This window comes from Musa acuminata, chromosome BXJ2-5 (assembly GCF_036884655.1).
Source record: "Musa acuminata AAA Group cultivar baxijiao chromosome BXJ2-5, Cavendish_Baxijiao_AAA, whole genome shotgun sequence".
Taxonomy (NCBI): domain Eukaryota; kingdom Viridiplantae; phylum Streptophyta; class Magnoliopsida; order Zingiberales; family Musaceae; genus Musa; species Musa acuminata.
In genome coordinates this window covers 3,101,690-3,221,369 of record NC_088342.1, presented here as the reverse complement: position 1 = coordinate 3,221,369, position 119,680 = coordinate 3,101,690, and the positions used below count along the sequence as shown (strand labels likewise).

Below are 119,680 nucleotides of genomic sequence, written 5' to 3'. Positions count from 1 at the left end.
AATCTAAAGACCAGGTACTCGATGTTTTCAAGGAGTTTCATGTTAGTGTTGAAAGAGAAATTGGCATAAAGCTAAAGTGTGTTCGATCAGGTGGCGAGTACAGGGGTCCTTTTAAAAATTATTGTAGTTTCCATGGTATCAGGCTGGAGAAAACAGTTCCTAAAACTCCTCAGCAGAATGGTATGACAGAAAGGATGAATAGAACCATTGAAGAAAGGATTAGGTGTATGCTTTCCCACGCCAAGTTACCAAAGTCATTTTGGGGGGAGGCTATGAGAACTACAGTTGACCTGATAAATCTTTCTCCATCAGGTCCTTTGAAAGGTGATGTTCCAGAGAGAGTATGAAAAGGAAAAGATATATCTTATAATCACTTAAGAGTCTTTGGGTGTAAATAATTTGTTCGTATTCCCAAAAATGAGAGGTCCAAGCTTGATAATAAGACAAAAGCATGTATCTTCTTAGGATATGGTCATGAAGAGTTTGGGTATAGATTATAAGATCTAGTGAACAAAAAGATTATTAGAAACAGAGATGTTGTGTTTCTGGAAGACCAATTGTTTGATGATGGTGATAATATTGAGAAGCCAGAAACCTCTATTTATATTCCTTGGAGTTTGGGTCCAGTTTCTTCACTTGTAGTTCATGATGATGGGAGAGATGAACAAGAAGATTGTGGTGAGAATGCAAGTGATGATACTCCTACAATTGATGATGCTGAACCAACTGAACAAGCACCTCCATCACCAGTTGAGATTCCATTAAGAAGATCCACTAGAGAGCGAAAACCATCTACTAGATATCCTCCACATGAGTATGTTATGCTTACTGACGGGGGAGAGCTAGAAACTTACCAAGAAGCTATTCTACATGAGCATAAGAATGAGTTGGTTAAAGCCATGCAAGAAGAGATGAGATCCTTGCTTGAGAATCACACCTACGACTTAGTAAAGTTGTCTAAAAAGAAGAAAGCTCTAAAAAATAACTGAGTTTATAAATTGAAGACTGGAAATAATAGCTCACAACAAAGATACAAGGCACGACTAGGTGTGAAAGAATTCAGTCAGAAAAAAGGTATTGACTTTGAAGAAATATTTCTCCAGTTGTGAAAATGTCCTCTATCCGAGTTGTTCTTGGTTTAGCTGGCCGCTTGAATTTAGAAGTTGAGCAACTTAATGTGAAAACAGCATTTCTTCATGGTGACTTAGAAGAAGAAATTTACATGAAGCAATCGGAAGGTTTCAAAGTCATGAGAAAATAAAATATGGTGTGTAAGCTTAGGAAAAGCTTATATGGACTCAAATAGGCACCTAGACAGTGGTACAAGAAGTTTGATTCCTTTATAATGAGCCAAGGGTATAATATAATAACATCTGATCATTATGTGTTTATGAAAAAAATTTCAGATGATGATTTTATTATTCTACTGCTATATGTTGATGATATGCTGATTGTTGGCCATGATGTTAAAAAAATTATAAAGTTTAAAAAAGAGCTAAGTAAGTCTTTTGCCATGAAAGACTTGGGATCGATGAAACAAATACTTGGCATGAAGATTCTTCGTGATAGGAAGAAAAGGAAGATTTGACTATCTCAGGACACTTATATTGAAAAGATTCTTGAAAGATTCAACATGAGTAAAGCCAAAGCAGTTTGTTCTCTACTTGTAGGTCATTTTAAGCTTAGTTCGAAACAATGTCCTACAAGTGAGAAAGAAAAAGAAGAAATGAATATAGTGTCTTACTCATCTGCAGTAGGCAGTTTGATATATGCTATGGTTTGTACTAGGCCAGATATAGCTCATGCAGTTGGAGTTGTTAGTCGATTTCTCTTTAATCCTGGAAAGGAACATTGGACAGTAGTGAAATGGATATTAAGATATCTAAGAGGTACTTCCAGGTTGTATTTATATTTTGGCAGTGATGAACTTGTGTTAGAAGGATACATAGATGCAGACATTGTAGGTGATACTGATTCCAAGAAGTCCACTTCGGGGTTCTTGATGATATTTGCAGGGGAAGTAGTCTCTTGGCAATCTAAGATACAGATTGCTCTATCAACCACAGAAGTAGAATACATAACAATTACTGAAGCTTGTAAGGAAACTTTATGGATGAAAAAGTTTATACAGGAATTGGGCTTGAAATAGGAAGCATATACTATTTACTGTGACAGTTAGAGCGTCATTCACCTCTCTAAGAATTCAACATATCATTCTAGATCCAAGCATATTGATGTGAGATATCACTAGATTCGTGATGTGTTTGAGATGAAAGAATTACAGTTAGAAAAGGTGCATACCAATGAGAATTGATCAGATATATTGACAAAGTCTTTACCTAAGGAGAAGCTTGAAGCATGTAGGCAAAGAGCGGGCTTGGTACAGGCCACCATATGAGCTGGAAGGAGAGAATTGTTGGGTCTAGCCCATATGGGGGCTTGGATAATTTGATTTATAAGCCAAAATCAGTAATTAAAAGAGAAAGATGTGAGATAGGGTAGAAAAATGAGAGAACCGTGTGCGAGCATTTGTGCAGCAACGTGAGGGCAGCGAGCGCATGCAGCGGCGTACGTGCAGCGAGAGAACAACAACGCATAGCGAGAGGAAATAACAGAGAGAGAAAAAGGAGAAAGAGAAAAAGATGAGGGCAGCGAAGAGTAAGTGTGCGTGTAGCAGTGAACTGTAGTGGCGCACTGTGAGAGACAAGGCAGAGAGAGAAAATTATAGCGGCGCACGGTAAGAGAAAAGACAGAGAGAAAAGAAGAGAACAATTAGGATCTTGAGTTTTTGCTTGACGCCAATCGTCGTCAGTTTTGATCCAAATTTTATATGAAGAATTTTTTATAATCCTAAGGGTGTTGATCTATGATTTACCTTCTCTGAGGTACTTTTTTACTATATTCACTTTTTTTAGATCTAGAATTCTCTTTTGACTAGATTCATCTTATGTGATGTGATGATGATATGCTATTCTTGAGTCAAGATCTATGTTCTTGATATTATTAGTGATCCTCTGGTTATTCTTGAGAAGATTTATTATAAACTTGTTATCATTACTATTGATAGTGGATGTTTGCGGTGGACTACGATCCCATCATTTTTCTGACATTTGATTTTTCACGTTAAAAATTTGATCCCAACATACAAGTCTATCCGCACAACACTCTTTCGTCAAGCTCCCATGTCAGGCGACTCTGCCTTCGCTGCGCCACCCTCTTCCACTGCGATCGGTGGCATGACTCTTCTCCAGAACCAGTGCTTCCTCCAGAGGAGTACCATCTCCTCGATGGGCACCCCTTTGGTCTCCGGGAGGAGGACGTAGACGAAGATGGTCATGATGGTGATCCAGCTCGCGAAGAAGAGGAAGATTCCGAATTTGAAGGAACAGAGGAGGGTGAGGAAGGACTGCGCGATGGCGAAGGTGAAGAAGAGGTTCACGGAGACGGTGATGCTCTGCCCGGCCGACCTCGTCTCCAGCGGGAATATCTCGCTGGGGACAGTCCACCCGAGCGGCCCCCACGACCACCCGAAGGCGGCCACGAAGAGGCAAATGACGACCACCACGATGATGGAGAACTCATTGGAGAGCTTCTTGTCATCGCCGAACTTGAGCCCCAGTATGATGGCCACAATGACCTTGTTGGTGCGGAAGAAGCTTGTCAATGTCGAGACTGATTCTTTCAGGTCAAGCGATTGAGATTTACCTGGCATATGATCATCTGTACGCCGCCGCCGATGAGCAGAGCTCTCCTCCCCCACCTATCGACCGTGGCGATGGAGACGAGCGTGGACGAGGCCAGTACAGCCCCTGTCATGACGGACGAGTAGAGAGAGGCATTGCCCCCGAAGCCCATGCTCTGGAACAGCACCGGCGCGTAGAATAGTATCGAGTTGATGCCGGTGAGTATCTGGAACGTCGGCATGAAGATGGCCATGACAAGCTGAGGCCGGTTCCGCCGCTCTAGTATGTTCCTGAAGGGGTGTTCGACGGCGTTCGCGACCTCGCTAGCTTCGATCATGTCCTGGAGTTCGGCGTCCACGTCGCTGGTGCCACGGATCTTCTCCAGGACGCGGCGGCCTTTCTCGGCCCGCCCTTGCTCGATGAGGCTATTCGGGGTCTCCGGGAGGAGGAGGCCCCCGATGGTCATCAGAAGCGCGGGCGCCGCCGCCAGCCCCAGGGAGAGGCGCCATCCCCACGGTTTGATCTTCTCGGTGCCGTAATTGATCATGTTCGCTGAGAAGATGCCCAGCGTCGTCGCAAGCTGGAACATCATGTTCAGTGCGCCGCGGAGGTGCGCGGGAGCCATCTCCGAGAGGTAGAGAGGGACAGCCTGAGGAGAACAGAGGAGGTGATTAGCCTGAGAAATCCAGCAGCAAAGGTTGATCCAAGTACCTGATTCCCGAAGCCAATACCAACACCAAGCATGATACGGCCCAGAAGCAGCATTGCCAAGTTGACGGCGGCAGCGTTGAGGGCGGCTCCGACGAGAAAGCTTACTCCACCACAAACGATGCTAGCTCGGCGGCCGTACTTTCTGGTCACTGGGGAGGCGACGATGGAAGCAACGAGGCCGGCAAGGTAGAGTGAGGAGGTGAAGGCCGCGAGACCCTGGTTGTCGTACTTGCAGTAGTTGTTCTGGGATTGCAAGTTCTTCTTCCGGTACACCACAGGGAAGAACTTCTCGAGGAAAGGGTCCATGCTTGTAACACCTCCTGTGGTGGTGCAAGCACAAAGCAAGATCGAAGCTCGACCAAATCCCTCCGCGAATCGATATGATGGTGATGATAGCCATGGTGATACAAGGGCGTACCTGAGATGCCGATATCGTATCCGAAGATGGATCCCCCGACGGCGGCTACCAAGCAAGCCATGACCACGAACGGCGTCACCCTTCCCTTGTAATCCTTCGCCCTCTCCTTCGACACCCCCGCCGACCCACCGTGTACCATCACCCCACCCCCCGCCATCACTCTCTCTCTCTCTCTCCCTCCCGCTACCTCTTCAAATTTCTTGCAGTTCTCCACCGACAGAGGGCCTTACAGCTACGAAGGGTGTCTTTTTTGTTGTGCACTCTTTTCCTTATAAAGACTTGAATGAAGGATAACGAAAACGAATACAACCGTTCGCTTTAACCGAAACATTAATATTGGAAGTCAACTGTCCCTCCAAAGCAATAAGATTCGCTGGCTAGAGCGAAGGAAGCCAAGCGATTCGCAACAATATTTTTTATAAGACCTTAAAGTCTTATCGTAAGCTTTGATACTAATTGATAAGATCTTAAATTCTTATCGTTGCTCTAATACCGATTGATAAGACCCTAAGGTCTTATTCCGAATGAAATGAGAGAAAAGAGAATGATAATGATCGTTTCGAGGGGATCGACCTCCTTGATCGCTTCGAGGGGGGATCAACCCTCCTTGATCGCTTCGAGAGGATCGACCCTCCTTGATCACTTCGAGGGGATCACCCTTCTAGGGTTTGGCCATAAAGTGAAATAATATTTAATTGATTAACTGATTTATTCTCAAAAGAAATGGTTAAATCACTATTTATAGAGTTCCACCTAGAGTCCATCGGGACTTGGACTCTTAACAGTTCCTCCCTCTTCAAATCAGCCTTGTCCTCAAGGGTGAGCAGCATCAATCTCGGGGAGCTTCTTTTTTAGTACTTTAGTCATAGACTATTTACAACGCATCATAACTCGTTGATCAAGTAAGTATGGTATCCACTTTTTGATAGTGTAAGCAATAAGTCTATCTTTCAGTATAGTAATCGTTGCAAGAAACTTCTGGCCCTGTATAATTAATTTCATCTTTGAACCTTTGCTATCACAAGTGAAAATCCATCCATCAATAATCTTTACTTCGAATCTATCATACTCTTCAATGTGGTGAGTCAATCGGTCAATAGTCTCACTGTCCATAAAATTATTAGTGCTACTAGTATCAATCAAAACTAATAGTCCAGAGTTCCGTCAACTTCTATAGTTTGCAAGTAAAAATAGTCGGCTAGTGTATGCATTGTATGTATGGTAGGTTCAACAACTTCATTAGAATTTATACCTTCATGATCGGAGTCCACATTCTTAGCTTTTAGCTCCTCTCCAATTGGTTCAATCATCAGAAATTGCCCTTGTTTACATCGGTGCTCCATATTCCATTTTTCATCATAGTACAAATTCTTTGCTGATCTTTCCTTGCTAATTTTTTTTTTTCATGTAGATGTGCAAATGAGATCGCAACTATCATAGTACGGGGTTGACGAGCCTTAACTTTACACCGGATCTCTAGAATAAGCCCTTCAATAAATGTATCCAGAAGTTGTTGGTCCAACAAATCTCTAATTTGATTTGATAATATTTCAAACCTACTCTGATATTCTAACACTGTAGAAGTTTAACGAATTTTGGCGAGCTGGCAATCAACATTCTCATATTCGGATGGGCCAAAGCGAACAAGAAGCCCTCTTTTGAACTGCTCCCACAAAGGAACTCCGTAGAAAGTTTCATACTAATCGTACCACTGGATTGCATCTCCATTGAACTGGATTGAGGCCACTTCTTCTACCTTGGATTCTTCTTGGGTTCTGTGAAAACGGAAAAAATTTTCTGCCCTAGAGATCCAACTGGTCGGATCTCCATCTTTCCATCTCGGAAATTCCACCTTCATATGTGAGTAGTTTGTGTCACAATCTTGGGGCCCTTTTCCTGTATTTTCAGATCTGTGCAACGTAGAACTTGAGCCCCCATCTTGTTGAAATTTGTTGAGGCTCTCCAGTAGGCTCTTTTTGAAATCATGAAGGGTTTCTTGTAGACGATTCTCAATTCTGGTTTCTAATGCTTCCATTAGTGCTTTCACTGAGTTATCAGTAGTCATTACGTATGACTGCAAATTTGTAATCTCAACTCCTGTTTTTGATGTCGGTCAAGGGCATCAGCATTGTCGATGCGATATTGCCGAGGAGGTGGAAGTCGAGGATAGTGTTGCGGTCGCAATGTTGGAGGAAGAGTTGCTGCCCTGTTTCTGTTGCTGCGTGGGGTGAGAGCGCTGGGGTGGAAGGCGACTGCGTCGATATGGCTACCGCTGTTGCGACCCAAGGGGCGATCGTCGGGCAGCGGGGTTGAGGCCGCGGTGATGGCAACCTACGGTTGTGGTAGAAGATGGTAAGCAAGGGGGAGGCGGCATTATAGCGGCCGAGGTTGAAAAGAGGAATCAGTGGTGCGTATGCTGCTGAAGTTGAGGCAGGGCAGCGTACTTGCTACGGTTGCTGCGTGCGCTGTTAGAGGGCGACTGCTGTAGAATCAAGGGTTGGTCGTTAGCTAGGAGCAGCGACAGCGGTGGTTACAATTGGCGGCTGCGGCAGTAGCAGCAGAGGGTGCCATTATTTTTTGTTGCTGCGTGTGGCGGTGGTTACTGTGTGCTCTGTTTTTGTCGCACCACAGATGGGGTTGGCCGGAAGGATCACGAGCGGTTGAGGAGAAGGCTGTGGTGGCTGGCAGTAGTGGTGGTCGCTGGCCAGAGTGCAGCGGCGACGGTGGAGGAGGCAGCGAGGGTCGCGACAGGGATCGACGGGGTTGCAGCAACAAAAGAAACTCTATTTCTGCAACGATTGCAATGAGGGGCTGCCGCAACTGACGGCTGCGGCTGCGACCCGAGGGGATACCAATTGATAAGATCCTAAAGTCTTATCATCGCTTTGATACCAATTGATAGGAGGGGATCGACCTCCTAGAGTTTGACCACAGAGTGGAATAATATTTCAGTAATTAATTAATTGATTTTCAAAAGAAAGGGTTAGATCACTATTTATAGAATTCCACCTAGAGTACACCGGACGGACTTGGACTCTTAAACAATTGAACTAAACAGACTCAGTAAATATTATTTAAAAATTCAAAAAAAAAATCCTAACAAACATATGAGAAGCTTATCCATTCTCATATCCAGCGGCAATTTCGAGTCGTTCACAAGATTTGTTGTGCACTTCTTTGACATCCACCACTTTCCATTCTTCACCGTCGTCTTGGTTACCTCCGTTCTTTCTGTTAGTTTTAGGCAGATGAGATCTGAGAGATCATATCAAGATCACGATCCTCTAGTTCATCATTGAGACTTGCTAATGGGGAAAGCATCATCAATGTTGTATCTCTTGGAAATTAGAAAGTGTGTCAAGATAAGATAATACTCGCATTGTTTGACCAAACAAAGCATCTCTTGCTTTTGTTTTGAGCACTGATCATCCCTGTAATAATCCTTCTCTCTCTACTAAGGAATTAAAGGTTTGAACTGGAACACCTGGTATCTCTTGCCTTCTCTTTTGACAATTCCTCGAGCGCAAAAGGAACACAGGCTATAATTCTTCCAAGGCCAAAAGAGCATTCAGATCGACAATTCCTGATCTGTTCCTTTCTGATGCCAACTTTGCCGAGTGTTTTCCCTGCGTCCAACCGTGTGAGTCAAAACATTGAGCTACGTCAATATTCTGCATTTGATGACTGATTACTTCTGCAAGAACTGCTCGCATCTGCTCGGAGTGGCTGCTTGGATAAAACAAGGCCACGTTAATGAATGGAGAACTCATGGCCGGCAGCGGCCACAGCATGTGGAGAGACGAGCTCGGGGAGTGCACACCGGAAGCTTGGTCAATGACTCGAGTATTATTTCTCCTTCCTCTCCCTGAGTTCCAAGTCGATTGGTTTGTGATCCAGAGAAAGGAAGATAATTTAAACTCCCTAGCATTTCTTCAGGTGCCTCAAACTTGATCCATTCTTCCATTTAAGGTTCTTTCCTGTGCCTCAGTTGGTATCCTGAAAAGTACATATAGAAATATCATTATTAGCTCCTTTAGTGGACAGATAATGACCACTCTGAGAATGAGGAACTATCAAAACTTGTTTGCTACAAATGCAGCCTGCTGTCAGTTTCATAAGAAATCCTTCTAGGCAACATCAAATGAGTAAAAAAACGAAAACGAAGACCAATAATTGATCTCAAGAGAGTTCTAGTGTTATAATCTATGTATGAAAGGATTTAGCTTAGGAGGATCTATAAAGACCTTGTCATGGTGATTATTATATCATCTGAATGTCTGAAGGATTGATTGCTCCTGATGAAGGAGACCCATCTAGCGGGAAACAGAGTATGGACAGGTCGGGATCAGTCTGACCAGAAAACCTTGCGTTCAATTTTAGATGATGATATTGTGATATTGTATGTAGAAATCCTCTATTCTCTTCTTTGATCATGTTATTCTTCTCTTTCCTGTAAGTCATGATGTTCAATATTGAATCAGGAATCTTACTACTCAATCAAGATCTTTCTTGGTCTCATTGCTTTATTAATCATGATTAATCTAATTTTGCCAAATATGAGTATTGAGTTCCTTAGAGCCATCACTTACATGATAAGCTTTGGCAATGAAGAATATAGAACTAACGGTTTTAAGCAACTCGTAGACAGACTTGTAGAGTGTAGAGACATGTTTAACCTGTCAACAAATCTGATTGCTTCTGTATTAACATGTTTAACCTGTTAATTAATCTCTATACAGAGATCCTTCAAAAAGTGAAATTTCAGAGTGTATACCCAAACAAATTAAGTTGGAGCACTGATAGACCTTATAAGAATTCCTCATTCAACAAAACACATCTATTGCAACTTCTTAGTCATTGTTGCCTTTGTTATGGCTTGCTAACTTAAAAGGAGCCATCTCAGCAAGTATTCCAGAGATAGATCCAGCACCAACAAAGGAAAATAATACAAACAAGAAAATGGAATGTCATTGAGAAGTTGTAAACATGACAAAATAATACAACACAAAAAGGTGAAGGGTGTGGTTGAATTTTAAGTTTCCAGATTCTCCATCATAGCAAGATTTCTAGTTTCAAGGTATCCATTTTTCCAAAACCTTCCAAATAGCAAAAACAAACAATCGGAAAAGATACATACTTGGCACAATACAAGCAGTTTATCAAGTCTCCTATTGCTAACTAAAAATACAAGAAATTAAGGAAGATAACAATAAAAGAGATAAGAAAGGATCAAGTAATTGATAAAAATGCCCTGGGTGTCAAAAACTATATAATTTGGATATGTTTAAAGCTTTTTCAAAAATGATCGTAAGTAAATATTTTAACAATTCAGATTCATCATAAAATTTAATTGCATATGTTCCTTCCTGTTTACAATATTACTTTCTTCGTCGAAACATCTGAGATGCAAGTGTTAATGCCTTAGTTCTCTTAGCAAAACTATTATTGCTTAAAAAATAAAATAAAATAAAAAAGTCAAATCATTGTCAAAACAACTGTGATAGCAAAATCATCTGACTACCAGTTATGCTTCATCATAAGTTGCTGCCAGTGACCAATCTGAAACCACTCAACTAATCTGTTTGTAGGTTGTATTACTAGTCATGCTTCCTCATAAGTTGCTAACAGTGACTACCACCTTCACAGAAGATAATCTAGTGTCACTAGTAAAGAATATAAAGAATACAAAATTCATCCTTTTTGGCACTGTTAATAAGATTGGTGGACCAACTCACATGAATCTTTTATGTTCTCCATTCGTTAGTACATCAGGTTGGGGTTTGAGAATTCCAAGAGCTAAAATGAAAAAGCAAGAGGAAGCCTGCACTGCAACATTATCCCAACTCTCTGATAAACTCAGTAAGATGAGAAGATGACTCAAAGGTCATACCTTTTCTCATACAGCAAAGCAGAAACGAGGCGGGCGAAGGTTTGGGGCTTCATATCCCTCTCCTCCCTCAGCTGAGACAGCCTGTGCCGATACACCAGCCGCAGTACCTTGACACCCCAGCAGCAACCACGCCATCAACGACGACGATGGCAACATCAACAGCACAAAGTAGCACAACAAAGCCAAATCGAGCAAGAGGGAACGTCCAAGAGATAGGTCAAATGACAGGGCTTGGTGCGGAGACCAGGGATGCCGACGGTCTGGAGGTTGACCCCGAGCCAAAGAAGGAGTTAGGGTTTCGATCAAATGCGTACCGACATCGAGGAGGAGACGACCACAACGGCCTGGCATGGCCTTCGTCGGAGTGACAGGAACAGTGAGGATTTATTTGGGCCTTAAATGGGCTCCGGAACTTACCATCGAACAAATCACCTAATGCTTTATATATGCGTCTGCGCATTCTTAGTTGGGCTTTAAGTGGGCTTCCTTGATGATTAATTTGTGTCACGATTCACGAATACATAATTAATGATAAAGATCTTATGCTAATCGCTCATTATAGTAATCCATTCACACAACACTCTTTCGTCAAGCTCCCAAGTCAGGCGACTCTGCCTTCGCTGCGCCACCCTCTTCCACTCCGATCGGTGGCATGACTCTTCTCCAGAACCAGTGCTTGCTCCAGAGGAGTACCATCTCTTCGATGGGCACCCCTTTGGTCTCCGGGAGGAGGACGTAGACGAAGATGGTCATGATGGTGATCCAGCCTGCGAAGAAGAGGAAGATTCCGAATTTGAAGGAACAGAGGAGGCTGAGGAAGGACTGCGCGATGGCGAAGGTGAAGAAGAGGTTCACGGAGACGGTGATGCTCTGCCCGGCCGACCTCGTCTCCAGCGGGAATATCTCGCTGGGGACAGTCCAACCTAGCGGCCCCCACGACCACCCGAAGGCGGCCACGAAGAGGCAGATGACGGCCACCACGATGATGGAGAACTCCTTGGAGAGCTTCTTGTCGTCGCCGAACTTGAGCCCCAGTATGATGGCCACAATGACCTGGTTGGTGCGGAAGGTCAATATCGAGACTGATTCTTTCAGGTCAAGCGATTGAGATTTACCTGGCATATGATCATCTGTACGCCGCCGCCGATGAGCAGAGCTCTCCTCCCCCACCTATCGACCGTGGCGATGGAGACGAGCGTGGACGAGGCCAGCACAGCCCCTGTCAGGACGGACGAGTAGAGAGAGGCGTTGCCCCCGAAGCCCATGCTCTGGAACAGCACCGGCGCGTAGAAGAGTATCGAGTTGATGCCGGTGAGTATCTGGAACGTCGGCATGAAGATGGCCATGAGAAGCTGAGGCCGGTTCCGCCGCTCTAGTATGTTCCTGAAGGGGTGTTCGACGGCGTTCGCGACCTCGCTAGCTTCGATCATGTCCTGGAACTCGGCGTCCACGTCGCTGGTGCCACGGATCTTCTCCAGGACGCGGCGGCCTTTCTCGGCCCGCCCTTGCTCGATGAGGCTGTTCGGGGTCTCCGGGAGGAGGAGGCCCCCGATGGTCATCAGAAGCGCGGGCGCCGCCGCCAGCCCCAGGGAGAGGCGCCATCCCCACGGTTTGATCTTCTCGGTGCCGTAATTGATCATGTTCGCTGAGAAGATGCCCAGCGTCGTCGCAAGCTGGAACATCATGTTCAGTGCGCCGCGGAGGTGCGCGGGAGCCATCTCCGAGAGGTAGAGAGGAACAGCCTGAGGAGAACAGAGGAGGTGATTAGCCTGAGAAATCCAGCAGCAAAGGTTGATCCAAGTACCTGATTCCCGAAGCCAATACCAACACCAAGCATGATACGGCCCAGAAGCAGCATTGCCAGGTTGACGGCGGCAGCGTTGAGGGTGGCTCCGACGAGAAAGCTTGCTCCACCACAAACGATGCTAGCTCGGCGGCCGTACTTTCTGGTCACTGGGGAGGCGACGATGGAAGCAACGAGGCCGGCAAGGTAGAGTGAGGAGGTGAAGGCCGCGAGACCCTGGTTGTCGTACTTGCAGTAGTTGTTCTGGGATTGCAAGTTCTTCTTCCGGTACACCACAGGGAAGAACTTCTCGAGGAAAGGGTCCATGCTTGTAACACCTCCTGTGGTGGTGCAAGCACAAAGCAAGATCGAAGCTCGACCAAATCCCTCCGCGAATCGATATGATGGTGATGATAGCCATGGTGATACAAGGGCGTACCTGAGATGCCGATATCGTATCCGAAGATGGATCCCCCGACGGCGGCGACCAAGCAAGCCATGACCACGAACGGCGTCACCCTTCCCTTGTAATCCTTCGCCCTCTCCTTCGACACCCCCGCCGACCCACCATGTACCATCACCCCACCCCCCGCCATCTCTCTCTCTCTCTCTCTCAACCTCCTAAACTTTCTTGCAGTTCTCCACCGAGAGAGGGCCGTATACTCACGAAGGGTGTCTTCTTTGTTGTGCACTCTTTGCCTTCTAAGATAAAAGACTTAAATTTAGTATAACGAAACCGAATACAACCGTTCGCTTTAACCGAAACATTAATATTGGAAGGTCAACTGTCCCTCCAAAGCAATAAGATACGCTGGCCAGAGCGAAGGAAGCCAAGCGATTCGCAACAATATTTCCTTGACAGAACATATGAGAAGATTATCCAGCGGCAATTTCGAGTCGTTCACAGAATACGAGATTTGTTGTGCACTTCTTTGACTTCCACCACTTTCCATGCTTCTTCACCGTCGTCTTGGTTACCTCCGTTCTTTCTTTGTGTAGTTTTGGGCAGATGAGATCTGAGAGATCATATCAAGATCACGATCCTCTAGTTCATCATTGAGACTTGCTAATGGGGAAAGCATCATCAATGTTGTATCTCTTGGAAATTAGAAAGTGTGTCAAGATAAGATAATACTCGCATGATTTGACCAAACAAAGCATCTCTTGCTTTTGTTTCGAGCACTGATCATCCCTGTAATAATCCTTCTCTCTCTACTAAGGAATTAAAGGTTTGAACTGGAACAAAGGCTATAATTCTTCCAAGGCCAAAAGAGCATTCAGATCGAAAATTCCTGATCTGTTCCTCTCTGATGCCAACTTTGCCGAGTGTTTTCCCTGCGTCCAACCGTGTGAGTCAAATCACTGAGCTACGTCAATATTCTGCATTTGATGACCGATTACTACTGCAAGAACTGCTCGCATCTGCTCGGAGTGGCTGCTTGGATAAAACAAGGCCACGTTAATGAATGGAGAACTCATGGCCGGCAGCGGCCACAGCATGTGGAGAGACGAGCTCGGTGAGTGCACACCGGAAGCTTGGTCAATGACTCGAGTATTATTTCTCCTTCCTCTCCCTGAGTTCCAAGTCGATTGGTTTGTGATCCAAGTTTGGTTTGAAGTCAAGCAATTGGGGGTGAAGAGGAGTCAAGAGGGGGTGGTTGGCTCTCACATCAGTATGATCTAAAGGTTCAGGTTTTGTTAATCTATGATGTGGATTGACCATTGGTGTAATAAATTTAATATATTAAGGAAACTTAATATTTATACCAACTAGGATCTATTTATAATTAACATTTTTTTAAAAAATTAAAAATATAAAATAATATTTTTTCTTAGGTCTTAAGGTAAAAAAATTTTACATCTCTTAATCCACAGGACTTATATGTAATTATAAATCCTCAAGGGATCAAAATGTAAGAACCAACTTGATAGTAGCCTATTTGTAATTAATAATTATTTAGAAATTAAAATATAAATTTATACTTATTAATATCAAAACCAACCTAATCTTCTATACCAACAACATTAAAACCGTTTGTTGTAATATGACCAGATAGAATAATTGATCCATGGATTTGTTGTCCCAATCATTGACTCAAAATACTTGATTGATAAGTCAATGATAAAATATATTAATTAAATAATTTTTTATGTGAGACTGATGAGAGTATTGCAGCAAATCTGATCATTCATTATTTCTACTACTAGTCAATATTTGGTTTTGTTTAACACTTTCATGAAGCATGACCCTTACACTTGCAAATAAATAGCATCAACAGTATGCCATCACCATAACCAGGTTCAGCAAACGTATACCTCCAATGCATTCAAGGATTGTGACATGAGCAAACATATTGCTTCATGCACTCTTTTAAGTATGCAAACAGTTTTACCATCTCTGTATCATAATCTCTCCGGAGGAAAATTATCATCCTACCTCCCTGATATGGTCTAAACCTAAAGATATAAAAGTATCCGAAGTGGCACCAAGATGACTCTAAAGTGGCTCTGAGGTGGGGGCATCGAGCTCACGAGACATCGCTTATACTAAGATTGATATCGGGAGAGATTTTTTGACTCGATCCCTCTAACGTTCAAGTCAGTTATTGAGGACTTAGTGAGTATTCATTTTTTCAGGAAAAGAGCCTCCCGACAAAGCGCCAAGGATTACCTTTTATACCACATCTTGGAGGAGATAACCCGTAATTACCTTGACGTCCTCTCTCTAGCATTTTGTACAAGTACTTATACGAGTCAAACAAACAGTTTTTGTCGAAATCAATTTTTATCGTACGAAGATTTTCAAACCGACATAATTTTTCCGCTACACTAATTCACCCCCCCTCTTAGTGTTATTCTTGATCCTAATATTATTTTCCTCCCTCCCTCTCCTCCTCAACCGACAACCCCTTGGTGGCGTGTGAGGACAATAAAGAAAGGGTCGACCCTTTTTTGTTCACTACTACGAGATGGTGCGCGAAAGCTACGAGGACTTACACTACAAAGGGAGGTGCATCATCTATCATGTGGATCACCGCTAGAAAGGACATCTAACCTCCTTCATCCAAGGACTTGGATCTGCATTTTATGAAAATATACGATCTCCCCTAAGTGAGAATATATCATGAATATTATGTAGTTTTGATTTGTTGAGTTTTTCGCTCTCAATCGTCACACGTCGTTCTTATATTGTTCTTTTAAGAAACTAGTTTTTATTTTCTATTTTTCACTACATATGTGATGCCATGTTGTTCCTATATCATTCCTATATCGTTCGTCGCACGACGTTTTTATATCATTCCTATATCATCCTATATTTCCCAACAGGAGGCGACTGAAAGGAGCTTCAAGTGAGTGTGCCATTCTTATACTGAGTATTTTAACATTGTCGACACAATAGGGTGTCCAAGGTGTCATACAACAATATCTAAGCACAGCAGACGATAGTGTGCTCTATCGGGTCAATACTACTAACAAAGGCTTCTAGTGATGGGAGATGAAAGTTCGTCATGATTGGCTCTTCCTAGATGTTCTGGGTGAATAGAACTAGCTTGAGGTGGGGTCATCCAACCTTTCCCCTCAGGATTGTTGGAACTCTTGTTATATCTCTTTTAGGCATTGGTCCATTTGTTATAACTAGACTCTCAAAGAGTCATCTATCGAATCCACTAATTGGGTCTTGAATTTCAGCATAGCAGGGCAATGGTGCGATGGTGCACTACATTAGGGAGTGATGCACTCCCTCGACTGATGGTTTCATAAGGCTTTTGTAATCCTGAGATAATGGCACCGCATCGAACGAGGGAATCTCGATGGGCATCAGAGCCAATGGCGGTTGAGGTATTGTTAGCGATTGGGACGGTAGCGTTACTTATCAGACTAACTGAGGTAGGAACGATGTGATAGCCTGTATCATATCGGTTAGCGTTTGCACATACTAGATGAGGTTCAAAAATGCCTTGGTAAGAACAAGTAGCTTGAGGTCGTCCTCAGAGGCAAAAGGCCTGAGTAATTAAACAAACGTTAGTACTATGCTTGTGTTTGCGTCAAAGTGGATATGTCTATGTGAGGGAAGGATGAAAGCTATCCACCTTGAGTAAAAATGTTGTGGGTTGGAGGCAGAGCCTCCTCATTGGAGCTTTGGTTAAGAGGATTGACGGGTAGGCATTCTTGCGACATCAAGCTCTTCTTATAGTGTCAAAATATTAAGAAAAATCATCATTAACATATGAGTTAACTCGACATAGTCCAAACTTGAGGGTGGCATTAAGAGGGGGGATAAATTAGTGCAATAATATTTTTAATTAATTTTAAATTTTGATCAATAAATCAACACATTTCAAAAACTCAATTAATTAAGTTAAAATTGCAAGTAAAAAGAATAAAATTAAGTCATAAGTAAAGGGCAAATAAAGAGAGGCAAGCCGATTTATAATAGTTTAGTCTTCCCGATCTATATTCACTCTCAATTCCTCTTTCCTCGAGGCCATCGGCTTTCACTATTGATCTTCTTTCTAATGGGCAAAGATCAACTACCCTTGTTACAACTTTCTCATTTTTAGGCTAAAGAGAACTTTCACACTCTCTTTTTACACAAGACCTCTCACTTTTTATAACTTCGAATTATAACTAACTTAACAGAAGAAAACTCAAATTATACTAAAAATGAGAGTTTACAATACTTTTTTTCTCAAGAATAGATGCTCCATCAACCATGACATGCTTGAGTAAGGTATTTATATGTCCCAAATGACTTCAAGAATGAAGCCAAAAATTTAAATCCCCGAAATTTCAAGGCACGAGTGTACTACCACCAACATTGGACAGTACTATCATTGTAATAAAGCGAAAAATATGAGCTTTGGTGGTCTCTTGCCAAACTAGGTGGTACTACCGCTATCTTGGTTGGTACTACCATCGGCATGGGCGATACTATCATCAAAAATATCAAAAAAGCATAAATAGTACTTTTTGACTAACTCAAGCAACTATCACCTGGGCTTAGTAGTACCACCGCCCAAGCTATTTAGGCCACAAATTTGGTCTTATAATAGACACAATTCGATCTTGGTTCAAACCTAATGGTTTCCTTGACAAGTTAGCATATTTTTGGCCTATTATCAAGTCAAATTAAGCTATAATGACCTTGGTTAAGACTTTGATAAATCAACCATGCATATGACACTTTAATGAAGCTTTTGACACATTGTACGCTATTCCGACATGTTATCCATTATTTCGGCATTTCGTCCAAATATTCGGCATATTGTCCTTTCCTTCAGCATATTGCTCATTCTATCGGCATGTCGGTTTTCCCGTGACATCCAATCTTCCAGCACAATATACGATCCTTTTAACACGATGCCCTAACTTATAACATGAAGTCCAATCTTCGACATATTGACCAATCCTTCGGCTTGATGTCCAATTTTCGACATAATAATTTTTCAGTGCAATATCTGATTGTCCAGCTCGATAATTGGCCCTTCGGTGATCCAAGTCTGTGATCAAAATATTTTATATATCACTTATTTCAAAAATATATTTAATCTAATAAACTCATCAATTAGTTTCATCATAAAAATTCAGGATTCAATAATCTCCCCTTTTTTTATGATGACAATTAATTGATGACTAAGTTTAACAAGACTCCTATGTCTATTTATTATTTTAAAATGTTATGATAAATTTGAACTCAAATATTCATATATCCTTTTAAATATATATATTGAATTTAAGTTAAAAGAAATTTGATCTTGTCGATATTATGATTCAATCATTCAACCCAAAAATCAATATTCAATCAAGATTTAAATTTTAACAATTATCAATATGTAATATCAATCAAAATATAACTATAAATTAATCATCTATATAAATCAAATATTAATAACAAAAAAATCATAAGATATTATAACTCTTTTTCTTCATGCATGAGTCACTACTTCTCCCTCTTAGTTAATAAAATAATATGCTTATCTCCCATTGTTAATAAAAAAAATATCAATCATTACTTCTCCCCTTTTGTCATCAACAAAAAAAAAAAAAAAAAAGAGTGATGTCATGGTATTATAATACTACTTCTCCCCATTTGTTTCAATGTTCCAATTGTGTAAAAATAAAAATTACTTAATATTATTGTACATGAAGGATCTCAATATTGTGTCATCGAAGATAAGTTCAAGTTGTGGATACCAAGAGATCAATTGATGATAAAGTTTTAACAAGACTCCTCATATCTATGTCACCTTACAAATATAATGAACTTAAATTCAAAATAATATTTTTTTCAATATTAGTTTTGAATTCAAGTTGAGATAAATTCGATCTCGTTGATATTATCATTATAAGCCTAAATATTCAATCAAGTTTTAAATTTAAAAAAAAAATTAAGAAAAGTTAGGTATGAGTCATTACTAATAAAAAGTTATAAAAACATCATAAGTCTCCTTGTTCAACACATAATCTATGCATGAATCATTACTTCTTTATTTTGTCATCAACAAAAAATATGAGTTACTTCTTCTCCTTTGTCATCAACAAAATAGAAAATACAAGTCATGAATTTAAAAGAGTCATACAAAATAAATCTCAAAGTCATAAATACTAAAAGTTCATAATTTATTTGGATAAATCTTTTTCTTATTCATTAGTAAAAAGAAAAATTATAGGAGAACATATAGTAAAAGATCTTGATTTATACAAAATAAATCTCAAGAATACCGAAAAGTCATGTAAAATATAATGATTCATTTGAATAAATCTCCTCTTAATCATTTGCAAAAAGAAAGAATCATACGAAAACTAATAGAAAAAGATATTTAATCATGCATTATCGAGACCCATGAGTCATCTTTAAGAGCATCATTAATATATTTAGACATAATTTGAGATAAAAAATAATATTTGCACAAATATTTTTTAATGAAGAACGAGTTTGAACATCTGTTGATGTATTTCCAATAATTAGCTCCTAAGGATGTGCATCTATATACTTATATTCCTTAGGTAATATTTTTTTAGAAGTAAGTGTATCCAAGTTGCTTTAAGAAGAATCCTTATTCATATTCAATTTATCAAATTCAAAATCATTTTTTATAGTTACGAGAGATTCATCGAAAATAACATAAATAGATTCTTCAATCTCTTATTAAAAACTCGATAATCTTTTGAGAAAGAGAAATATTTAAGAATGCCTTAATCGAATTTTGCATTAAATTTTTCTAAGATATTCTTATCATTTAAAATAAAATATTTACATTCAAAAACTTTGAAATACAAGATGTTAGGTCTTTTATTATTTCATAATTCATAAAGAGTCTTAGATAGATGAGGTTTTATAAGAATCATGTTTATAGCATGAGTTAATGGCTTTAGCCCAAAAGTATTTAAATAAACTATATTCATTAAACATGATCCTTATGAGCTCTTATTCTTTCTCTCAACAACTCTATTTTATTACAGATTTATTAAAGTAAAAAAATTATGATTATACCCATTTAAATCATAAAATTCTTAAAAAATCATAATTTTTAAATTCACTATCATGATCAGTATGAATAGAGAAAATCATAAAACCTTTTTCATTTTAAACTTATTTATAAAATTTGATAAATTATTTTTAAAAATATTTTTATATGTTAAAAAGTATATCCAAGTATATATACAATAATGATTAATAATCATAAAAGCATATTTGCTACCTCCTAGACTTATGATATCAATTAGTCTAAATAAATTTATATGAATTAATTATAATGGTATAGATGTACTTACTTAATTTTTAGGTTTGAAGCTACTTCATATATGTTTTCCTAGTTGGCATACATCACAAATTTTATCTTTAACAAATTTAATTTTATGTATTTCTCTCACAAGTTTTTAAGTTCCAATTTATAAAATTAATTTCATACTAATATATATTGGTCTCCTATACCATAGTCATACATCATCATTCAAAATCAAAAAACAAATTGCATTGTGAAAATCAATAAGATCAATAGTATAAATATTATCACTTCTTAAAGCTATCATAGATTTATCAGTATTTGATAATTTTTATGATGCAATCATGAGATTCAAATTTAATATTATATCTCTTATGACAAAGTTGGCTAATGCTTATTAAGTTGTTTTTCAAATCATCTACTATAAATATATTTTTAATTAAAATATTTAATTTGTTACTAATATTTTTAATACTAATGATTTTTTCTTTTATTATTATCTCTGAAGGTAATATATCCTTCATCTCGGCAATGAGCTTTGAGAAGTTTGTAGGATCTCGGGTTATATGCTTTGAATATTTATTATGCATCTTTTACTCCTAGCTCTTGTTTAGAGATATATCTATAAAAAAAAAAAAAAAGATGTTTGTTCTAGGTACCCATTTAATTTTGGGTCCTTCATGGTTAGATCTATCTTTTTTTCCTTTTAACTTCAAATTATTTATGATTCATTTAGGAACTCAAACTAATTTAAGATGATTATATTTCTTAAAAGAGCATGTGTAAACATAATGACCAAACTTTCCATAAAAGTTGCATTTAGCTTTAGGAGGAATATATAGTGTGACTCCTTTTATAAATTTAATTGGCTTTCAATGTATGCTACTACTTGTGAAACTAATACTTTTTTTCTAAATACACAATCTTGCTTAGCAAGAATCACATTAAAAGATATTTTACATTTTAAATTTTTTTACTATTTATCATAGAAATATATTTTCCTTTTTAAGTGATTATATTACATCATTATTATCAGTAGACTCCAGTAATATTCTAGTTGTTCATTCATGACAAGTAAGATATTCTTTATATTTTTCAAAACATATAATTTTAGTTATTTTTTAACTAACTTATTTTTAAGTTTAAAATTAGATGATTCTAAATCTTCACATTTAGTGCAAGAAGTACAAGATATTGACGTATAATTGTCATATTTATTTTTCAATGTATCAAATTCATTAGCGAGTGAGATATGATCCCTTTTTAGCAAGCTTTATTTTTTACCAACCATTTTAAATTCATCATATAAATTATGAAATACTTCAAGTATTTCATCGAAAAAAGTTTCGGGAGAGTCAAATACCTTATTATTGAAAATCATTAAAGCATAATTTATTATTTTTTTTCATGTAATTTGCATATCATTTCATAGGTCATTATGATCCTATAAGTTCTTCAAAAGGAAGATTATTTAAGTCTGTAATTTTTTAGATTATCGTTATTTTTGATCCCAACTTTAAATCTTGCTCACAAATTTAAAATTAGTATAATTTTTACCAATAGCTTTTAATTTATTGACAATATTTGTAAAACAGGTATATATGTCACTAAGAGATTCGCTTGATTTTATTTTGAATAATTTATAACTATAAATAAGAAAATTGATTTTAGATTCATTTACACTATCAGTTCCTTCATGTGTGACTTCAAAGATATGTCATGTGCGATATCACAAGTAGTTTACTAATCTTGAATTGGTTTTATAGTGTAAAATGTACCTAATAAATTCATTAATTAGTTTTATCATCAAAATCCAAGATTCAATACAAAGTGACTCCAAGATGAAGGCATCAAGCTCTCGAGGCACCACCTACACTAAGACCAATGTCAAGAAAAATTTCACAATTCGATCCCTCTGACATTTAAGTCAGTTACCGAGGACTTATTGGGTATTCATTTTTGGGAAGAGAGCTCCTCGATAAAACATCAAAAATTACCTTTTATACAATGCCTTGAAGAATACAACCCATAATTGCTTCAATGTCCACATTTTGTTCGTATGGGAGACAGAAGAGACAACCCCGAATAGTATGCCCTAGACTTTTATCTACGGAGGCAAACGTGGAAGGATGAGTTGGATCTCTCTCCTTCCACCATAACTTCCATTCGACGCTTATATATCGAATGTTGACTGTTCGTTAATATATTCATTATCAATCTTTGTACTTTTTTTTTTTTACAATGACAACCACAAAGAATACAAAACCCAACACCAAACATTCATACACAGAATCTGTAACCAGAAAATTTGTAACAAATGAATGTGTTGTGGTGACAAGTATGAATAAATATATTCTTGAACAACAATCACAGAACAAACTACTGCATTGACATTAATATATTGTTGCATACTATTCACTGTTACATGTTTTAATGAGCATAACTCCATTTCAATGAGATTTATTTGATGCATGGAACTATATATTCATACCATACCAGATGCACTTTCTTTTGTGATTATAAAAACAGAAAAATAGTTATTTTATAATGAATTTGCTCTTGTCTTGAACTACAAGATTAATCTGTAACATATTAATGCTTTGTAGTCATGTCAATGAGGCTGATCATAAACAGCTTAATGGAGTTATTTACCTCTTAGGTTGTCCAGAGAATTTCTCGTACATACTTGACCCTTACTAGTAGGCAGAAGCTGTCATAAACTTCAGAACTTGCAGAGTCCATACTTAGAAACATATATGAGGATTGAATAAGGTGATAATAGCAACAAAATTCTCATAAATAGTTATATAAAAGCTAGTTTTGCCAAGAGATAAACATTTCCAGACTAATTACATTCTACCATTTAGGTCATTTGAATTAGGTGTGGGTTGTATGTTTATATTGGCATCAAACAATTGCATTTAGGACCATGCAGCAGCATACAAAATGTCCAAAGAATTGATGTTGCAGATTTCCTATGAGGAACAGAAAAATGCTGATGCCACAAGTTCTGTAGCTGCTGACAGCAGCAGGCATCTGAACTCAAAGGTTCGATTGGGTTGTTTTCCTTCTGAAGAAAAAGAAAGGAAAAACTTCTATTAGTCGAAAAAAAGGATGATAGAGGGATAGGAAATGAGCCTGCTTCACCAGAGTCATGCAAAAATGAAAGGGCCAGAGGTTCTAGCAAAAAAGTCAGATCATGATCTTTCGGAGATCAAACACAATATGACAAAAGGAAATCAGAATGAAGACAAACTTGGATCATCGACTTGTTGCATTAATTATGGATTCTGCATGCAGTGTTTCTGGCTCAATCGGGTTGTTTAATCCAGATAATAGCCCTCGTGAAAAGAGAACAGAAGCACAAAGCTCGAATGCATACCTGAACTCAAAGGTCTCAGCCACAGGAGCAGAAAATGTCCTTGCTGTAGAATGCTCCATACAGGCCATCAAGAATAGAAGCGCGAAGCTTTGTGAATCTGGATATCTGTACATGGTCATGCTTCCAGAGTTTTATATCCCAAGTCCACATCAAAACACTGAAAGGATAGCAGGCTTAGACCTAAAATTTTCTAAAACTGCAAGATCATGCAGTGTAAACTGCCAATTCTTTTAGCCATCTGAAAATTATTATTTAGTGATGGAACTTTGAATCCTTTACTGTTGTCATTTTCCAATTAGTGTCACCTCCGAGAATAGTGAAGGCTAGTTATAATACAAGCAACTTCTTGGAAACAATAAACAAAATGCCATTTCATTTCATTTACTTGTTTAGGAATAGCAGCCAGGTTTCTAAGATGTACTGAATATGAATAAGTCAGCAAAAAAGCTATCAAATGAATGATACTAATGCAGAAGACAAACATGATGAGGTCTTCATGCTACAGAGTTCACAAAAGAACCAACCATAATGACAGTGCAGTAGAACAAATGAAACAAAAAAGAGCTTTAAAGATTTGCAGTTACTGAGCTCAAAGATCTGTATGCTACATACAAAACGTAAAGAACTACAGGAGTTAAGAAATTTAGATGCAGCAAAATGGTATTCATTCTTCAAACAAGGTGCATTAGTTGAATAAGTTTACAGCTTAACATATGAAAGAGAAAAAGACGAGACAAAGTAAATGAACTGATAATTCAACAGATATACTCTACGACAAATTGAAGAGTTCCCAAAATGCAGGTAACAAAATGCAACAGCTACATTTATCACCAACTAAGAAGAACAAGCATATAAGGTAATATTTTCCCTATAGATTTTCCAAGCTTCCCATTGAAGACAAATCGAAGAAGATTCTATGCTCTTCAAATTTGTATCAGATCTGCTAATTACTCAAGTTCATCCTCGCTAAAAATCCCTTGCTGCCAATGTAGCTCAATCTAGTTTAACAGATGAGAAGAGGTAGTGAACAAACCAGAAGGATGAAATGAATCCAACTGTACCAGTAGCAAGCATGATGGCAATGACCATGAAGAGTGAGTAGCCAAGGTAAAGGGTGGCAGAGACCGGGCCACTTAAACTCTTAAGATCAAATACCAGGTAGTTCACCGAGTATAAGAAGATATATAGAGCCACTGAGCCGGAAGCAAAGAATGATTTCCACCACCATTTCCAGTCTTCCACACATATGTGCATGTAGGTAAGTACTAGAGAAACCTCAGCGCACACGATAACGAGGAGAATCAACACAACTAAGAGAAAGCCGAAAACATAGTAGACTCGGCCCATCCAAAGGCTTGACATTATGAAGAAAAGCTCAATGAACAGGGTACCAAAGGGTAGAGTCCCAGCTCCAATGACCAGCAACCATGATGGATACTTTTGTGGAGGGATCTCGCGAGGGATTTGATTAGTACGGACAGGGTACTCAATGTGGGGTGCCTTGGCACCAAGGAAACCACCAGTAAGAGTAAGTGGAACCGAGATGCAGAACCAGAGCAAGAGGAGCACAATGAACAAGGAAATTGGGATTGCCCCGGTGCTCTGGCTGCCCCACAACAGGAAATTTAATGTTGTCAAGATCAAGAAGGCAATACCCGGGAAGAAGCAAGCGACACGCCATGAGACCCCAACCCAACCAGAGTGATCCCCACATTTGATTGTCTTCCAAATCCTAACGGCAAAGTACCCTGCCACAATTCCAAGAATCAAGTAGAAGAACAGCATTCCCGTGATGAGAGTTCCACGAGATGCAGGGGACATGAATCCAAGCGCAGCGAACAAGATGGTCACGATTGCCATGCCAAGTATCTGCACCCCATCACCTACCATCACACAGAGCAGTAATGGATGGTCTGGAGCCCTGAAGACATCCCCGACAACAAGCTTCCACCCAGAGAGCTCCTCATTCATCTGTGCTTGTGACTCCTTATCGAGCTCTTCGTACCGGGTGAGGTCCCTCCGGACAGTTCTGAGTAAGATCACGAGAACAATGCCAGCTAGAAATGCAATCACCATTAGCGAATTGAGGATTGAGAACCAATGAACCTTGGCTCCTTCCATCTTCAGATAAGCATCCCATCGAGACGGCCATTTGATGTCGCTCTCGACAAAGGCGACCTCGTAGGTGAAGACAATTGGCTGGTTTTGGGTCAGCTTCATGGCCACGGTGATAGGATCGCACTGGATCTTGGCCGGATACTTATCGTACATCTTCACATTCTTGATCGATTCCGCGTTGTGCAGGAAGCTGCATGGCACGACCTCGAATCCGACCACCATCCAACCAGGCTTGCCGGATCCCGACTTGCCCGTCGTCTGGATCACGTCGGCGGCGTCTCCAGTGCTGCCGACCACCCTCGCCGCATTGGCGTCCTCGTACTTGTGCACGAAAACGGTGAACTTGAGGTGATTGAACACGTAGTAGGCGTCACCAGCCCGGACTCCGACCGGGTACCCCGTCCATCTGAGGACGTAGTCGTCCTTCTTCGTGTACCGGATCGCCGGAAGGTTGTCCAGGATCACATTAACCTGGTACATCTCGTCGATCCGCTTCTTGAGGAGATCGAAGTCCTGGGACGAGAGGGGTTTGGATCCACAGAGGAAGACGTCGGACTCGTTGGTAAACATCTTGAAGCGGTAAGGGGAGTTCTCGATGCGGTCGCCCATCAGGAGCTCACCGAGGTTCTCGGCACTGTCCTTAATGCCCTCCTGGGGACGGCAGAAGGGGAGGCTATAGTAGCCGAAGGGCATCTCGGTCTCGATGGAGGTGAGCGAGTTGACCTTCACCGAGAGGGCATCGCCGACCTGGTACTCGTGCGGGTAGCTACCAGGGAGGTAGAACCCGTCGCCGGAACGGAGGTCCGCGAGGGACGAGAAGAGCAACCAGAGGCCAAATCTGCGGAAAAATCCCATCTTGGCGGTGGATCCGGAAGCGAAACCCATCGGAGATGGGCTTTTGTTCACAGATCTGGAGAGAATTCAGACAGAAACCGGATCAGAAAGAGTAGATCTCAGCGTTGCGTGGCATTAGGAGTTCGATGTACAAATGCGCATCAAATCTGAAGGAAAAATCTTAACAAAATAGAAAAACATAGAGGAAAACAAATCAAACAAGGATGGATTAGAAGAGAACAGAGAACAGATCTGACCTGTGTGCAAGCGCCTTCAACTAGACGATGAGGGCAGGGAGATCTGAGAAGGAGGGAGAGGGCGACGCGTCTTTATAGTTCCTTTGTTGGGTTCCCGGTCGAGGTGGAGATGAAGACTTGTGGGCGTCCGAATTCCCAGAATGCCCATGTGACTTTCCGCAACTCCGCATATGTGTATATATAATGTGATTGTATGTTACGGCCAGAAACATGTGCATGCATCAAAAAGTGTGCCGTCGATTGGTCTGATCTGATCTGGTCTAATCTATATCAGATCCGGACCAACCGGGAACCGATCCGATCTGCTCATTGAATATGGACTGAGTTCAATCCTGTCTAATCTAATTTCCTTGTTATATATATATATATATATATATATAATATTTATTCATATAAATTTAAGTTTATCATATGAAACCTCGTAGAGTGAAATATCATTCACTGCTAAAGGCTGTAGCCAATGTCAAGCATTAATGATGATGGTAAGAATTATACATATATTTTATAAAAATGAGTATTTTATTCTGTGTTTGCTTGGAAAACTTCGACAACCAAAATGGAGGTTTTAGAATTAGATTAGGTAGTGCAGCATATGGAATCATACGACAGCTTTCTTCCTCTCACTGGTTTTACATGCAACCTGAGGACAAGTTCATAACATGCGACGTGGGGGTTGTCATGAGAAATAATGTCATCCATGGCGATACTATTCTTTGTCAAAAGCTTATAATGCATACATGTGCTGTTGACATGTTCAGCTGATACCAATCACTAAGTTTCAAGCCCCTCCATGGACGAGCAGTCACCACGTTCGCCCATTCGAGAAGACAAGAACAGTCGATCTAATTGGCCAAACTGTAGTATTCTTTTTTTCTCCATGAATATTGACATTGACATTGTTCTTACCTAACTTGTTATCTGTGCATAATTCTCTTATTCGTAATGCCTGATTCAATGTTTTGTTTGCTGGTGTTAGGTCAAATTCCTAAGGCCTGTACATGACAGCTTGACCTTGCAGCCGCCTAATTAGGTGGTAGAATTCCATTAAACATCATGCTCCAGTCTGCAAGTCATTTTCTCAATCATCTATTGTATCAATCAGAGCACACAGCAGGCAAAGAGGACTAATCACATCAAGCAAATGATCGGTTCTTCCCCAATGCAAGATCATGATTGCAGCGTTGCAGCATCGTTCGAAATAGCATACTGCGATGGGCATCAGAAGTGCAGTATTCTAATTAATGGGTTTAAGTAGACATGCAGATTGAAATATGTTCGTTGCTTAGCGAGAAGCTACTACTGCTTCACATGGAACCCATCTTCCTCCTCCGTGCGCCGCCGACAGAAGCCCCTGGCAGCTTGCAAAGGAGTGGAATGCGCAAAGCTTGCTGCCGAGCTGATGCCATGTCGGTGCCATGAGCGTCGAACCAGGAACGATATCATAATGCTGCTGTGTGGACAAGCCTTGGCACGGTCCTTGAGGTGATGCAAGGCGCACTTGCAGTCTCGGTGGTAGGGCCGCTGCTCGATGTGCGAGTTCGAGGCGGGGATGCAGCCCAGTAGTCTCTCAGCTGATCCGGCGGCCATCGCGTCCTCCTCCGCCCGGCCGCACTCGCACTTGCTCGACGACCTTGGATTGTGTCGCATCATGGCTTCATTTATACTCGATCTAGCGTCGCTGCTCCAAGCTCACCTGCATGTATTGCTTAGATATCTCCGGCCTTGGGTTTAACGAAGCTTGGAGACAAGGAACAAGAACATGGCGATCGAGAGGCAGCAGCCAAGGGGATCTTGGGAACAGTGAAAGAAAGAGACAAAGATCGTATACAACACTGTTTAAAACATTATTTTTTGTTTAGTATTATGATAAGTGAAGAAGTGAGTAATTTGGTGTGAAAGTTATTAATTTTATTCATCGGAGTAATTAGATTTTGAAGGAGAGGTTCTTCTCATTAAGATACTTAAATTTATGATTAATTCTTAAATTATAAATTGATTAAGAATTAAAATATATAAGAAAAGTAAAATTATTATTTCATATTTGTCTCTATTATAATCTTTTATTATGCCCTCGTAATATTGAATTTCGATGTGAATCTTGGATCGATGCAATTAAAATATCTTACGAACGAGAGGTTTTGTAATGAAGTCCACTAAATAGTTAGAAGTGCAAACGTGAGAAACACATAGTTGACGTTTGACATTTTGATCTTTCACAAAGTGAAAGTTGATGACAATATGTTTTATGCATGAATAAAATATCGAGTTAATGCATAGATAAATTGTACTGACATTATCATATTATGTTATAGGAGTGAATTAGGAGGTAATACTAAGTTCATGCAAATTAGTTTATTCAGAGTTCTACAATAGTAGTGGCAACGGTTCAGTATTCAACTTCAATGGTGGATCTTACGATTGTGTTCTATTTCTTAGAATTTCAACTGATAAGATTTGCTCCAAGGTAGATAATGCCGGCTAACTTAGATGTTCTGGCATCAGTGTTGCCTACCCAACCAGTATTGACGATGGAATGAAGATGAAGTGATAAATATTTACAAAGAAAAAAATCATGATTGAGAGTCTCTTTAAGATACTGTAGATACATTTTAGTATAGACCAATACGCAGTGGAGGGTCGATGCATGAATTCTGATTATTTATTAATTACAAATAAAATGTCTAAATATGTGAGAGATAAATATTGCAAGGAACCAAGTACTTGTGATATTGTGATATTGTGTGGGATCTGTAGTAGGCTATCATTATATAATTTAAGTGGCTCAATAGTGGAGAGTGAGGTGACAATTTCTTTAGTATTCTACATATTCGTCTTTGATAATAAATCTCGAATATATATCTTTTACTCTCGGGAAATAGCTTAAGATTCTTATGTCTTTGATGTATAATCGATTTGCTAATTACTCAAGGAATTGCTTAATCTATAGAATTATTATATGTGATGATAATATCATCCATATAGACTAGTAGATATATAATATATCACTTTTGTTATCTTACGAATAAAGAGGTGTTAGACTTGGAGTTGGTAAAGCTGACTGAAATAAAAAATGAGCTACTCTTGGAGTTTAGTGAAGTCCTTAAATAGCTTTTTATAGTTTTCAAATATAATTTGAATACGATAGTAAATAAAGTTAATGGGTTACTACATAACGATATTATCAGTTAAGATCTCCGGTAAAAAACTATTGTTAACATCTAGTTGACATTTATGCAAACCTTGAGTGGTAACCAAACTTAAGATGAGTCGAATTGTCATTAATTTAATAATTGAACTAAAGGTCTATATGAAATCAACACGATGTCTTTATTGAAACCATTTGGCCACTAGACATACTTTATATCTTGCTATGGATCCATTTGAGTTTCGCTTAATTTAAAAGATACACTTATACCCGATGATATTTTGTATGGGATGAGATATACAAGAGTCTATGTGACATTAATTTAAGAGGTAGTCAAACTCAGGATGAGTCAAATTATCATCGATTTAATAATTGGACTAAAGGTCTTTGTAAAATCAACACTAGGTTTTTGGTAAAATCATTTGGCCACTGGATGTGCTTTGTATCTAGCAATAAATTTATCCGGATTTCACTTAATTTGAAATATCCACTTATACTTGATGATATTTTATGCGAGATAAGATGGTATAAGTGTATATGTGATATTATAGAATATGATATCATATTCCCCATACATAGCTTTATGTTAGTGTAAAGATTTTTGGACCTAGGTAATGATTGCTGGTTCGATAGGCTCAAGTGGAAACTTGTGACAGTATGAAAATTAAGGATTTGATGTGGTTTGAAGATATCATTTTAGAGCGTATTGTCATGTGACATCTGAGCTCTATGGTATTAATAGATTATGTTGAAGGAATGAGAATTAGTGAAGATTTAGTGACACATGCTTGATTAAGTCGATAACTTTGGTGTCACTTAGCCAAGGAGAGAATAAAGACATTAATTGTGGTGCTGCTTCATATGGTATTATAAAGTGAGTTAGTGGAGAGGTAGATAATGAAATTATAAAGAGACGAGATATTACCAAACTGAAGTAATAAATTAATACATGTCCAAAGAAGAACTACTGATTGATGTGATGAGAGGTGCGATGGGGTTTGAAGTATACTCATATAAACCTAATAATCAATAGTTATTGTAGTGGCTAGTATTGCTGAAGAAGCAAGAATTTAGAAGGATAATATGGACTTAACAAAAATAATATGACATGATATAAAAACCATTTGAGTTTGAGAATCATGGCACCAAGAAGCATTATGTTTAAGGGAGTACTCAATAAAGATACAAGGCTTGAATCTTGGTATTAACTTATATGAAGTATATGGATATAATAAGGAATAACATAAATAACTAAATACTTTGAGTTTTTGAATGTTTAAAATTTTATAAAAATAATTTTTTAAATGGTGATTGATATTGTAGGATTGAGATAAGTATTCAATTAATGAGATAGACTTTAGTTTAAAGTACTGTTGACCAAAAAGTTAATTGAATATAGGTTTAGTATAAGAGAGTGAGATCAATTTTAACTATATATTCATGCTTTTGTTCGATGAAACTAACTAGTTGAGATGTGTATAATGGTGACTTAAGATATTGTATATCACATAATGAGAGGTACATTATTGTCACATGATATTCACTTCCTCAATAAAAGTAAGCTATCTTAATAGTAATCTGAAAGAATTTCTTGATCACATTTTTAAAATGAGTAAAGACTATGATGACTTCATATTTTTATTTAAGAGGATATAGCTATGTATATTTAGTAAAGTAATATATGGAAATGATATAAAGTCTAAAATTATCAAAGGAAATAATTAGGATAGAGTCTCAAATGTTAGTGTAGATAATTTTAAGTTGTTTGAAGAAGACATTTTAAAAGATAGTTTATGAGTTTTATTACTAACACAAGATCACAATAGGTTACAATTTTATTTGATTTGAAAGTTAAAAGGGAGTAATAAAAAATTAGTTATTATTGAATGAAGAATAATTAATGACCAAGGCGGGGACGCCACACATCAATTAGAGCGACAACTAAAGCAAGAGAGATAGGTTGAGTGATTTATAAAGTTGATGATAACTCATAAATATTATTTTTATTTTGGCTTCGGACCAACGATGCCCTCGTGCTCAGATTCTTTACAAGAATCGAGTTAAAAAGAACTCAATAAAGATATTATTTTATTTATAAAATTGAGAAAAAAATAATATTCCTTTTAATATGAGGTGCACACAAGGCATTATCAAGTGTAAAAATGTTTGTGTGAATTAAGTATTGTAGAATTAGAATGAGTAATATGGATTCTATTATCATCACCAATGATGATGTCATCATTGCTCCCATAGTCATTGTCAAGGGATAAGTTCTACAAATCAAAAGTGATGTGATGGAAAGTATTAGAGTTAATAATTTAATTGCTTGGATAAGCAATTATAGTAGTCATAATATTTGCTTGAAGTCAATTGGGTGTAAAAATAAACTTAGGTCGAGATCGATAAAATTTTGTTGCATATCCAATTTTATCACAGAGCTGACAGATAACTTTTTACTATTTGTTATTATGAGGATGTTAGAACCACAATTGTAGTTGAAGTTATTTTCTAAGTTGTTTAAATTGAAGTCACCACTATGGTTGTTATTTTAATAATGTAATGGAGGATGACGTCTCCGTGTGTTACCTATATATTCAAGAGGCATCTTGTTTGGTGATTTATTGAAGTTCTTGTTATCTTAATTATGTTTTTTTTTTTTTTTGATTGAATTGAGCTGTGATTGTTGGTCACATAATCTTTTCTTCTCGTTTCAAATATATTTTATGACCAATCAATTTGTCATATAGTTCTTTAAATGATATTGGTGAATCACATGCCCTAATTACTACCGTTAGTTTCTCATATTCGTTTACTAAACCACTAGAGTATTAACAATAACTTTTTCATTATTCAGGAGATGATCTATTAAAGTCAAGTCATTTATAATAACCTTTAGATTTTGTATATAATTAACAATAACACTTCTCTCTTATATTATTTATAACTTGGACTATGTTTTTACTATAATGTTGCATGAACAGATTAGTGATGCTATGGAGCCAATAATTGAGGCTTGGATGGCTTGTAGAATAAAACGAATTTATCATAGCCATAACTTATGATCTAGATTTATCATTGGGATGAGTTCTTTAGGTATTTGGATCTTTTTCTGGTGGATAATTAATAGAGCCATTGATAGTCAAATAGATTATATCCAAAAAGGAGATTAATGAATTTTGTTTGTTAAGATGTATAGTTGCTGCTTTTAGAGAGTTTGAAAGGGATCAAAGTTACGGTATTGACAAATATGAGTCCTGTAAATGAACCATTGTTTCCGAGCGAATAGAGTTGAAGGAGAAAGAAAACATATATGTCAGATGTGGTTGGATGCTACACTGTCTATCATTGAATAGGTAGTTGGCATCTTGCACCAATTGGATCGTTGCGAGTATTTGTTGTCTAGTGAGCAGAAAGAAGCAAGATGATGATCGATGGAGGAGAATGATTCGTCGATTGCAGTCGCTTGTGGTTGGTGGTAGTGGCAAATCTGTCGATCACCGACGGTGACAACAAGGTGCAAGAGGCATGTTAAATCTACGTATCACTGGAGAAGCAAACTCGTTGGTAGTGACAACAAGGTACAAGAGGCAAGTCATAGATCACGATCGTCGGAGAAGGAGAACGAGGAGACAAATAAGATTGAGGTTGATAGATTTCGTCACTTTAGCTACTGCAAACACGAGTGCTGGATAGATCGTCTGCTACGATATGAGAAGAAGGCCTCTTGGTTAAAGAAGGTTTCGTTGGAGCAAGAGAGGAGGATGGTTGCGGTATGTGTATAGTGTGAGGATGGGATAGAGGAGATGGCAACAACTGCTCACTGTGGACGTGAAGACTCGATCCTTGAGCACAGTAGAGATTAGATAGAAGAGGAGAAAGAGGGGGTAAAGTCTTGCTTAAGACAAGAGGAGCTGTGATAGTATGAAGAAATGATGAATTTGTTGTGAAAGGTAAGGTTCGCCGAACCGTACCGTACCGGCGTTTCGACGCTGGCTCGGTACGGTACGGTACGGCGTACCGAGCGGTATACCGAGGTGTACCGCTCGGTACACCTGATTTCACCGATTTATCCCTCCGAAAATACCTGAAAATTAAAAAAAAAGTTAGGATAGAGTTTTCAAGTTACAAATAAATATAGTAATAGTATAAGTTTAGCAAAATCAATGTAAATTTGGTAAAAATAGCATCACATATCTTTTTCGGGCTTTGAGGTAGTCTTGTTCGAGGTTCGTATTTCAGCTCGTTATATCTTGTCGAGTTCCATGATCTGAATCTTGAGTGGCATGTGTAAAATATTGCTCCTCAGTCCATTCACCACCCTCAAGTTGTGCAGACGAGACCAACGACTGCCCGGTATCACCGCCATCATCTGTTGAGGCACTGCTGTCCGTGTTGCTGTCATGTCTCTGGACCGAACGAGAAAGAGAATGTGATTGTGAAGGTGTCTCGTCGCCCGACTCGATTCTTTCCAACGATGCAACTGATGCTATTGCCTTCCCCTTTGCCTTTGCACGTTGGGCGGACGAGTGTGACCGTTGGGTATCGGTAGTTCCTCTAGCAGTTTGACTCATACCTCTTGATTAGAAAGTTCTTCCTCTTAATCTTTCCAAATTTACCTCGATTGAATTCACAAATCGTTGTTTTATAGAGTTTATGAGAGAAAAGAAATGTTTGAGAGAGAGTTTAAGAGAGTATAATGAAATAGGGGAGAGAAGATTAGTTTAAATAGGAGGAGAAAGGGCTCCAACGGTCAATTTGACCGTTGGAGCACTGTAGCACTACTACAGTGTGGTAACGGTCGATTTCGACCGTTACCGAATGGTACCGAGCGGTAACGGTCGAAATTTCGACCGTTACCGCCCGATATATACTGAATTCGGTGTACCGCCCGGTATAGGGCGGTCCGCGTACCGGTCGCCTCTCGGACCGGTACGTACCGCCCGTACCGGGCGGTACGCATCGGTATGGCGAACCTTGGTGAAAGATATTGATTTTATTCATTGGAGTAATATATATTTATACTCAAATTATATAATCAATATGTATTTAAAAATGTGATTGATCCTTAAATCATATATTGATTAAGAATTAAAATAAATAAAAAATATAATTATCGTATTTATCTTTTTCGTCTCTCATTGACTAATGTTAAACGGTAAATTTATGCGCTCTGGCAAATGAACATCTGACAGCATTTGCAGAAGGTGGAATAATCTGTCTCGGCCACTGCAGAGATAGCTCAGTCTCACCCATTAGATCCTCGCTGAAGGCCATGGCCATCTCCTACGGTGCCCACCTTCTGGACCACACTCGCTCAGATCCATGAAGAATACTTGAAGCCGTCCTCCCCGAGCACCCAAAGATGCTTTAAGCAGAGCCATTTGCCCTGCTTCCTTTCGTTCATTCCTTCCCACCACAGACATCATAACACAGTAGTCCTCTTCGTCATGAACGATCCCTCATTCCACTGCGTCCAAATGAACCTAAGGCCCACAAGGCTGCTGATTCCCCAACACCTTCAGTGTCTCATTCTTTTCCCTCCCTTCTCTCAGACTGACGGTCATCAGTCCTCGTTTGGAAACTTAGCTGGTGGTGGTGATCCGATGGCGCAGGTAGGTGGATCATTCCGCACGAGATACGAGGCGCCTGTGGGAGAGAACCTTTTCCCTTTGGCACGGCACGCGCTGAACTGCAACTACCTACTACAGTGTCACTGGCATTGTGGAACCTGGATGCCTTAATGATGTGCTATGGAGTGCAGTGTCACTGGCATTGTGGAACCTGGATGCCTTAATGATGTGCTATGGAGTGGAACCGCTGCCTTCGAGACCATCTGTTTCGAGACCATGGTAATAAATGCAAGCAACTTTTTGCAGAAATGGAGTCAATTGACCGAGAAAGACGGAGAAGAAAGAGAGGATATGTCGCTAACCTTCCCATGAATGAGTCTGTGGTTTACTGTTAAATATATGCTACTATGTCTCTCAGTTCTTCAGTGTTACGGTGGGAGAGGAGAGGAGAGAGAGAGAGAGAGAGAGGATGTTGGCCGCCGACAAGATGTCGGATTTGGTGTCATCGCTGAAACCTGACGGGGTGTCATCGAGAGATTCGCCCGACCTAGCATAGGAATGGTGGCATAGTTTGCCTGCTTTCGTTACATCTATATTTATCTTGGATTCCTTTGACTCCACTCGTCCCCGTCGCTCTCCCAAGTTTGCTGCTTCGACGTCGTCGCCGCGAGAGGTGTTGGGGCGGTGACGGATGATGGAGGAGCTCCACCACCAGTTCTCGCACGTCATGCCGCCACCCCCGGTGCCGCAGCAGCAGGGCGGCCAGCGCGGGTGCCTCCTCCCCTCGTCGCCGGGAGATGGTGGCGCAGGAGAGGAGGAGGAGGCATCGGCGGCGGGGGAGACGGAGAGGGCCAGGTGCAAGGCGAAGATTGTGGGGCACCCCTTGTTCGAGCAGGTGCTGTCGGCCCACGTGGCGTGCCTGCGGATCGCCACGCCGGTAGACCAGCTGCCGAGGATCGAGGCCCAGCTCTCCCAGTCCCACCACGTCGTCGCCAAGTACACGGCCGCCGCCGCCTCCTCCGCCGGTGCTAACCCAGACAACAGGGAACTCCATCAATTCATGGTCATCTCTCTCTCTCTCTCTCTCTTGCAAATCTGCTTAATAATCAGCAACCCATATAGTATGTTTTTTCTTTCAGTGGTTTGTACTCTTTGAGGTGGTTTATCATGTACCAACCTCCTTCCCTCCATTGGGATTGGTAAAAGTTTGCAGCCGTGAGAAGTAGTACATCCACAGTCTCTTTCCCAGTTGGTGGAGACATTGAGAGGGTATCAGTCACTGATGAGCGAATACAGATGAGCGTGTATGGCCATTACAATTGAACCAAATGGAATATCCCGTTTAATATCCACTACTGTTTCTCATTTCTATCTATATAAAAAAAATATAATGGAAAACATTTTTGGAATCTGTAATCGCTTCAGTACTTCTACTGCATCTTTTATCATCTCCTTGTAGATGTCTTTACCAAATGATGTCAAAGCAAGCAGATTACATCGCTGTTTCTTGAAACAGAGAGAGAGAGAGAGTAGATGCAAAATCCTATAGATTAAAGATCTCTGAACCTAAGTTTGAGTCTTGCTAAATTTGGACTTATGCCTGACATTTGAGGTAGACTTTATGTTAGAGCTGCAACTGATTCTTAATGTTTTCTCCAACCAGGCAAACTATGTGTTGTTGCTCTGTTCCTTCAAGGAGCAACTACAGCAGCATGTTCGTGTCCACGCAATGGATGCGGTGATGGCCTGTTGGGAGCTTGAGCAGAACCTGCAAAGCTTGACCGGTGATCAGCAGCTCTGGAACTCCTGATATGATCAATTGATCAGAGAGCTTAGCTTTAGTAGTCTCTGTTTCTTGTTTTATTTCGCTTGATCTCGTGTGGATACGGAGGAAAAGTTTGAGTGTAGTTTACGTTGTCTCTGCAGGTGTCTCTCCAGGTGAAGGGACCGGCGCGACCATGTCCGATGACGAGGAAGATGAAGAAGACGGCGACGTCACCCTGTTCGACGCAAGTTTGGATGGAACTGAGGACATGGGGTTTGGTCTTCCCACCGAGAGAGAGCGCTCCTTGATGGAACGCGTCAGGCAGGAGCTGAAGCATGAGCTGAAGCAGGTACACAACACACACACACACAGTAGCTGTCTCCATACATCATGTGAAGTTGCCAATGGCGTTGTGTCATCGTAGGGCTACAAAGAGAAGCTTATGGACATCAGAGAAGAGATACTACGGAAGCGAAGAGCTGGGAAGCTGCCAGGAGACACTACTAATCTTCTGAAAGCATGGTGGCAGTCCCACTCCAAATGGCCTTACCCTACTGTACGCAACACCAACTCCAGTCATCTTCTACCTCGAAGTTCCCTACACGATGATGCAGTCGACTGAACTGATACATTCCCTTTGAATCCTTCAGGAAGATGACAAGGCTCGACTGGTGCAGCAAACAGGGTTGCAACTGAAGCAGATCAACAACTGGTTCATCAACCAAAGGAAGAGGAACTGGCAGAGCAACCCTTCCCCCTCTACTTCTCTCAAGAGTAAACGTAAGAGGTGCGTGTCTATCTGCAGTCAAAAGTAAAGCCGAGGAGCTTCTTCCTCCATGGTCTAAAACTGCTTTAGCAATGCAGGGTGACGACAATGCCCGAAGCTTCATGAAGAATTGATCATGTCCTCCTAACTTCCAAATGTTTGTTCTCTGGGAAGGCTAAGTTGTAATGTTGCTGCTTACTAAAGCATTCAGTATGTGGACTTGTTATTACTACTGTCGAGGTTGCGTGGGTGTCACGTGATTTAGGCTCGTTGGGTGACGGAAGCGCATCTTATACGTGACGGAGAGGCGATACTATCATACGACATCACCTCCCAAAGCAGATACGTTTTCGTAGTGCCTCCGTAGCTGTTGGTTGTATACACATATATAGAGATGACAGAACGAATGCATTCCATCCATCCATCCATCCATCCATCACGCATCCATCGTGATGTCAGAGCCGTCCAATCAACAGATCTATGCATCCGACCATCCCACGCACATCCGTGCGAAGGATGAGATGGGGATGATCTCAATCCGACACTGCTGCAATAAATACTGCATCATTTCGTTTCATGTGTTGGGAGGGGACGAAGATTCCGAGGAAGAACAATCAGAAGCACATGTCATCAGAAAGCACAGATTCACTTCTTCGTCTCCCTCCCTTATATACCATACCATGCAAAAATGCCTGGATTTGAGACAGTAACACTAGAGATATCATTGATCTAAGATTGAAAACCCTACATAGATACCGTGTGATGCAACCATCGGTGGTACATGCTCGAGGAACCTTAACAGGGGAAGAACATGAGAGTCATTTAGGGTCGTCCCAAGTCGAAGGTTGTCCACCACCATCGACGTGAGCAACTGCAGGAGATGAGCTAAACAGCTGCGCGAATCTGGTCACGGTTTTGCACCTTCTCTTGCTCTCATCCTTCTCATCTCCCTGTCTCCTCTTCCTCCTGGTCTTCATCGGTATACCGGCACCGGCGACGTTCGTCTTTCTGCTACGAGTTGCACTAGGACATGAGATCATTGCGGCAGCAGCGGAGGATGAAGAGGAGGACGGAGCAGTAGAGATGGGCGTCGGGATGTAAGAGGAGGAAGGAATGGTGAAGTTGGTGCGGGCCTTGGACCCCCTCAACCGCCGGGCCGCGGCGTCGTATGCCCGCGCAGCCTCCTCGGCCGTGTCGAATGTCCCCAGCCAGTGCCGGCACCGCCCCACCCGGTCGCGTATCTCCGCCGACCACCGCCCCCACGGCCGCTTCCTGACGCCCCTGTAGCTCGTCCGCGTGGCCGCACTGACCCCGGTCCCCTCGGCACCGGCAACCGACACAGACCTCGTGCACGAATCCGACTGCGGCCTACCGAAGAGCACGTGGTACCCCACCACCGCCGCGATCCCATCGAGTTCCGGTGGCCGGTCCTGTCTGACCGAACCGGCCGGATCACCCGGCTCCGTCTTGACGTGGAAGAAAGGCAACGTTGATCCGGTGCCAATCGAACTGGTGATGGTGGTGGTGGTCGTCGTAGCTTCCATGACTTCGGGCCACTACCACCGTGCCGCCGCGAGGGGTGGTATATATCCACGACGAAGTGGTGTCGTCACTACGTAGGTGCGATTACCGCCGTCTCGAAGCTCGGCGGAGGGTGACACCTGAAATGACGGGGGTGGCAAACGCCATGCAAGCAAGAGGGGGGAAGGGGGGGAGGAGTGCTGCTGCAAGAATGATGTACTACTGTTACTGAAGGGCACTGCCGATCTGCTGTACGATTTGGCAGTGATTACATGAGGCATAAAGGAGCTTGCAGCTTTTCCCTCCCCCATGGATTTGATTTGGAATGATGGGAACCTGGAGATGATCCCGCAGTGACAAGAGCAAAAAGAATAGTTTACGACGTCCCAACTCCGAGTTATGATGCAGTTTACGTAGGAAAAGGGCGAGTGATGCAACAAAAGAAATGAATGTGCTGTACATCAACTAGTCGAAGGTGTTGGCCATTGTTGGAGTGATACTTATAGCTCGTTGTAACATGTAATATTATGTTTCCTCGTAGCTATCAGTAGGCACCGGGTAGCTTTAGTTCCAGAGATCTAGTAAGAGAACAAGAGAATCTAATGGCTACTTTGGTGTTCTGACAGTGAAGTTTGTGTTGTTCGTCACCCTTGTCATGAAAGGAAGAGACTGTTTGACCGCTCGAGGCCAAAAAGAAAGAAAGGAAAATAGGAATAGTGTTACTGAGACATAAATCAGTAATCTTCAAACATATTTGCACTCGTTGGATACAATCTTCCAACTTTTAATGTTCACGACTAGCAGCCTGCTGTTTCTACTTGCATTAGGGCTGTTTAGAGAGAGCCTTTCTCGATAGAGGCACAGTAGACAACAATAATAATAAAATTATAATTTCTAATTGTATTATATGAAACTTTTGTCGTTATTGAGACATATTAAAAAAAATCATATATTTAATTAAATTTAAAAAATATTTAAATATTTATTTATAATTTTTATTAAAATTTACACAGCAGACGAGAGCAAGAATTACATCAGACAAACAGTTCCTGCAGTCACTGACATTACTGATAGTAAAGCTCTCTTTTCTGGAAGGAAGATAGGATTCAGCACATCAAAAAAACAACAAATCTCGTGGCATCATCAGATCAAGACATTGTTGGAGGGGAGAACAGAACACAATTTGCTTCAACTGCCGTAAAGAGCGACTAATTTAGTAGAGCCATGACGACTCCTGCTTATAAGAAATAAACATTGCAGTTCCTTGTACACCTTTCTCAGAGATCTGAGGGCAGTCTTCTACCTTTAGATATTTCAATTTGCGTAAACCAATCAGTGGTTTTAACCCACTGTCTGTCACTCCTAAACATTTGCGGAGATTGAGATCAGTCAAGAGCGGACAGCGTTGGATAAGCTGCATCCCCTTATCTGTAACTTCCTGGCATTTGATGAGTTTGAGTGTCTGCAAGTAAGGGGAAGAGCTAAGAGCTTCCATTCCACTGTCATTAAAGAAGCAAGCAGAGTCGAGCACCAGAACCCGAATCGGGCAAGTTTGAACTAATGCGAGAATGCCACTCTGGCTAAAGCAATTGAAGGACGGGAACTCCCCATCGGAAAAGGATAATTCAAACACTTCCAGCATCGAACAATTAATAGCTAATGCCTTTAGACTCTCATCAGTCAATCTCAATGGACTACTCAGGAAAACGGGAGCCAGAAATTGTGATGGAAGGCGAATTGACATGCTTGTTAGGTTTCTAGACTTCTGAGATAATGCAATCATATCAGTGTCCTCCACCGCAATGCACATGTCCAGGTGAAGCCTCTCGAGTGCCTCGCATCGCCCAAGCAAGTATGAAAGCCCTCTGCCTGGAGCTATGATACAATTCACCAAGCTGAGCTCTCTCAAATTTTTGTAGCTACCCTGATGCATCAGCCATTTTTCTACCGATGAGCTATCATAAATTTTTGGGTACCGGTAATATGCATCCATCTCAAACTCCAAACGCTTCAGATTGTTCCATCCAGGTCCCAGCTTTGTGAGATCATGCTCACTAATAGCCCTGCAATTTTTTATTGAAAGATCCTCGAGTTTTCCGAGCTTACCGAGGTATTCCAGCCACTCAACACTGCTCACCTTCATGCAGCGAATGAGGTGAAGAGCAGAAAGATTCTTACAACTAACGACAAGTGAGAGAATACCATTGGAACTGATTGCCGGAGCAAAATTTAGCTTCAGGGATCTAAGATTTCGGCAGGAAGATAAGTATGCAAGACCGGAATCATTAATGAACGAGCAAAAACTTAGAGTTAATTCTGTCAGCGAATGGCAATTGGAAGAGAGCACGAAAAGCCCCTGGTTATCTAACTGCTTACCCAGGTTGGACATCCAGCCAGAATAGACAATTTCTAGTTTCTTTATGTTCGGGAAGCGAATGCAGAGAGAAGTTAGAGCTTCAATCGCAGGGTGTAGCCCACATCCAACCCTTAGGAAATCCCTTTGGTCTCCATCGATTGCGTATAGGCGTTTGCTTACAAGGGAAATTGAGTTTCTATCTGCAGTTTGGTCTATTCTCCTAACTATATTGACAAGCAACTCTTCAGGAAGATCCTCCATCAAGAACCCCATTGTACCACTACTAGAACCTGAAAGAAGAGCAAGTACCATGAGAGTCATACTGAGGGAAAAAAATCCAATCGATGATAAGCTTTTCCATTTCTTTTCTGCTGCCACAAATGAGTTTGAAGTGGAACATAAATTCCATCTCTCTCGACAATCAATTCCATTCCATCGTAGTTAAGACTACATGCAACTGACATAATCCCATATCAAAAGTGCTTATGGTTGTATCATGCATGGTTCGAAACATCGGTCCAAGTTCTATCAACATCTTTATCTTTTGTCCATGGTCTCATTTTTAGGGGATTTTATTGACAATACATGATATCATGGTTTAGAATATCATCCATATTAATAGAACTTGGAAAAATCACACATTTTCTTCAAGCTCACTAGACCATATATTTTTCAGTAACCAAAGGAACATGTATCAAGATATGACAGACAATCCATCTCAAACTTAGCACAAATTAGCAAAGAGAAAATAGAGATCACAATACTTTCTTGAAAATGTAAAATTGTCTCAATAACCAGTATGATTAGAACAAGATTAAATCATGATCCAAGAAAGTAGGCAAATTTCACAAGAGCATACACCTACTATGAAAGCCGCTTACTAAACCTTGAAACAGATGACATGCTAATAAGAAATAATTGATGGATGGCCCGAACATCTCACTCCAAAATGTAAATTTGTCCCGATCACCAGAGTGATAAGGAAAAAATAATCCATTCATAGTCCAAGAAGCAGATAAATTTCACAAGAACATGGCGCCGCTATAACAGTCCCAGAATAAAATTAAAAGCCCCCTTCGCTATTAAACCCTAAAACAATTGACAAGCAAATACAGAGCATCCAATCCATAAATTCAGACAATAATCCTCCATTTAGATCCTACGCATGGCATCAAGATTCACATAAAAACTACAGCATGTAGTCAATCAGGTTAGAACGGAAGGGAAAAGCGAAAGGAAAGAAGGAAAGAGGCATCTCAGCATTTGTATTACCTGATCAAATCTCTCTTTTGCAGCCCAGACACCCTACACTTCGATCTAAAGCGCGTGACAAGATGAGAATTTTATGTTGGATCTACTTGGATTATGGGGCGAGAGCAGAAAGCTCTGATATTTGAGATACAATTTCTCACCCATTTCAGATGACGACCAACCTTGGGTGGGGCCCATCCCAACCCGACCAAAAATATCTCTGTGGGTCAAGGAGATGAGCAACACCGGTTGGAAGCGAGATCCACCGCACATGCCGTATCATGCGGTGGAGCTTTTCCCACTCTTGGATTCGAGAGTTTTTGGCCGTAGGATTCGCGAATTCGCAACTGATGTTGCGATGCCTTGAAGCTCACATACAGACTGCTCTGTTCGTGGCTGTTCCATCAAATCCGTTCCCAATCTTCCCGTTTTAATGCGTAGAAAGACTGTTCTATCTCTTGCTTGTTCACACTTTCATGGTGGACATTTGACAGGAGGAGGTGAAGGTGGGTGATGAAGTATATTGCGAAACGAATCTAAGTTTTTATGCAACTATCTTAACTTCGGATATGAGGTAATCTGTCAGCGCACGAAGAAGCAAACTTGAAGCCGTGAATCCACCATGAATTGTTGAGAAATGGTAGGGTTGCAACCACAGATTAATCTGGAAGCAAACACGAATATAATATGATCTCGAGATGAATTCTTGAAACCGGTTTTAGCACAGTGGTTATTAGACAAAGACACCTTTGGAGTTCTTCCTTTCTTTGTTTATAAATGAGATGACAGCTTGAGTTGATAGTTCCATGGACTCAGAGATGACAGCAAGAAGAAGCTAACTTTGCTGAATTAGCGCAGACGACTCTACTTCTATATCTCAAAACCTCAAAAGCAATAAATTACAAACCACATCACTGCAGAACTGTCAATTTCTCATGCTCGTCATTTACAAAACCTGGTGCAACTTCTCACCTTTCTTCAGCTCCTCTCTTTCTCACCCTCCAAACTCGCAGGATCTCTCAGAAGCGTCTCTAAACTACATAAATCTTCTTGGCGTTGCCACGGAGAGGGTGCTGTCTCAGTTGGAAGGAACATGATAATATTTCCCCTTGCACATGCATCTGTAGACGATGGGGCAGGACTCGGCGACTGTGCACTTGAAGCTCACCATCACCCTCTTGCAGGGAGAGCATGGCCCGCAGGCGTGCGAGCAGTCAGGCAAACTCGAACCTCCAGTACTTTCCTGCATCGCAATCAAGAACAACATCGAAATGGTTGCATGGATGATCCATAGGAAGAAGAACCAAAAGGAATATGATACCTTGGACATCAGATCATCATCTTCTTTCCTTCTGTTGCCACTGTCCTTGGTGCCGGCTGTAGCATCTACTGAGAGAGATGAGATTCAGAACTAGCAGCACACGGTTATAGAGTCGATGAGGAAGAATCAAAAGGAGAACAAGATCCAATACTTGCCTGGACTCGGTCGTAATGCTTCGCACATGGTGGAGAGCAGCAAAAGAGCACCAAGGAAGCACACAGACCAAGAAGCAGTGGACTTCTTCATCAGTCCTGCTACTGCTGGAGCTGATGGGACTACAACGGTGGATCATTTAAGGAACAGGCGACGCAGAGTGTTACCTGTATTTATACTAAATTAGAGGTGGCGAAGGAAAGGTTTTAAATGAATGGCACCGATGATCTTGAAGTTATTCACATGATCCATGGCAGACCATTGGGAAGGCTCACATGAACGGCTTTGCAGAACGAGAAGGAAACAGAGGGCACCCTCGTTAAGGGTACAGCTGCAGGGACTTCCATTGATGGATGTCACTTGAAAGGTGAGTGTAGAGGTGAGTTAATGTTGTCATTTGAAAGCAGCTTGAAATGGAGTCATAAGGGTTCTCATGTCTGCCTTGAAGAGAAGGAGAGAGAGACAGAGAGGGAGTGACCGGGGCTTAAATGAAGCTGACATTTATGAAAGGGTCGAGTTCTTTGGCTTCCCGTGCCCTTATTGCATCCTTTTTTTTAACAGCTAAAAAAAAACACCCTTCACATTTCTCACAAAAAAATAAAATAAAATTTTGGATGAATTATTGAAAATAATACGTTTTTTTGGGGGCTTTTTCCTTGAGAAGTATCCCATTTTCAGAATTACTCATCCCTCCTTTTTTTTTTTATTATCTATTATATGAAATGGTACCGAACAAAACGTGCTATAGTATTACAAGTGCTACAATGCTATATTGCTACGGTAAAGAAGAAAAAATATAAAACTATTCGATACACCTATCACTCGATACGTCAGTACCGTACCGTATTGAGCCAACCTCGAAACACTAATACGGTACGATATTACATACCTTGATATGAAATACTCCCACCCATATACCTTTTTCTCTTTTTTTTTCTTATATATATTGGTCCATAAGATTAATTGGTTTAGTTATAATATTTGTAACAATACCTAAAAAAAATAACATAATATAAAAATTATTGCGTTATAATATTTTTTTGTACTGCAATAACATAGTGCAAAAACACAATAAAGTAGTTTAAAAATATTATAAACATAATATTTTTATTAAATTTATACAAAGAACACTATAACATAGTTGTATTACATTATAATAGTTTTCTAGTATTGGTGAAAGTACTATAACACAGTATAAAAATATTGTAATCAGATTGGTTCATAGCAATCCATAAGAAACTGGAGAAATAGATATAAGCGATTGGCTATCAAATAAAAGATACTATTTAGACTAAAAAATGAGGATGGGTTTTTTTCCCTACTTGTGCAGAATATTTTAGTAATATAAATAATAGATTCGAAATACTGATGCATCGGATCCGTGGCGCAATGGTAGCGCGTCTGACTCCAGATCAGAAGGTTGCGTGTTCGATTCACGTCGGGTTCAATTTTCCGAGAATATTTTTCCTCTTTTTTGTGAGTGTCTTTTCGGCCCAACGGAGTTATCCCAAAACGGGTTCAGTATCGTCTGCGTCTGAGTCAAACTATCTCAGGCGGCCGGGTTCGGATGAGATAGTGGATACCCGAGCCGGCCCGATTCCGGCGCAGGGCGCAGGTGACTCCAACAGACATGACGTCAACCCGGCTTGCTGCGACCTCTTACGGTCTAATTAGTCGAACCGGGTCATGACCACTCTCGCGTTCCGCCTTCGTTCTTCTACCACTACGGCTACTGCTGGTGATTGATCGGAACCCTAGTTGGACACTTCTTCGTTGCCCTCGGTTTCTCTCAACACCAAATCTTGCGCTTGAAGTCGTCTTAGCAATGGCATCGTCCACGTCCTCGCTTTCTGCCGCAGGTATATTTGGCAATTTACCATTTCGTTTCGAATCTTGTTTGAATCCTCGTGAAATCGTCGCTTTATGCTTTCCGATGATGGGTTTGATCTTGTTTTATACGGAATTTTTGTTGATGGTGTTGATACGAGTTCCTTTCGTGCGTAAGGCGGGCGGCCCAACAGCGTGCCTCCCCTCTTGCTGACGGAAGTATCTTCTCCTCTGTCCTCCCTCTCCCTCTCCCTCTCTCCGTTGCTCTCCACTCTCTGCGCTGTCCCTTCCTCCTCCTCCTCTCTCTCTCTCTCTCTCTCTCTCTCTCTCTCTCTGGCTCCGCTGGCCGGCAGTTTAGCCCCCCCTTCCCGCGCTCTCTGCTTTTCCCCAACAGACTCTCTCTCCCCCCTCGAACCCCCTTGCTCTTTCTTCCGGCGGCTATCAACAGCCCCAACGGCCGGCTGTACAGACCCCAGCAAGTCGTCGTCTCTCGTCCCTCGTCCCTCGTCCCCTGTTCTACTTTCTCTGTCTACTTCTTCCCCAGCCCGCAGGCCCTCTCTGCCGCTGTTAGCCCCCCGCCCCCTGCCTTCTTCCTCTACATTCAGCCGATCTCCTCGTGTTCTCAGCCCCCTCCCCTACCTCCTATTGAGTCGTTAATTACACTAATGTTAATTCTTATTAATAATAGTTAATTATAGTTTATCAAACGTGTTAATTACTGAATGTGCCACTATCAGGATTTTGAATTGTCACTGCTAGGATTCTTGTCAAAATTCTTGGACATTTGATGTTAATTTTCTTTTTTAAAATTTTTATTATATTTGGACAACTTAATAATATGCCTTATAGGTGGTTAAATAAATGTAATTTGATATTTTAGTGGTGATATTTTGATTATGAAATGATATGAAATTCATATTTTGTATTTTTTTATTGTCTATCTTCTTAATTAAATATTTTATAATTTTTATATTGGCATTGCCTCGCTGCACTTGGGCAAGCGCCTAAGACCTCGGATGTTTTGGAGCTCTGGCGCCTTTTAGTGCCTAGCGCATTTGACAACACTGCACACAATTTTGACTTGTGTATCAGTTGCAAGTTTTGAAATTGGAGCTATAAATAATCCAGGAAAGCTTCACATTCAATAACCTAGAATTGGTGGAAATTCTTGTAATATCTGGATGGTATTTTTAGTACTTAGTTATATGAGCACGTCAATTATGCATGTACTTGAATTTTATAACCAGTGGTTCTAGATATTGTTCTTCAACACTAGTTAGAAGAAAAGAAAAGAAGGTGCTAAAAAGATGCATATGTAGATTTTTTATACTGCTACTGACAGTAGTAGGCACAAAAATTAGTCTGGTTCATGAGACACTATGATGTCTAAAGTTATTCTGGAAACTTTCTGTTTAAGAACCTGCTAATTTTGATTATTTTAATGTTTTGACTTTCATTTCATATCTCAGCATTCTTACTAATTACTCCTTAACTGTGTTGTGAGATGTTTTGGTTGCTAATCAATGGGGTTGTGGATTTGAAATATTATTTGTGACTGGATTCGTGCAGATGGAATTGAAAGACGGCGAAGGTCTTTTAATGGATTGTTATAATTCTTTTGGTCTTCATTATATGCAAATTTACATGAGTTTTCACTCTGAAATTTAGTTTTGTTGGATCGAGCATATTTTAATTTTGACTTTTAAGCATTTTTAATGCATGGTTTTCTAATTGTTTATTCTTGTTTCACATTTTAAACTATGTTCTGACTTAAAGTAACCATTTTTTTATGATTCTTATTGGTGTCCTTGGAAGACCCTTGTTTTATGCTTCCCAATGATGTTTTTGATCTTCTTTTATCTGCGGCTTTGGTTGATTGTATTAGTTTGAGTTCGTCTCATCTCCTTTGTATGTTCTCTGACTTGTTTTAGGGTTATCTTTGTTACTGTTTCTTTTTCAGTCTTCTGCTTTTTTGCTTTTGTGGTAACCACTATGTTTTGTAATACAAAGACTTGGGTTATCTTTTTGAGTGTCGCAACTCAGGGCATCACAGAAAATGTTCCATGGACTTGCTACTAGTTCATGGTTACAGTTCCTTTTCAAGCTAACAGGGCTTAGTTGGACTGGAATACTTATGTGAAGGGACAAATTTTGGGGCTTCCTTTGTCAAATAAGTGATAGCAGTTCTGCTTGAATTGGAAATACCATTCTTCAGTCTTTTTGGCTCAAGTAAGATATAATATAGATAATTTTGGCTTTTGTATGTGTAAGGGACTGATGATGTATGGATTGATAGGATCATTTGGAAATTAAACACTCTGCTTTTAAACTTGAATCTCTGTTTCTCTATTTTCCTTCCAAAATATCATTTTTATGGTGAACATTAGTTTCTAAACTGAAACTCCTCATAACTTTGGATTATCAGGGATCCTATGTAATCCTCACTACAGCACCGGCGACTCCCATTTTGTTTGTAATTGTCAAAGTGAAGCAATTTTGGATGATTGCACTTCCGTGAACTTAGCTCAGTGTAAGAGAAGAAGAATATCATGCAGTAGGGATGTTGAATCCCTGTTGCCTTCTCTGAGCTCTTCAGACTATTTTACTAAACCCTCAATTGATGAGTTGGCAGCACATGAGATTGTTGATTCAGGTTACTGCAGTAGAGTTCCAGACTTTACAGTTGGAAGAGTGGGTTATGGGCACATCAAATTCTTAGGAAACACTGATGTTAGATGGTTGAATTTGGACCAGATTGTCAAATTTGACAGGCATTGTGTAGTGGTATATGGTAATGAGGCCGACAAGCCTCCGGTGGGTCAAGGTCTTAACAAAGCCGCTGAAGTCACTTTGATACTTAAACTAATACCATTGGGCTCACAGTATCTCAAATCTGATAGATGCAGTGACATATTGAAGAGAAGTTGTGAGAAGCAAGGAGCTTGCTTTCTTTCATTTGACTTGTCAAGGGGTGAATGGGCTTTCCTAGTTCAGCATTTCAGTAGATTTGGATTGGATGAAGAAGAGGAAGAAGATATAGTTATGGATGATGCTAATATTGAATCAACCGTGGAGGTAAAAGAATCTCATGTGCATCCTGCTGGACCTGTGTTGTCTCATTCGCTTCCGGCTCATCTGGGTCTTGATCCTGTAAGAATGCAAGAAATGAGGGCCTTGATGTTTGCTGCAGAAGAGGAGTGCGAAGAACATAATGGATCCTTCCAGAAGATTATTGGATATAACAGGGAACCCATAAAGGAGGATTCTCCAGGCACCAGTTCCAAAAAACTTGGCCATAAAAGTTCATTACAAGTTTCCTCTAGGAAGCCCTTGAACAAAACCAGTCATTCACCCATTCGAAAGTCACCGCAAGCTTTACTCGAGTATAATATAAGTAACAGTGACTTGAGCTCCTCAAGAGACATTCTCCTGACTGGCCAAAAAAAGGGGCTAACTAGGGTGAAAAAGGTGGAAGGCTTTAAAATGGAGGAGAATCATGCAACTCCTTTAACTGGGGGATACTCAAAAAATATTGTTGATTCTGCTTTATTCATGGGAAGATCATTTCGTGTCGGATGGGGACCAAATGGCCTCCTTGTTCATAGTGGTACTCCGGTAGGCAGTTCCAGCAGCGGGCTATCTTCTCAAATCTACATACAGAAAGTTGCCATAGACAAATCTGTGAGAGATGAAAAAAATAAAATCGTCGAGGATCTTGTCGATTTGCGCTTTTGTTCCCCTCTGAACTTGCACAAGTTGTTAGAACATGAAACTACTGAAGTTGAGCTTGGTTCTTGCAAAATAAAGCTTCAGAAAGTTGTATGCAGTCGCTTGACTCTTTCAGAAATCTGCCGGGCTTATATTGACATAATTGAGAAACAGCTTGAGGTCGCTGGGTTATCCGCATCTTCTCGTGTGTTTTTGATGCATCAGGTAACTATTTGGGAACTGATAAAAGTTTTATTCTCAGAGAGAGAAACAAGTGGACGGTTGAACTATAATGATGATGATGATGATGATGATGGTGAGGAAATGATGCTTGATAAGAAGGATGACTCCCTTGACATGGACATTGAGGCAAAACCATTCATTCGGAGAGCAGCTTTTAGTTGTTGGCTGCAAGATAGTGTTTGCCACCGGGTACAGGAAGATGTGAGCTGCTTAAATGATCCAAGTGATCTGGAGCAGATACTCTTACTTTTAAGTGGACGGCAGCTGGATGCAGCAGCTGAGATTGCTGCTTCTAGAGGAGATGTCCGATTGGCTATTTTACTGAGTCAGGCTGGTGGGTCAATGGTTAATCGCTCTGACATGGCTCAGCAGTTAGATCTCTGGAGAATGAATGGGATGGACTTCAAGTTTATTGAGAATGACAGGTTGAAGTTGTATGAGTTACTTGCAGGTAATATACAAGGTGCATTTCAGGTTTTATCAGTTGACTGGAAAAGATACCTAGGGCTGGTAATGTGGTATCAACTTCCTCCTGATACTCCACTTCCTGTGATATTTCATACTTATCAGCAGCTTCAAAGTGAAGGAAGAGCTCCACATCCGGTCCCAGTTTACATTGATGAAGGACCCCTTGAAGAAGCCATTGAATTGAACATTGATGATAACTGTGACCTAGCGTATTATCTCATGCTGCTTCATGCCAATGAGGATGATGACTTCAGCCTTCTAAAAACCATGTTCAGTGCCTTCTCTTCGACTCATGATCCACTTGACTTCCACATGATTTGGCATCAGCGTGCCATATTGGAAGCTATTGGTGCATTTAATTCCAAAGAGCTAAACGTACTTGACATGAGCTATGTTGACCAGTTGCTATGTCTTGAGCAGTGCCATTGGGCTATTTATGTCGTTCTTCACATGCCTTACCATGCTGATGTCCCATACATTCAGACTAAGCTTATTAAGGAAATTCTATTACAGAATTGTGAAACTTGGAGCACTCAGGAGACTCAGTATCAGTTCCTTGAGGATCTTGGTATACCATCAGAATGGATGCATGAAGCTCTGGTATGCATTATCGTTTGCATTCCATTGGATGTTCAGGATTTGTCATTGATTTACCCAAGACATATTAACTTTAAATTTAAACTTTCTGAAATGCCACAGAAGGAAGATGATGATTAATTTTATCTGATTTAAGAAATTTATTTTGTTTGTAAATGGAAAAGAATGACATGTCTGTTTCCTTTTATCTTAGGCGATATACTTCGAGTATCATGGAGACTTGCAGGAAGCCCTTGAACATTTCCTTAAATGCTCGAATTGGCAAAAAGCTCATTCAATTTTCATGACATCAGTGGCTCATTACTTATTTCTATCATGTAAGTATGAGGGTTGCTCTATGATTGTTGATATCTCACATTGTCACAATGGGGTAGTTATATGCCTAAAACATTTCTGACAATGTGCTGCAGTATCACTTGATCTGGATAGAAACTTGTTAGAATGGGAATGATAACCGAGATACAGATAGTCATGATAATCATGATAAATGTGTGCAACTGAAAAAAAAAAATACAGTTGAGTACCATTGACTAATTGTGAAATTGTTCTTTTTCACCAATGTGATACATGCTTGAAAATTTTTTCATGATAGCAAAATATATAGCTTTTTGTACTGTTGGCATTGTTTTTTAGCATTAAGAAAGGCGAAAATGCTTAGCATTAATGATATAAAAGAGGCTATGGTATCTGCTTGAAATAATGGTTCGTATTAAACATGTTTACTTGATCTCAAATTTTCTTTCGTTAGTAGATGATGTTAGATGAGTGTAATTCTGTACATCTCCTAGGTTGGTACACTTGTTTATAACCATCTGGATTCTCAATTATTATTGATGGTTAAATTATGTGACACCTTGTCAAATGGTTTGTCAGATTTCTGTCCTTGGACCTATTGATACATACCAGTATGATTTTCAGTTTAGCTATGGTGTGTCAAACCAGTTGTTGACCTGGTTACTTGAAGCCAAATTGGTTTAGCTGAAAATTTTGCAAAAATATTTCCTTGCATGATTCAAGCTACCTTTACTCTTTGAAGATTGAAATATGTGATGTAGTTGATTGTTGACAAACTATGTCCTTACAGATTCAATTTGTGAGAATAGATTAGGTATAGTATCCTAATTGTTGATATTGCATGTACAATAATCTTGATCAGATCAACTAAAATGATGCATCATGCTTCAAGAATACTTCATTAAATTACAAAAGATGTTTACCAATTTCATGACATGTTTCTCAGCTCAAGATGAAGAGATTTGGAGAATAACAAGCTCCATGGAAGAGCACAAGTCAAAAATTGCTGACTGGGACCTGGGTGCTGGAATTTATATTGATTTCTATGTTCTAAGAAGTTCATTGCAAGAGGAGGACAGCATGAGTGAATCAGTATGATTTTTATCCTGTCCCCATGCTAAAATCTGCAAATAGTTGTTTGTTAGAAAAGAAACATCATTACTGATTATCTATTGGTTGTTAAACGATGAGAACATCACACAACTATCTGCAAATTAGACTAGAACCAAAATTGCTGTTTCTTCTGATGGTTTTGTGGACTGTGCATTCATAAGCTACAATTTATTGACCCAGATACTCATTTGCTTATATATTTGGTGTTCATGCATTTGTTTGCTTTGATCTAGTAGGCTCGGGTGTTTCTTTTTCTTTTGCAGCGTAGTTGGTATGAAATACTTGATACAGCTAGTCAAAATCTTCATGTAGTTCTGATAAAAATGTCTGAATACCTTGAGTTATCTAACAATATATTCATGTGGTAAAATTTTATATGTGGCAATTTTTAATATGCTTTAATTTGTAGTATTTTGTTTTCTAATCTCATATTTTCTTGGCCACTGTGGTTATATTTATCTGGAGTCCTTTTGTAAACAAACAAACAGCAAGTCTAATTTATTATTAATGTTGGGATTGCGTTTCATCTTTCTGTAGGACACTCTTGGAAATAAAAATGAAGCATGCAGAAGTTTCTTCAATCGCCTAAGTGATTCTCTATCGGTCTGGGGAAGCAGATTACCTGTTGATGCAAGGTATGGAAAACCTCCTTAGCATTTTCTGTTATTGTATATTCCACATCTGGTACTAGAAGCTTTAGCAACACACAGTCAATGCTAAAATCTATGATTCCTGTTCATCAGACCTGCCTCAATTCTATTTCGTTGTGCATGCCTTCTGCCATATGAGCAGTTATGATCTATCCAAGACTGGCATTGCAGTTTTCTTGACCGGTGTTACTTTGGTTGAAATTGGAAATCCAATAAAAGAATTGGTAAATTTTCATTTCTCTTGTTCTATGGAATTGCTATTTGTAAGTTATCTTCTACAGTCTGAACTACCAAGCTTTTGACCATTCCATTATTTAGTTGTGAAACCTTTTTGACTTTATCTAAGACCTATTTTGTCAGGGATAATTTTTAAGTTTACAGTTTCACCCCCATAATTTGGGCTTTTTTTGTGTTAACCTGGAAATCCTTTTGAACAAGGAAGGAGTTGCTATTCTCCAGTTGGCATATGAAACTCTTCATGTTTTTTCCTTTACCTTCAAAGGTTTACATGACAAGGATTCCCCGATAGATAACATGTGGTCATAACTGATAGTCAGTGATGCAAATCACTACAATTTATTATAGATTGTTTCACTGTAATATATCTGTATTTCTTGCCATTTTCAGTTAGTTCTTACCAGTACATTTAGTTGGAGAGGAAGTAATTGTTAATACAAAGTTCTGTGATGTAAGTTTCGTGGAAATTTATTGAGGTTAGATAGAAGTTGGTATCAAACAAATTTGACCTGGAGATTACTCCCGACTCGTTAGACGGGTCTAGGCAAAACTTTCACCAAACTTTTATTTTTGGCTCACTGATCTGCAGGTTAACCTATTTGACCTGGAGATTCCTCCTGACTTGTTAGACAGGTCTAGGCAAAACTTTCACCAAACTCTTATTTTTGGCACGCTGATCTGCAGGTTAACCTATTCGAAGATGTCAGAGGAGCTTTGCAATCTATTGGTATCCACTCCTGGTACGAGCTCGACACCAATGGTTCGGATGAGCTGCTTTGACACGATGCTCAGTGCTCCCATTCCAGAAGATCTGCGGTCTAATCACCTGCAGAATGCACTTGCGGTATTCACCTATCAGCTCTTGGAGGCCTCCACATGAAATCCATCTTCCCGCTCGTCACCAATGGTAATGGACATAATTGTTTCTTGTGATATTACAGATATTATCCTTTGCCTTGTCGTAAGTTTTCTCATCATTTTTTTCTTTGTCCATCTAGTGAGGCCAGATGAGTTTTATATATAGCTTGGGTTGTCTTGATGTTGTGTTGTAAGTGGGATCTGATTCGCATCTATGTTTCTTTCAGATCATCCAAACCTAATGTTTTGGTTACCATGTTCCTTTGACGTGAGGAAAATAGGCAAGCTGCAACTATTGTGAATGGGGTTTGTTGTGCTTATTGATGAGCTTTACTGAATCTGCCACCAAGTACTCCTCCCAGAAACCAAACCAAGAAATCAAAGCTAATAATCTCAATATCATGATCATTATTGTAGCTCGCAATGAGAACATATGTGATTATGGTTGGAACGAGTTACTATTTTTGGTTTCTTTATTACCATTCTCTGTGATAGTATGGTTAACATGTTTGATTGATCTGGTCATAGATTATTATATCAATATTGATCCATATAGTAATGGCAAATCGATGTTAGCCAGACTCGACCCTGTCAATTTGACGTTTGGGTCGACGAGTCCGTCAACATTGGTCGCCTCCTCGCCGCGCCTTCTGCGCCACCAGTCTTTGTGGCGGTGGGTCCATCACCGGCTGCCGCACACGGCAGGAGATATATGGTTTTTATTAAGAAAAAAAAACAAATAAAAAATTAATACACTCGGTTCTTTTTCTTATTTTTAAAAATTTACGATTATATATCGACGTGTCATTTACTTTTGCAATACATATATATATTTAACTTTCTCGATGTCCTATCTGCTCCCGAAACAAACCTAATCCGAGGCCCCTCTTCTCTCCCTCTCGCCGTTCGGCTCGTCCCCGCTGCGTCGTCGTCCTTCTCCCTGTGCACACAGAGAGGGAAAAGAGGGGAGAGATTGGGAATTCAACCCCAGCCTCCTCCTGTAGTTGCGGCGAAACGGACTCCCCTTTGGTTCGGCTTGCTCTCCCCCTTCCTTCTTTCCTTCTTCCTAATTAAAATATTCTTTGTGTTACATTTTTCGGCCGAGATGTTCATTGTTTTCTGTGATATATGTTCCCACTGTGACTCAAATTTATAGGAGTTTTCCTCTGAAATTGGGTTTTGTTGGATCGAGCGTATTTTGAATTGGCCTTTTAAGTACTTTTAACTGCTTGGTCTTCCTAATTGTTTGTTTGGGTTTCGCATTTTTAGCTTCATTCCAAATTAAAGTATCCTCGTAAGAGCGTCGTTTTATGCTTCCCGATGATGTTTTTGATATTTTATCTGCCGCTTTGGTTGGTGGTATTATTTCGAGTTCCTCTCGTTTCCACTGTATGTTCTTCGACTTGTTCTAGGGTTTATCTTTGTTACCATTTCTTTTTCGTTCTTTTGTTTTTGTTTTTGTTTTGTTTTTGTGGCGGTCACTATGTTTCGTGATACAAAGACTTCGGGGTTATCTGTTTGAGTGTCACAACTCAGGGCGTCAAGAAAAATGTTCTGTGGACTCGTTACTAGTTCATGGTTGCAGTTCCTTTTCAAGCTTACTGTCGATTCAGCTAGTTTGGAATAATTATAGTGAAGGGACTGTTTTTTTGGCTTGTTTGTGTTCTCTATCAATATGTGTTTTTGCAGAAGGAACTAATATATTTGATCTTTGATGTCAGTCAAGTGTAGGTTTTTAAAATTGTTTCTTTGTATTGCAACAATAAGATTTCCTCCGACTGTGAACAATCTGATATTGTTGTGCTTACTGTTTCATAATTCTTAGATTTTTGTAGTACAACCCAGTTAGGTACATGTAAATGAACTGAATAACTGAACACTTGCATTGCTGCAGTTCTGTGAACAATCTGATATTGTTGTGCTTACTGTTTCATAATTCTTAGATTTTTGTAGCACAACCCAGTTAGGGACATGTAAATGAACTGAATAACTGAACACTTGCATTGCTGCAGTTCTGTGCTGGAATCCAATGCCCTTAGGTTTGAGAGATGTGGGTCTGAAGTAGGTGAAATGGCATTGATAGCACATCAGACGCAGGTTCTTAATGTTCAACCCACAGTTCCACACTACCAATTTCTCAGCTTCTGCATTGCCTAACATTCATCTGCACTTTATGCCTTTAGTTTCTGTCTTAGTATGTCATGTATGCCAATATTCTCTATGATTAGTATAAAATTGTAATATTGATTGTTCTAAGATTTTATCGATTCTTGTTGACCTTCAGGTTTCTTTTTCACCACATTTAATAAGTTCTAAAGCACCGATTCAAAGATTGAGTTGGGGGTCTTCAGCTGTTCAGTTCCTTTATAAAACACATGAGTTTGTGCCATTGAAGCATCACTTTCATTTCAGGTAAGAGTTCAGTAAATGATCATGCCCAGTTGTACCATAATTATTATATTTGCCTTCTCAAAAGATAGAATACATGATATGGAGTGTGGAGGTCACTGGAATAATTGTTACCTTATAGGTTTGTTAAAACTGCATTATGAAGATCACTGCACCCCTGTTTGCCGTTAGTTATGATTGAATTTCAGATTCTGACTCACAGTATTTTGCTTCCTGAATTCGTATACTCTAATCAGATTGCAAAAAAAAGGGAAAACCATGGTTGTTGTTTGGTTTTAATAATCTAAGCTGATTAGATAATTCCTGTTTGACGATCTACTTAACATAGGCTCAAAATAGCAAAGTTACCAGAAAATCTGAAGTACATATTTGAGTAACTATCAGAATAGCAAAGTTATCAAAATAGCACAACCATGAGATTCCATATTTCAAGTAACTAAAGTTAAAACGACATAGTTTCTAGGGATAGCTTTAATAGAGGAACTATATATTACCTGAAAAGTGCATGAGGTCCCACCAATTTGGGTTCTAGAGAAGGTTAATGTATTTGTTATAATGGTAAGATTGTTCCTTTGCGACTTTGAAGACCAGGGTTTAAGTCATGGAAGTATCCTTTTTAAATATTTAAAGGTAAGGTTACGTGCATTGATCATCCCTAGACTTCGCATTGGTGGAAGCCTCGATCACTGGGACACTTTTTTTTAGAAGGTTAATGAATGCAGTCTTGTACCCTCACAAGTAAAGAGATCGACTTTTGAACTCTTGCACTGTGTTCAAAGTTCACTGTGGTGTCAAGTCCTTACCCTAAGAGACATTTACATTTTTTTCCCCAAGTACTAAATTTTAGATAGAGAAGTATTCTCTCTAACTGGGATATTTCTCAAACCTGAAATATCTGGGAATTTGAACAACTTCTTTGGTTTTTATTCTTCTGTGAATGCTACCTGTTTTGTTGGAATTAAACAGCTTGTGTAAGTAATCATATTTGTTTGATTAAAACAAATTGTAAATGTTTCTTGAAAATGTTCACTGATGATAACTATTTTGGTAACACTAGGATGAACATTTGCAATTAATTAAATTAAGATTAGTGTTCCTCATGATGGCATCATGATACAGTATTGATTGTGGAAGGGTGCTGCAAAGTGATCAAGGATGTTTGTTGGTTATCTTTTCTATGAGGGCCAGTTGATATTACAAGTGTTGCTGTATAAGGACAAAGAAATCATTTGTTCCAGTGTTTATCTAAGAAGCAAATTATATCACACAGATTGGTGTTGTATAAGAGTATGAATGTGATGCCTTAATCTTACATGATGGAATTATATTTCGCAAAGATGTAACATTTTTAAAGCACATTAATAAATGTTGGTGGATTAATTTTTTTATTGTTTTGGTTAAAAACTATTACATTGTATCATCATAGTCTCTTTAGTACTCAATAATTCCATGGAAATATTCATTTTGAAACATTGTTGATGCCGAACTATTGTCAGATTTGAGAGCCATTGTTGATGCCGAACTATTGTCAGATTTGTGAGCCATTGTTTATGCCGAACTATTGTCAGATTTATTTATATAGTTTTGAGAAATTCCATTTTGTTCTTGAAGTCTTGTACTGGTAGAAAATGATGATTGGTCATAACTTAGGAAAGTTGAGGTTGAATTTTGAGCTTCTTTTATCACTTCGGTCAGTTAGTATTTGTTGATAAAATATGTGACAATATTTGAAATTTTGAGTCTTACTATTTTCGCTAAGGATCCAACCTTGGTTGACTTTATCAAACGTGTAGTGATTTTTTGTCTAACTCATTTTCATTTGTCTTTTGGAAGGTGATAAAATGAAGTTTTTCAGTTTTACTTTTACATGGGTATGTGCTCTTTAGCTAGTTTGGTATCATGAAGTTAGTGTTATTGCTTTCTTGGAAATATGAGCTGCTGATGACTATAACTCTATGCGCCTTCACTTAATATTGTTCAATTTGTTTTGCTGAGCCTTTTCTTTTGCAAGAAATGCTCATACACCCACTTTTTGAAATACATGGTTGAACATTTACTCTTCATATGCTAAATTGCACTTTATAACATCATTACTCAGTTTTTTGATATGCTAAAAGATTTCTTCCTCAGCATCATTCTGTTTAACCTGATAATCTTGAATTGTGACCTGCTTAAGATTATGTAAGATTTGAATCATTGTTAAGGGATATTGATATAGTTCCTCAAAATTTTATCAAGGTGTTATGGTTTAGTTTTTCGTTCATGATTAAAAGAAAGAATGGTCTTTGTGGTTCTTATTTAGTAGGATTTTCTTGAATTTCAACATTGAAACACCTACTTCGGAGAGAGAGAGCCTCTTGAAGAATCAATTCACTAGCAGACCTTGCTTGCCCAAAGGAAGGCATAGGTAGCATAGTGAGATGCTTCATGCAATTGCGCAAAAACATACGGTTGCCTAATTATATGAGTAGGGACTTCTTCTTTCATGCTAACTAAATCTCATCCTGAGTCAATTTTGCATTTAGGGTGTTTTTGATCCATTTACATTCAGGTTCTTGTGGCGCTAATGTTGTTCACATGTTAGCAACTCTAATGCCAAGTTAACTGTGCCATGTCAGGGAATGGCCCATCTCAGTGCAGAAGAGAAAAGGTTTTAAAGTCTCTTCTTTTAAAAGCAATACACAGAATGATGGACCTGAAAAAAGAAACTCAAAAATTTCCAGACCACCAGTCCAGATATCTGGTATGCAGCAAGGAAGAGAGGATGTGCTATCAGAATCTCATGATGTCCAAAACCATCAATTATCTTATTCCTCAGAAGGTACAGACAGCACTACAGCAAGATCTCTAGCAATTCAAAGACTGTTCCGAAATTGGTTGGTCATGTTACGCAGTCATACATCTAATCACACAATGGATGACAATGTTAGTGGAACAGTAGTCCAGTCTGTTTCATCTGAAAGCCAACATGGAACAATGGGAAGACAGGCAGCTAAAGTTTTGAAGACTGCACTAGTGTACTTCTTGGGACTTGATGCTGCTGTATCTATCCCACTTGTGATATTGTAAGTTTCAAGATTGGTTTTTCTTGCTTTTTAACAGGAAGACCTGTTTACGTCCTTGTTATTGTGTTCATCATTTCATATATGGTTTTAGATTGTTTAAATAAGTTGAAAGGTCGCATCTTTACCTGTGAAGGTATCTAAATAGTTTACTGCTTTAGTAGTTCTCTCTGTTGGCTATAATGGCTGTCTCTACTACTATTATTTTATAATTACTCCCCTAATGGCTCTGATAATTTCAAATTGTTATATAACCCTGAAAATGGACCAGATGGATGTAATTAGCAACCGAGCCTTTTGTATGGTAGCTACAAGAGTTGATGGTAAACACACGTTTATGAGGTCTGAGATCCTACAGTCACACAGCACACTGGAACACCACAATCCTGTGGGAGGTGTTATCCAGCACTTCCTGGTATTGCAAATTAACTGTGTCTAAATTCCCCTACCCATTTAAACCATGATGATTAGTCAATCTGTAAGGCTGCCAGTCGACCGTTCAGCCCCTTATATTGATGATGGTTATATGTGAGTAAAGATATGCAATTAATTATTTCCTTGGTTATAGTCATGTTTAGTGAATTAAATAATCTATTCATTGACATCCAACAACTCTATTGTTGCACAATATAATCCACAATCAACCTTTTCATTAAGTTACATTTTTTATTTAATTGTTTCCAGTTTTATATATAGCATAGATAACATGAGCGATTCTAGAATGGTGAGTTTCCTGCCTATTATTATTTTCTTCCCCCTTCTGTTGTGTTGTAATGTTTGTATTATTCTATGGATTTTTTGTATCTTTAAGATGTGTCTCTACTCCTCTCTAATGGCTGTCATTTTGCAACTGGTAGAAGTGCAAGAGGCTGTTTATGCTAGTTTTCTGGTGTAACAGGCTTAACTAGGTGTCTTTCTTAAAAAATTCCTGTGCTAGTTGTTGGATTTTCTCTTCTTTAAGAAAATGTGCAGGAAAAATAGAGTTTACTTAGACTAAAGGCTTTGCATATGCTGATTGAGCTGCTTTTTATTTCAGCATTCCTTGGTATCTGATGGTCAAGATGGTCTATGGAGCCGAAGTGACGAAGGAATTGATGCCTTTATGGATACTTGGGCCACTTATATTTGCTCTCTACATAAAGATCATTCAAGGTCTATGTTCTCTATATGTTTTCGTCTTCATGCAGGCTGTTAGACTGATAAAGAATCTGCCTAGGTATTCTCTGTTGGTCTATAATTTCATAGCCGAAGGAAAGCTTAGAGCATATCTGTGGGACCATTTCGTGAAGCCTATTGTCGACATCAAGAACATGGATTATGGAGCTTTCTCCAGAAGAAAGTACAAACAATTTGTTACATGGGCTGTCGAGAAGTACCTCGATTACGTCGAATCAATATGGCCGTACTATTGCAGAACCATCCGCTTTCTGAAGAAAGCGCATCTCATCTAGCTGAGTTTCCATGCAACTCCTGGAGAAGCACATGGTTTTTGGATTGCCAAAGGATTCTTTCTGACTGGTTTGTGTAAGAGAGATTTAAGTTTTGGCGATTGAACCCGAGGTTACTTCACCTGAGAACGTGAGATCGGATCAGGAATTTATGTACCATTCATGATTTTACATCTTCATCGTGTTAAGTAATAGTTACATAGTTTATTTTATCTTTGTCTCTTACTCTCTTGAAAAAAGAAAAAAAAAAAGAGTTCATCGATAAAAACACATGAATGACCTCTTTTTAGAGTTTGGTTTCTTCTTACATGAACGTGATATATATAGTTGACTACAGCAGGCGCAAAACATCTGTTTCCATCATGTTTGAAACACGCAGGATGTTTATTACATCATCTGGTCCCGATTCCCAGTTTTATTTGTTGGTGAAGAGAGAGAAAGAGAGAGCGACTGGATCACGGCGTCGGTGCAGATGACATCTCCATGCAAACTTGGTTGCACTTGAGATGTGACTCCTCGCAAAGCATATGGCACCGGCCGTGGCCTTGGCCGATGGGAATCATCATGCACTTCTCGTAGACGCAGACGCCCATCATATCATCACACATGTGCCTGCACCACAAGAACTTTGTATCTGGCTCCATGTCTTTCATCAGGTCACTGGCAACTGCATCTACCTCGCCTGAGATCACAACCATAAGCAGCAGAAGAATAGCAGCAAGTTTTTGGATCAGCACGGCCATGCTCTCTTGATTGATGTGCGTTGCACTTCCAATGCCTTCTCACACTCTCTCTCATATATAAGAGCTTCCCAGTGCAGGAACACCGGCGGGAATTGTGTGATAGCAGTTTCCGTTAGACATGCATGAGTGCACGCACTCGGGGATCACCGGACTGGTCACGTAAGTTAAGCTACCAAAGGTAAAGATAGCATTCATTTGCAGGGATGAGCGAGCAGCGAGTCGACAGTCATCGAAAGGTCACTATAGATGATTTGGCCACTGGAATGTTATTGCGTTAGATTACAGTGACATGATGACTCCACTGGTTTTATCTTTAGATGAAAATGGCGATCGAAACTAATATAATGCAGTGGAGTTCTGCTTAATGGTCTTCCACAATCCCTTTATTATGTCACCATTGCACAGAGAGAGAGAGAGAGAGAGAGAGAGAGAGAGAGAGAGAGAGAGAGAGAGAGAGGACGTGTTACGTCATCACCTTCACGAGGAGAGTCTCAAAGCAGGCGTTCCAGTCTCGCAATCCAAATCCTAGGCCACAAATCCTCCTCCGACAAGCTTTAGGCGACGTGTTATGTCATCACCATCAGGGTTTGGGAATCTCAAAGCAGGCGTTGCAGTCTCCTAGTCCAAATCCTACACCTAATGTGGGCCTAATCCGGCCCAGTTGATATATAAAAGTAGATTTAATGAACCGATGCGTCCGTGGCGAGGCCAATCGAGTTCTCGCCCGCCATTCCCGCTTTCGGACCCGTTCTTATTCGGACAATCTCTCTTTCTCTGTTCCTTTTCTACTCCCCCTTCGAGTTGACCACTGTCTCTCTTCCTCCCATTCGTTCCGATTCCGATCTCTTCTTCTTCTTCTTCTTCTTCTTTCGTAGATCCGCGGCATTTCTAACCCCGCTTCCCGATCCATCTTCCCCTTTGGTCCTCGTTTCTGTGGAATTCTTCTTCCGTTTTGGTCAATCGATCTTGGTCTAGGCGCATCGGTCTCGGATTTGTTCCATTCTGTCGTCGCGGGAGCACATCCGGTCGGCTGGTTCGTTCTCCGATGCCTTCTGCTGATGTTTGTTGTGAACGGATCTTTTGTGTTGGGGTTTTAGAGATGGCGGTTTTCTGTGTTACTGTTTTCCTTTTAGGTTTTCTATTTGCTATAAAGAATGAATATTTTTACTAGTATTTTCTTTTTCTTTACTTTTTACGGGGATATGGATGATACTCTTGATGTTCTCAAGTTGGATGAGAGATTCTAGTGGCGTTTTTGTATCATTAATGTCAAATTGGATTGGAGATTATAGCTTTATACCAAATGGTTTTGAGTACTGGTGATTTAGTTGGTTTGGCAGGTAATTTAATTCTTCTCGAACCTTTCAAGTGTCACGCTTGATGACTGCTAGGTGAACCAATAGCTTCTTCAAGCTTTTAACATGCATTGTAGTAAAAGTAATGCTCTTGTCTAGATATATTGACCCATTAATTTCGATAAGTCTAAATTATTAATACCAAAATTTTAGACCCGAGTTAACAATAGGATCTCTTCTGGTCACCATGCCCAATACTATATTTATTCTGATGATGCTTGTGATGATCTGATTCGATGAGATGACTGAGACATTAACTTGATAGACTTGAATCATTTTCGCAAATATGTTCTTTTGCTTGTTCAAGGTTATAAATTCAGTTTTAGGAACTTCAGGTCTAGCAGTAAGTGTTCCTAAGTTGTTCATGGCTGTAGTAAAATTGTCTCGTCAATATATGTTCTTGTTCTTCTTGCATAATGAATAAAGATTTTTATTCTTTCCTCTTGCAGAATTGTTCTTTGAATGCCAGTTTGGAATAGGATTAGGTGGAACAGTGATTGAATTACTTGGTTACACGATTGCACACCTGTTCTGCACCATGGGGGACGACGACAAACATGAGAAGAGTTTGATTGACTCATCAACCCCTGAGACTTCTGCAACTGATCCAAGTGATGCTCTTGGAGAGGGTGAAGGATGCCTATCGGTTGCTATTAAATCTGTGAATGTTAGTGAAGAAGGTGCTGAACTTCAGGGTGAGAACCTACGTGACGGGTTGAATCAGCACGAATATGAAACGGAAAAGCATGATCAAAGCACAGAGCATCAGGTTCATGAAAGTAGAAATTTGGAAATAAAGGATTTAAAAGAAGTAAAACATGGTTCAGAGGAAGTTTTTGTTGAAGAGAAGGAAACAGACCCTGTTTTTGACGGAACCGAGACTCCTGAACTAGAAGCAAATTTGGAATTTTCAAGTCAAACTTTCGATCTTGATCCAGATGTGCAAGTCAATGCTTGGCCTGAAAAAGCCGTTGCACTGAAAAACTTTGTCAAGGAAAAGGGCTCTATTGCTGTTTCCACAGTGCTTCGTCGCCTTTCTGGGAAAAATGATGAAGGGACTGCTGACACAGATGAAAAAACTGAAGGTTCTGTAAAACATGATAATGGAAGTTCTGATCCCAGACAGAAAGAGGTCTCACAGAAAGTAAGAGACCAATCAGCATGGAACCCTCTAAACTTTATAAAGATTGGGCGTAATGTGGTCACTGGTAGCAAAACTGGGCATGCCGAGGACACTCTTTTTGGATGTTCCACCGATGAGCCGACCATGAGGGGCAGAATTATGGTGTATACAAGGCTGGGTTGCCAAGATTGCAAACGAGTTAGGTCTTTATTTCGTCAGAAGAGACTAAGATTTGTTGAAATCAACATAGATATATTCCCTACTAGAAAGTTTGAGTTAGAGAAAATCACAGGATCTTCTGCTGTTCCAAAGGTGTTGTTTAATGATTTTCTTGTTGGGGGATTAACTGAACTTGAGACTATGAATGATTCAGGACAGCTTGATGAGAAAATTAAAGGTATTTTCAGTGAAGAACCTCCACCTACAGCTCCTTTGCCACCATTGCCTGGTGAAGATGATGAATCTGGCAGTGGAAAGGTTGATGAGTTGGCCTCAGTTGTCAGGAAAATGAAAGAGTCAATCATTCTTAAAGACAGATTCTACAAGATGCGAAGGTTTAGCAATTGTTTTCTTGGGTCTGAAGCTGTTGATTTTCTGTCTGACGATCAGTATTTGGAAAGAGAAGAGGTTAGTCCCCGGACATATTTTGTGGCTTAATATCTGCTTTGATGTTTCTTACTACTGACAAGAGGAACAAAATACAGACCACTTTCTCTGCAGGAACAAGAATTCTAAAATATTTACCACCTATATGTTTCATTCGCTCATCAAATATCCTTCTACATGGAACAAAGCAGCCTGAAAGCCTATGATATGCAGGGTGGATGCTCTTTTTTGGAATTAGTAACATAAAAAATTTTAATATGTCAATTTAATGTAAACCATATCGAAGTCGTATAACAATGTTATGTACATCAAATATTTTCTTGAATCTTGTCTATTGAAGTAGCATCATTGCGAAGGTTTTTCTTTTTTTATTGATATGATTGATGAACTGCCTTTTCTTTGCTCGCATAGCCAACTTCGAAGAGTTCATGCATCGGGAAACTTACATATCATTTATGGCTACATATAGAATCTATTAGTAAAAGTGTAATAAGTTATATTTACTTCAGTTTTTTCAAATTTCACATTATTATTCTCTTCAAAAGCACATGCAAATATATAGTACATTTTCAAGTTTTCTTATCTTTTTTCTTAAATGCAGGCAGTGGAATTTGGAAGAAAGCTTGTCAGCCAACACTTTTTCCGGCATGTTTTGGAGTAAGAATTCTGCAATAGCATTTGGCATTTAAAATTATTCCCCCACATGTGGTTGACTGTCTGAATGGATCAGAATTTGCACTTTAGAATCACTTTGATGATTTGTATTAATCTTTTAATTTCATGTGCATACAGTGAGAACATATTTGAGGATGGAAACCACTTGTATCGGTTTTTGGAGCATGATCCAGTCATCATGACTCAATGCTACAATATTCCAAGGGGCATGTTCGAAGTTAAACCCAAGCCTGTCACTGAAATAGCATCAAGGTTGAGGTTTCTTTCTTATGCAATCATTGAAGCATACATGTCTGAAGATGGAAAGCATGTTGATTACTGGAGAATCCATAGTTGTGAGGAATTCAAAAGGTTAGCAGTAGTACTGTTTTTAATACAAACTAGAATATTTTTGTGATGTTAATACTTGTGAGATTTATCAGCTTTTGAGCAGCTGGTTGCCTTTAGTATAAGATGAATACTTTATTCCTTAATGAAGTTGTATACAGTCTAGAAGACAGAAATTGTTTATAAATTTGACAATGTACACTTTGCTTTTCTTATTCCTGAAGGTTTCTGTTGCTTCTGAATATGGATCCTTATAAGGAATTGGCAAATTTATCCATCTGTTATAGTATTGAAAACCTACACATATGCAGCCTAATTCCAACGTGTGGTTTCTACAAAATGATCTAGGTTTCTTCCTTTAGTTTGCCTCTTTTCTTGTGTTGGCATCTGTAAATGCATAGAATATCTACCATATATCCATTGATTTGGTTTCTCTGACAGATTCTGCTAAAACAAACTGTACGTGTCTTTCAGTCCGGTTTTGGACCTTTCTTGTCTTTGCATAAGCGCATATGTCAATACAAATTAATATCACAAACTGAGTCTTGTTGCAATTGAACTTGAACTTTGTAAACAATAATGGGTTGCCATTTTACTGCATGTTCTGTAGGTATTTGAGAATAATTGAAGAGCTTCAGAGGGTGGATTTAGAATCCTTGTCACGGGAAGAAAAGCTTGCTTTCTTCATTAACCTCTATAACATGATGGCCATCCATGCAATATTGACGTGGGGTCATCCTGTTGGGGCTTTGGAAAGGAGAAAGTTCTTTGGTGATTTTAAATACGTCATTGGGGGTTGTGCCTATTCGCTATCAGCCATCCACAATGGAATCTTGAGGGGAAATCAACGGCCACCATACAATCTCACCAAGCCTTTTGGACAGAAAGACAAACGCTTAAAGGTAAAAGTGTCCTGTCCTTTTCTTTACATCAAGGAATTATTTTAACATGCAGAATTTGACCTTATCCTAATACTACAAAGTTGTCTTTGGAAGCAATGATGAAAATCAATATAAGTTCGATTGATATTTATCCAGCCTCTTTTTATTGATATTGAACTAAATGTTAGAATGCTAGATTGATAAATTGAGCATCTTTTGATTGGATAGTGAACTCAATATTGAATGCATATCTTTAAATAATTTTTCCACATAGTAGCAGCATATCTGCATAGTGATCTGTCAATAGATATCTTCGTTGATGTTGGCTTGAATAAGATATTTTGATTTGTGACCTTTATACATGTACATAGTGAAACTAGTACCCAAAGGGTCTATTAATTGAACATGGTGCAACTGTCACAAGATCTAGTTTCTAGAACTTTAAATGGAAGGGACAAAGAAAGAAGCTAATTTGATACTGCTTCAATAGAAGAAAGATATAGATGCGAGTTCAGCCTTCTGTACACATCATGGTAATATGATTTTTTTTCTTTTTGCTGAATTTGATTACAGTTTTAGTAATTTTAGGGTCTGATTCTGTTGTTGTAGTTGTGGCTAGAAATAGAGATTGTCTTGCCTGGAGTACAAAGTACATTTAGCATGCCCTTTCAGGATTTGCAAAGAGCAAAATCAGTGTGCACTTAATGAGCATACTGGGACTGATTTTGAAACTCCGGATATGTAATCTGATATGAGTTCTGTTTCTAAGAGCAATCTAAAGTTACCATTCATTCATGTTCAAGTGTAGGTTTTGTTGATTCACAGGTTAACTTTGACGGAACATCTTTATTACAGTGTGATTATGGCATTTTGGCCTATTATGGTCCTGTAGTTTTTCTTTCTGTATGTTCATCACTCATCTTCTCTTAACCGAGAAAGAAGTATTTGCAGAATGAAATCATTTTGAAGATTGAGAATCATGCTGAAAAGCTTGAGAGAGGATATGAATGCTAATCGTACATTTGAGACTACTGCTTTCCATTGTAATTATTATTAAGGAGAAATTGTCAACAAGCAATGAGATTGTCATCATACATGGGACCTACGTATGCCTAAATATTTATATTAACTTTATGATCTATCATACAATAAAAGTTCTAATATTCATTGGAACACTATCACAAAAGTAAATTTATCCCAGTTTCAGATCTGGATGGACCTTCTTACTTTTGTAACCTAACCATTTTAATTATAGCCAATCTAGTAAGAGCATAATTTCCATATATTCTTTGAAACATGAATCTTTTTGTTGTGGTGGATCAGGTTGCTCTTCCATACCCAGAACCATTGGTTCACTTTGCCTTGGTGTGTGGCACAAGATCTGGGCCTGCACTTAGGTGCTACTCACCAGGAAATCTCGACAAGGAACTGATGGAGGCTGCCCGTGATTTCATAAGGAACGGAGGAGTGTCTGTGGATGCTGAAGCCAAGGTAGCATCCGTAACCAAGATCTTGCAGTGGTAAGGTTTCTTTTGGGTTCGGGAAACGTTTTTTTCTCTACCCGAAAATGAAACTAGTACACCAGCATTCAATTTTAGAAAATTTAGTGTATTTATTGTATAAAACATGCATTAATGATGAATTAGTCAGTCAAAAGTCACTGCACTTGTTAAATAATGTCCTATGATCCTCCTTAGGTATAGCATGGATTTTGGAAAAAATGAGCTCGAGGTACTCAAGCATGCAGTGAACTACTTGGATCCGGCAGAATCCGAGGAGATCTTGGAATTGCTTTCAAAAACTCCGATGAAGGTAATATATCAACCCTATGACTGGGGCCTGAATGATTAGGAACTCATCTTCTTTGTTCATCTCTTACACCAAAACTTTCTGGACTATACATATCCTTGAGAAAATGTTGTTCTTTTATATCAACAAAATTTATTAAAAATAGATCGTCTAAGATTTCATTGGTACATTGATGCTGGGTATGTTTCAATTCTTTGTTTTTCTCTTTCCGGGAGAAAGAAACAGCTCAATTGAAAGTAAAAATATATATCGTCTGGTTCAATTACATAATATCATTTGAGCATTAGGTGGTATGTGGATGGAGTTGAAACCAAAATTTTACTGGAATTCGAATTAGAATAACCATATTTTGACATCTTTGGTTCATGTTTTGTTGAAATTGGAGCAAGTCTTTTACATAGTTGATTCTTGAACTCTAAAATCAGAACTGAAATCATAGTTGATTAAATAACTAATATATAATTTATCAACTTAAATTGTTTTAGTCAATCTTCTATGAAATTAATACTATTTTGTAAAAATACTATGTTGCTTACAACTCTATATTTCTATTTTTTAGTATTCATATGATTGAATTATATTTATAGATGTATTTTGTAAATCTACAATTGTTTACACTATACCATTTTGTGTGTGTGTGTGTGTATATATATATATATATATATATATATATATATATATATATATATATATATATATATATAAAGTATGAGATTTTATAGTACCTTATGACATTATTTAAAGTATAAGATTGTCAACATGATTTAGTAAGAACTCAACTTAATAAATTTTTATTTATTTATATTTTTATAAAATTACATAAATTTATTTATTTACTTATTAGTTTAAATAAAAAAATATGTATTTATTTTTATTAAAAAAATAAAAATATTAGAAGGGCAAATTTATCACACAATATTAAATAAAATTTAAAAATATAATTTTACTAAACAATACTTACGTCAATGCAAATTTAAAATATAATCTTTATATATTATTTATTAAACATTTAAAATATCCCACAACTGCATATTTACTTAAACTCTTTTCTTAAATATATATTAAAAATATAATTATGTTTGCAAACGTAACCTAAATAGTTACTCGTATCTAATCCAATTGATCAATGTTTTGAATAATGTCCCTACCAAATATACCAATATTGATTGGTTCGCATCAGATTAGAGCAATATCTTTTAGCAAACCTTTTAAAGTCGAAACGATTAAATTACCTATTGCCTGTGAAATAATGAATTAAATATGATATGGAAGATAATATTTCTAATCACATAATGATCACCATATTCTGGATTTTGTCAACTTACAGAAATCAAAGACACTTGAATACCACTCTTTCCCAACTTTTCTATCTCATTGATGTTCCCATAGAGTTTGATCATTCTATTCCACAAACATATTCTGGCCCTGTCAATGAGTGTGAGCAGAAGAAGCTTCAATCTACAAATCATGCACATGTATGTAATCTGATTCATTTTTGCCAAGGTAGGACTGCTGGTATGTCAGTGATGAATTACCTACTTCCACATATGGATGAGCAAATAAATATGTACATTAAACAAAGAAACCACAAAACACCGACCAATTTAATGATCTCTCATTACTCGCAGACAGAAGACGATAGTTATTGAACATTAAAACCATTAAGTATTCATAACCAGCAGAAAAGTTCTTTTCCAAATCATAGAAACAGATACATCCTTGTTGAGGCACATTATGTTCAGCATTTTACTGTCTCTCTTCAATTATGGACCTGTAAGACTTGTTACACAGCACAAAGCTTCTCTAGCGGCACCAACACTTAAAAGAATCATTCGACCCTACTATCAACAATACACTAAAGAAGCAAACAATGTCATTGTTCAATTCTCACACAAACACGACTAGTTGCATACTACGATACCATTCTTCTTCTATTGACGCCCTCGCACAATTAGTTCGAGTCTTCAACAGCGACAAGAAACTTGAACCATGATGTTCATTCCCAGATGGTGAAAATTGAAGTTACTAATCAGTAAATTCACATTCAAGTAACCAAAGCTGAAAACAGCCTCCGATAGCTAATTGGAAAGAATTCATCACATCATGCCATGGCGTCAGAGGATAGTGCAAGCACATCTATTGGTCTTTTGGGCCTTGGCAAGTTGTTTTTCTGTACAGAGAAACCAGTGTCAGTCTAGCAGACAAAAGAAGAGAACTTTAATGTGTAGAATAACTATGTCAACAAGAGCTTGTACACATCCATGTCAACATCTCACTGTAACATGGAAAATTCAAATTAATACCGGCAATGGAATTACACTACTCTTGTAATTAAAAGAAACCACCACTTATTAGCAGTAGAATCTGCTACAGATTGAGTGGTGGTTTCTTTTGATTACAAAAGTGCTGTAGTATACTCATTAGATGAAAATACACTACCTGTGTGACATTCTACATTAGCAGCAGAATATTCAACTTATTACAGTAGAATATTTAGCATTAGAATGTTGATACAAACGAGAACTGATCGAGTCATAGAGCAAGAGAGCAAACTTTCTCATTACCTAGAAATTTTAAATGCTCAGAAGATAGTACTCAATAGTAACCAGCCAGTCAGATGTGTCTCAAAGCATCATCAGTCGGATGCTCAAATGCAATCTATTTCTTTGGACTAAATGCGCAAAACCTCCTACTAGCCGCAGTGTTTGCAACAAAACACATTTGCCCAAAATCCATGTTGTAACATGGCAGTAGAAAGTGATAGAAGCAGTACGATAAGCACACATAATTGCATCAGGTATACAAAGATATCTTTCATTTAAAACAAGTAATTCATCTCCAGATAGCAAAAAAACTTGTATGTTACATACAGCAAGTGCACATAAAAAAGACATTCAGGAATGGCATGTTATCATATGATAGATTGGTAGCAGACTGATTACGTCCAACGAACTTCATAAAAAATGTTACATCATCTGATAAACATTATTTTAACCACTGTATTTCTTCTACTTAATCGACCATTTAAAAGGTCAACGGTTAACTAAAAGTGATGGTATGATCAAGATAATGGCATAATGAATGCTAAGGTTAATTTTCACTTGAGAATAAAATTTGAAGTAGATACGAATAGTAACTACATGAATGTTATATTTAGCCACAAGAATATGAAACAAAATTTTAGACAAAACACTGGTATCACATGAAAATACCATTGTTTTTGTCAAGCATGGGAGGCCGCACTACAACATGCATTGTGATTACACCACCAGGAAGTTCACAAACTGGTGTTCTAGACTCCGCAATTGTTTGGTTGTTCTCCAAAATCTTTCCAGCATTTATGAGCTTCACATCGTTTATCGTTCTAGGAGCAATTTCTTTACCTAAAAAACAAGAGTCAGCCCCCAAGATGAAAAATATGGTCAATATTAAACAGTGAAGAAAAAGAAAAATCCAAAACAAAAAAACCATATGACCTGAGGGTTCCAAGCATAACAATGGTGCAGCAGATACAGGCAAATTGATCATGCTATTTAGTGCATCAAGTTCCACTTTCCAAACAAGCAAATGATTTAGCAGTTACTTATTTTTAGTTGGGATAAGTTCTTGACATAAACATTAAAAAGTAAATGTTGTAGACCGTAGGACTAAGATCAAACACATGGAACATACATAATCTTAGAAATGTCAAGAAAAACTTTGTGCCTTTAGTTAAGTTAGTATATTGGATCAATTTTCCGCTAGCAATATGACATAACTCATCAGCCAAAGTCAACCTACAATAAATTTTCCAAAAGCATATCCAAAGCCATAAAAAGTAAGCACTATGGATCAAATTCGATTCGGCGTTCTCTTCAGCTTTTTGTCCTGGAGACTCGACCAGAAGACACCCTTGGCTAAATAGCTACTTCGAGTTGCTATTCCCATTCCACGTGAGCAGCAATCCATTGCTTCTTATTTAATAGCAACATCGAAGCCCTATTTTGCACCCTCTAAGCTACCATTATGTATTCTAAAACCCTTTTCTTATACATCTATTGAACATTGTGATATATATAAAAAGACTGGCACTAGAGAACCCAGTTAAGTCAATTTAAAGTGTAGATAAAACCAACACTGCATCCTCCAAGAAAAGTGTCATTGTTTTAGTACAGATCCTAATAGCTGTGGCATCAACATGGAGATGATGCCTTAAAGGGGAGTAAAAGCAACCCACCAGACAAAAGGAAACGGATATGTTACATGGTATAAAATTAATGTTACTATAAGAAAACAGTGCCTATGAGCAACTGTGTAGGTTACACTGCCAGGAAAAAAAGAAAGAAATAGAGGTTGCTTCACAAACCAGTAAATGAATACAGCAAATATGATCAGAGAAGAGCAATATGGTAACAGAAATCAGCATCAATCAGAGAAAGGAGAGCCCAAGGCAGGACAGATAAAAAAAGCATTTAAAGGATAAACTTGAGCCACTGTTTACTTCAATTTCGGAATGAAATTTAGATGAATTGAAAGACACTCTCGTCAGAGTCAAAAAGTGCGGGTAGAGACCATGTAAGATGAACCACAATGATACGCAACCAAGTCATGCACCCAAGACTACACAACTAGGATCCATGGAATTATAGCGCAGATCAAATTTCCACCGACAATAAGCAGAGGTAGAAGGTTCGAGAATTCATCTATCTGGACAACGGAGGGAATCAAACGAGGGGGAAACACTCGCTCACCTTGAGGCCATCGAGCAAGTATGGTTTCCTTGAGAGAGGCCACGGTGGTGGTAGGATCATACTTACTCGGCCCGATGTCGGTGCCATCGAAAAGCCTAAATTTGACCTCAATCAAATCCTCTCCGGCCATCGCGAGCCCCTTCAGGAAACGAGCGCCATCGCCTGAATAAATAAGCCACAAAATCTTGATGAATTCGAGTGTTACAGAACCGATCAATCCAAACTCGCCAGCAAGAAGAGATTTTTACAAGAAATCACACGACGCCCCCAACCCTTCCAGGCACCAAAACCTCCAAGATCAGCAGCTAAGAATCCCCCCTTACCGGCTGTTCCGACACGCAAGGAAGCGGCAGACGATCCCGACGAGGATTACAGGAGACAAGAAAAAAAAAAAAGAAAAGAAAAGATGAGATTTCCGGATCTAATCTGAAGAATCACGTCTGAATCCCGCTCGACAAGGGCAGTTTTCGCATCAAAATTGGATTTTGACGGATTCAAACAAGCCAGAGGAAATCCGGAGCTATGATCTTCCCCCAACGCCTATCGAAACCGGCCGAGAAAGAGTGGGAGAGACGACGAGTCCAAAGAATCAAAAAACGCTTCCATTCTCTTCCTCCACCTGCCTTTGCTTTTACCATTATTCCAGGAAGGAAACAAAGGCCAGCAGGAAATATATTTCCAATGACAGAGATATTTGACTCACTCTAATTATTATCTTCTTTTATTATTAAAAAAAAACAAAATAATCAAAATTGATTATTTAATTATATATATATATATATATAATAATAATAATAATAATAATAAAAAACAAATGATTGATTATAATTCAATTTAAAAATTAATATATAAATCAAATATTTTCGTAACCATCATCTATAAATATTTGAATGATTATTTATATGTGAGATATGTTAGCTCTAAAAATACTCACTAAGCATCCCGTCCTCTATGAATGATTGAATTCTGAATTCAGGTTGGACCCTCAGAATCATAAATTAGGTTGATGGAGTACCAACAATTAGCTCCGGCGATCCTTCCTTCCTTACATTAAACATGAGGTGCTGCTATTTGATTAAGCAGGAGCAGAATCCTACTCTACTCTGGGAGTTGTTCTTCGCAGGATAAACATCAAACTTCCGAAATGTAAAGCTCATTAAGATTCCCATACTGCTATTCATTCCCATGTAAACAAAAGGTGGCTGCAACATCAAGAACACATACAAACAACATTGTATGCTTCTCAGGCATAGGTTTCAACTTGCAATTAACTAAAACAAAGTAGTATCCACCTCATTAAAATAAACTGCATAAATAATCATGATAGAGACAAATGATTATTAAATATGATTACGGTAGGGAACCAAAACCTTCTACCCACCCACCTTTGCTATGCCCATATGCTATTATGGTTGTTGCTATGCTAAAGCATCATCATCAATTGAAGGTGTGTCTGCCCATATATTATTCTTTTGGCATCCATCGTTCAAGCTTTTTTTTTTTTTTTTCCCAAAAACAAAAAAGAGAATATTATAAGGTAACCCATAAAAAGTCTGATATAATTATCGATTATAAATTAAATTAACCCAATCAAGCTCATTAGAGGCATTAGAAATTGTAATAGAATTATCAATTAGTAAAGGTACATATAATTTCTATTAAGAACTTTTGAATAATTTTCTCGTAGATATGACCTAACTTATAATGTCACAGGTATTCACCTCATATATTTTTCTTGGATATAATTGCATTCATGATATGTGGAGCAATATCTAGTATAAATAAATCATTATGTAATATTCCTTTAGTGATGATCTTATCATCTAATATTATTAAACAATCATTCTTCTTAAAAAAAACTAACTTATGTCCACTAAAAAAAACTAACTTATGTCCACTAATTATCAAATATGAAATGAAAATAATATTTTTGATAATAGAAGGAACAAAGTAACATGCATCCAATGCAATAGTAGCTCCACTAGGCAGATGTAGGGTGACCTCGCCAACCGCCACTATAGCAACTTTTGCTCCATTACCCATCTTGAGATCCATTTCGCTTCTCGTCAATCTCCTAGGCCTTGCTAGAACCTGTAATGAATTATAGATGTGATAAGCACTGTCGGTATCCAATACTTATGCGTTATCATAAGAATCGACAAATGGAGACTGATCATAAATGTACATAAAGTTTTTCCAAGCTTCTATTTAACTTCTCTACAAGATACTCTTTGTAGTTCCTCTTCCAGTACCTGTTTTTGTCATAGCGGAGGTGTTGGCCTTTGTCCTTTGTCGGGTCCTTCTTAGTAACTTTTGTTTTACTCGATTTGCCTTTGCTCTTGCCCTTCTTAAGAGACTTTTCTTCCTTCCTTTTCTTTTTGGTCTCACCAGCACAAAGAACTAACTTCTCTTTCTTGATGGTATTCTCAGCCTCCCTCAACATATTGAAGAGCTTAGGGAGAGTCACCTCAAGCTTCTTTATATTAAAATTCATAATGAACCAAGAAAAGAAATCTGGTAGGGACTTAAGCATAAGATCCACACACATATTATTTTCTAGGACCATTCCTAAACCCTTGAGCTTCTCTATCCACTTAATCATCTTGAAGACATAGTTCTGAACTAATATCCCCTTAGTTATCCTAACATAGAAGAGATTTTTAGATATCTCATATCGTTGAATTCTTTCATGCTTCTCAAATTATTTGTAGAGATGCAAGAGAATGGATCTAGTATCCATCTTTTCATACTACCTCTATAACTCAGGAGTCATGGAGCCCAACATGTAACACTGAGCAAGAGTGGAGTTATCTATGTACTTTACGTAGTAAGTGATCTCATCCTCGCTTACCCCTTCCTTAGGTGTAGGCATCACTATGTTAAGGACATACGCGATTTTTTCCATCGTGAGAATGATTCTCAGGTTGTAAAGCCAATCCATGTAATTTGGACCAATGAGATGGTTAACATCAAGTATGCCACATAAGGGATTTAAAAAACGGTATTTTCTGAAGATAAATATGTAGAAGAAATAAATAACATATAGATTCTATAAAAATAAATAATTAAGATAAGGTCTTCTTTCTTAATATACTCACATTATTTTCTCATGAATTACACAATTCTCTCTAGTATGCGAATCAAAGACCCCCGACGGATCTCTAGTGGGGATCATAATCCAATCGACATCTTAACATAACCTCGAGGGATTTGACCAATCACGCTAAGCTCGAAAAGGTAGGCAACTATTACAGATCATAACTCTTTATGATTCTCGTCCTATTCGGCCTCCAAATCATCATGGCCTTGAGGGACTCAACCAACCACGATGTTTGATTAAGTCATCACCATCATTAAAAAATGAGTCTGATTCAATGATATGCCCTCAAGGGACTCGACTAAGCATACAACGTCTTCAGGTCATCTGTGACGTCTCTATGTCATATACAAGATCTCGAATGACAATATAGGTGAGCCTCGAGGAACTCAATCAACTCAATCTAATTGCCTCATTTTTACCGACTTAATATTATCGAGAGAAGGGATTTTGATTCGACCTCTTAATATAACGTGCCACACATATACATATTTCATATATATCTGCATCACATGCAAATATATATATATATATATATATATATATATATCTAGTAGGTATATAAATAATCACACCAGATGATCATGGACCACAGCCTAATTTGATCAAGCCCGAGATAGTGGGCCCAATTACTCATATCATGATCTATGTGTGTAATGGTTCATCTCTATGCCCTATGATCATTCATCTCTTCTCATTGGTTCCATCGGCATCTCGACGCATCTTCATGCATCGCGATTGTTCATCTCGGCCTCGTGGGTCCCCCTATCGCCTCTACACTCCCGTCACACCTCCTCGTGTAATTATAACATAATCATACGCATATAGGCTTGATAATAAATGAGAAAAATTGGAGGCTCATAAGCTCTAATAATTTCGGTTTCAAAACTTTTATTCGATGAAACCTCTGTCGGAAATGCGTTTAACTTAAAATGTGAGTAAGAGTAGTAAGCAAGTAAATCAATTAGTAATAAGAATGGAAAGCATAGAGGAAAATGCAAACTGATTTATAATGGTTTGGTCGTCCCGACCTACGCTCATTCTCGATTCCTCTTTCCTCGAGACCATCGGCTTACACTACCGATCTTCTTTTTAATGGGCAAAGATCAACTACCCTTGTTATAACTATTTCTCCTTTTCAAAGGCTCAGGAGAAAACATTCACATCTCTCTTTTACAACAAGACCTCATTCCTCTCTTAGAAGACTTCTAAAACTAAGGAGGAAGAGACTCACTCCTCCCTTAGAGACTTTTATCCTCATTTTTTTTTATTTTCTTCTCTTTTTCTTATTATCCCAAACAAGAATAAGTGGAGTATTTATAGACCCTAAATGACTTCAAAAATAGAGCTAAAAATTCAAATCCCTATGTTTTCAAGATACTGGTGGCACCACTGCCTACCACACTGAGCACCGGTAGTACCATCGCTTGACATAGTCTGGGAGACTGTATCCTGATGGTACCATCGTAAGATTGGATAGTGCTACTACTTGACACTGGGCGGTACCACCATTGGGTTTTTCGAAAAGTATATTTCATACTTTCTAGCTCACAAATGGTTCCATCACCTGGCATAAACCTTCTAATATACCCAATTCAGCTCTAATTCAAGCCTAATGGGCTCCTAATTAAATAAGCATAGTTACACCTAAAATCAACCCAATTAGATAATTAAACTACTTCGATCAAGACACAATGATTATAAATTATGAAGCCTACGTTTTTCAGCATGTCATTAGATCATCTAGTAATTTGTTCAAACCTTTGATGCATCATCCTCTCCTTCAGCGTATTACCCGATCCATTAGTATGTTGACCTCCCGCAACATCTGATCTTCTTGGTGCAATACCCGATCCTTCTGGCTTTATATTCGAACTCATGGCATGAAATCTATCCTCTGGCACGTTGACCAATTATTCGGCCTGACGTCCAAGCTTTGACATGATGCTCTTCGGCTCAATATCTGATTCGGCTTTAATGATTCATGTCCATGATCGAATTTTTCTCCTACGTTACTCAAATGCTCATTAGATCATAAACTCATTAATTGATTTCATCATCAAAATTCAGGATTAAATAACACGGTCCAAGATCATCTGTCCACATCACACATCACCATCTAGGGCTAATAGATAATAATAATTAATTAAATTATTTGATTAATTATATATAGTATTTTGGAAAAACTACCATGGGGTGCCCCACGTGGCATATAATCCCTTATGCGGCTAGGAAACCCTAGCCACTAGGGACTCCCCTACTGTTAGGAATCCTAGGCCACAGGGCTACCTTATATGACTAGGAAATATACGAAAATCTAGGGGTAGCATCACATGTGCAATGGAAGAACAAAAATAAAAATTCTAAATTTCCCAAAAGGTGTTCATCATCATGCAAAGATTGATGCGCAAAAAACTATGAAACTGAAAAACTATGTATATGAAAGACTATGTTACCTGGGGGATTGTATATCTTTGAAATCCTATAAATCTGTAGGAGATGATGAAGGAGGTCAAGCATCCTCCTCTCTAGCAATGATTCATACGGTAGGGGCTACGAAAACCCTCCTCAAATCATTGCTCAAATCTCCACACCTACTATTTGAGGCATTTGAGAGACTAGCGCATAGCAAGGATGATCTTTTCCTTCATCTAAAGGATATGCATGAACCAACAGGGATCAACACAACTTAGCCAACCTCACACTAGAGTCAGAGTCATTGGCGAGTTGAAGTAGCATTGTGGATTAAAAGTTCGATTACTCAATAATAGCAGCGGAGAGCAACTAGGAGCCAAGAGGCACATTGTAGTTGGAGCAAAAGATTGAAGACCCAGCAAAGGCGAGGAGTTATAGCGTTGATAAAGGCTTCGACGAGGACATCGAAGGAATGAGTGGGGGAGAATATCACGGAAAAAATTTTAAATAGGATGTTTGATATAATGCTTATGTATGTTCATATCTTTTGATATGTTTATGTTTTACACAATGTGTAGAGGGACTATTGAAGGCTTAATAGCCCCATTTTAGTTGGGTTTAGTGGTCATTTTAGGCTTGTAAATAAATATTATGTCATATGGACACTTATGAAATATACTCGGTCTGCAGTAGACCATTTTGACCATTTGTTGTGCAACCGTTCAGAGTTTGTAAAGTCTATTTATAATTTACATTGGCTATGAAGTATTTTCTAAAATATTTACTTATGGATCCCGAGTGAGATGATTTCTCTAACTCATTTTCTCTTTTGTAGGTCCTAAGGGACTATGGAAGGTTTAGGGAGGTTGACCTTTGTGGACGAACACACAAGGGTGTCACACGACTTAGGCAAAACCAACTAAGTCCGTGATAATATGGGGGCTATGTACAACCAAGAGGGGTTTTAAATGTAAATACCAGTGAGTCTCATGACATAAACTTGATCATACAAAGGTATGATCAAAGCGATTAGAGAGTTAGGTTACTCTAGAGCTCATATTCACTTAAAGGAGCCTGACAAGTCAAAGGACAAGGTCAAGCAAGTGAATATAACTGCTAAGGATGCAAAAGAGAACGGAATCAACATGAGCTCTGCAACATGATGGTAGAGGTCATTTATGGGAGTTATAGTCTATCTTTTTATCGACCAAGGGGAACTATTCTAAGGACACAAAAGTGTTAAAGCAGGTGGTTGAAAGGAACGAGGAAGTAATGACAAGTCCATTTGAACTTAGCTACTCAAAACCAAGCATTGGTTATGATAACTGTAGACTTCAATGAGTTCGATAGTGTCATAGAAGTGGATCTATTGATCATAAAGAAAGGAATACAAATACGAGATGATAGATAGTAGGGTCATTGGCATAACAGTGCCATGGTACCACAAAAGTGAGACTTCCGTAGAGTCATCGATCTCTCTCTCATGAAGAGAGAGCACATGATCATAAAAAGGGTTGAAGAGATAGGGAATGCAGAGACAAACTCCAAATATGAAGACAAAGCCGAAGGGCAAAGGTTATGGAACTTTATAAGACCAATGTCGATGGACTTCTCACCAAAATGGTCAAAAATAGGAGACTTTGGGTCAATGCAAGAATACTCAACCAAGAAACAGAGTATGTAGTATTAGGATTGAGTCAGCACTAAGAGGAGGGGTGAATTAGTGCAGCGATAAAATTACATTGAGTCAAAAATCTCATTTAGTAAAAAATGCTTCGACAAAGCCCATATAGGAAATTCTTAACTTAAAAGCCTACGGAAGCATAGTGAAAGTAAGAATTCACTAATGTTCTTTTAATAAGCAAAGAACAACTACCCTTTTATACATTTTTCTTCTTTTCACAGGTTTAGAAGACAACCCTTACAAGCCACTCTTTCACAAGTAGTCCCTCACATACCTCGCTTAGGACTAACTCTAAGCACTAGGAGGAGGGAACTCAAAGTTTTGGTAGAGTTTACTCAGTTTTGTTCTCAAGAATTCTTGCTCCTTTTTTGCTACTCAAGTGGGGTATTTATAGGTCCCAAATGGTTTAAAAAATAGAGCCAAAAATTTAAATTTTTAGATCTTTTGGGTACAAGCAGTACCACCGCCCAATCTAGCGGTACCATCACTTGACACATTATCACTGGGTGGTACCATCGCCTGATAGCTTCGTAAATCAGGTTTTTTAAGTTTTCTAACTCACAAGCGATTCTACCGCCTGTTCTGACAGTGCCATCACTTGACCCAATTTTTGGGTCACTGAATAGCCTCCAACTGAGCCCAAATTAATCTCAATTAAGGCTCAATTGGCCCTTAATTGAGTTAGCATTATTATACCAAAAGCTAACTCAATTAGCCCTATAAACTACTTTGATCTTAGACAAATTATTATAAAGCATGAATCCTTTGTCTGACATGTCATTGGTTCATCCGGCGCTCGCTCGATCCTTCGATACATCATTCTCTCCTTCAATGTATTACCCAATCAGCATGTTGACTCCCGCAACTTTTGATCTCCTTGGCGTAATGTCTGATCCTTCAGCTCGATACCCAAATTCACGGCACGAAGCCTTCTGTCGATATGTCGACCAATCCTCCGACCCAACGTCCAATCTTATAATATGTTCACTCCGGCACAATATATGATTCCTCCTGCTTTAATCAATTTGCCTCTCCTTGATCGAAACTAGTCTTGCATCACTCAAAATGTAAATTATATCACAAACTCATCAATTGATTTCATCACCAAAATCTTAAATTCAATAGGTAATACATGATGCTATACCCTTTTTACTCAAAGGAATAGGTGACGAAGATAATGGAGAAGATGATACAATCCCAAAGGTGACAAACTATTAAAGACTTATTCCAATTCAGTGAAATTTTGCTTTTTTCGAGCAAAATTTCTAACATTCTAGAAGTTCAATAGCAATAAAGAGGCGGACTATAGTGGCTAACTCAACACAAGGAATATGAATACTTCAATTGCTTTAGAATTATGAACCAAAAGTAAGCGAAATTTAGTAAATAGCCTAATACATAAAGTACAACTCTCAAAGAGATAAACGAAGATAAGTAATTTTTATTTTTTTCAACTCTTAAGAGAACGGATGAAATTAAGTACTCAACTCTCTTATTTATCTAATAGAGGAGCTTTATACATGTTCAATGACCCTTCAAAGAAACCTAGTAAAAGATAATAATTATCAAATCCTCACCAATGGTGATCGATTCTACTAAGAATATATTATCCACTTCATTTCTTAATAGAATATTAATCAAAAGTGAAAGTTATATGAACCTACTTAGAGGCAACAACTAAATAAGAGAATTAATTGGTTAATTTTATGAAAGAAAGGCATCAAAACTTTAAAGCTACCAGGCAATGCTTGTTAAAGCTCCAACAGACATCCATCTAGTTCAAGCTGAAACATTTGATAGACTACGCACAATAAAAATGTCTTTTCCTTCATTTGAAAGATATGTAGAAACCAGCAAAGGCTAGCATAATTCGACCAACCCTACACTAAAGTCAAAGTAATTAGCGAGTTGAAAAAAAATTAACAAATCAAAGTTTGACTACTTAATAATAGCAGTAGAGAGCAATTGGGAGGCATTGCAACTAGAGCAAAAGTGAGAAGATTTAGCAAAAGTGAGAAGATGTGGCATTCACAAAGGCTTCGACGAAAACGTCGAAGGAATAAGTGAGGGAGAATATCACAGACAAATATGTACATAAGGTGTTTGACATAATATTTGAGTATATCCATGCTTTTTAATTTTGTTAATGCTTTACACAGCATATAGTAGGCTTAACAATCTCATTTTGGTTAGCTTTTATGATCATCTTCATTTTGTAAATGTAGATTATGTGCAGTCATCTCCCAAAGATAAAACTATCTAAAAATAGACCATTTAAGCAATCATTTTAAGAGTTTTCTAGTTTTATAAAGTGTTGTGAAGTGTCAGTTACCACAATACCTTGGAGCTACCCAAGTGACATATGGCTAAATGGCCCTTTAGGATAGTGTCTAAGATTGATTCACTGTACTAATTTATAATAGTGTAATATGGATAATGTCTAGGATTGATTCACTATATGAATATATATAGTAGTGTCATATTGTACGATCGTTCAAAACTTATAAAATCTACATTTATAATTTATATTATCTATTAAGTGTTTACTAAAATATTTATTTATAATCCTAAATTAAATATTTTCTCTAACTCATCTTCTCTTTTGTTAGTCTTTAGAAGATCATAAAAGATGTGGGAGAGACTAACTTAGATGGACACTCAAGGGTATCGTACGACTTAAATAAAATTAATTAAATCCATAACACTCTGTTTGCTTGTTATAGGTGTGCAAAGAGCTAAAATGTATGTGAAGTTATAGCTGTTAGAGATGGCCTTCGAGTGGCGATGCTGGATGGATGTAGAATGATCCATATGGAATCTGCTTCAGAAATGTTAGTGGAGGTCTTACACAAAGCTATTTCTCCTTGAAATGTAATTAAGGACATTTGACATATATTAATATTTTTTAATTCCTGTATAGTGTATTGTGTATGAGACAAGAATGAGGTAAATTGGTTTGCTTCATATGGTAGGCTAATTACATCTACATCTTTTATATCATTTTTTTGAGAGGTGAGTGATTTTTTTGAGAGGGAAATGGCTCAATCAGTGTGTCATTTTTTGCGCTCTGATACGTTAGGATCCAAAACTCCTTTAATATGTATGATGCTTAAGTAATATACTTTTCTTTTATATAAAGAAAAAAAATGTGCATATAGTCTCTACAAAGACATGCTAATGGTTCTGAATGCATGGGAGCTTCCACATGCTTAGAGTTTCCATCACCCAAATAAATAAATAAATATATATTTATTTATTTTCAAAGAATTTGTTTTATTTTTCCATTTATTAAAATTTACAAAAGAAATCATTCAACGCTATAGGAAAAAAATTCAAGAGAAAAAACAATAATAATAATCACAATAATGACCCATCAATTCTATGGTACAAAACAAATGAAGATATGCGGGAATGGACACGTAGAGGAGAGGATCCTGAAGTTGTTGTGGGTGTTCTTTTAGATGCGCGCGTGGCCCTGATCGATATATTTACGAGCCGTATGAGAACGGCTTAAGGGCCCCTCAAGGACTTGGAATCGCCACAGCCCATGATGGAGGTGGGCAGCTCGCCGACCCTGTCGATGCCCTCCTCGAACACAATCCCCATGCCCATGAAGAAATGCGACTCGATGTGGCAGTGGAACGCCCACGCTCCCGGGTTGTCGGCCCGGAACCGGATCGCCGTCCACCCGTAATAGTGCAGTGGCACCGTGTTCTTCATGATGGGATCCACCAGGTTGTACTCCTTGGGATGGACCTCCGGGTCGAACTTCCCCGACCCGTAGCCCAACACCCAGAAATCATGGCCGTGCAGGTGCCACGGGTGCGTCTCGCTCTTGTTGGCCTCAATCATGTTGGCGTTCTGCAGAATCACATCGACCGTCGAGTTGAAGTCCAACCGGTAGATCGAAGTCCCGATGGTGGCGTTGTGGTTCTCGGGGACACTGTGGATGTCGTAGTTCCTGTAATCGTACGTCTCCGGCGCCGGCCTTTGGTCGAACACATGGCGCAAGTTCTCCTTTAGGGCGATGAGGTACGGCGTGTGGGGCATGTTGAAGGATACATTGTTGAGGGACCATCGGGTGTAGCCATCGACCCTGTTCTGCGTGTTGAGCAGGATGATCATGCGATCGGAGGTGAGCGGAGGAGGGTGGACGTAATCGGGATGGGATCGGATGGCGTGGCTCTGGTTGAACCTGTACGCGGCGTCGTCCCACGGAGGACCGACCGGGGGGGAGGTGGGAGGGGACTTTCTCGGGTGATTCGGGTAGTAATTGAGGACGGCCGTCCCGGTGGGGGTTCCCGGCTTCCGACTGATCACGTTCATGGCGAGCCAGTAGTTGCGAGAAGGGTCTCGATCGGCCGTGAAGAGGACCGAGTACGTCTCGCCGGAGTAGATGTTGAGGTTCTTGATGACGAAGGGCTTGACATAGTGACCGTCAGCTTCAACCACGGTCATGTTGTGCCCCTGCATCAAGTGAGAACAACTGCATCAGAACTGGCAGGAGCAGATGTCGTGACTTTGCGGAATTCCTTTGCGATGTTAACGCAGCGATTACCTCGATTTCGAAGTTGAGAGCCGAGAGGGAGGTGATGCTTGCGATTCGGAGACGGTAAGTCTTTCCGGGCACGACGGTGAGCACGTAGGGCGAGCACTCGGGGTTGGTAGCATTGCAGACCGCGGTTGGTCCGGCGAGGGAGCAGTTGAATTTCCCTCTTCCATTGATCAGCAAAGACTGCAGGAGAAGGAAGACGAAACTTAGTCTTCAGCTTGCGTACATTCATGATAGTTCCGAAACCTTCGAACCATACCTGAGGCTCGCCAACCCAAACAAAGGGGATGGAAGCAAGACCGGTGGCCTGCTCATAGGTGCTATTGTGCCACCAATCGTTGAGAATGATGCTCCGATCGTAGTCGTAGGCGAATGGCTCGACGACGCCGTCCGGCACCGCCACTCGGATCAGGCCGTAAAGCCCTGCCGACCTTTGCATCCCGTAGTGGGCATGGTAGAGGTAAGTACCAGGCTGAGATCAGTTGCAGAGAGAGAATGAATCAGTTTAGAGTTATTTTCTTCTTCGTCGGTTGAATCCAATCCTTGTGCGAGTAAAGAACTTACTCTGTCGACGACAAATCTGTAGACGAAAGTGTCTCCGGCGACGATCGGACACTGCGTGACTCCTTCGGTCCCATCGAACCAAGGCGTGCCGATCTGCAAGTCAAAGAAGAAGCATGATTTCCACCGCCATCTATTAGAACAAAAGCAGTGATTTCCACTCCAAGAACAAAGCGGTGTGAGCACCTGACGGATGCCATGCCAGTGAATGGCGACGTTCTCGGTGAGCAAGCTGTTCTTAACTCGAACGACGATGGTGTCGCCCTGCTGGGCGTTGATGGTTGGGCCGGGCGTCTGGCCATTGATGGTGACGGCTAGCTTCTTGAAGCAATCCGGCGACTTGAACTTATACGAGATATCCCATTTGTGGTAGTGCACCTTGGCTTGCACCAGGAGCCCAGGAGTTGACCAGATCGTGCAGAGGAGCAGCAGCAGCAGGCGTGGATTGCCTCGTCGCCAAGAAGCGCTGTATGACGCACTCATCTTCCACAAACGTTTTCTTTGCCGCTGTCGAGGCGAAGGATTGTGAAGCAATGCGGGCTCTGCACAAAGGAGACCGCAAGGCTTTTTATATGATGGCCTACCGGGAGTCCAAAATAGCTGCGGTCAGTCAACTTTGGCGGCAACGACGAGATTTTTAGCAACAAATTTTCCGATTGACCGACACTAATGGAAAAGAAAAACCATTTTTCGTCTTAAAATAAATGTTAATAGTTTACTGCTCTGTATATGTTGGTGAAATTTCCGGAAAAAAATAATTCATTTTTTATTTTTATTTCCTTTTCAATTTTGCCCATAAAAGGCGAGGAATCTTTCCTTTTTTCTTTTGACCTTCTAGCTGGGTTCAGATTTGGTTCAATAAATTCTAAACCGGTTCAACAAATCGAAATCCACTCCAAAAATAAAACAATTACTATAAGTGAGGTAAATAAAACGCACTACCAACATTAATATTAATTAATTTTGTTTTATTCGCTCACACGCAAAAGGAATCGTATCGTTTGGTTTTCGTACGCAAAGATTAATCTCTCTTTAAGGAAAAAAAAAATCATACATTATTTCTGTCTTATGCGTGTACGGTATCTCTATTTGTTGTTCATGTGGATCATATAACTCATTTCATTCCTTACTTCCATGCGGTTTTTAAGGTGAATGTGAACGGACTGGATCAGGTCAACTCAGATCTCCGTCAAACATCGAAGACTTGTATGATAAGACGACACAAATTGACTTGACTCCTTCTGTGTCGACGTTGTCCTATAGATGGATGACAACCGCAATGGTTAGTTGGGAAGGAGATATAATAATAATAATAATAATAATACTAGTAATCATAAGCTTACGAGGCACATTTTGTAGTTGACTGAGACGACCGAGATAAAGTCAAGGTCGTATTTAAGAAAGAACAAGTAATTGGGTTGGTGAGAAGTTAAATCCATCCTAAATTTTAACTTGACTTTTATTTCTTTTTGAAAGAATCGTCCTATTTTTATTTATCAAGTGTGACAAATATAATTAGTCAAATATTTGAAAATTTATTTTTTAGGACTTTTCCTGGAAAGTGTCCCCAATTTTCAGACTTCTCTAATAATATCTCTTTTTTTTGTGGTCTAAAATTTGGAATACCTGAGTCACATATTATTTTTTTTCTTTCTCACTTTTGCTATAGATCAATCCATAGGGTGAATCAGTTTAGTCATAGTATTTTAAAATTGCATTACAATGTTTTCAGCAATACTATGGAAATATTATGATATAGAATTTTTTATTATGTTGTATTGCAATACAAAAAAAATATCATTTTGGCTTTGATAGATATAATTTATAATGATTCATAAAGGTTGATGAATTTCTAAGATATTGTTTTAGATTCATATGAGTAGCTGAGTCTACTATTATTATTTGATTCAAGCTCTGATATATTACCTTTTTCTAAATTTCATTTACTAATACCGGTCTTCATAGATGATGATTACTTACCTCCCTTCAAAGCAAGAGAGTTGAACGACGACGCGTTCAAGACTTGTGGGAGTTGGCGTTGTTTCTTCCTTCAACGAATCCATCCGCGTTTGTGGAGCTTTCCTCCTCAAGTGGAGATTTCAAAGGGATAAGCCTTAAGAAACATCGATGGCGGGATTGCCATGCAACTTCCCAAGGAGAAAGAACAATACGAAACTTGGGTCATCATCACCTAATCCCATCATTTTCGTCGTCACAAAGATCGATCATATGTGTCGTCACAAACGTCCCGTGATATGATGCTTCCCCTTTTTTTCTCTCTCTATGACTTTTTTTATGTTGACTATCGACTACGGACAGTGGAAGTCATGATCATCGAAAGCAACACGAAGATGGGGAGTCCTTTCTTGTCTCAGATTAGATTCATGAAAATTATTATGGTTCGTAAACACATTAAATGACAACTTAAGTGCTCAAAAAATCAGACTATTATCTTCCCTACTTGTTATAATTAAAACAATAGTTTCTTTTAGCAATCACAACAAATTCGGAGGATAAAATAGGTGTGGCCGGCAAATTAGTGTGTTCAAACCTTGTGAAGGAAGCAAGCAAGCATGCATAGAGCACTGTTTCGGAATTATAGACAGTTCTCCTGCAGATTTGCGGAGGATTCAAGGCATGACAGAAAGGAAATGACACAAGGCATAGCTGTATCAGATTGTATTCTTGTGTATCAAATAGGAAGAGGAGCAGTATTGATCTGGTTTTCTTGTAGCTGTTAGTTTTCATGCCTGTCTTTTCTTGTGAAGAACATTCCCACCACACAATTATTGTGATAACTACAAAGATACGATCTTTGAAATAGTAAGAGAAGTTTGGCATGCTTGCCTGTCATCACTATTGCTGTAATGCCTTCTGCTTCAGCCTGAAGCCAATGTGACAACCATTGCAGATTTCAACTGTACATCAAAGAAAAAGAAAATGCAATTAGGTAGCATACATTGACTGAAATCTAACAATAATATTACATGATGTCATAAGGTGAAGGTGCTCACAGTGCCTGACTCATCATATTGGTATACGACTTCATCATCTATGAGGAAAAAGAACCTTGTTTCATCATCATCTTCTTCTTCTTAAACAGATATATAGAAGAAAGTGAATTAGAGGTATCTTACTGCATGAACGAACCAAGCACCTCCAAGTGTCTAGTATCTAGGCAGTGATGAAGTATATGCATTAAGCTCGAAATATTGAATCATCAGTATTTTCCCATTAACAATACTGTGGGAGAAGATCCATGACATCTTTGTGTTTGCTTACCATCCAACTAGAGCAAATCCTTGTGCAATACCTCTCTCTCTCTCTGCGTTGACACTAGCTCAGTACGGCTACCAACTCAGCTCCAACTTACCTCCTGAACTCGATACTGACAACAGTCCCCTACTGTCTGCTATGCACTTGTAGTGATCGTAACCAATGAGGGAAGAAGCTATTGCTCCTTGATGCTCATTCTACAGCAATTCTTGACATTGTCATGGACATATCAATCATGTAATTCATGCCAAATAGCTCAATATATACTTATCCTGCACTGTCAGCATCATCATCTCAGCACCTCCCGTAAGGAAATTGGTAGTAGTAGAGCTTTCCAAGTGCAACATACTTCAGAAACTTGTCGCTGAGGAACTTGGTCCAGTTGTGGCCATAACCACCAAAAAGGTAGTCATCATGCAAGATATGCAAGTACATTTACTCTCTGCGCGTCCAAAGCGACAGTGTCTGCTGCCATTAAATAGTTTTTGCAGGATGAGTTGGGGTGGATTGTGGCTCGATTTTTACCCGCCCTGAAAGGTGATGGGGACATGACGGAGGCTGTGGGGAGGAGCTCCACATGGGGGGCATGCACACTGCTAAAGCAGTGAAGCATGGTTGGTTGGCAGCTCTGGGCAACTACCAGTTGTCTCTCTGCTCTCTTAGGTAGAAGGTTGGTCAAGCAAATATGGACCTTCCAAGTTCTGACCTGATTCTACATACTTACCAGCACCTGTTTATTCCTTCACGATTAGCAATAGATTAAAGAGAAAAGTTTGTAGAAGAAGGAGAGATGAAGTCAAAATGTGCAAGTTGCTTCAACTAACATTACACACAAGATGAAGGGAAAGTATATCTGACAAAGAATAGCATCCCATCCCGTCACAGAGTTTCATTCTTTGAATAGGTAATTTGTACTGATTCTCTTTCTCTGAGCTACAGCAACTCAAATCATGTGAGAGCTGGAAATCTCCTCGTTTAGGTCCATCCATTTTAGACCTTCAGCTAAAGAGAGGGTGGGCGGAGGAACGACACAAGCAATGATTCTCTCCCATCCTCTCGTTTACCCTGCTGCTGTAAGAGACAGTAATGGAGGAGTAACTGTTGTTTTCGCTGCAGCCTCTGCCTTCGGGTTGACGTATTAACGTACATATGTACGTCGAATCTGGTCGAGACCACTTCCCACGTCGCTTGACTGCGATCCATCCATCCATTCATCGGCATGTTTGCAGGCTGAGCTGAGCTCATTTGTACATACCGGATCACATCCCTTCAAATTGTGCCACATGCAGTGCTGATAACGAGCTCTACCCAAAGCAATGTTGAAAAGGTTATCTCACCGACCGATAAATATATGCAAACTTTGAAGTCTTTGGATGAGATAACATATAATACTAACCAAGTAGATCTCCTTTGAAGATTAGCTACATCTACTCCTTTCAAGTACCACCCTTCCCCTCCCTGTTCACCTCCATGTATCATAGTGGAATATAGATACCTTTCACACTCCTGGCACTTTGAACTCTTCTTCTTCTCTCTCCCCCTCACCCATTCACTGCAGGAATGAAGGCCAACGGCTTGCTCTGCCGGTCGCGGTCGGCCACGGCGGTGTGCCTGCCCGACGATCCTCGGTTGATGATCGTGCCGCGGCAGCTCGACAGGACTCTCGTCGAGCGCCCGAGGCTCGTCGACGTCAAGTGTTCTCGCCTCGGCGATCCCCGCAGGTTCAGTTCGGGTGATGGGAGATCAGTCACCCTTCCGATGGTCATGAAGAAAGAGCGAGTGCCACGAAAGCCTTCCAGCGGCAGCAACCTCATCTCCTCCTTCCCTCCATCTAATCATCATGTGTTTCAAGTAAGTCGAAGCTTTAGTTTCTTTTTCTCGTTCTTCTTTGTTTTGAAGAATATTACTTTCTTCCACGAGATCATTAAACTGTAGTGATGATTATATTATTCTATGAAATCAGAAGAGAAGGATAGTAGATTCAATTAGAGCAACAGCACCCAATATAGAGAGAGTGGTAGAGTAGATGTAGAGTAGTTGCATTGGAAATACCTTTGGTTCTTCTTTACATGTATAATTCATCCATAAAACATCACATTTTTCAGTCTAATTTTTTGTTTACTATAAATGATTTTGTCATCGTTTCTGTCTTTTTGTTTTGCCAGGTTGTGGTTATGAGAGTCTCACTACATTGTCAAGCCTGTGCAGGAAAAGTTAGGAAGCACATTTCTAAGATGGAAGGTATTATGCACATTAGTTTTCCCAATCAAAAAACAAAGTTCCATAAATTGGAAAAAGATATAGACAATCCTCGAGTTTCTATTTTATAATCTTTTTCTCCTGAATATATACTTTAGTAAACATGGCAGGGGTGACATCCTTTAGCATAGAACTGGAGTCAAAGAGGGTTACTGTCATGGGCTATGTTTCCCCAGAGGGGGTCCTGGAGAAGATATCAAAGGTGAAGAAGGCTGAGTTCTGGCCTTGCTGAGTAGGGCATTTCAAAGGTGAAGAAGTATGAGTCAAAGCATCTCTTTGGATAATGATACCTCATTTAGTTTTGGGTTGTCTATGTGATGAATTGTCTAGCGTCAGTGGCTGTCCTTGTAATGTCATATTATGAATATAATTCATGCAACATGTATCTCTGAGTTAATCTCTTAGCTGTAGTAAGAGAGCACCCAACTAATTTAATGTTGTGGATTTATGTCTACTGTTTGAGAAGGTAGCAACACTAGAGTAATCTGCAGCAGTGAAGAGCAATTCTGAATTGATCCTTGACAAACAAGGATTTGAATGCTGTCCCTTGGAGGGCAGTGATGCTCCTCATAGGACCACTTAAACATAGGCACTCCAGGTATGATGTTGTGATTGATTGAAACACTTTTAGGTGAGGTGGTGTAGTTTCTTCTCAACAAACCAATCAACCAGCAGTCTCAAGCAAGACAAAGAAATGAAGCAGGTTCACCATATTTTTTATCTTTGCTCCAGAGCAGAACAGCAGCTGCTAGTTGATGGGAGTCATGGCTTGTTCATTTGGTCTGCCCAGTGTCCTCCACTCAGAGAACATGGGAAGCAGCAACCTCAGCTTGTACGATAGACACACTGCTGCAATGGTGCAGTACTCAAGAACATGGAGGCTGGCTTTTTTATGCATGCATGGTGTTCAGTCCATTGATTGCTTCAATCAACCACAGAGAGAGATGCAAACTTCTTCTCTGAACCATTGCTTCTTCTTCATATATGGAACCACTGTATCACACAAACTGTGAGATTGTAGGTTGAAGGATGCTTTGATGGTAGGAGCAGCTATAACCAAAAAGTCAAACTCTTATCTTATTCTCATTCAGCAAATCTTGTATGCATTTTGTACCATCAAAGTTTTAACTTCATTCCTAATGAACTTGTTATCCACAAGACAAATCAAATTCATAGAACAACTGATCAAGATTATGAGCATTCATAAGGAAGATAATTAAACAGTTCTACAAATTCTAGACATATAACAATCTTTTCATCACTGGCAGATAAAATGAATTTAAAAGAAAAAATATAGCAATTTTTCCGACAGTAAAAAAAATTCATCTTATATTATTTTTTTTCATAAATATTGAACACAAAAACAAAAATCTTCTACTAAATTTAGTTTCTCTAAGGATTAATCATTGAAGCAATCACAAAAGTTTTGTAGCACCAATGTGAGTATTGTTCAACTTGTAAAATGTTAATCATTAATCTATTTGTATCTTCAGAGAGTCACAGAAAGTGAAATTTTATTTTAACAAACAATTAATCGTATAAATAGATTTATCACTATCAGAAATTGGAATTTCATGATGCCAATTAGATTGATTAGCATCTTTATGTCTGCAAGAAAAGGCATAAAAGAAATAACTTCAATCATTGACAATTTGGTCAACTCACCATAATTGAAGCCGACGCACGTTGGAAGACGAGATAACCCTTTTTCGTTCTCGGTTTCTGCTTTTGCTTTTGCTTTTGCTTTTGTTTCCACCAAAAGGAAAACGTTTTCCCCCCCTTCTTTCCACGTGTCCACGAAAACCCCCTCTCTCTCTCGCCTTACGCCAAGTTTGCCAAAGGTCGTCATTTTAAATCACACGAGCACCGGTCTCGCTTCGGCCGATCGAAGCTTGCTCCTTTTCCGGCTCCGTTCGCCTTCTAAAGAAATGCTCTCTGTCTCTCTCTCACACACACACACATCCGTCCGATCGCTGCTTCTCTTGGCCTCTGTTTGACCGTAATCAAATCGGGTCGGGGGGGTTCAACGAAAACGCTACAGATATTGCGGCCTTTCAGGCTCTGATCGACCTTCCTGTGCGCCCGAATAAGGTTGACTCTCACATTCTTCTTTCGTTTTCCTACAAAGTGTTCCCAAATGCGTAGAACCGTAGAGAAAAGAGTTCTTTTGTCGGTTTGATTGGAACGCCTTTTTGCCCTCAGAAGGGGATATTTTTGTTCTTTCCGCTGCGTTTTCTAGAGTACATTTGCTAGTTGAAATCCAGAAATTTCATTCATAAATATCCGTTCTTGAGTCCCGTCGGTGGAGAACTGATTACCTTCAACACATCTCGTGGTAATTCAATCAGTGGTCTAAATGTTTGAATTTGATTCTTGCATGTTCCTAGCACTTTTCCCTTTTTATTCTTTGGAAGAACCAACATTTCCTTTTTCCTTTTTATGCCATCGTACACTGGTTTTAGTGCAATCTTGCAGTTGACGTATGTTATGGAACCCTTGTGGCAAGCTAGAAAGTTAGATAGAAGAAATTGCATTTTTATCGCAACTGTACTGTGATTATGCTGTTGAAAAACGCATTAAATTTATGTTCTTTTCTCATAAAGTTTTATCCTTTATTTTTCTTTTTGAAGCAATAAATCATGTAACCAACAATATTGTGTTCTCACATTGGTGTATGCTACACCAGAATGGCTTCAATGGCATGCCATCATGCCCTCAGTTCCATCCAAACTCAGGGATTGCAAAATAAAGTTGGAAGCTTTTCAGGGAAAATAGTTTCCAAGGGCTCTATGATAGACATGGGACTTCTTTCAAGAGCAATCTGCTACTCTGTGAGAAGGAATTTGTGTACGGTTCATGCATCAAGCTCTTCTCCAGTTGCCAATCCAATTCAAATACCATCAAATGGCGAATCTAAAGATTTTAGGAAAAAATCAGGTAAGTGTATCTTGCAGTTCTTGCTGTTACTTTGATACTCCTCACATCGCATAGGATGTTATATGCGACTGGCAAACCTTGGTTATTCTTTACGTAATTCTCTAGCAACTGTATATCCAAAGATGACAAACTAGGCTGCTAGCAGCCAAAAAAGGGGACAAAGATGAGAAAGTTTTTAAACTATTTTTGTAGTGGCTAGTTTTAGACTGCTTATGCATTTTCATTAGAAGTTTTACTTCTTTGTAACTAGATATTGATTTTTTTTTTTAACTAACATTAAGTATTATCTTATTGCTTTTGCAGATGAAACTGCACTTATACTGATAAGACATGGTGAGTCTTTATGGAATGAGAAAAATCTCTTCACAGGATGTGTTGATGTACCTTTGACTCAAAAGGGTGTGGAGGAAGCAATTGAAGCTGGCAAAAGAATAAGCAATATACCTATTGACATGATCTATACATCTTCACTGATTCGTGCTCAGATGACTGCTATGCTTGCAATGACCCAACATCGCCGCAAGAAGGTTTTTGTTTCTTCCTTTAGTTTTAACCTTGTTAATTATGTGAAAAACTTCCTTTGTATCCATAGCATCTCTTAATATACTAAATTACCAATAAGCCTGAACAACTTTTTTTTTTCCTTCCTTGCACATTAATTTTAATTCAGGTTCCAATCATCAAGCACAATGAGAGTGAACAGGCCTGGAAATGGAGTCAGATACACAGTGAAGAAACAACGAAACAGTCCATTCCTGTGATAACATCTTGGCAACTGAATGAAAGAATGTAATTTCTTTTTCTTTTATCCTTCTGTATATGAGGTGACTCATGACTATGAAGCTTACATCAGGATGTCACATGATTTCACTCTCTTCCATTGTTTTCTCTAGGTATGGTGAACTACAAGGCCTCAATAAGCAAGAAACAGCTGACCGTTTTGGAAAAGAAAAAGTTCAAGAATGGCGTCGTAGTTATGATATTCCTCCCCCAGATGGTGAGAGTTTGGAGATGTGTGCTGATAGAGCTGTGGCTTATTTCAAAGAGCAAGTAAGGACTACAGTAGATGATTAAGTTATTTTTAGAAGTTTCAGCTACTGTCACATGGAGTTCAGTTCTTGTTTTTTTTTTAAAATCGTCAAGTGAGTCAGAACAACTTCATCGTATGATATGAAGCCTTTATCCTTTCTTCATATTTCTTATTTCTGTATTTGTCCATTTTTCTTATGCTTGGATCCTATAAAAAGCAGAAAAGGGATTGTAATTTGTATATCAGGTACATATCAGTTATTAAATGAATAAGTTTTTCTCCCACAATATGTGTGAGTTGTGAGAGGCTACAAATTTTCCATTGAAGTGAGTTCAAAGGACTTGAAGTGTGTCCAAGAAATTTCCTCTCTTATTTTCCTCTCCTCTCTTCCCTAAATATGATACCATCTAAATTCCACCATCGCAGAATTCTGAAAACCTAAACTCCCTGTTGCCCAAGACCTTTTTTTTTACTGCACTCATTTGATCAAACATTATTGTTGAAAACCTAATGTTGTTGGAGCTACTGAATGTTGAAGGCTAGTAAATAACCTCAAAATCAAATAAATCTAGTGAAGAAGGTGACATCAATGTCTTTTTCCTTGCTCAAGACTGGTGTGCATTTGATTTTGCAGTTTTGCACTACTTTTTCTTTCGTTGTCTGAATTGAGATTTTATAAGTTTGACAAAATCTAAGGTTTATTATGGTTTTTATAGCAAGATAGGCATTTTAGTTAAGTTTGCATATATGGTGGCAAGCGTTAGAATTTTATGTTCCTTGTCACCTAGCATATCTTATGTGTATTCTACTGATGTGTATTCTACTGATTATATAAGACATGGATATAATGTTCTGTTTTCCTGAGCAATTTCGTGTCAGTGAAAGATGAACTTTGAGTTATTAATTGCATAGTGAAACTGTAGAAGTTAATTTGACTGTATCTTGACACAAACTGTATATCCTAACATAAACAGCAACATTTGCTGATATCTTGAATTTAAGCTACCTGAGAACTATCCTGTTTTAATCTATTTAGGATGTAGTACATTATATATCACCCTCAGTCACCTGACCACTGGGAAGGATTTCATGATAGATTGTACCTCAACTCTTGACTGGGAAAAATGTGATGATTGCTGCCCATGGAAACTCGCTTAGGTCCATTATTATGTACCTGGACAAGTTGACTTCTCAGGAGGTGAGGAGATGAGCTTTTATTATTAGAAGCTTTGTTTATTACATTAACTGTTTTTGATGTGGTTAAAATTATTACTTCACCTTCAGGTCATCAGCCTTGAACTGTCAACTGGCATTCCTATGCTTTATATATTCAAGGATGGAAAGTTTTTTAGGAGAGGAAGCCCAACCGGTCCTTCTGAGGCTGGTGTTTATGCTTATACCAGAGTATGCAACTTTGACACATTAAATATATTTCTCTTTATAGTTACCACTTTATGCTTGTTCCTTTGATTGACATAATATCCTTTTATTTTCACAATGTCATTTAGTTGCCTATGATAAGTCTACATGGATGTATAGTTTGCATGAAACTATGTATATTTCTAGCTTTTAAGATAATCTGATTGTTGAATATGCAAGAAAGAAAAGGGAAGGTATTGAGAAATTGATGGCTCTCTGTTGTTATATTCTAGAAACTTGTGCTCTGTCTGTCTTGAAAGTTTTCTTTTCTGTACATTCCAATGCTTTTCCATTACTTGTTCAGCAAATTAGTGTTTCAATTTTAAGCAACTGGCAAGAAGTCCTTTGCTCCAGTTCTGGTATTCAAAATGCAAATAATGAGGCATTTATGCAAAAATATTTAATTTCATATTTAGGAGCCATTGGTATATCAATTATATCTCCTTGGTTTGATTAACTCTTTTGGTTCTCTGTAAGGTCAGGATGTTTGCTCATCTTTTGTGTTCTAGCTCATAGGGTGGGCAATATGTTCAGAATCGTATATTATTTGATTGTGACAGGAAGATGTTCTTGTCTAGTGTTTATTTTTTTCTTTCTGTTTTGGTTCTTAGGTGGGCAAATAGATTTAAGTATCTTTCTATATCATGTACTGAATCCAAAGGATTGATTTATGTAAAAGGATTTAATTAAGCTGCTTAAGAAAATCTAGTGAAGCTATAGCATATTTTAGAATCAGTTATGGTGAGTCGAAATGGTTAGACTGCATGATAACTTAACAGCAGAATGCAACTTGTAATGAAACAGTATGCGCTGTTTGCTGATGCAACAGTCATAATTGATGATCTCAGACGAGATTTTGAATGTTCTGTTGCTGCAAGGAAATTTGGGATAGTGGCTTAATGCTTTATAGAAATAAAATGAGTAACAATAAATGTAGTATCAGATTATAGTCAAGAAATAGGAGGTAAAATCAAATCTAAGATGTTTTAGAACTCCATATATGTACTAGAATGACTAAATATAAAATACTTTATACATATACTTAAACAACCACATAACCTCAGGTGAAGGAAGTTTGTTTCATTAAAATAACTTTTCTTATGCTTCTAGCGACATGTATGTGATGTTGATTTTTCAATGCCTTGGATTTTTATAAAGAGTACAATTACTTTTCTGGATTAATCAGAATCCTGGATTTTGGATTTTAACTTGTTAACATATGACATATTGCATAATTAAACTGATTTTATATTCACAGGGAAAAAATTAAGATTCCATACTGCAGTTAACTAGGAATGCTAGAAGATATAATCTTTGAAGTCATTGAAACTAAAATTAAGACAGCAACATTAAAAAATAATGATTTGGACATGGTTAAGTTAATAATGGTTCCTATTCTTATATCTGAGTTAAACAATTCAAGTTCTTAGAAAATCTGTTACATGTTCTGCAGAAACTTGTGCAGACCGAAAGTAGTAAACAATTCAAGTTCCACTTGTTCTTGTTCATGGTGAGTAATGCAATTCTCTTGCATGTGAATGCAGAGTTTGGCTCTTTACAGACAGAAGCTGGATGAAATGTTCCATTAACTACCCGTAAGCTTGTATCTTTGATCTTCATTTGCATGCTAATTCTACCAACTAAAGTCTGCTAATTTATGCCCCTATGATATGTTCTCCACAGGCTTCAACTAGGCCATACCAGAGTTCTCTCATCTACACAAAAGCTGACCCATTTGTGATGTCTTAATTCCTACAAGCATCTATTGATGAGATCTTTTTCCCCTTGTTCTAGAGATGGATTCTCGTGCAATGCTGAAGATTATGCAGATTACTTTTTCCCCTTTTCATTTTTGATCTTCATATTATCATAGACTGGGGGTGGTGTTTTGTTACAACTGCCCTATACAAATTCAGAACAGGTGAGATGATAAATGCAGAAGCATAAGGACTTGGAAATCAATGGTTTAAATCTCATTTATCTTCATAATGCTTAAATGTGGGTTCTCTCTTTATCATCATGAAGTACTAGGTTGGCTGGTGCTATCTACCTATCTTCATGTACATGAGATTGTGGTCAAAATTGACCAAAGGTCCTGTCATAATCTTACAACAATTAGTAAGTAAATGATTGGTGTTCTCATCTTTTGTTTGAACAATAGGTAACTGCTTTTCTAGAGAAAGGGTAACTTTCTTTTATTTATCTCAAAATTCGAGTTCATATATATATATGATCTCAAAAACTTTAGGTGTATTTTATTTTATTTTACTATTTTATTTTACATTAAGATCTTTGGAAAATCCATTATGATCTCAAAAACTTTAGGTGTATCTCTGAAGTTTAAATAAACATTAATCATGGTTAGAGTTGACGTGATTTTTGTATGGATGTTAATTACAGTGTTATATATATATATATATATATATATATACATTCGATCCCATGAGTAGGCGTGAAAAGCTTTCGCCAACATGGGTCCCCGTCCAGCTCATCTTTGGTACCCCGTGGCTGAATCGTGTGGTTCCGTGAGTCCAGCCCGAGTCGATAAACCCGACCCAACCGACCTAAGATAAACCCCGCTTCACCTGCATAACTATTGCTCGACGCCGTCGCCTCCGCCGCAGCCGCTGTGGCTGCCGTCGAAGCGCAACGTCCCCTCGTCGTGGAGCAGACGGCCGCCAGCTACTGGGAGACGTGCTCAGGGTTTGTATATATAATGCACGCGTTTGCTCGACTCCCAAGCCTAGGGTTTTTCTTCGGCTGCTCGTCTGTATAGAGTAATTTTGTTTGAAGCGCTTGCTTTGGGTAATTTGTTGATCGTTTTTAGCTTCTTTCCCGTTTCTTTCATCACGTTTGATGAATAGGATCGCGATTTTTTTGTCGATTTATCTAATTGATGGTCTTTGTTGGGGGTCCCTGTGAAGTGCTGTGTTGATGAGCATTGATCCACGGTAAATTTCATTGAACGCGACTCTTTAGAATGTTCCATCTCATTTGAAATTGGAAATAAGAAAGAAACGGATTGGAGGGAAAACAAGAAATGTCAGTCATTATGGGTTTGGTATGTTGGTTTCAAGAACGATAACCTTTAACTTGCTTTTGATCTATCAAATTCTCTCAGCTGTATCTTTGCATCAGCTGGTGTGCATACAACCGTTGGCTTCTGATCAATATGGGTATTGAGCTTATAAAGAAACTAATTTCGACAGGAAAAGGCTAAACATGACAAAAGACATGAAATGAGATATATTATCATCACTAAGCAGCAACAAGATAGTCTTAAACTCTTAAGACAGAAGCTCATTGGTTAATTTGCCTGCTTGCTCTGGAATTGTTTGCATAAGGTGTATCAGTTTGCTTTGACTATGTGCATGACTAACTTCTCTTCTAAAAATCGAACTAATGTTATACTTCAAATGGAGTAACGAAAGAACTTGTTATTCTTCTTTAAGTTCACATTACTCTGGGAAGAACATCTAGTTGTTATAGTTAGGAATTGATATCTATCCTTGATGATTGAGTGTCTAGATGATTTTCTTTGTAACTAGAAAATTTCTAGTATTGTCAATTGCCTAGACCTCTTTGCAATATATTGAACCTGGTGATGTTTATTTATTATTATTATTTGGACAAATAAGATACCAAGGATATATTATTTAAGTCCTTATTTCCATTGGATAGAAGATTAGTGTGTATTTGTCAACTTACAAATCAATGAAAGGAACTTTTAGTTGGGTTGAAGATGTCCAGTCCACCATATATACTGTTCAATTGGCCTAGCTTAGAGTTTTCTTATAGCTACTGTTCTTTTTTAATGTCAATGGAGCATGGTCTTTAAGTTTTACAGCTCATTTGTTCTTTGTTTAGGTAACTGCTATCGATATTTCTTGGAGAAGCACATGACCATCCATCAGAATTGTTTGCCTTGATATGGCTTCTTTGCTATTATTCTGGTCAGGTGAAAGTAATCCTGGTTCTTATACATCAACATCAGTGGTCAAAATCCTTGCGACACCTAGTGGTACTGCATTGGCAATTTCAGTCTTCAGGCCAAGGGCAGAAAAGGGCTACAGGCTACTGTTCCACAGTTCTCCTCAAGTTCAAGTCCTTGGCCCTGGGGGAGAAAAATGGATCCCTGGTGTGGAGTCACTGATAATGCCGCTCAGGTTACCAGATTGCAATGTAAACCATGAAGCACAACCCAGCTGGAACTGCAACAGCATTTGGCTCCATGACAAAGATATATTCCTGCAGTATGTTGATGAGACCACAAAAATTTTATGGCCTTGAGAAGCGATAAGGATGCTGTTATAAGACTCCAATGGAGCACAGATGGGACTCTGGGATACCTGGTATGTAGAAACTGGGAAGCAAGTGACAAAGTGTGGAACATTCATCCTTTGTGAATTCATGCTGCCCTTCACAAGGGGCCTACCTCTTATTGTGGGTTGCTCTACTGATGGAACAGCCTAATTCTGGGACTTATATATTTAAGTGGTGCAATCCAGACATTTCTGGACAAGTAGTAGATCGCATCTGTAAGTTCGTCTGGTAGATCACATTTGTAAGTTCCACTGTGATAGCAGAAAACAATTTTACCGGAGGATTGGACAAGGATAACGAAGTATGCGATTTAGCAGGAATGACGTAACAATGACACTCCAATGTCATGGAACAATGTCACTCCAGTGTCATGGGAACATGATCTGATACACAGCTGATTCCTGGTGGATCTTATCTTTTGACTAATGGCATGGATTGCATGCTTTGGGTCCGGAAAAGGCACCTCTTTAGACTTGTTCCCTAATTTGCATGCTTCAATTCTGGGACATGTGCGTCCATATGCTCCCAATATCAGGTATATTAATATTTTTCTGGGGCCTCATCTTAACCTTGAGAAGAACTTTCTGAAATGTGTCTGTTCCCAGATGAAAAGATGCCGATGCCATGGCATTTTGTGCAAGCTCCTGGACACAATGGCTCTGTAAATAAGACTGTTCTATCCAACTGAGCCCGTCATAAGTACTTGCAGTAGAGACAAGCAAATAAATTCTGGAGAGATTTGAAGCATTGGGCACCCCACTCAGCTTGCTTGGAGCTTTGAAAGCTGAGATGGACAATGGTTGCTTTGATCGTACTTGAAAGATATTACTAAATGGTATTTACGGCTTTCTTCATATACAGGTTTTTGGTATCTATGTTCTAGTGCTTATTTTGAGCTGCCAACTTTCATGTCTCCGTAAGCTTGTAGTCTGCTGAAGGATTGGCCTGATACTGTCACCTTTTACTTTAAATTTGCAATGTTGTTGCTGTTGATTTTTAAAAGAACAGGTTAAAGACTTGGACAACCTAAACAGCAAGCCAAGAGGCCCACAAGAACTCATCCCATCCATAACAGCGTGGAAAATGCATAGCTTGAGCAAGATGGGGAAAATTGCTGTAGAAAATTAGAGAACCTGTTCTGCAAACATGTAACTGCTGCTCACCTTCTTCTATTGTTTTCCTGCATAGGTCTTATTCTTAGATACGACACAAATAGCTGGTCCAGTTTCTCATTACTGTTCAATTTTGAAATGTTCTTTTGGTTAACTAGCTCCTCCAATTACAAAATTTTGCTAGCTATATATTTCTTCATTCCTGTTTACATCTTTTAGTAAAGTACCTTGTCACTTGAGGCTACACAAGACACCTGTATCCTCTTTTTGTTCTGTTTTCTTGTATGCTTACTGAAATTTTAGATTTAACAATTGTTAGAAATTGAAAGTGATTATTGATAGTTGAAGATGAAAGATCAATAGTAGATTACATCCAAAAAGCCACCACCATTGTAAATCTAACTTCCTTTTTCTTTTTCCCCAAGGAGTTTGAAGTCCAATGAACATTTCCTGATCTAATGAAGGGCAGACAAAATTGTGGCTTTGTTCCCATGGACCATCATCAGCTCTGGTATACTCTGAGAAACACCATATGTGAAAGTCAACAGATGAAACAATCAAGTCAAAAAGAAATTCCCATTCATAGTACCAGAGAGTGCTTTGTGAGACCAGGTCCCTGGGTCATTAAAGCTGATTGGAAACATCAGCCTGCTATTTCCAAAGGCAGTAGGTATCCAGACTGATTACATCGAACACTTTTCTTCTTCATGTTTAAATGCAGGTCAAGCATCCAGGTGAGTGAGCTGGGAAGTCCACAGTCATGGGTTTCAAATATATATATATATATATATTTGGTGATGGAACACTGACTCATTGCTGGTAGCCTTATCCTGACCACTCTGCTGGTCTTTTAATGTGGCCTTTTTCTTCTGCACACAACATCTTTTGATCTGACCAGAGTCTCTTCTTTATTATCCACCGATGAATGCAGTACAGGGGAAGCGGACAAATGGTGGGCCAGCCTCTTGCTTTCTGATCGCTCGAGAGACGATGGAGACCTTCCATGAAGAGTAGACTTCCTTAGGAAGTGGCAGAGCACCAAACGCTGCTGCAAAGGATGTGATCACTAACAGCATCTTTTAACGGGGTAGTGCTATATAATAAGTTGGCAAAATCATGCAAGCCTACCGTGATGGTTGGCTGCGATATTTTTGTCATTTTTATCTTGATGCGTGTATGCCATCATAACATTGTTACCTGAAATAATTATGATGAGCACTGAAAGATATCGTATTAGAGTGGTGTTATTTGATGCAGTTGATCAAATCATGAGAAGGCCAACATGATATGTGGGATGATTCAACATCATGATGATAGCTTTATGCATGTGATGTTCACGTGGATGACACATACATGCAATATGGATATCACAAAATAAATAATTGATCGATTATTAAAGATAATTGAATCACTAACATATTTAAACTAATTAACTAAATTGATTTAAATACACATTAAAAAATAAATATTTAAAGGTGGTTTTTTGTTGTTGTTGTTGTTATTCCTAAATGATAATGGATTTAGTTCATTTACTTAATGGATATTCTATATCCATTTTCAAGTGGATCCGAATCCAATTAAACCAGGGAGGTGTAGGCCAAGAGACACCAGGACCTGAGCGGCGCAGACGACAAGTACGCTAAGAAAACACCAGATTGAGCCATAGATCCTTGTCTCCCTTCCTAACCACTCGCCCCTACTTCCATCTCCGTCCGCCCCACGCCCCCACGAGTCTTCATCTTTCCGTTCCCGTCACAAGGACACTGTCGAGAGGGAGAGGGAGAGGGAGAGAGAGAGAGGACGTGGGTCAAAAAGACGAGAGGGGGCAGCAACATTGCAGTGCACAAGTCGGTGGCCTGTCTTCGTCAGGGATCTCCTGAGACACTGACTCACGCCTCCCCCTCTACCCCACGGCACCGCTCTCACCCCGAGGCGTAGAGCAGCTGAAGCAGTAGCCGACAAACACAGGGAGGGAGATCCGCCCTCTCTCTCTCTCGACCTCCCCCCTCCTCTTTTCCTTATATAGAGATGGTTTCCGTCATGAAATGAACGGCGACGCCAGCCCCAAACCCGCGCCTTTTTTTGCCGTTTCCTTCTCTCACGATGGTCCTCCACGACGCGGCGGCCGCGGCGGATGCCGCCGAAGCGGACGCGGGTAGGGGGGAGGAGAAGAAGAGGCGAAGAAGGAAGCGGAAGGGGCGGGGGAGGAGGAAGAAGGCGACGGCCGAAGAGATCCTTGCCTCCGGATTCGTCCGACGGTGGGCCTTCCCTGATGCCTCTGTCAACGACCACGACGGAGATGGCGATGACGGGAAGCCCACCGGAGCCGCGGGACGGGTGGTGTTCGAGTTCCACTCACACTCGACTTGTAGTGATGGGTTCTTGTCCCCGACGGCGCTGGTGGAGAGAGCGCACAGCAAAGGGGTGAGCCTCACTCTGCTGCTCCCTTTCGATCTTTAAGTGGTCTCTTTTGGTTAACGATCGATGCCCGCGAGGTGTTCGCGTCGAGTTCTTGCCGTTTTCGTTGCTTCACCGGGATCCTTGTTGAAAGATTAGGTTTTGACACGACGTTTTGGTTTTCCTGGGATCTTTCGGAATCGTACTCTGCCGCTTTTTCTGGATTTGAGCGTGGTCTTCGTGATCCAAAGTCCCTTCTATTACTAAAAGGTTTCCATTTCCCTTTGGTCCTTCTCTGACTTGTTCGTCTTGCAGCCATAACACGAGCTTCTTTCTCTTTAGTTCATCGAAATATTACCTCTTTTTTTTTTCTTGGGTTTAATCGGTTGTGACATCAAGTTTGCACCAATTTGTCCATAAGGATAAGTATGATCTGTAGAACACGGATAGTATCTCTTTTTCATTTCTCTGTTGCATTGAACTACAGTGGTGACTATTAATCTTAATGATTAAGCTTCAAGGAGAAATAATTTCATTTACTTGTTGGGAGTCCTCAAACTCTCCTTATGCTGCTGTTCTGCAATTTCTGACATTGATTTATCCTCTCTGCTTTATATCTGTGACCAAGAACAATCGAAATAATGAAGCAACATTTCCACATCAACATCTCCCTTCTCATGTGACTGATCTCCTTTTACCAATTCCTAAACCTGTCAGCTTAAAGTTAACTTAGTTTCTCTATCTGAAGATTTGATTTGTTTGTGTCTTTCTTGGACACAAGATTCACCATTGGTAGTTGATACAGGTAACTAAGGACTTATTGTACTTGCACTCTGTACTTTCTAGCTATTAGTGTGCCACTCATGGGGTAGCCCGAATCAGCTTTCTTTGTTGAGAAGAGCAACCGATGGAGCCGTGATCATTCTTTGGTTTATTGAGTCCTCCATGGATTTATCAGGGCATCTTAGAAAGTTAGTGGAATAAAAGATCTAAGGACTTATGCCTACCATACATGTTAATGAATCTAAATACTTGCCAAGAAAATTACAATCACATGCGTGTGTGTTTCTCTGTCTGGAGCATATGTGCATGGTGGTTTGGTGATGCAGGTTTGTTATGTATACTGCGAAACATAATTAGATTACCATGTGTCCAGAGCAGGTGGATGTACTTGCTTTGACAGACCATGACACCATGGCTGGTGTAGCAGAGGCTGTGGAAGCTGCCAACAAGTTTGGAATTAGGATAATTCCAGGAGTTGAGATAAGTGCCGTATATTCTCCTAGGTAAATACTTTTCTGCTTTTCTTTCATAAATATAAGAGGAATATTTCAGTTTTAATAGCTTAAATGATGTTTCGTATAAGTTTTTTGAAATCGATTACTGGGCTTACTTTGCTGACATGCAACATTAACCATGGAAAGGGAAGAGTCTGAGACCGAGGAACCTGTTCACATCCTTGCATATTATGGTAGCTGTGGGCCTTCACAGTTTGAAGATTTGGAGAACTTATTGGCCAACATTAGATATGGTCGTTACCTTCGTGCAGAGGAGATGTTGGTGAAGCTTAGTAAACTCAAAATGCCTCTTAAGTGGGAACATGTCGCCAAGATAGCAGGCGATGGTGTGGCTCCAGGAAGGGTTCATGTGGCTCGTGCCATGGTTGAATCTGGTTTTGTGGAAAACTTGAAGCAAGCTTTTAGTAGATATTTATATGACGGCGGTCCTGCCTATGCTAAGTAAAAGATGCTACCTTTTGTGAAATTTCATGTATTCTTATCTCTTATATCACTTTAAATGATACCTGATGATTGTTAAATCATATAGGGGCAGTGAGCCATTCGCAGAGGATGTTGTGCGATTGATTTGTCAAACTGGGGGTGTAGCAACCTTGGCTCATCCATGGGCATTGAAGAATCCTGTTGTCGTCATCAGGAGCTTGAAAGCTTCTGGTCTTCATGCAATGGAGGTTTATAGGAGTGACGGGAAATTGTCTGGTATGATGATTTGAATTATCTTGGTTCCCTTTTCATTTTTGGTTCAAGGATACATATAGTAGTTTCTTGATCACTCATTTAAATATGGTGCTTTTGTGCTCTATCATTCTCTTTCACGGCATGCAGCGACAAGATATTCGTTTCCTTGACAGGGTTCGGTGATTTGGCCGATAGGTATGAGCTTGTGAAAATCGGTGGATCAGATTACCATGGAAGAAGTGGGCAAGATGAGTCCGACCTGGGGAGCGTTGCTCTGCCAGTTCTTGCTGTGTATGAATTCTTGAAGCTAGCTCAACCTATTTGGCACATTGCTATGAGAGACATGTTGTCAATGTTTGCCGACGAGCCCTCTGATATCAATCTACAGAAGATTATCAGGTTCGGAAAGTTCAACCTCACCAAGGAATATTCAGGTGTGAGCTGTGGCAAAGATGTTCTTGATCTGTGCCTATCTTCATGGCTAAATAATGAAGAAAGAGAGAATTCCGAACTTGAGGCCATCAAGGTGCAACTTTCTGATACCGTTCTTTGTGATAGAAAGAAATGCCTGTAAGGAGCAGATGATTTCTTCTGGTCTTTCTCTTTCCAATACTTGATCGAAACATTTTGAGCCGGTTTAAACTAGATGGAAGTTACCTGATTATTACAAAAGAAAAGTTTAGGTCTTTTTGGAAATTCATCTTTCCTGTTTCTTCGGTAACTGAGTTGCATGTGATAAGAGAAAATTCTGGTAGAACTTTGTCAAAACACATGTGCATATTTATCATCAATATATTTTTCTTCTTGATTTGTACTTGTCTGACATGCTTACTTTTAGTTCCATTGAACCTTTCTTCTACAAGGCTATTGATTGTTTCTTCAAATCTTTTGGAGTCATTAAATGCCTTATACTTTGATCTGTTAGCAATTGTCAATGCTTGCAAGTTTAATGAAAGCCCTTTCTTTTTAATCACACCTAGATCTACATTACTGCATTTTAAGATGTTATTTGACAAAGCTTGAATCCAGATACAGGTAAATACTCGATCTGATCCATGGCTATTAGGGAAGAAAAAGGAAGACATCTCAGAGAAGAAAAGAACATGTCTTCAACCCAACTCAGTAAAAGTTGGCATCAAAACCCATCCCTTGCAATGCATTCACATCCGACATTTAGTGTTATGACATAGCAAACAAGAAGTGGCAGACATTAAGGTAAAGCAGAAAAATTGACTGACTCTCTAACACTTTATTACCATCCTACAATTTCTCTAGTATTGAGAGGCAAAAAAAAAATGGCAGAATTCTATGAAGCTAAAGATTGTGAGACATACTTGTTGAGGTGCCTTCTGCTCTCCAACACACTGGAGCACAAGTCATGCACCTCATCTAATTGGATCAAGGGATTTAGTAGGTGAAGACTAGGTTAATTCTTCATCATTCACATCCCATCCTCATAAATTATTATACCAAATAAGATTAGATGATGGTGTTCCTATAAGAGAATCAAACATGGCTTCCCTAACATGTCCCATCCTAGCTTCTCTGCTCCAAACTCCCAGTTGATTGACACCTCAAGAACAGCATGATGGCATAAGTAGGTAAGATTTGCTTTCAGAAGAATAGAATCTACCATGGGAGAGATGAAATCGAGGTGGGTTGTTTGCCTTGCGGGGTATGTGTCAGCACAAATCCCCAAAGTGGCAGTGTACAATCTTAAGCATATCTGACAGTTCATTAGGCCTTTCTTCCTTCTCATGGTTATTTTCCAGTTCAAAGATCCCTCCCTGAATCAGAAACCTTTACATCAATTGTCGGTGTGCAAAGATTCAGCAGATCGATCTGCCACCACATCAGTGTGACAGTGGAATGGCAGCATTTGGTCCCCATTCCCTTTTGTTTTGTGGAAAGTAGTAAGCATCGGACCTTAAAAAAGAGTACTTACTGATCTAAGTTGGCAGATCTAATAAAACAGGACTATAAAATTCCCCCACATGGGCATGTGATTGGACTCTTTTCCAACATCGACTCTGAGAGGAGGGAGCAGAGCAAGGAAACTACTAGGGTTCCTAGCAGATGAATGCTGCAGCATCTCGGCAACAACAATTCAACAGCTGCTGATCGGTATGAAACTCTATATCATAGCTGAAAATCCATGGATCAATTCTTCATAGTCTCAACACCTAATTCCAACAATCGATCACTGTCATGTATGATCGAAACCAATGTTTGATGACTGACTTTAGGAAAGAGTACCAAATCTATGAGGCTCTTACCTTGGACTTTTTGGACTAAATTCTCCAAGAATATTCCCCATAATTCCCTCTCGCTGAGGAGTGGATATTCCTCTTTCAGGCAACTCAATGTTCAAACAAGAAGCACAAAAGTCTTCCTGATCGATACGTTCGCATTTTTCAAACCAAGGAGAATGAACTTCCCATCCCATTTTATCAAAGTCAAACCTTTGTGGGACACTCTTTATTTATGAGACAACGTTGAAACAGTGAGGGCGACAAAAACTATATATATATCGTATATTCTTTCAAAAGAAGTACGATAGGAACAATGCATTGGGGACTATAGAATGAATACATTTCGATTGATGGTATCTTGCTGGTATATACGTAGCATCTGAGATGTATTATTAGACCTGATTCCTTTGGACCATTTGATTAAGGAGTTTAGCTCTTGGTGAAGAGAAAGAAACATCCAAAGTATTTTAGCACAGAAATATCCCCCTCGAAGATCTTGTCTTGTTTGGACTTTTATGTATTATGTTACGTTGACCATCCCAAACACGATCTTCTCCGATCTGCTGCTTCACAGAAAAGTCGAAGTAGATAAGAATCGCTGCATGAATTGATCCCATTTCCTTCTCCTGCAGCGCTCGCCAGCGGTGGGATCGATGCAGTGACGCTCCGGTATCACCGTGGATCCAATGGCGCAGCCGAGCAGGAGCGGCGACAGCTGCGGGGAGATCGAGGAGCTGGGAGAGACGATCGACGACATCGTTCCTGGCAGGGGGAAGCCTGTCGTCGTCGACGTCGACGACGACGTTTACGTGGCGGTCGGGAAGGGGAGCTCGAGCATAGTTGCGCTGTCGTGGGCGCTGATGCATGCCGCCACCAAGCCTTCCAGCTTCGTCTACCTCGTGCATGTCTTCCCTCCCGTCCATCACATCCCAACTCCATGTGAGTCCGCCATGCCCCCTTCCTTGCTCCTGCTGATCCTTCTGGTTCGACGCCTTCTTCTTCTCTTTCTCTTTCGGCGTGATGGGTAGTAGCACTTCTTACCAACCAAATCAAGGTTACTTGATTTCTGTGATCTGCGATAGACATCAACACAGTCTCTTTCGACGCCGATCATAAGACTTTTGTTGTCAAAATGCAAGTTTTGTTCTCATCCATCGACCGTATGGGTATCGAACGTCTTCTGATGGATGATTGTCCATCGTAGTAGGACTGCTACCGAAGGAGCAAGTGAGCCAAGCACAGGTGGAGTCCTACATGCATCAAGAAAGAGTTAAGAGACAAAACATGCTGCACAAGTTATTGGATCTATGCCAATCTTTTGAGGTAATTTTCTCATCACATGATTGATATTTAGGTTATGGAGTTTCAAGGAAAGATGATAAGAGTGAACTTGCTGTGTCTAAATATGTATTAATTTTTTCTTCATTTTACATAAATATCAGGTGCAATTTGATACTTGCCTTATTGAGAGTGATCAGATTGTAAAGGCTGTCACAGAGCTTATTCCAGTGCTCCACATAAAAAGATTGATTGTTGGGACCTCTAAATCCAACTTAAGGTAAATTACACCAATAAGTAAATACTTGATTAATGATCATGCCAAATAAAGCTTTCATATGACAAACACACAGGAAGTGGAAGAAAGGAAGCTATAAAGCAGTACAAATACAGCAGAAGGCACCTGCATGTTGTGAGGTCAAGATCATATGTGCTGGAAGACAAGTCTCAGCTCCTGATCAATCCGTGTCATCTTCCCCAGCTTCGGATAACCCTCACAGTGATAAGAACACAGATGGTGAGACAAGAAACAAGAAGACCAAGGGCACAGCAGACTGTAGATGCATACCAGTAAAATTATTGTGATCTATGATTACTTTCCGCCTGCTATCATTTGTCATGATACGGTGGAACATGGGATTGTTCTATATAGTAAATTGTGTGTGATCATAATAATCCTTCAATAAGTTTTAGCAATATCATTTGTCAAAGAAAAGGATCATCATCATGAGTTTTTGTCTCCACAAGAATGATATAGATTCTGCTAATATCTAGCATCGGAGAAAGAAAGTCTTGTTCATTTCTAAGATGATTAAGAAAACATCTTCTCTTGATCAACAAAAAGGAGAAGATACTTCAGCATCCATTTGATTAATCGATAATACATTTGGAAAAACTGTGGTGCAGCTTTCGGCTTAACGGAATTTTGACAGGTTATAACAAAATTGCAATCCTGACACCTTTAGTAACACCATGAGATTCTAGCCCTTCAGCAGATTGCTCCAATGGAGATGAATCACTAGAAGAAATCAAATTCTAGATAGTTGTCAGAACATTTCTGATTAGCGGTAGCTGCAACTTTTTCACCTGTCGATACTGTCGGTTTGGACAACCGCTCAATGTCAATGGATTTTGGGATCTCCGGCGGACTTGCACAACGTATCAGTGCCCAGTTAACTCCCTCAAAAAAAGGATGCTGTTTGATCTCTGAGGCCCCGCGTTTATATGCAAACCGATGCTGAGGCTCTTTCACGAGCAGTCCCCTTATCAGTTCTCTGGCAGCGAAGCTCACGGTCGGGGACTCTGGGAAGCGCAATGGTTGCCCGACGACATTGAACAGTGTGGCCCTGTTACCTGATCCCTTGAATGGGGTCTTCCCAAACAAAAGCTCGTACATGAAGATGCCAAAAGTCCACCAGTCGACGGCACTTCCATGGCCCTCACCCTTGATGATCTCTGGCGCCAAGTACTCATGCGTACCGACAAAAGACATTGACCGGGCATCTGTGGGCTCTGCTATGAGCTCTGGCAATGGGCGAACCTGGTTCCCAATCTCTGGTTTCGATTTCCTGTCTTTGGATATGGAGAAAAATCGTGGACCAAAGCAAGTTGTAGGTGCCACACAAGAAGGCTGGATACAGGATGGCTCGATACAAGCTGGCTGGACACAGTATGTTGGATTGTTCCTCCTAAATGATTCAGAATCTGGATTGGAAGACTTGATCAAAGTCGGCCTTACTGTGCAGCGAAGAGAGAGATCAAAATCAGAAAGCATGATGTGTCCATCCTCCCGCACAAGCACGTTTTCTGGCTTGAGATCACGGTATATGATTCCAAGCATATGTAGGTATTCTAGTGCCAGGAGGATCTCTGCTACGTAGAACCTGCATTTTAAGAATTAAGTAGAAAGAGTGATCAGTGAAGAGCAGAACACCACAGATCTTGATGCCCTCACTCATTAAAAATAGCTCAGTAGGTTTTTATTTACTAATCATGCCACCTCAATTTAGTATCTGGTCTCTAGTTCATAGTCATCATTAGTTTCAAAAGATAACAAAACAAAATTAAGTTTCACGGACGTCATCGGCATAACATGGTACTCTTTTCAGCCTGCATGTGATCGGAATTCTTAAACTTTAAAAGGTGTGAACCATTCTGCGGGTCTAGTTCAAATATTGGGATTCAGTCAACTGAAATTATTCAGCAATAAGAACTTGGAATACTAGTCTACGGATATATCAAGCAATGTGGATAAACCAAAATAGCAACCTTTAAGTTGACTAATAATCTAGCCAGCATTTTGACAGATAATGATATGATGCATGTGATTGGACCAACCTCCAAATATTTGTTCATACAATAAACTACACAGCAGCAATACTGCATCTTGAAAGTAGCTGATACCTCAAAACCACTTTTTGAGTAACATAAAAGCCAAGAGAATGGTTTCAGCAAATTTGACTCCTGTTTATGTAACATAAATTCTGCTTCAACCAAAGTATGATGTTTGAATTCTAGAGAAATCTCCAGAGATCAATCAACCTACAATTTATGGACTTCTAGTACCTACCATGTAAGACGAGAAAGAAATGTTTACTAATAGAGAATAACCTAATGATGAGCAAATGGATTTCCTCATTGCACTCTCATTTCCAGTTTCATAGCCCTTTGCTCATTCTGCTTCATTTTCCTTTCAATTCAAACCAATAGAAAATTAACTTAAAACAAACATGTCTTATTGCCTCCATAATCATTTAAGTGTCTGAATCAATGCTTTGAAGAAAATGAAAGTGAAAGAATCAAGAAAAGCATAAAGTTAATAAAGATACTAAAAGAAAGATGTATTATTCAGCAGTGTCGACATACACAAACTTGATTCACATGCATTGGCTGACCAAAACAGATCAATTCAAAAGGACTTCAAACCTATCGGAAGCAGGTGATGGACCAAAATAGATCAAATAAACCTAATTTATATTATGAAAACAGTAACCCTAAGTATAATAAGAAATTGAAGTGTAGAATGTACTTCACAGCTTGTTCTGAAAAATGTTTCCTGGGCTGCCTCTGACGAAGTGTGTGCAAATCCCCTCCAGGGCAGAACTCCATCACCAAACATGAGAATTTATCCGTTTCAAAGTGCGTATAAAGTGTTGGAAGAAATGGATGATCCAGAGATTGTAATATCTCCCTCTCTGTCTGAGCTCTAAGAAGTTTCTTACGACTAGCCAGTGAACCCTTATCCATGAGCTTCATTGCAAAAAAATTTTTTGTCCCACTCAACTCTGACAGATACACGCTACCAATATCACCACAGCCTAACTTTTTTAACAACCTAAAATGGCTTAAACCCAGAACCCCATCTCGTGAGCGGATCATCTTTATGGCTTCCCATCTTGAATCATTTGTTTTATGAGGCTTTGTTATGTTGCTACTCAAGCTGCTACATGAGCTCTCATCACTGATGTCGCTGTTTGTACTAGGTCTGCACATGCTGCTTTTCCCGCTGTCAACAAAGTCAGCTGTCAGACTGCTGGTTCCGTCACTAACTTTAGTGGATACAATAATATCATTTCCACTCTGTTCAGAGTTCTTTCCTTGATCTCCATTAACATAGACAACCACCGTAGTCTTATTGACTTCTGTGGAGAGTCCTTGTTGCATTGGTTGTTTCTGACTATCTGAGGGAAGTGTATCACTAGTTTCAGAAGAACTGATGGCCTTTGTATGAACTTTGTTTTTCGAAGTGTCAAAAGATCCCTTCTGATGATGTGTCAATTTTTTATCTTCTTTGCCATCATTCACAGCACACTTAGACTCAGTCTGATCCACAGCTACCACTTTTATGGCTGTAGCAGAATCTGATTTGCTTGGCTTCAAACTTTGTGAAGGTTTACAGACATTTGGTTCTATTTTACGACTTCCAGGTGCTTCAGGTTGGTGCTCGGGGCTGGTTTGCAAGATTGTCCTCGAAGCCATTGATCTATACGCAACACTTGTTCATGTAAGAGAGGAATGTGATCAATAAGTTGCTTATCAAATGAACCAAGATTTGCAACATTCAAGCAAAGAATCAAATGTTTCTCTGACAACACATAAAACACGGTCGGTTTATCAAACAATCAAGAAACACTCTCCTATGAACCAAAATTTATACAGAGATTTGCTGCATTGATAGCCATGGGAGTATCTGATCAGTTGTTTCAAGGTGGAAATATGTGCACTGCACAAAAAGATGCACAGCATGAATTAAGCGACTGCCGTCACAAATTAGGGACTCGAAAGACATAATTCACAAGAAAAAACTCAAAAGGAAACCCGTTGTCGAACATATAGCATAGCAAGATCATCAAACAAATGGAAAGTTCAAATCAGGGCACTTAAGAGTAGAGCAGCGACATCATCCATATCCAATCCTTCAGCGATGTGAGGATGCATCAAGATCCACAAGCAGATTGAACAAGAGCTATGCATTTTAATACACTACGATGTACATAAACAGAGGCTTTGGATATCATAATGTGATGCATCTGAATGCAGAAAATAGTGTAGATAATGCACCTACGGGGAAAGATCGAGGCACAAACATTCCACAACGGAGAGGACGGTCGATCACAATCGACCTCAAAACAAGGATAAGGATTTTTTTTGTTGTTTTTGACAAACGACCAGATGCTGCTCGGATTAGGGCGCCAGCACCTGAATAAAGACCCAAAAAATCCAGTAATGCAAAAGAAGAAGGAACAAAATAAGGAAATCAAGGATCATGAACACTACTGATCAGGCCAGCCACAAAAAAAATGCGATCTTTACACAACGAGAGATTTCGAAACCCCGGAATAACCAGAAAAAGGGGTTTATCAGCGGGAAACCAACAGCAAAAGAGTGCTGTTTCCAGTGCAATTTCCCGATCATTAACAACGGAGCACAAAGAATACATCTGAAACCCAAATCCAAAACCGACGAGGAGAAGGCGCTGAAACCGACGGGAGACGCAAGAGACCAAAGAAGAACCGAGTGCAAGAGAGGCCAAAACCACACCTTGCGCCAAGCCCACAACTTTAGGCCTTCAGATTGGCAGGCAGTGAGATAGCTACCACTTCCTGGCCTCGGCAAATGAAGAGACTGAGAGCTGGTGAGGAGTGGAAACAGGGTAAGGGTGATTTGCCGAAGAAGCGAAGAGCATTAGAAATGGGGCAGTTTCAGAAAGGTTTTTGGATGTGTGGTGTGAGTCCAAAAGTGCATGGAAAGAAGAGAACGGTGACAGCTAAAGTTAAGCTTTCTTTTCTTTCTTTTCATCATCCAATTAGTCCATTTTTTCCTCGTCTTGTCTACAGTGCGCCACTCAATCACCTACCTCAAGTCTGCACTTCCCATAGATTGGTCCCTCTCTCTCTCTCTCTCTCTCTCTCTCTCTCTCTCTCTCTCTCGATCGATGGAATTCCTTTTAATGTGGCACAGTTACAGCTCTCTACATCTACTGCTCATTTGACTCTCGTTAGCACCCAACCTATCCAGAGAGGAGAAAACCATCCCAGTCGGACTGAATCACCACCAAAATAGAAGATTTCACGGGTGACGTGGTCTCTCACAGATCTAATGATTAGATCCCATCTGGCTAGATCTGTCGGAGGTGAGGTGGGCCACCTAAATAGCAGAATCCAACGACAAGCTCAGTGCCTCCTCCATTCTTTCTGGTCTTTTGCAAGCCCTCTGTTTCAGATTAATTATGAGTAAATGACTAATAAATTATGTTTTGGTGATTCACTAGTACGCATAACGATCAAAAAATAGCTTCCTTTGCGTGATTTAAAGAACATAACATCATCGACCGATTAGGATTACTCTGCTCACCAGTGCTGGTTGATTGCTTGAACGCTGTGGGAGGCGGTGGGTGCTGCCCACCCGACAGCCATTAAATTTTGATTTATGATGCCGCAGTCCTGCAAAGCTTGGTGGTGTTCCTCTCGTTTGACATTTGCGATACCATGGCTTCTTCTTCTTCTTCTTCTTTCACCTGTTACGGATCTCCTCCAGCTTCTGCAACATGAAATGGAAGTGTTCTTCTGTTTCCTTAATTGTTGTTTGTTTCTCTCTTTTTATCCCCTTATATATAGCAACTACAGAACTTCTATATTCCATAGCATAATTCACCATTTTGCATAGCGTTTTCTTCTGCTATATATAAAGCGCACGAAATGCCAACAAAAAAATGTTCATCTTCTTTTAGCAAAAAAAAAAATGTATTCTGCAGCCGTTTGACAATAAAAAATCGCCACTGAAGTGTTTTGGAGATGAAAGCTATTTGGTTCCTGAAATCTCTTACTAAGCAATGAATGTGCTTTTAGCAACAAAGAAAATATTTTGCACCTTACTTCTGAGGCCTTTCTGTCGGCAGCACAAAATGAATCTTTCGCAACAAAAATTAGAAGAAAAAAAAGTATTTGCAGATATTTCTTAATGAATTGACAACAAAACTGTGAAATTGTCACCAAGTGTTTTGGCGACAAAAGCTCTCTCTCTTTTCCAGTAGTAGCTATTTTCAGAAAAGAAAGCTGCTTAATATCTGAAAGCTAGTTTTCAGCGACAAAAGAAGAAGTATTTTTGGCAACGAAAGTTCATCAGTAAGCTATTTCTTAAAGAAATGACAATGACAGAAGCATATAATGAATGCACTGGAGAGAGAGAAAGAGAGAGAGAGAGAGAGCTCTCTTTCCAGTAGTAGCTATTTTCAGAAAAGAAAGCTGTTTAAAATCTGAAAGCTAGTTTTCAGCGACAAAAGAAGTATTTATGGCAATAAAAGTTCATCAGTAAGCTATTTCTTAAAGAAATGAAAATGACAGAAGCATATAATGAACTGGAGAGAGAGAGAGAGAGAGAGAGAGAGAGAGAGCACTTTCCAGTAGTAGCTATTGTCAGAAAAGAAAGCTGTTTAATATATGAAAGCTAGGTTTCAGCATCAAGAGAAGAAGTATTTTTGGCAACAAAAAATCATCAGTAAGCTATTTCTTAAAGAAATGACAATAACAGAAGCATCTATGGCACTGGAGAGAGAGAGAAAGAGAGAGAGAGAAGGATGAAGATAAGTTTGAACTTTGGAGAGAGATGCAGCAACAAGATTCGAAAGGGTTCCAATCTGACACAGCTGCCCAAGCAATAATCCAACAGTGGATTTGCTTTCTTTCATCTGCAGTGTTAGGACACTGTTTGGATATGTATGGAAGACACAGGAACCAAAAAGATAAAAGTGAAACAACATATGCCTCCATATAACCAAGTCAGCAAGTATAATGTCAAAATTATCTACAAAGACCTGCTTGCCTCTTCAAATATAATGTCGAAATTATCTTTGTTTGGTGGTGTATAACTTCAACAAAAACTATATATATATATATTAGCTTAGATCCACAAAAATATAAGCCCCAAAATATCCTTTGCTAGCATACTCTGTTTTTTTAGCTTCACTAAAGGTTTATTATTACAATGAGGACATTATTAAGTATGTGTCCACTAATTCCAATAGGAATAACTTCCATCTGACTGACTTCATGCTCTATCAGCCACACTATTCTTGTGGAGGTGCATCTTTTATGGTGGTATTAGGTCAACGGCAGGCCATTAGGAGGCATTCTCTAGCAATCATCATCTCCTTGGGTACAGTATTTAGCCACAATAAAAAAGGGCTACAAGATTCCATGTTGTCTCCAACAATGTCTTCGATACAAGTAAAGCCTGCATTGGTCAACAACATGGATCCAGCATTATTATAATCCATTGGTTTACACAACAAACAAAATCCAATGTATCCTATTGCATAGAGGATTGTACCTCAAAACATAGGGAGATTTATTACTGTTGTTGAGCATCTCTTGACTCTCCTCCTCAGCAGTGCAGAAGCTCCAAGGCAGTGCCATCATCAAAACCTGTTTCTCTTCCTCCTGCAGGGAACTAATTCAAACTTGTCAACATAGGCATCTTATGCATTTTGTGAGATGAACTCTTGCAATCACATAATTCTGCAAAATCTATGATCTGAAATATCTTGTCCATTAATAATAAGAGACTGTCGCAGTTTTAGAAAGGACCAAAAACAAAGTCTAGTTTATCTATGCACAACAATATGCCTGAAGATTTCATGGGCAACAGAGATTGCACATTAGTCAAACTTTCCAGATTAAGGTTTAGGATTTTGATGCTGGCTGATAAAAACAGCAATAGTGAACAATTCAGAGAAAAAACAAACTAGAATGACAGCCTCCCAACAGAAGAAAACACAATTTATGGGAAATTAAGATTGCCTGAATCCTACATAAACCCACCCTGAAGTTCTTTGAAACAGAGATCATCATAGAGAATAAACTCAATGAGAATAAACTAAACAGATAGTGATAATGATAAAAGCTGGCAATATATCCCAAGACAATAGTGCCAAGATTAGTGCATATGAAACAATTCACTGTAGAATTGTAGGATATAAACTTGACAGTCTGGACCTCAAACAAATGCTAGAATTATGATTTGAAATTGAGATCCAGGCTCCAAGAAAACACCCAAAAGAAAAAAAAAAAAAAAAAAAAGTGAAAATTTCATTTGCTAGAACCAAGTAGTGATTTAAATGTAAGTTCTAACACACAGCAAGTGCAACAGGAATTGACATGTGGATGCAAATACATCATCACAGACAACCCAGCAGTCTGAAAGAATGGGCTTCTGTTCCATAACGAGTGAAGGGAAAAATAGAATATAAATACAGGAATCGTTGCATGTTCTTCCAAAAGCACACATGCATTGTGAAGGTAGTGTCGACAATCCAAAATGTTCATCAAACATATGACACTGTAGAGGCTTTAAACATTGTGATCTTATGTGATTTAACCATGATAAGCCTCAGAAGCTATTATTAATGGAAGAAGTAGCCGTGTTGCCCATCATGACACAGAATAACAGCCAGGTTTACAGAAGAAAAGACTTTAATCTGAATAAGATCTCCAAAAACTGTTGGCATCAGTCAAAACTTTTGCTGGTTGCAGCCAAGATGAGGGTACTCTGCAAATACTGTGCTAATCTGGCCCTGCCCCGATGCCTCCACAGAACAAAACATGATGCCCTTTATAGCCCTTGTGCAGTTGTACTTTCATGCATCCAGCATGGCCTGGTGTTCAGGCTCTTCAAAAACATGAACAGATGAGGTGAAGGGGACCAGCAATTATTTCACATTCAATATTTTCAACCAAATGAATTGCATAAACAAGTTTCATACCTACGCACAACCAAGCTGCCAACAAAAGTAATGCAAAAA

At 39.2% G+C, this 119,680-nt stretch overlaps 17 protein-coding genes and 1 non-coding gene across 31 annotated transcripts; 9 read left to right on the top strand and 9 right to left on the bottom strand.

Moving 5' to 3' along the window:
- Nucleotides 1-3,143: 3,143 nt before the first annotated feature.
- Nucleotides 3,144-4,969, bottom strand: LOC135611664 (sugar transport protein 7-like). Its single transcript, XM_065107307.1, has 4 exons — nt 4,813-4,969; nt 4,395-4,714; nt 3,706-4,332; nt 3,144-3,637 (listed from the first exon to the last, which is right to left on the bottom strand). The coding sequence occupies exons 1-4, from the start codon at nt 4,967-4,969 to the stop codon at nt 3,173-3,175; spliced, it is 1,569 nt and encodes a 522-aa protein (XP_064963379.1). The 3' UTR covers nt 3,144-3,172.
- Nucleotides 4,970-11,168: 6,199 nt separating this feature from the next.
- LOC135612155 (sugar transport protein 7-like) lies at nt 11,169-13,264 on the bottom strand. Its single transcript, XM_065108037.1, has 4 exons — nt 12,925-13,264; nt 12,507-12,826; nt 11,818-12,444; nt 11,169-11,755 (listed from the first exon to the last, which is right to left on the bottom strand). The coding sequence occupies exons 1-4, from the start codon at nt 13,079-13,081 to the stop codon at nt 11,291-11,293; spliced, it is 1,569 nt and encodes a 522-aa protein (XP_064964109.1). The 5' UTR covers nt 13,082-13,264; the 3' UTR covers nt 11,169-11,290.
- Nucleotides 13,265-24,242: 10,978 nt separating this feature from the next.
- On the bottom strand, nt 24,243-26,942 carry LOC103983921 (transmembrane 9 superfamily member 11). Its single transcript, XM_009401274.3, has 2 exons — nt 26,804-26,942; nt 24,243-26,622 (listed from the first exon to the last, which is right to left on the bottom strand). The coding sequence occupies exon 2, from the start codon at nt 26,595-26,597 to the stop codon at nt 24,588-24,590; it is 2,010 nt and encodes a 669-aa protein (XP_009399549.2). The 5' UTR covers nt 26,598-26,622; nt 26,804-26,942; the 3' UTR covers nt 24,243-24,587.
- An 8,261-nt stretch (nt 26,943-35,203) lies between these two features.
- On the top strand, nt 35,204-38,275 carry LOC103984340 (homeobox protein knotted-1-like 13). Its single transcript, XM_065107306.1, has 6 exons — nt 35,204-36,581; nt 37,182-37,302; nt 37,445-37,632; nt 37,708-37,839; nt 37,934-38,070; nt 38,148-38,275. Exons 1-6 carry the CDS (start codon nt 36,210-36,212, stop codon nt 38,173-38,175), a joined length of 978 nt encoding a protein of 325 aa, XP_064963378.1. The 5' UTR covers nt 35,204-36,209; the 3' UTR covers nt 38,176-38,275.
- Nucleotides 38,276-38,867: 592 nt separating this feature from the next.
- On the bottom strand, nt 38,868-39,593 carry LOC103984338 (ethylene-responsive transcription factor ERF084). The gene has a single exon (XM_009401826.2). It carries the CDS (start codon nt 39,591-39,593, stop codon nt 38,868-38,870), a length of 726 nt encoding a protein of 241 aa, XP_009400101.2.
- Nucleotides 39,594-40,638: 1,045 nt separating this feature from the next.
- Nucleotides 40,639-43,355, bottom strand: LOC103983920 (F-box/LRR-repeat protein 14). The gene is made up of 2 exons (XM_009401273.3): nt 43,199-43,355; nt 40,639-42,216 (listed from the first exon to the last, which is right to left on the bottom strand). The coding sequence occupies exon 2, from the start codon at nt 42,197-42,199 to the stop codon at nt 40,784-40,786; it is 1,416 nt and encodes a 471-aa protein (XP_009399548.2). The 5' UTR covers nt 42,200-42,216; nt 43,199-43,355; the 3' UTR covers nt 40,639-40,783.
- A 449-nt stretch (nt 43,356-43,804) lies between these two features.
- On the bottom strand, nt 43,805-44,779 carry LOC135611662 (protein EPIDERMAL PATTERNING FACTOR 2-like). Of its 2 annotated transcripts, none has more exons than XM_065107305.1 (3): nt 44,654-44,779; nt 44,499-44,563; nt 43,805-44,420 (listed from the first exon to the last, which is right to left on the bottom strand). In XM_065107305.1, the coding sequence occupies exons 1-3, from the start codon at nt 44,742-44,744 to the stop codon at nt 44,256-44,258; spliced, it is 321 nt and encodes a 106-aa protein (XP_064963377.1). In that variant the 5' UTR covers nt 44,745-44,779; the 3' UTR covers nt 43,805-44,255. The 2 variants fall into 2 exon arrangements, with proteins under 2 accessions (XP_064963377.1, XP_064963376.1); XM_065107304.1 differs by having other exon boundaries at nt 44,499-44,566; nt 44,654-44,776.
- A 1,247-nt stretch (nt 44,780-46,026) lies between these two features.
- On the top strand, nt 46,027-46,098 carry TRNAW-CCA (transfer RNA tryptophan (anticodon CCA)). The gene has a single exon. It is a non-coding gene; the product is annotated as a tRNA-Trp (tRNA).
- Nucleotides 46,099-46,331: 233 nt separating this feature from the next.
- On the top strand, nt 46,332-55,187 carry LOC103983919 (nuclear pore complex protein NUP96). The gene is made up of 7 exons (XM_009401272.3): nt 46,332-46,510; nt 48,904-51,497; nt 51,688-51,811; nt 52,735-52,880; nt 53,439-53,536; nt 54,473-54,695; nt 54,874-55,187. The coding sequence occupies exons 1-6, from the start codon at nt 46,477-46,479 to the stop codon at nt 54,666-54,668; spliced, it is 3,192 nt and encodes a 1,063-aa protein (XP_009399547.2). The 5' UTR covers nt 46,332-46,476; the 3' UTR covers nt 54,669-54,695; nt 54,874-55,187.
- A 306-nt stretch (nt 55,188-55,493) lies between these two features.
- On the top strand, nt 55,494-61,777 carry LOC103983918 (uncharacterized). The gene is made up of 5 exons (XM_009401270.3): nt 55,494-55,675; nt 56,659-56,743; nt 56,931-57,058; nt 59,674-60,120; nt 61,154-61,777. The coding sequence occupies exons 2-5, from the start codon at nt 56,717-56,719 to the stop codon at nt 61,566-61,568; spliced, it is 1,017 nt and encodes a 338-aa protein (XP_009399545.2). The 5' UTR covers nt 55,494-55,675; nt 56,659-56,716; the 3' UTR covers nt 61,569-61,777.
- A 1,270-nt stretch (nt 61,778-63,047) lies between these two features.
- LOC135612153 (uncharacterized) lies at nt 63,048-69,245 on the top strand. Its single transcript, XM_065108035.1, has 7 exons — nt 63,048-63,341; nt 64,113-65,413; nt 65,994-66,049; nt 66,185-66,418; nt 67,005-67,296; nt 68,599-68,795; nt 68,973-69,245. Exons 2-7 carry the CDS (start codon nt 64,202-64,204, stop codon nt 69,124-69,126), a joined length of 2,145 nt encoding a protein of 714 aa, XP_064964107.1. The 5' UTR covers nt 63,048-63,341; nt 64,113-64,201; the 3' UTR covers nt 69,127-69,245.
- A 1,505-nt stretch (nt 69,246-70,750) lies between these two features.
- LOC135612152 (membrane-anchored ubiquitin-fold protein 3-like) lies at nt 70,751-74,454 on the bottom strand. 2 transcript variants are annotated; one of them, XM_065108033.1, is made up of 4 exons: nt 74,063-74,454; nt 73,815-73,976; nt 72,297-72,467; nt 70,751-71,254 (listed from the first exon to the last, which is right to left on the bottom strand). In XM_065108033.1, exons 2-4 carry the CDS (start codon nt 73,942-73,944, stop codon nt 71,199-71,201), a joined length of 357 nt encoding a protein of 118 aa, XP_064964105.1. In that variant the 5' UTR covers nt 73,945-73,976; nt 74,063-74,454; the 3' UTR covers nt 70,751-71,198. The 2 variants fall into 2 exon arrangements, with proteins under 2 accessions (XP_064964105.1, XP_064964106.1); XM_065108034.1 differs by having other exon boundaries at nt 74,138-74,448.
- Nucleotides 74,455-84,341: 9,887 nt separating this feature from the next.
- LOC103983914 (L-ascorbate oxidase) lies at nt 84,342-86,673 on the bottom strand. Its single transcript, XM_009401266.3, has 5 exons — nt 86,310-86,673; nt 86,127-86,219; nt 85,822-86,034; nt 85,569-85,745; nt 84,342-85,477 (listed from the first exon to the last, which is right to left on the bottom strand). Exons 1-5 carry the CDS (start codon nt 86,604-86,606, stop codon nt 84,521-84,523), a joined length of 1,737 nt encoding a protein of 578 aa, XP_009399541.2. The 5' UTR covers nt 86,607-86,673; the 3' UTR covers nt 84,342-84,520.
- Nucleotides 86,674-90,837: 4,164 nt separating this feature from the next.
- Nucleotides 90,838-92,112, top strand: LOC103983913 (protein SODIUM POTASSIUM ROOT DEFECTIVE 1). Of its 2 annotated transcripts, none has more exons than XM_009401264.3 (3): nt 90,838-91,250; nt 91,565-91,640; nt 91,757-92,112. In XM_009401264.3, the coding sequence occupies exons 1-3, from the start codon at nt 90,960-90,962 to the stop codon at nt 91,888-91,890; spliced, it is 501 nt and encodes a 166-aa protein (XP_009399539.2). In that variant the 5' UTR covers nt 90,838-90,959; the 3' UTR covers nt 91,891-92,112. The 2 variants fall into 2 exon arrangements, with proteins under 2 accessions (XP_009399539.2, XP_009399540.2); XM_009401265.3 differs by having other exon boundaries at nt 90,840-91,250; nt 91,769-92,112.
- A 1,390-nt stretch (nt 92,113-93,502) lies between these two features.
- Nucleotides 93,503-103,745, top strand: LOC103983912 (2,3-bisphosphoglycerate-dependent phosphoglycerate mutase 1). 8 transcript variants are annotated; one of them, XM_065108026.1, is made up of 13 exons: nt 93,503-93,749; nt 94,345-94,595; nt 94,899-95,122; nt 95,266-95,384; nt 95,489-95,645; nt 96,722-96,823; nt 96,910-97,029; nt 98,498-98,639; nt 98,728-98,965; nt 100,912-101,902; nt 101,973-102,202; nt 102,376-102,515; nt 102,905-103,745. In XM_065108026.1, the coding sequence occupies exons 2-8, from the start codon at nt 94,346-94,348 to the stop codon at nt 98,618-98,620; spliced, it is 1,095 nt and encodes a 364-aa protein (XP_064964098.1). In that variant the 5' UTR covers nt 93,503-93,749; nt 94,345; the 3' UTR covers nt 98,621-98,639; nt 98,728-98,965; nt 100,912-101,902; nt 101,973-102,202; nt 102,376-102,515; nt 102,905-103,745. The 8 variants fall into 8 exon arrangements, with proteins under 8 accessions (XP_064964098.1, XP_064964097.1, XP_064964103.1 ...); XM_065108025.1 differs by having other exon boundaries at nt 101,973-102,515; nt 102,905-103,298; nt 103,411-103,745; XM_065108031.1 differs by having other exon boundaries at nt 98,589-98,639; nt 101,973-102,515.
- A 402-nt stretch (nt 103,746-104,147) lies between these two features.
- LOC135612150 (uncharacterized) lies at nt 104,148-107,660 on the top strand. Its single transcript, XM_065108022.1, has 5 exons — nt 104,148-104,903; nt 106,038-106,162; nt 106,301-106,615; nt 106,704-106,873; nt 107,026-107,660. Exons 1-5 carry the CDS (start codon nt 104,583-104,585, stop codon nt 107,424-107,426), a joined length of 1,332 nt encoding a protein of 443 aa, XP_064964094.1. The 5' UTR covers nt 104,148-104,582; the 3' UTR covers nt 107,427-107,660.
- Nucleotides 107,661-107,804: 144 nt separating this feature from the next.
- Nucleotides 107,805-111,103, top strand: LOC135581779 (U-box domain-containing protein 35-like). Of its 2 annotated transcripts, none has more exons than XM_018826521.2 (5): nt 107,805-108,067; nt 109,737-110,043; nt 110,309-110,427; nt 110,547-110,662; nt 110,736-111,103. In XM_018826521.2, the coding sequence occupies exons 2-5, from the start codon at nt 109,791-109,793 to the stop codon at nt 110,965-110,967; spliced, it is 720 nt and encodes a 239-aa protein (XP_018682066.2). In that variant the 5' UTR covers nt 107,805-108,067; nt 109,737-109,790; the 3' UTR covers nt 110,968-111,103. The 2 variants fall into 2 exon arrangements, with proteins under 2 accessions (XP_018682066.2, XP_064964095.1); XM_065108023.1 differs by having other exon boundaries at nt 107,805-108,976.
- A 55-nt stretch (nt 111,104-111,158) lies between these two features.
- LOC103983907 (serine/threonine-protein kinase D6PK) lies at nt 111,159-115,747 on the bottom strand. 3 transcript variants are annotated; one of them, XM_009401257.3, is made up of 3 exons: nt 115,423-115,747; nt 113,411-114,376; nt 111,159-112,265 (listed from the first exon to the last, which is right to left on the bottom strand). In XM_009401257.3, the coding sequence occupies exons 2-3, from the start codon at nt 114,358-114,360 to the stop codon at nt 111,401-111,403; spliced, it is 1,815 nt and encodes a 604-aa protein (XP_009399532.2). In that variant the 5' UTR covers nt 114,361-114,376; nt 115,423-115,747; the 3' UTR covers nt 111,159-111,400. The 3 variants fall into 3 exon arrangements, with proteins under 3 accessions (XP_009399532.2, XP_009399531.2, XP_009399534.2); XM_009401256.3 differs by having other exon boundaries at nt 113,411-114,604; nt 115,423-115,746; XM_009401259.3 differs by having other exon boundaries at nt 113,411-114,364; nt 115,423-115,746.
- Nucleotides 115,748-119,680: the final 3,933 nt, after the last annotated feature.

Excerpts from the sequence above, each read along its gene's own strand:
- LOC103983912 (XM_065108026.1), top strand. The coding sequence starts at position 94,346 with ATGGCTTCAATGGCATGCCATCATGCCCTCAGTTCCATCCAAACTCAG. Across the intron at positions 94,596-94,898 it reads AGATTTTAGGAAAAAATCAG|ATGAAACTGCACTTATACTG; the intron begins GTAAGTGTATCT and ends TTGCTTTTGCAG. Across the intron at positions 96,824-96,909 it reads ACAAGTTGACTTCTCAGGAG|GTCATCAGCCTTGAACTGTC; the intron begins GTGAGGAGATGA and ends CTTCACCTTCAG.
- LOC103983919 (XM_009401272.3), top strand. The coding sequence starts at position 46,477 with ATGGCATCGTCCACGTCCTCGCTTTCTGCCGCAG. Across the intron at positions 46,511-48,903 it reads GTCCTCGCTTTCTGCCGCAG|GGATCCTATGTAATCCTCAC; the intron begins GTATATTTGGCA and ends TTGGATTATCAG. Across the intron at positions 53,537-54,472 it reads AGATTACCTGTTGATGCAAG|GTTAACCTATTCGAAGATGT; the intron begins GTATGGAAAACC and ends GCTGATCTGCAG.
- LOC103983914 (XM_009401266.3), bottom strand. The coding sequence starts at position 86,606 with ATGAGTGCGTCATACAGCGCTTCTTGGCGACGAGGCAATCCACGCCTG. Across the intron at positions 86,220-86,309 it reads ACTGGCATGGCATCCGTCAG|ATCGGCACGCCTTGGTTCGA; the intron begins GTGCTCACACCG and ends TTTGACTTGCAG. Across the intron at positions 86,035-86,126 it reads ACAGATTTGTCGTCGACAGA|CCTGGTACTTACCTCTACCA; the intron begins GTAAGTTCTTTA and ends AACTGATCTCAG.
- LOC103983913 (XM_009401264.3), top strand. The coding sequence starts at position 90,960 with ATGAAGGCCAACGGCTTGCTCTGCCGGTCGCGGTCGGCCACGGCGGTG. Across the intron at positions 91,251-91,564 it reads CTAATCATCATGTGTTTCAA|GTTGTGGTTATGAGAGTCTC; the intron begins GTAAGTCGAAGC and ends TTGTTTTGCCAG. Across the intron at positions 91,641-91,756 it reads GCACATTTCTAAGATGGAAG|TAAACATGGCAGGGGTGACA; the intron begins GTATTATGCACA and ends TATATACTTTAG.
- LOC103984340 (XM_065107306.1), top strand. The coding sequence starts at position 36,210 with ATGATGGAGGAGCTCCACCACCAGTTCTCGCACGTCATGCCGCCACCC. Across the intron at positions 36,582-37,181 it reads GGGAACTCCATCAATTCATG|GCAAACTATGTGTTGTTGCT; the intron begins GTCATCTCTCTC and ends TTCTCCAACCAG. Across the intron at positions 37,303-37,444 it reads GAACCTGCAAAGCTTGACCG|GTGTCTCTCCAGGTGAAGGG; the intron begins GTGATCAGCAGC and ends TTGTCTCTGCAG.
- LOC103983918 (XM_009401270.3), top strand. The coding sequence starts at position 56,717 with ATGGCATTGATAGCACATCAGACGCAG. Across the intron at positions 56,744-56,930 it reads TGATAGCACATCAGACGCAG|GTTTCTTTTTCACCACATTT; the intron begins GTTCTTAATGTT and ends GTTGACCTTCAG. Across the intron at positions 60,121-61,153 it reads TCTATCCCACTTGTGATATT|CATTCCTTGGTATCTGATGG; the intron begins GTAAGTTTCAAG and ends TTTTTATTTCAG.
- LOC135612153 (XM_065108035.1), top strand. The coding sequence starts at position 64,202 with ATGGGGGACGACGACAAACATGAGAAGAGTTTGATTGACTCATCAACC. Across the intron at positions 66,419-67,004 it reads AGTTGTGAGGAATTCAAAAG|GTATTTGAGAATAATTGAAG; the intron begins GTTAGCAGTAGT and ends CATGTTCTGTAG. Across the intron at positions 68,796-68,972 it reads GTAACCAAGATCTTGCAGTG|GTATAGCATGGATTTTGGAA; the intron begins GTAAGGTTTCTT and ends GATCCTCCTTAG.
- LOC135612150 (XM_065108022.1), top strand. The coding sequence starts at position 104,583 with ATGGTCCTCCACGACGCGGCGGCCGCGGCGGATGCCGCCGAAGCGGAC. Across the intron at positions 104,904-106,037 it reads AGAGAGCGCACAGCAAAGGG|GTGGATGTACTTGCTTTGAC; the intron begins GTGAGCCTCACT and ends TGTCCAGAGCAG. Across the intron at positions 106,874-107,025 it reads GAGTGACGGGAAATTGTCTG|GGTTCGGTGATTTGGCCGAT; the intron begins GTATGATGATTT and ends TTTCCTTGACAG.
- LOC135581779 (XM_018826521.2), top strand. The coding sequence starts at position 109,791 with ATGGCGCAGCCGAGCAGGAGCGGCGACAGCTGCGGGGAGATCGAGGAG. Across the intron at positions 110,428-110,546 it reads ATCTATGCCAATCTTTTGAG|GTGCAATTTGATACTTGCCT; the intron begins GTAATTTTCTCA and ends CATAAATATCAG. Across the intron at positions 110,663-110,735 it reads ACCTCTAAATCCAACTTAAG|GAAGTGGAAGAAAGGAAGCT; the intron begins GTAAATTACACC and ends ACAAACACACAG.
- LOC103984338 (XM_009401826.2), bottom strand. The coding sequence starts at position 39,593 with ATGGAAGCTACGACGACCACCACCACCATCACCAGTTCGATTGGCACC.
- LOC103983907 (XM_009401257.3), bottom strand. The coding sequence starts at position 114,360 with ATGGCTTCGAGGACAATCTTGCAAACCAGCCCCGAGCACCAACCTGAA. Across the intron at positions 112,266-113,410 it reads TTTTCAGAACAAGCTGTGAA|GTTCTACGTAGCAGAGATCC; the intron begins GTACATTCTACA and ends CTTAAAATGCAG.
- LOC135611664 (XM_065107307.1), bottom strand. The coding sequence starts at position 4,969 with ATGGCGGGGGGTGGGGTGATGGTACACGGTGGGTCGGCGGGGGTGTCG. Across the intron at positions 4,333-4,394 it reads GTATTGGCTTCGGGAATCAG|GCTGTCCCTCTCTACCTCTC; the intron begins GTACTTGGATCA and ends TGTTCTCCTCAG. Across the intron at positions 3,638-3,705 it reads TACAGATGATCATATGCCAG|GTCATTGTGGCCATCATACT; the intron begins GTAAATCTCAAT and ends CGCACCAACAAG.
- LOC103983921 (XM_009401274.3), bottom strand. The coding sequence starts at position 26,597 with ATGGGTTTCGCTTCCGGATCCACCGCCAAGATGGGATTTTTCCGCAGA.
- LOC103983920 (XM_009401273.3), bottom strand. The coding sequence starts at position 42,199 with ATGGGGTTCTTGATGGAGGATCTTCCTGAAGAGTTGCTTGTCAATATA.
- LOC135611662 (XM_065107304.1), bottom strand. The coding sequence starts at position 44,744 with ATGAAGAAGTCCACTGCTTCTTGGTCTGTGTGCTTCCTTGGTGCTCTT. Across the intron at positions 44,567-44,653 it reads AGCATTACGACCGAGTCCAG|TAGATGCTACAGCCGGCACC; the intron begins GCAAGTATTGGA and ends CATCTCTCTCAG. Across the intron at positions 44,421-44,498 it reads ATGATGATCTGATGTCCAAG|GAAAGTACTGGAGGTTCGAG; the intron begins GTATCATATTCC and ends ATTGCGATGCAG.
- LOC135612152 (XM_065108033.1), bottom strand. The coding sequence starts at position 73,944 with ATGGCCGGAGAGGATTTGATTGAGGTCAAATTTAGGCTTTTCGATGGC. Across the intron at positions 72,468-73,814 it reads ACTTGCTCGATGGCCTCAAG|GTAAAGAAATTGCTCCTAGA; the intron begins GTGAGCGAGTGT and ends CTTGTTTTTTAG. Across the intron at positions 71,255-72,296 it reads CATGCTTGACAAAAACAATG|AAAAACAACTTGCCAAGGCC; the intron begins GTATTTTCATGT and ends TTCTCTGTACAG.
- LOC135612155 (XM_065108037.1), bottom strand. The coding sequence starts at position 13,081 with ATGGCGGGGGGTGGGGTGATGGTACATGGTGGGTCGGCGGGGGTGTCG. Across the intron at positions 12,445-12,506 it reads GTATTGGCTTCGGGAATCAG|GCTGTTCCTCTCTACCTCTC; the intron begins GTACTTGGATCA and ends TGTTCTCCTCAG. Across the intron at positions 11,756-11,817 it reads TACAGATGATCATATGCCAG|GTCATTGTGGCCATCATACT; the intron begins GTAAATCTCAAT and ends CGCACCAACCAG.